Consider the following 117,091-nt stretch of genomic DNA (forward strand, 5'->3'; position numbering starts at 1 on the left):
GCGCTTCAGGAACCGAAGTCAGCCTCTGAGATACATGGCTTACATCGACTGTTTTACTTTATTGTTTGTATGTGGATTTTCTGTGAAATTTCTGCTTTATTTTTGCACCCGACGCCTGAATGATTTCAGTTGTTATTGAGAAACGTAGCCTGATAGTCACTGATCTATAAAATTGAACGGTGCTCCTTTTTTTTTTTTGCGTTTATTCACATTCTGCCGTTTCACTGTAGATATTGTCACTTCACAATTTAAAAATCTGAAGAGTAAGAGTGACTCATATGTGTGAGCAAATGTTAGATATTGTCCTTGTGTGCTGCGATGCTGCTGAATACTAGGAATCTGTGCAACTGGAATATTACTGTTATTAGTAGCGGCCCAAATGTTATTTGCTTGGCTCAGAGAAAAGCTTTTTTTTAAAAGACACGTGTGTTTGAAATGATTAAAATCTAGAATAAAAAAATAATACACACATCTCTGTAACTAGTCAATGATCTTTATGCACGGTGTGAAACGAAATAAAAAAATAATTTATTTGTGTTGCTGCTTTGTAAACGAGCGTGCCCTGTCGTCGCAGTCCGTCTGATGCCTAATTGGGTCAGTGCCAAATGCTGAGTGGGTTTTGTTTGATGTGTAGATGAAATGCTGAGAGTGCAATACCATTTTTGTATTGTTCCCCAGTCTGGGTAGGTTTGATTTGATAGATTAAATAAGTTCTGTCCAGATGTAGACTTGTTAGACCTGTAATTACGCCATCATGTTAGATAGTGGGGTTACTTTTGCAGGTGCCTGGGTCCCACATGGGACTTACATTGCTCAAATTGTTGCTGTTGCCTGTGTGCACATCTGGGCCCCTGGTCAGGTGCTGGGAATAAGGGCACAGCTGCAGGGAACAGGCCTCTGCTCCCCCCTCCTCGCTCCCTCTCCGCCCATGGCATGGTGGGGGGACAGAAGCACACTTCTGACCAGAGGGATGCAGGCGCATTTCCCTCGGGACGGCAGAACTGCATTTATCAGCAGAATGGCAGGCTGGGTTTACTCTCTGTATATCTAAATGCGACAGCGAGGGCTGTTTCACTGAGGAGTGCTTTCGCTGTGTGCAGTTATGTTAGGGGGAGTACAGCTATTGATTTTGTTGATAGATTGAAATGTCATGGCATGTGTGCCAAACCGATTGGCTACTGACTGAGGCTGTTTTGGGGATCATGCCAGCTTAAATTGGTCTAGAGGAGGCCGCACCACGGGAAACACAGGCGAGAGATAATAATTATGACCACGTAGAAATGTGTGTTCATGTGCTTTCTAATCCCGTTTCTCTCTCTGCGTTTGTCTTAATGCTGGATGTTGTGACCCCAAGCAATGTATCTAAAAGATGTGACCCCAAACGGAGTGCACCTGTGCCCCTTAAGTTTACAGAGGCCCCATTAGCAGAGGCTTGGCGTTCAGAGGAGGGCGAGCGCCTTTCTGCGTCCCCCATGAGGTTCTCTGAATAGCAAACTCTTAGACGGTCTCGTTTAACACTTAGCTGGAGTGATTTAAAGCTGATTTTTTTTGGTTCAATAATACTGCCTGCACAACAGACAGCAAAAAGGTGGCAGATGTGTGCGTAATATTCAGCAAAAGGTAGAGGCGCTTTCACATGCTCGGGCTCTACAACAAAGCCGAGGCCGATACTCTGCGCTTTCGGTATTTTGGAGTCACGCTCCGACATCAAAGTGAACCAGCAGACAAGATCAAACCACTTTAGTGTGCAGATAGAGGTCAAAACTCTGACCTCTTTAGAAGTTGTAGCATCACTTAGTGTACATTTTCCCCCCTCGCCGGCTGCTCACTTTCTCAGCTAACTAAATCTAAACTGCAGTTAATATTTCATGAGGAACATACTCAAAAGAGAGAAGAAGAAGAAAAAAAAAAAGACTATTTCTGCTTGATTTTCTGCCTTTTTCCCTTCTTCCGTTTTCCCTCTGCTTTTTCCTGCAGTGTACTTCCTGACTAGAGATTAAATAATTCCATTGGAATCCTCTTAGGATGGGTTCCCAGCACTTGGCAATTAAACAATTACATTTAATCAGCATGGGGCGACGCTTCAAGTCACCCTCATTTCAGACGTTGATTAAAAGCAATTCTGCAGTGGTTATTGCTGTCGACTTTCGAAACTGTGGTTCACTTAGGTTTACTGCATCTGTGGGGTCAGGTTGGATAGCAATATGGCAGGTTCAGTGGTGGTCGAGAGCTGTATCTGCCTCTGGTGTGTAAAACTGTAATGACAGAACTCATGGCAGATCTTATATTGTCCCTTAAGTCAGAGCTAGTTAGATTACTTAGAGACATTTTGACCCTACAGCAAAGAAGACTCAACGAACAATGGAAAGGAGAGGGGCATTAAGTTATGCATGTGGGACTATAGATCCTGTGTGTGTGTGTGTGTGTGAGAGTGTATGCGTGCACACTTTTAGACGTACTTGTCTGTGTCTATACGCAGCTGTTTCTTTGTGCATCTGCATTTAAGTGCATTTGGCTTGAATGAAATGCACCTTGACATGTACAATTTCATCATGCCATGCAATAACATCTCCCTCTGTGATGGCAAACAAGCTGAGAGAGGGCACAGGGGGAGGGGGAGTTTTTTTTTTCTTGTTTTTTTTTTTGTGTGCGCGCATTTGACATTATGCTCGTGTGGAAGAGTGCTACGTGGCATAGCGCTGGAGCTGACTATAGTCTTCCCGGTGCAACACAGATGAGTTGTGATGGATACCCGGCCCCCTCATGTGAAACCCAGGTGCCCCTGTTTCATAAGGCACCCCACCGGCTCTCCAGCCCTCTTAATTAGCGGCTTCCGTCAGCTGGCACCCAGGCCTTCAAGCATCAGTCACTGGCCTCTCCCGCTCGCTCCAGATCTTCAGCGTTGCTAACAGATGACTACATGGGCGTGCTGAATAAGAAGCATCAAGGATTTTGCAAACCTGTACATCATCAGTGAATTTCCTGGTTTCTAGATAAACTACGTGCTTGGAGGGAGGAGGAAAAAATGCCGCTGTACTCAGTGTGTTTCCTGGTTTTATTAAAGATGGGCAACTGCAGAGAACAGGCCGCGAGTTTTTTTTTTTTTTTTTGTCTCAGCTGCAGACTCGCTGTAACAAGACATTGATGATTTTTATATGATGAAGTCAAATATAGATAAAAGGTTTCGCCAGGATGGGAACGTAGCCTTTTTCCTGGTGCAGTATCATAGCAGTGCTGTAACAATAGTCTCTTCTAATGACATTCCCCTAGTAACTTCTTGCCTCTACGAATCTCAGGAGGGAAGAGCTACAAAAAGTGATAATTACATGAAATATACATAGAGAATAAAGGGAGCATGTTTACATAACCAGGCCCATAAATATCTGACTGAGAAGACATTGTTCTCCAACTCCTTTTAAGCTGATCTCCCAGGGATGCCATTTTAATGACATGATGGTTTAAAGAGATGCTGCTCCATCTCGTTCCATATTTAATTAACTTTTGCTTTTCTGACGCAGAGGAAAAAACAGAATAAAGAACGTGTGATAGAGACAAACACACACGATAGCGAGGAGACAATAACAAATAGCTGGGAGAACAGAGAGGGAGGCAGGGGGAACATGAGCGGAGACCTTGTCATGCTTTTGTGAGCTGTTTACAATACAAAAGATGCAAAGGGAGAAGGAGGAGTGGCGGAAGAGCAACACATAGGAGGGCTGACATGGGTGAGAGAGGGTGATAGCGAAGGATGGGAAAGACAGGGAGAGAATAAAAGGGAAGCCCCAAATTTACAAAATAGAAAATAAAAAAAAATAAAAAATTAGGGGGATAAAATTAAGTAAAAAGAAAAGAGGAACAGATACGACTGAGCAGGGAATACTGGAAGAGCGAGGACATTGTTCACTCATGGGGCTCCATTATGGAGGATTTTTTAGTTCATCACCAACGAGCAAGCAGGCAAAGAAAATTAATGTAAAACTGAAAGCGTGAAGCAGTGTGTTTAGCTGATGTTCAAGAAAATAAATAACCATTAGCAAAAATAAAATCAAATACAGACGGCCCCTTTTTTTAAAAAAAAAACAACAATAATTTATAAAAAAATTCCAATTTGGCCTCCTTCTTCACGTGTACTTACGCACACAAAGCAGCGTTTCTGCCATGTGTTCATTAAACAAACACATGATGCAGAGACTTCTGCTCATTTCACACACATTTAACACACTAAATAGTGCAGAAATATGTTGACTTTTTTTTTTACTCACACACATCCGGAGCGCCGGACCGTTTGAAACTCGGTTATGAAAAATCTTTTAACCAATGAATTTGTGTTCCAGCACTTAGATACGAAAGGACTCCAGCCCAGACTTGGTTGTGTCCTCCTCTCTCTCTCTCAGGCAGCGTGTTTTCCATTTTTACTGTCAGCTGTATACAGTGTACGCTGCATTATTGATAGTTTCTTTCCCTTTTCTCTCCTCTTGTTAGACTTCTTCCCTTGTCCTCATCTCATCACACCAACCACATTGGCCACAGAGCCTGGAGAGTTGCGGTGAATTTGACCCCACCTGGTCTATATTTTATTGCTTAGTGTTTAATACATTTTTGAGAATCCTCCCCCATCCCGACTAAAAAAAAAAAAAAAAAAAAAATCTAGTGGCTTGTCTATTTCAGGTGTCTGTCTTGGTGAGGCAGAGGGAGATGACTGGAGGGGGATACTCACCTTCAGTTCTCCCAGTACAGGAGACAGGGGGATCATTAGACGGGGCTACAGAGGAGAAAAAGAGTGCGAATGTGTTTGTTTGTCTCTATATGTATTAGTGTGGTGATAGACTGGAAACCTGTCCACCCTGCTTTTTGCTGGCACAGACTGAAGTCCCCTGTGACCCTGAACACAATAAACAGTTTAGAAAAAGGATGGAGTGATAAAAGATTCATCCTCCTCACACGAATCAACTCTAAAAAATTATTATTTCAAAAATATTCCCGATTCCTAGTTTGGCACCGTGTAGGATAATATCATCAGAATCACTAAACCTGAAGGTGATATTCACACCTTCTGTCTTCTCCATCCATACGTTTGTAACTTTACTCTGAGAACGACTTTTCCCGGCTGCTTCTTGGTTGTTTATTCGTATTACTGTGGATACGTTTTAAAGACAAAGAGACAGGGTGTACACAAAATTACACGGGAAATACCCAAAAGACAATGCCAAAGGCCCTGGTGCTCCATCAAAAGCACCCTGGCAGGGGCTACACACTGACGTCGAGGCGTCCATTTTGCTGACACAGTTCTGAAGTGAAAAGATGGCTCTCTGGATGTGAAGTGCCGGTGTGAGAGATTGGGTTACCTCAGACACTCCCAGTGGATCTCCCGGCCAAATGGAGCTGGATCTCACGCTTGGGCGCACATATTGAATGCCATAAGAGGTCTCTGAGGTCTCCTTCAGTGGAAGGAATGCGCAGCCTAACAATGTGGAGTTTTCACCAAACTAAATTTTGCACCAAAGAAGAGAAATAGCAAGGACACCGGAACACAAGGGACGCGCGCTGAATGCATATTTGTGCAGGTTGTTCGTACGGGATAAAATACCACATTTTGAAGCTTCCTGGAACGACAACGTGCTGCACCAGGTTCAGTAGGATCTCATAATTCTTTAATAAAGTCTTAACACAGGCTGCCACTTTTCCTCCAGAGGGCTATGGGTGTATGGCGGTCAAATAAAAAAAACAAAAAAACAACAGAACGCCGTTTCGCACACACACACACATCCTGGACGAGAACAATGCCATTTCAGCTACTCCCAAACATCTGGTCCGACTGCCCGGTTCCACTAAGGACTGGCCAGGTTCTCGGCAGCATTGAGTGGCACTCGCGTTGAGGTTATGTTTAGTGCGATGACACCGTAGAGGATCAGCCGGGCTAAGTTATCTCTGAACAAGCCATCCATTCTGCTGCTTTCTGATGGAAGAATACTTGGGGGCTGTGTAATTATATTGCTTTAAATGAACCCCAGAGAGCCCCCTGCCAAAGCGCCCACAAAGTCTCACACTTGGGCGAGTGTCAGAAACACAACGCTTGTGTAGGCACTCATGTGTGTAGCTGCGTGTGTGCGCGCGCGTGTGTGTGTGTGTGTATGTGTGTGTGTATGTTTTGCTGCTTAGGCTGGCGTTAAAAGGGAGGCCGCAGTGGTTCTGATACGCCTCACAAGTGAATTTAATTAAATCATAAATATGAGCTGGAGGCCGCCACCCAATTTAATGTAATGGATGATGTGGGCCAGTCCATCTCTGGCAAAGCAAAGTTCTGGACCCATTCAAATGCCCTTGAAGCTTATTAAAAGTGCCTGGCACAGGGAGATGCTAGCAAAGTTGTTTAATGGATGCCCAGCTTGCATTTGGTATGACAGTTAATGCTGGGCTGTACCATCTCTGATTTGGATGAGGGGTTGCGTCTTCATTGTGGAGGTCTGTCACTGCAAGAGGCCCAGTCCATTCTTCATCTGATCCTCATTTCAGTAATGCAATAAAAAAAAAAGCCAGTAGATGACAGACAGCATGCACATTTGATGTTATGCCTGAATAGGAAAATTCAATAAGGACAAGTTTGACAAAGCTGGATTACATCGATGCTTTGGAAAACACCAAATGCGATCATTTATCTGACAAATGACCTTTAATATCTGCATCCAAATGGATCATACATGTTTTTTTTTGCATGTATATGTTTTGGGCATAATAAACCAAAGCAATATTGGTAAGATTATTTATTTGCTCTTGTCATTGTTCTTATTGCACCATTAAGTATTTTCTATATCCAGTATAAAGTGAGATGCTGCATCCGCTGCATATTTCAAACGGAGCATTCTTTTACAGCCTTGTTACTCACAGTAGTTACAGCGCTATGAGCTGCAGCGCTGAGCCTTTTCAAAACAACACTGAAAGCTTCAACAAATGTTATCCCGCTCGCGTGTCACCACTGATGAATTATTTGCTGAGACAGACAGATGTTGTTGCATGGGTTTCGTCCCATTCGGCAAAGGCATAAGAATCTTTTCCTGGGTCCCCCGGAGTGCTGGAGGCTCCCTAAATAGACCTAGCGCAAGGGTGTGCAGAATGGGACCGCACAGGGTGATGGGTAATGGAGTCATTAATAACACAGACCTCCCTTAAGATGCTCAGATGTTCGTTAGCGAGAGCCACGAGGGAGTGAGGAAAAATACGATGCAATTTGATACAATGAAAAAAAAAAAAAAAACGGCGGTGTAAGCTTCTGATGATGATCGTGTTTATGCTGTCATAGGTCTTGTCTGATGGGTTAATTGTGTCTCACGCACACACACGCATACATTAACATAAAGACAAGGCCTCTGGATGGAGGGACAACAAAGCCGCTCCCCTGTACAGCGTTCACACATTAACATAAAGACAAACACCAGCCCTCTAAATGGAAGGACATCGAAGCCATTTCCTCATACAGTTTTTAATATTTCCATCACATGTGCAACACAAAAAACGAGGTCTGCCAAATACAGAACTCCATATTTGTACAATACATTTTAATAACATCGGAGATAACTGTCCTTTTGCTGCAGGAGATGGTGATTTCCTGTAAACTGTGTACGAACAATTCTCAATCAAAATGTCAAAACATTAAATTTTCATACAAAAGTGCATCTCAGGTTCAATGAATGCAAAACATTTACATAACAGAATGGATTAAAGTTTTGTATGACGCCACAGTGGCTTCCAGCTTGAGCAGAGAGAGAGAGAGAGAGCGATGGGACACTGCAAAGAAACGAGAGGAGTACTTGGGCACTCTCCAGGAGAGCCAGGGACGGAGTTTTGTAACTACGGTAGATCCCCGAGATGGACTGACGCAGCGTTCAGTCCTCGCGACCCCAAATTCAAATGCTTTTTTTTTTTTTTTTTAACTCCCCCATTGTGAAAAAATATGTCGAGATAACAAAACATAAAAAAAATATTCCAGTAATCTCCAGGCTTCAACGAGCAGTAAACATTAATAACAGAAATGTACAGGTTGAATCAGTGGGCTGGAGATTTCCCCATGCTCTGAGAGCCACGTGGGAGCTTCACGCCTCTGTTCACGAGCCAACCAGAGGAACTAGCCTTTTCCAAATCTGTGTCACTGCGTTTGCATATATCAGCATCCTGTCCCCTGTCCTGTTTTTTCCCGTTCTCTCCGTGTTGTTTTTTCCATTTTTTCTCCCCCCTTTTCTTTCTTTCTTTCTGTCTTTTTTTTTCACCCCTCGTCTGAACTCCAGCACAGGCAGCGCAGATTAGTCGCACCGCCGTTCACAGCTGGTCCTCTGGCAGCCATATTATGACGGACACACGGACAAAATATCAGCCTATGCTGGTGAATCAAGCTTTTCTACCCCATAATGATTGACCATGTCAGGATACAGAGTGACGTACTGCACAGTAGGAGTGGCGCTGATGAAAAGAGTCCTCCTGACAACACTTGCCAGTTCCTACAGTTTCCTATGCTCTCAGTGGCACCCTGTTTCTCCTTTACAACAACTGGTTGAGTCCCATCTGGTCTGACTGACAATGTAATTGATCTTTTTTTTTTTTCCCCCCCTTTCTCTTTTTTTTGGACAAACATTTTGAACTGTACATTGGCAAATACTGTATAAGATTGCAATATAGCTGTAGTTAAGCAACACATGAAGAAGTCTATGTACAAACAAGTTGGCTTTTTCTTTATTTTTGAAATAATGGTTAGTAAAGAACGGAGAGGTTTCTTTTATGTTCTTTCCCCCTCTTTCTTTTGTTTTCTTTGCTTTGCTTTTCTTTTTTCTTGCTGTGGCATGGTTTCTTGTGGTGTAACTGAATCGAAAGTTCAGTGCAAGACAGTCAGTGGGAAACTGCACTGACGGTAATTGGCGGTCGGACATTATTCTGTGCGTCATGTGATCCTTGTTCTCGGCCACGGCGCTGAGCTTTGCCATGTTAGCTGCTGTGCTGAGTCAACGTGTGGTTCTGCAAGGACACAAAAAAGGGAAGGAAAAAAAAGAGGGGAAACATTATTATTATTATCATCACCAGTTAAAGCGTTAAATTTCTCTCACTTTCAATAAACAGATTTTCGCTCATCTTCCATTTCAACGCCGAAAAAAAGGCTCTCACACCTTTTGCGATGTATTTCAAATGCTATGATTGACAAGCACTGTCTTTTGATTACGTTGACATTTGAACATCGTCACCGTTAGGCTTTCATCATCGATATCCAATTAACTTGCACAGAATTCAAATCGGGGCGTGGATCAATAGCGGTCGGCTTTGGGATTAAACGCAGTTAAGTCCTGGTCTGACACAAAGACACGAGACCACCGACGGATAGCATCCCATTACTCAGAAATCCTGCCTCCCAATCAAAGGCTGTATCCGTGGCAACAAATCCATAACAAAGCACCGACACACCTGATGGAATAGCATCCCCTATATCCTACATGTGTTAAATGTGCTGCAAACGTATAGTGTGTGTGTGTGTGGGGGGGAGGAAGTAGAGAAATACTTCAGGTGCAGGTGAGGCCGCTGATGATTTGATCCTCCACACTTCTGTGAGAGTGTACCGGTGCTCATTTCTCTATGACAGGATAACAAGCTGACGGTATCACTGTGTTGTGCTGTATCTTCCAAATTTATGCAGGCACACACATAGACCGTTGAGAGTGGTTGTAGTGGGGCAGCTGTGCCAGGTTCTTTAAAGGGAGTGTGGACCAGGGGGTGTGTAACTGGTGTCCCTGGTGGGCTGAATCCAGGTCATCTTTTGAAGTGACTGCTAATCCCTTTAATGCAAACTACATGCCCCACTTGCTGCGCTCTGTTTAAAACACGGCCTTGGACTCTCTAAACTGGCATGGACTAGACACACCTGTCACAGAGTCATCAGCGCGCATGCATGCATGCATGCACACGCAGCCCGCCGCGCGCATACGTCCTGTTCTACGGGCGCAAGAATTAAGCAATCAAAGTACGTGAAATTACATTTGTGCTGCTCAACCGGCCTCTGAAATCTAACAGACGATCGACTGCTGCAACCTGAAGCGGGGGAGGTTTACCAAAAGCAGTCACCTTCAGTCCTGTTGGTGCACAATCCCCCCGGGCGGCGCTGGGAGACGACTGCCCGCCCGTCCGCCACCCCTACCCCTCGCGTTCATTCCTTCCCTCTTTACCCTTTCAGCTGCCTCCATATAAAGCATTTAAACACCTCGACAGCTTTCCTTTCAGCTAGGGCGATTACTTCCCGACAGGTGGGGTAATAAGCTGTTTGACGGGGAGCAGGATTGTGACCCCTGTACGGGTTAGCGTGGCTCGCCTGGGCCCTGCTCTCCCTTTTTTAAAGAGGCGGCTCCGGACAGCTCCTCTGCTTCCCTCTCTCCTCTCTTGCTGAAATAAAGCTCCTTTAAGTGAGTCTGGGAGGAGACTCCCCACGGGACGCTCTCTCTCTCCCTCTCTCTCTCCTCACCTCACCTCCTCCCCCCTCTCCCTCCTCACACTCCACCAACCCCCTACCCCCCGGTGAAGACATCCTTGGCGTTGCTGAGGAGGGACAGGAGCACGGCAACCTTATTAATGAATGCGGCCCATTACCCGTCAGCCTGGCTCCTCGGCGACTCCCAGAAGCCCCTGCAGTACGTGACTTCAAATGGCAGGATATTGACACGGGGAGAGCAAAGCGGCTAGAACTGAGTGTGTGTGTGTGTGTGTCCATGGGTGTGTGTGTGTGTGGAAGAGAAAGAAACAGAGAGAAAATTTGTGCTCAACTGAGTGTGCATGCCTTTGTGTGAGTGTGCCAGTTCGTCTAGGTGTGTGTGTGCGTCTGTGGACCCCAAAGGAATGTAGCTCCTTGGATATAATGTAGGGCTCGTAACAGCTATTAGAGGGGAAAATAACCCCTCTGGGGAATGGCTCCCCCCTCTGCATGTCCCAGCTCTGTCTGACACACACTGCATTCTACCTTTTCCTTAAACATGCCAGGAGTTTTCTCACTGAGGGCTTTCTCAAGGACGGTGTTAAACGACTTCAGTGGCTGTGGCAGCCATGCAGACTAAAGGGAAATAGAGGAAAAGAGGGAGCGAGAAAAAAAAAAAAAAAAACCTTAAAAGAAAATGAAACTGATACCTTTATCTCTGTGGATACTGAACTCTGCAGAGTAGCTATAAACTGCTCTGTGTATGAGTACGGAAGGTGGATGGGAGGGAGAGGGGAGAGGGTGGAAATTCACTTTCCAATCTTCATCCTTGTCAAGTTCTTCAAGTGCCTCTGCTCAAGCGTTGGATAAGTAAAACACCCACAAATGTTAAAATTAGATAGAAAACGCACGTCTTTGGCGAGAAAATGACCAAACCGTCCGCTGCCCCTGCAAAGGAGGATGTCACTAATGGTGTCACACTAGAATCGCTGCAATTTAGGATTAGATGCCCTCCATTAAGCCTTTTAGCTCTCATCCTAACTCCTTCCTTCAATGCCATCCTATTCCCACTGAAACTCCGCCATTCCCCTTATCATCCATTTCCTCCCCTTATATCCAACCCTTAATCTCCTCCTCGATCCTTTCAACCACCCGCTGGCCACACAGGCCTGCTGCAGGGCCCAGTTACCAGCAGTGTTCAGGTAAACCATAGCAGTCAATTCTCCACTAAATTAAATTTTGCACTGATCAATATTGTGCACCCGCTTCCCCCCCCCCCTCGCCAAGGCTCGGCTGCACTGGCTAGAAGCGAGCCTCTTCCTCTTCGCTCCTATTCTCTCACCGGCTGTGTGCCACCGTTAAAATCCACCGCTTTCATCTGATTACATCACCCTACTGCAACGCCCTCAGGGGTAGTGGAAGAGGAGGGAGAACACCCGGCAGGGGTCTTGTGTACCCATGCAAACAGGTGCAACATGTCTTAGGAATTTAACGTTGCTGCAGAGAGGGAGAGGGTGAGAGGAGAAAAAAAAAAAGAAGAAGAAGGAAGAAGGGGGGAACGATTGGGGAAGAGCAGAGACCGAGAAAGAGCAAGTTGGCTAGGGAGTTGATTTATTAACTAATCATTCTTTATGTCGTTCCCCATTGCTCTGGTCTCCATCGATAGCACCCGGTCTCCAGTGAGGCAACAGAGGTGCATCTCTTACATCAGCTCTGCAGAGGAAGGCCAGCAGACGAGCAGGCACATTCTCTCTTTCATCTGATCTCGCCGTATTAAAGACAATCTTCAGACTGTCCGACATCACAGAGGCGAGATGTAAAGCCTAATCGCAACGCTAACAATGTTTGATTAGCATAATGTTAATACCTGCTGAGCACATGTTAAGTACATTGTGTCTGCTCTTCTACCTGGTGTTATCCCGCATGTAGCGCTAAAGCCAGTCTTTATCGAGTGGTTAGAGAGCTGAGTGAGCAATAATGACTTTTTAAGCCGCGGCCTTTCCGATGCTTCTCGCACAAATAAAGCGGTTTGTGTAGATCTGATCAGAATCTGTCGCGTTGCGTAGCCTGCAAGTTCTGCAGTGCTGTTTCTTAAAAGTCAACGAACATACTGATAATTATACATCACACATGCTGCATAAAAACATTAGTGCATTAAGCAACACTCAATAAAAGCATGAATGCATTAGTCATTATAAAAACTCAAAATGTAATTGCCCTATAATTATATTCCTTAGCCGCTACTTTCTATAAGTTATGTACTTACGGTGCATTATAACATTTTCTTGACAGTAAAAGTAAAATTAAAATGTTTAACAAAGACAACAGAAAGACAGGAAGAACTTCAGTCAGAACAAAGATTATTATTTAATTTTGCGACTTTACACATCTTCACGTCTTAACGTTATTTTTATATGAGCAAAATGTAAAACAGCATTAATACTATAATATGTGATTATTCTCTGTAAATGCTGTAATTGCAAATGATTTAGTAAGAAGAAAGAAAGTTCTGACAATAAGAAAACTAATGCTAAAACAAAAAAAATTGTATTTTGCATTCGTTAATACCCTTTATTTATGTCGGTTTACAATCTTGTCCAACAGCAAGGCATCAATTAAATATGGTAAATCAAATGTTACTTGCGGTAAAGATTGCTCATTAAAGAAGCCATTTAATTAGAAGATTTCAGCACACCCGTTTAACACCTGCAGCTAAAAGCGTCTTATTTACTTTATCTATGATCAAAAATTGGAAGACTATTCCGAAACTGTAAACATCCCCCCCCCTCCACCTTCAAAACCTCCTGATTAAAAGTCAGCGCCGAGTTTCTCTCTCACCTCGCCGTGCCTGACATACAGTAAGTGTGCAAAGCTACATCTGGAGCGTGGGGAGCGCGCGCAAAACCACTGAGACCTGTGCGTACCCGTAGTCATCGCTCAGGAATTTAATTAAGGCATAAGAGAATGTCACCAAATGATACTAAAACAAAGAACCTGTGATCTTTGTCGAGGCTCCATGCTGGAAGGTGATTTTGAACAATGCAATCACTCGCATATTTAGGCTCATTTATGTTTGCGTAATGACTGAAAGACGAACACGGTGGACTTGGATCCGTAATGACCCCGCCACGTCTCGGGTAATTTTGTGAAAATTCCGCCGCCGCCGCCGCCGCGTGAAGTGTTTTCTTGTTGTTGGAAAACTACTCTGGGGAAAGGCGAGAGCGTTGCATTCTGTCTTGATCTTTAATGGTGTGTTGAACTCGGTCCACTATTGACTCAGTCCTCCCTTTGTGCGTTCCCTACTGCTGACCAGTCCACTGAGGGAGTAATCCTTTCCTGCTTTGACCTCGGGCCAAGCTTACTGCCGGCTAGTTTAGCCAATGAAGAACACAATCAAATAAATAAATAATACGGCAGTTGGCATTCTCCACAGTCATCACTTATCAGGCCGTGGGGAGGGTTGACCCCAAACACTGTTGTGCCACAACCGGCCCGGTCTCCTTGGTAACAGACTGTCTTGTTTGAAGTGAGGTGCCCAGAGTCATGGTCATACAGTAACAGCAGTGGGCGATGGGGTGGAGTCGACAACAGCGACGGATTGTGAATGTCTTCCCGGTGTGTCATTTTGTGTCTGGTCATATTCAACAGTTGTAAGAAAAAAAATATATATATAATAAATCCATAACGTTTGAAGTGCTTTGATTAGATGTCTAACTACCCGAACCAAATACTTCTGAGGTGTAACCGGAGATGACGGACCACCCTTTTTGTGGGCTGGTGCTTTGTAGCTCCAAATGATACTCATTACCCTGTCTAAGTAGACAAGTGAATGGTACTAGAAACACACTATGCAGTGATCCCGCTGTTTGACTGAGGTAGCAAAACAACTGCACAACTGCTGTGTTATTATGGGGCCTCATTAAGTGAGGAGAGAGTGGGAGAAGGGGAGAGGGAGAGAGAAAAAGCAATAGAAAGAGGGCCGGCAAGAGGGAGAAAAAGACAGAATGAGAAAAAAAAAAACACAAGAGAGCGATACAAACTGTATTCTGAGGTGATAGCAACACACAGATGCCTTTCCAGCCAAAATGAAGACTATGACTAAAGAACCCAATTAAGGGCTTTCTTAGGGGAGCCATCTTGGGAGGGGGATGGGTCTTCCTGGGACATGAGCCCTGGGCTACATCCTCTAATTAGACAGAGCGAGGGGGGAGGATCTCTGCCTGTCACTGGGAGGGAGATGGGGTCCATGGGGTTCCACATGTCAGTCCCAGAAACAAAACACAATTACTCTCACATTTAACCACTTCAGTCAGGGACAGACTTTGACTAGGGATACTACAGAGCGCCCCCCTGCCTCTCCAGCGCTGCTAATGTAGATATGCCACTTCACAAATGCGGAGATTTTTTGAGGACTAAATTTTCTCTCTCGCGCGCATTTCCACGCTTCCGTGAGAGCCGATCTCATGTTTTCCCAACCGAAATGGAGGAGCCCATCGGAAAAAAATTCACTTTTAATTGACCAACAATCGGTGCCATTCAGCGTGCTTTTTTTTCCAAATCTGAAGAGTTAAATTACTTTGATATTCTAATGTGTGAGTACGAAATTCGAGAGGGAATAAGCCTTCTAACGCTGTTTGTTTTGGCCTCTGCTGCATTTTTGTTAACATCAACAGCATAATAGACACTTGAAAATCAAATTCACTACAGCGGGCAAATTAAACCTGTGGTGAATTTTCCTGAGAAGCGCTTTAAAATGGCATTTTTATCAAAGTTGCCGAAAAAGTCAACTAAGAAAAGTAAAGGAGACATGTTTGAGGGAGAGATCCGGTGATGGATTCTAGCACAGTACACCAAGCGTCTCCTCTTTGTTTGGATTTAACTTTCCCCAGTGGTGCAACAGAGGAAAAAGAAAAAAAAAGAAGAGCTCAAAGGCTTCTGGGAGTTTTTGTCATGTCTCCCTCCAGACAATGTGTTTGCATGCACATATCAGACCCTGGGAGAGACGAAGACAAAGACAAATACATACAGCACGCACACAGATGTATACACACAAACACACTCGCTCTCACACACACTGAGAAAGAGAAAATCCTCCCAGGATCATTAGGTCTGTCATGCTGTCTAATTCTGATCCACCTACAAAACTAGAACACCACTATTGTGATAAATCACTCGTCATCTAAGGGTGTTTATGTCCCCGTTTACAGTGCGGAGTGTGTGTACAGTGTTGTACATAATTATAAATAAACTTAAATATTAATGATGGCGCCTCACAAGCCGTCGTTATTTTTTTCTTCTTCTTCTTCTAATTCATTGTTCTTTTATTTTGTAGTGCAACTTTTTTGAAATGGTGACAGAATTCTGAGCACCTGGGGTGATGAAGAAGAAAACAAGTTGTCATATGAAAGGAAATATATATATATATACACACAACTTTAAAAAGCGTGAAGAGCTGTCACACTTGGCATATCAAAATATTCAGAGAAAATTTGGTGTCTGAGAGCCACTTAGGGACAAACACATGACGCTTTGCTTTTTGTATGACACATTTGGGACTCGGGGCAGTTAGGGCATTTTCGGGGGCATATTTTAAAATTCATAAAAAAAAAAAATAGAGGAAGGAAAAAAAAAACTTCTGGGGAATTAGGTCTCCGTGCTTCATGCAGAAGATTTCAGGAAGAGGAAGGGGGAGGAAAAAGGCCTTGGATATCATTTTTAAGAGTCATCGTTGACAGAATAAACCTGAGTAATTCCATACATTGGAACGCAAACATTTCCATCCGCCGCTCTCTTCCTCCCGCTCTCTTCAAGTGTCCATCTCTCTTTTATTTTCTGTCCTGGATGGACGTGATGACACACATAGCTGTTTACACTGACCTGGTGACCACGAAGCCTATAAATATGCTTAATTAAAACAGTGGAATTGGTCACAGCTTGGCAATAATGGCTATCACACGGGGAGAGGAGAATCTCATTTGTGTGGGGAAGTAGAACATGATGCAGATGTGCTCTTGTCACTTTCAGCACTCATTAAGGCCAGGGAGCTTTGGATTGTCTTTGAAGGAATCCTTTTAAAAGACACTCCAATTAAGGTACGTGTCCTGCGGGCGTCTGAGGAGAGGGAGAAGTCATACAGTACCCCAGTCCTTCCGCTCCTTCCGTCGATCACGGCGCGACTTAACACATGACTTACAATCTCGTGTCACTTCCAAGGAATGATAATGAAATTGGAGGATGGAGGGAATAAAAGACAACCCGGCTTAAAAGGAACAAGGGAATCTCGCTCAGAAAATGTCATCTTCGCTGTTGTGTAACTTCAATCTCATTGTCTTGTCTTTGGAGAAATTGGGATCATTGGGAGAGAATCCTCTGATTGCAGCCCTCCAGTATACCGCAATGCCGCAGCTGAACTTGTGTGTTTCTTCACAAATGAACTGCACTCAAAGAAATGTCAGATTTAAGCTGTGGCTAATGCTGCGCATCCATCAGTTAATGAATCTGGCTAATTAATCCAGCCTAGCAGCATTGTCATTGGCTCAGTTCCTTCCACAATGTGAAGAGCTACTGTATCTGAAGCTAAGGGAAAAGAAGGAAGTTTATTATCAAGTTTCACATTGCAATGTGGCTTTCACTAGAACCCAGGGACATTTTTTTTCCCCCCCGTCTCATACGGGGACAGCTGCAACTTGAGGACAGTGGATCTTATTTGAGTATATAGAGGAGCTTCTGTCTGCTAGTTGCTCACGGGGTGGGCAGTAGTTGAGGGTCAGAGAGAGTGCTGCAAAGCCAGCCCGCTTGCCCTCCCTATCAGCACCTCATGAAATATCTAGACTTTGCTCCATATTTTAATGGGGTGAGGGAAAGGGATGCGCAGGGTGGAGGCAGTGTGAGGGTGTGTGATGGTGGAGAGGAGTCCTCTGGAGAGTGTGGAGGGGAATGGTGGTCTATGCATCTCACTGCTTATTTTTTTTATTTTTTTGTCTGTGAAAGAAAGCGGAAAGGGAGAAATGGAGGGAAAGAGAAGGAGAGCAAGAGAGATTATTCTCCATTGGAATCTGGATTCTGGGGCACACAGGCCCAGGAGTCAGTCAATCTGGCCGGTCTGAGGGGGGCGGCTGGGCGGGGGGTCCTGGGAGGGCTGATTAGACGGATGCTCTCCCATCATCCATCTCGACAGGCTGGCGAAAATTGGCTAGCCCCTCGCAGGGTAGAGTTCACGGGGGGAAGCGGTGGGGGAGGATGTGGAGTGGTGCACTGGATACCTGTCACAGCCTTTGGTCTGTTTCAGGATCTCAGCAGCAAATTAATAAAATATCTTTCCTGCTTCCCTTTACCTGCCGTGGCAGCTCTCCCTCTCGCCGCTCCTTCTCCCAGCTTGCACTGGCCCTTTGACCCCTCCGACTACTGTGAGAGATGAGGAGCCCAGGCAGTCGACGAGTGGGCCAGAGTGTCAGGGAGAAACAGGGAGAAACTCCAAACTCAACACCTGGCAAAGAGAGAGAGCTCTCGCTGCTGGAAGACAGCTCCACTTCAGACAGACTGACAAACGACTGCCCCGTGTCAGTGAGACATTTTGAAGTGTGATGCATGGGAAATGGCAACCGCAAACAAACAACAACTAAAAACAAGACTCCAACCTGCACTGTTTGTCAGGTTTTTAACTATAGACAGAGAAAAAGAAAAGCAAATCTAACATTAATAAGCTCGGGAGCTGCATGCTAAAATAAAAATGGGCCCGTGAAAAAAAGACCAAACTTAAGAAGGCTTTGAGTTGGCCACAGTATGAAAAAAAAAACCTCTGACGGGGGGGATTTTTCTGTATTAATGCTATAAGAAACAGCACATACACTCGTCTATACATGTGCCACGTATGTGTTGGAGCGAGTGTGAGGATGCGTCTCACATGGGACCGCCTTTGGAGCATGGCACAGGTTGAACATAATGATCGTCTTATCCCCAAAGCTCATTCCTGCTCTCCTTTCATAACCCCCTGTTTCACAACACAGTGCCATAGGTCTTTCATGTTCTGCTCTTGTCTCTTCACACGGAGAGTAAAACAATATAATCATGCATGAAACATCACCTCCGGGAGGGGGAGATCACTTCATTCCAAAAAATGTCAAACACAAAAAAAAAAAAAAAAAAAAGTGAGAAAACATCCCCAGGTTATTTGAGATTGTTTACAGGTACCTGCTACAACCCTTGCTATATAGAGAACACTTGTACCAATGAGAGATGAAAATGTGATAAATAGGAGGTCTTGAAATGAATGAAAGGCCTCCACATTTGCAGTTCGGTAGAGTGCGAGGCTTGTTAAATAACCTTCTCTGCAGTGGAGTTGCATGTTGGTGGATCAGGACTTGTTTTATTCATGTTTGCAGTGCTCAAATGACCAGCAGATAATGATCACATTCACCTTCCTCCTGGCAGACACACGCCTCTGTGTTTACAACCTGAATCTCAATATGAAAATCATTGCCGATCAATGGGCAGCCAAGCCCTGGATACTTCCTCTGGCTACCAGCTAATACATAGGCCCTCTAATCCAAGTTTCAGATAGATGTAAATGGAGGATGTGGTCAGGAGCTATTGGTTTCTCTCAGCACTTTAAGGCGAATTAAGAATAATTTCGGTGATTGGATTGAACGCTGCGGTTGTAGACTACTCATATTTTAATGATTTAGTTTCAGAAGATAATAGAAAAAGATCTGGATATGAGAAGTGTGCCATGTGTACGATAGAGAATCCCCCAAACAAAACAGAGCTGCTTGAAAACACCACCACAGTGAAATAATATAATAAGGTCTGTTTCATTTTTTCAGGTTCTCCAAGGACCGGCGAAAAAGATTGCTAGAAAATGGATTATCTCTCTAACATTGCGAGTTCATAAGTCCAACTACTAACTTTGTTGAAGGGCAGATACGGTCTCCCAGAGGACAAAGCTCATATTTAGCCACGAGGCCTCCTCTGTGATTAGAAGGGGAGATGCAGGCATATTGACTCAACTGTGTTTTTGCCTCTGCACTGTATGTAATTACCTCTTCAAAAACGAACATTCCACTAATCCTCTAATTCCAGATATTTTAGTGCTCTGCTGGTCTAATAAGCAAATCAAATCATATCTGCACATCACAAATGAGTTTTGGAAACGGACTGAAATAATTCCTTCTGAGTCTCTCACCCCAGCCGGGATGGAGGGGATAGCCGGAGCGTAGTGAGCAGTGTTTAGTGTTTGTTAAGCTGTCATGTGTGATTAGCGGTCGCGGTTTTTCTGCTAGTGGCCCTTTGGTTTTCCCCCCGCAGCCCAAGGCTCACCTGTAACTCTGTCTGGAAGAAGAACTTCTGTGGGCACTGCGAGCAGTCGTAGATCTTATCCTCCTGTCCGTGGGCAGAGAAGATGTGCTGCTGGAGCTTGTTGGCCTGGACGAACACTGCTCGCAAACACAGAAGAGACGCAGAGAAGAAATGCATAAGTACAGATTTTAAACGTAATTTTAAAAAAAGTGTCACTGTTTACTTCTTATTGTTGATGGCGCTTAATTAAAGCCGGATGTTGCAGTCTGCAGGGCAACATCATAATTGCATCCGCCTGCATAAAAATTCAACACAGACTATGTCAAATGGCAAGGAGAATGATTTAATTACGAGTAAATGAATGCACCGTCAACGCACAAATAACATTGTTATGGGATATAGATTTGAGAGGACAAAAAAAAAAAAAAAAAACTGGAACAATTTAGTTGGAGTTAACGGTAAAACTGGAGTGGTCATACTCGTGGCACTAGCAAATGCATAATGTTTTGGGAATAATGATGCTCTTTATTTAGCGCTACTGTGGGGACAACAAGCCAGAAAATAAACAACCACAAAAATTGGCATGGCTTCAAGTGCAAAACATGGCCTCCATTAGTCTACATCGCTAATTATATTGACAATATAAATATTCATGGTGTTGCACTACTTATTCATGCAGACTCAGACTACATTCACCATCATATAAACACACAACTCGCTGGCACTTAAAACATATACTATACATTTGTGCTTTAATTAAGCCATAGTCCACGCTGGAAAGCTAAGGGGGTTGCAGTTGTGTACCTCATGAGTGTACATGTGTCTATGTGTTAGTGTGTGTGTGTGTGTGTGTGCCTGTGCATCCTCCAAGGAGCACTTCAAACATGCCGTTTGTTATCCCAGACCCTTGTGCTTTAAGGATGGCTGTCTAATCTCAAAGGTCTGGATGCTCCGGAAAAGTTAGCATGTGGGGGCTTCATTTGAATTTCTTACAGCTCAAAATAACTTCTTCTAATGCATGCACCGAGGGCCACGAGGAGAGGGAGGAAGAAAGCACAGCCACAAAAGGTGAGGTGTCTGCTGGAGACGGCTTCGGGGTCGCCGCAGCCCCCGTGGCGGAGCTCTGCAACTTTAACGTGTCCCAATTTGGGCTCACCTGGGAGAGCGGTTATTAATTATTGAGTTGTGTAGACTTGAGACACATTCGGCTTCACTGAATGTCACACTCCTGACCTGGGAAATAAAAGTTTAGATCCAAAGCAGACACACTGTGGCGATGCTTCCCGACTGCTAATGCCTGGGTGACAGCTGTCTCTGGAACATGGCAGCATGTTAACCAGAAATGAACAAACCTCCTCTAATGAACAAACAACAACTCCATGGTCCATTTCTGAAACTAATGGCCACAGCAATATGAAGACAAACATAACGGCAGATACATGGCCGGCTTTTACAGTTGGTTACAAAACATTTCTGCTCAAGGTTAGGGCCTCGGCTATCATGCATATTTGTGCCTCTGTTATGCTCCAAAAACGATGACAATTTTCTTTGTGGGGAATACGCGCTCGGGAGGAAAAAAAATGTGCTGATAAACAATAGCCTTTTTCTTTAGCTGTGTTTTGTCTGCATATACTGTACAGAAGCAGGTCACAGCAGCTGCAGGAAGCCTTCATTATGTCTTTGGCTAGAGGAGGAAAAAGTCAATACAGCAAAAATAAAAATGGATTTGAGACTTGGGGGGCCTTCAAATACCGCACAATAGGGCCAAACACAGCTGAGATGTCAAGTTAGCTGTTTCTCGCTGTTTACATGCGTTTCTGATCCAGTTCCAGTAAAAGATGCATTTAATCAGCTGTGAATTTATCAGTTTATGGCTTGGCACTCATTTATATACAAGTGGGGAGTACCAGGGGCCTAAAATGCTTTAATGGCGCAGAGTCCAACAAATACTGAACGGGCAAAAGATTTAAAGACATTTAAGAAAAAGGCAATAACTCGTAGGCTAATTTATTATAGGTCAGCTTTGACATCTTTAAAGGCTTCGACTATATTTATGTTTCCTAAAGATGATTGCAGAAATCGCTTAGACATACTGTGGCAAGCATTTAATTAATAGCAGAGTTCAAATTTGAACTCTTTCATTGTCTCCGCCGTTGTTTTTCAAATTAGCATGCGACGTGTAATAAAGCGGATAAGCCGAAACGGCCAATGGAGGGACATTGTGTTGGCATTTGGCAGCATGAGTCACATATAAAATATGCCATTGCATTGCCCATTTAGAGGAAGGAGGAACAGAGGCATGTCTTCCTAGAGGGTTAAAATGAGGACAGAGAAACGAGGAAGAAATAATCCAAAACCACATCCAAACAGGATCAGTGGCTGGCCATTGTGTCTCCCTGCTGAGAATGCGAGAGCGAGAGAGAGAGAGAGAGCGAGCGAGAGAGAATGAGAGAGAACTTTGTGGAGTTTGTTGGCTGTGGAGCCAGAGCAGAGCAGAGCCGAACAGAGCGCTGAGCCGGGTTGGGCGTCAGGGGTGTCAGGGCTGAGGGGGCTGAGGGGCCAAGGTCTCCTCGCTGTGGGGGATATTAAGCCCTCTGATTAGATCTCAGGGGCCGCCCATGGCAGACGTCTCCTTTACTACAGGCCCCAGCTCATCTTTATTTTGGCAGGGTGGTGCTCTCTGCAGGCTGCACTGCACCAATACTAAGCTGTTTGTGCAGGGAGGAAAAATAAGTTTATCCTTTTTTCCCTTTTCTCCTTTTCATTTATTTATTCGTCTAGCCTACATGTGTTCGCTTCTGCTTAATCCAAGAGTTCACAATGCAGAGGCTGATCCAAGCGTCGCGAGGCAGCGCAAACAAAGTCGGCTGCGTGCGTTCATTCGGAGCCATTAGCTGATAGCTGCTAATTTAGAGTTAAAGCTAAGCCCATGTTGCTTTCTGTTTTTTTGTCCTTGCATGTAAAACGTCACAGTTGTGGCATCGCGCACCTGCAGAACGTGTGCAGGCAGCTAAACAAAAAAACTAATTAAACTACTGTAGTTGTCAGACTCGTGTGGATTTGAAAGCAGTGCATCCTGTAGTTTTTCAAGTTTGTACTTCATGCTGTGACATAAGTAAAAGAAAAGTGTATACACACACACACACGGGCACACACACACACACACACATAGGACTTTCATCAGGTACACTTTCTTCTGTTTTGTTTGTCTTAAGCACATATTCCCAATCACAATTTCCAGACCAGCCCTCAGCTCCTAAGGGTGCAGGCAGACACTTCTAGCTGCAGGCTCCCCCACTTCTGAAACCTGTCAAATCTGTCCTGGGAGAGTCAGCCTCTCTCTCATCATCCAGGGGCTTATGGACCTCTCTCCATTTACCCTCCTTCCCCTACACAGTTCTCTTTTCCTCCTCCACTTCCCTCCTTTCATCTCACATACAAACTTGCCAGTTGCAACCTTCTCAGCTTCCTCTAAGTTTTGTCTCCTTTTCTCCTCTATTTTGTCTCTCCTCATCTACCGCCTACAACTTACTTTTCCCCATACTTTCCTCCAGGTCTGTTTTGTGGCGTGGTTTTGTCCTCTCTCGCCGTTCCCTTCGGTGTGGATTGAGGGTAATCAGGTATGTCAAAGAATGACAGCCATTCCTCTGCCTCCCACGGTGTTTTGGGTCACGGGGGGGTGCAGATCAAACTAAAACGTGGGCATCGAGGGGAATGATCTCTCTAACAAAGAGTAACCTTGTTAATCAAGCGAACTCGATAACCCAGCCACTATCACTGCCACCACCTAGTCTGATCAAAGTTCTTCTTTTATGTTCAGACTCATTACATCTATAATAGGGATCCTTTTAATCTGTAAATAAACTTTTTAAAATAGTGCACGCAAGGATTCTGGCTACAACAAAACAACGTATTTAGAACCTCGTAGTGAATTTCGGGAAATAGTTTTGGAAAAAAGTCTGCTTTACGTCCAGTAACGGAAACCTCATTGAGCACATTTACGTAAATACTACCCGTTTACGCTACTTTATACTCCTACGTCATGATATTTTACATACAAAACATATGATTATCTTATAGAATATGAGACTGAACTGACTGAAAAAAGTTCTTCAAATTAGCTCCAGTTTGAAGAAACTACACCATAAAAATGCAACTTGTGCAACAGTCCTGTAATGATGCTGCATAATTAGTAGCTGTATTTGTGTATTTTGTGCTTAAACACATTGTGCTTACAATACTTATGCACTTATGTACTTATATGCAAACGCTCTCTCCGAGGAGTTCTGTTGATATACTACTAATTTGCTTTGGCACTCACATTTTTTTGGGGGGGGGGAAAATAGAAGTTTGCATTCTGGCTCCCGCAAGTGTTTATGTCTCGGCAACACGAGCACTCGGGTTACTGTTAAGGAAATATAGCGGTTTCTGGAAAATGTGAGTAAAAAACTCCCGTATCGTGCTTCGAGACGCTTGTTCGATATTTTACCACGACGAGGAGCAATGTGAGGACTTAAACATTACAATTAAAAGTTACAGAAAAAAGAGGGGAATATTGTGTATATATTGACTGATATGTAAGTCAACATTTCCTCGTTAAGTTATGATTCCTGCTGCTTCAAATTAGCAGGTTATAATAAACATTCGATAGACGACTCGATGTATTTATCTACACATACTAACGTTCCACATCCCTCCTCCACTGCTCTGCACGTGCTTTAATCTAATCTGTCAAATGGAACACGTAATCAAACTTCCACCTGCCCGCACATCCATCTAACAATTTACTGTAAGTCGGGTTTGGGGTGTTAAACAAGTGGCTTTTTCTCTACTTTATGCCAGCCTCAGCTTGAAGAAATATATTCAAGGACAGCTGTCAGCCAATCTCTCAATTGCTCCTTTTTCCTCCAAGTGCTCTGACTTCAGTCTGCCTGTCCCCTGCATCCCCAACAGAGGGAGGCCTTTCAGTTCATCCTATACTCTCCACAGCCTGCCTTCCCCGCTACCATAGGCCTTCGCCCATCTGTCTGTCTGCTCTGCGACCGCTGTCCTGAGGGTGTACTCTGTCTCCCCCTCCTCCCCTCTCCCCTCCCAGCATCCCTCTCTCTCATGCGCCGTGATCGATATGGACGCAGAGGGAGAGGGGGGACCTGTCTGTCAAAGCCGGCGGTGGAAAATGAAGGCTCAGATGAAGGAGGCATGCTCTGTATATTAAATGCCCAGACCCCTGTGAGGGGTGGATGGAGAGAGGGGGGGCGGGGGAGATCGGGTTGGGGTGGGGGGGGAAATATCAATAGGCTTCTCCTAAAAGAGAGATAAGGCCAAAACAGCAACGAGAGAAGTCGGGAGTAGCGGTGGGAGGTGGGAGGGGAGTGGCGCGAATGGAGGAAAATGAATCGGGAGCTTAAAAGTGAGGTGGACGAAGAGGTAAAAGATGTAGGGGGGGAAAAAAATAAAATATGTGAGCTAATGATGTTAATTGAAGTGAAGAAGAAGCAAGTGAGGGGTTTTTTTTTTTGTTCGATTGGGGGGTTTTGCAGGAAGCACAAGAGGGGGAAATGAGCTGAGGACCCAAAAAGTGTAAGGAAGAGTAAAGAGCTGAGAAGGGAGAAAGAGTGAAGAGCTGAAGTTAACGACTTTGCAGATTTCATTATAGAGATAGTTAACCCTGTTGACACTGAAGGAGGGCGCTATCCTCTCAGGAGGAGTCCGGTCCTTCCACCTCCACGCACAGAGACAGATGAGATCATTACAGCTATCAGCACCACTGCCATCCACAATTAGCACATCTCCTTTTCTTTCCCCACTCCTCCCTCCTCCACCCCCCCATCTCCCCTCAGCTCACACCGCCTCCCCCCCACTTGCTCTCTTCCTTTCTCCCCCCCACCTCCCCCACTCTCACCTCGTGACACTTCTTTGGCCTTGATTTGGAGGCAATTTGACTAAATAAAAAGCCACATGCAGCAAACTGCTCTCAGCTTTAGCCGGCCCGCTTGCTCGACCTTTCCCAACTCATTTAGAACCCATTTCGCACTAAAAAAAAAAAAAGATGCGTGGCGCAGCTTTGTTGAAAATGTCTCTGAAAAGTTAACAAGTAACTCCGTGATCTGTTCACACACACACACACACACATGCATGCACAATACACACCTGTAAAGCAGACCGGACACTTGAAGGTTCCACCCATGCCCTCAAAGCTGTGCTCAATCAGGTGGCATTGAAGCTTCGCTGGTGAGTCGAACGACTGACTACAGAGCTTGCATTCATGGTTCAATCCTTCCTCTGTAGAGAAAAAAAAACAACAAAAACAGGCAAATAAAAAACCATAAGAGGGGGAAATAAGCAGAGCATGAATGGCCGAGGAGCCTCAAAGGTCTCGCTCTGCCTTGTTCCCTTTTTTTTTTGTTCCCCTCCCTTTTTTTTTTTTTTTTTTGCATGAAATTTAAATTCAACAGATTTGTGGCAAAGACTCCTGTCTGTAATTTTCATGACTCAGACAGGAAATAATATAACGTGTGATCTGCTCCCATCAGGCATAAATTGGATGACCAGCCGGGGTCCTTGCACTTCGAACAGGGTGAGCGCCATCTTTTTGATTAACTTACATGAAAAATAATTTATTTTTAGTGTCTGCAAATTAAAACAGATTTGATGGAAGTCGAAATGATGGAGGAAAGAGTCATTTGCAGAGTAAATCAAGAAGAGTCAGACAGTGCCATTTCAAACAGTGCAGATGGTGCAGAAGGACAAAAGAAATTACGGAAAAATGGTTTCTCAAATATTACTTTTGTCACCAAACTCCACTCTCGTCACTTCTATGACTGTCAAGGCTGCCAAAAACAACTGTTCCTTTACAACATGCTCACATGCAACAAGACAGATTACTCAGTTTATCTGCTTGGCATTAGAAGTCCCCACACGTCTATCTCAACGTTAGACTACCTTGGCCGCGGCCGCTGATAGCTTGAATAAATGTCATGGCTGTAGACCTGCACAGCACAACAATCTGCTGACTCAGACTTCGAGAGAACTGCCCATCTCCAGCGCGTCAATAAAAGGCCTATACGCTCTGCCACGGGGCCAGACGAGTGCTCTATCAAACTGCTGCCAAGCCTGACATTAGGCCCGTCGAAGCCAGAGGGGTGGGGTGGATACCTCGGGGACCCATCTACGGTTTATCCCCAGGTCTCTACAGCACAGTGCCCACCACATTGGCCCTGGGTACATGTATACACAATCCACCTTAACCAGCTGTGCACAGCTCGAGTGCGGGAGGATCCAAGCGGAGGGTTAATTGTAGGCGCTTGAGGCAAATCTGACAAAACAAGTCAGCTGAAAACCAAGAGCTGGGCAAGAAAATAGTAACCTTGACTTGACAAGGTACTCTCTGATTTGTAATTACTCCCTTTTTCCCCCATTTTTGAGTTACTTTCCACCACTAAAAGTTCATCATATTTTAGTTAAAGTTAAGTTGATTGCTTTGTAGGTCCAGATAGCTTCACAGCTTTGTTTGTTTATCATTAGATTGCTCTCTTTAGAAGTGTCACTAAAAGCTTATTTTACACACCACAACCTGTCTAACAAACTCTAAATACCTCATAACAATTTCTAAATCCTGACTGTGTAAAAAAATACCAGAAAAAAGCTCATATTAATGATTTCAGATGCGTTTTTTTGAGACTAGCAGTTAGAAAATAGTGCAGAATCTATGCCTCTGCACGTATCTATTGATATTGAGTGATAGTGACAACTGCAACCCAGTGACCCCTCGAATTCTCCTAAAAGAAGGGAATGGAAACATCTCCCGCAGTGCCAAAAGAAACAGTGAGAACGTATACACATTGAACTCTTTACCGTAACACATTTCTGCCACTTTTTCTTTTTTTTTTTTTTTTATTCTTAATCTTTTCTCAAAAAAAAAAAAAGACAAACATATGGCACGAAATATCACATAAGACGACGTCTGCAGCATCAAAACAAACCCTAAGCTGAGCATTAGCACTGGCTCACAGACAGCGCTCCTGCACGACTGTCTTGCTAAAGGTAAAAGCCGATCAAAGCGGCTCGTGGTACTTTGAAAGGGGAAAGAGTTGATGTTGTGTTCCGCAATCATGCATTTGACAGATGAGATACTCTAGCCTACATGTGCAACTGAGTGTAGCAGCAGGCATCAGCGAAAGAGGAGAGGGGGGAGGAGGAGGTGGAGGAGGAGGAGGAGGAGGAGGGTGGCACGAGAGCATCCACGCAGCCGTGCAAGAGGATCACTGTCCTCTTTGATCACCGTTCAGTTTGCTTATCTGTGTGAGGGTGTACACTAAGGTCAAGCTCGCTGCAGCATTCACAGATCCGCTCCTCTGCCATATGTGCAGCCCTCGTTTGACCCCTAGTGCACAACGCTGTCCCTTCGGAGACCTGACCTGCTTCATTATGCAGATAACTCTGCACCTGCCTGACTGACCTTGTGTGTGTGTGTGTGCATGTGTGTGTTTATGTCTGTGAGCAGGTGCACGAGGGGGTAAAACGGCAAAGAGATGGGAAATCAGAAAGCTTCAAATTTAAAGACTGGTTTTTGTTCTAAATTTGTCTCGCTGTCAACAAAACCCGACAATGCGAGTCCACGCAGTGTGTCAGACTTGGGCTGCTTGTTTGTAAAATCAAATTCTTTATGTGGTTTGTTGACATTAAGGACAACACTGATTTAGAATATATATAATCCTAGATGACAAGCCTAACGATACAGCTAAAATATAAAGAGACAGACAGAAAAAAGAGACTCGGCAGCAAAAAAAAAAGAGTCTATCACGGAGTAAATTGTGCCGTGTTAGCCCCTATAACGCAGCCTGTTTAGGGCTGGGTTTGTATTCAGCAGTGTAACAGGGGTTGAATCAGGCTGGCAGTCTGTTTCTTAGTGAGAGCCAAGGGAGGAAGTCAGCTTGCTCGCCCCTATAGCTGCCTCATTGGGCTGAGGTCACTTCCTGTTGCTCCCCCAGCCCTTCTCCAGGGCTGCCCAATCAGCGCGGCCCTGCGCGAGCCCCCACCCCTCTCTGTGCACCGAGCAGACTCTGGATATAGTTACAGGGCCACAGGGGACTGTCAGCTCTCTCTCTATCCTCATCTCTCGCTCTCTCCCTCCTCCCACTCTCTGTTTCTGAGTCTCCCGAGTGTTCTCCACTGCCACCACCCTGTCCCTCTGCACTCCTAAGAAAATCCTTTAGATGAGAACTGCTCCTGTGTCTGCTCCCTCTAAGCATCCCTGACACCAGCAAAGTAAGCCCATCTGCATATCCACAGGGCCTCGCGTTCCTGTGGCTCATGGTTTATGTATTTCACAGCTCCTTAAAACACAAACGCCTAATATCTCTCCCATGTGGAGGACAGGAGCGGGAGAGGGAGAGAGGAAAAACTACTCTCAAAAAGAATGGTCTTTATTTCTCCGTGCTGTTTACTTTTTTATCCGGGCTGAAGTTCATGTGCCGTTGAAGGTTGTTTGGGACGCTGGGGCTTGCAGGTCTGGCTTGCATAGTTTAGTGAACTCTTTATGTAACGACGACACAGCTGCAGCATATTGAATTCTGTAAGTTGAAGGCAGAGGTAACGGGATCTGTGAATCTGATGGACGTTTTATTTTTGCTTAGGAGTGTAAATGCGCAGCCGTCAAACTGACAGTGAGTAAAAGACAGAAACTAAAGTAACTAAAGGCAGGCTAACTTTCTGATAATAGTGTGTAATTAAGTATAACGCAGGGCATTGCTTAATTAAAAACTCTCCCTCAGCTTACTCTGTTCCAACACCACCACTCCCCCCCCTCACCGCCACTGCCCCTTACTCTATTTAAACAATTCTGCTGAGGCACCGTTTGAATTGGAGGGGAATTCGGGATCACTTTGAGCATTTGGACAAGAAAAATCACTCCTCTCTGGGGCATAGTGAATGGTTCTCTGAAGCTCCCTCTTAGAGGGACCCATGTTGCTTGTGTCACCAAAGTAGATGATATTAAGGACATCAATCAAGGCACTTCTTTGCTGAAAGTAATGAGTAAACAACTGGGAGAACAAATTGAGAATATTTAGTAGTCAGGAATGGGCTGTTTTGGAGCAGCCGCAGACAGAACGACGATAGTAATCAAAGCTTGTCTACTCACAGTAACAGGTCAATGCAGCGCTCAGGCGCTAAACTGCCAAACCTCGCCATAAAATCAGAAATACCTGCTTGGAACAATCTTGTTTATGAGGAATTTCACCTTTAGCAAGAGTTTGCTCTGTATTCCACCATCTGTCTCATACTATTCTGCCTGATGTTGGAGTTATATGTTAATAAACCAAGAAGATTTGGTTTTCAGCGGACTCACTGCAGTATATACAACCCACTGCGGGATTGTGGATGGTAGCAGAGTAGACAGCTTCAGGCCTGTAAACAGTAGGTGGGTTTACTTCTCTCTTCTCTCCGCGGGAACTATCCATTAACAGATAATGGGGGGAAAATCAGAGTGATTAAGGCCCAGGGAATTATGGGTGAATACAAATTGACTCCACCTCCGTGTGGTGTGCTCTCTTGAGGTAGAAGCACTGCTCATAAGGAACATACTCATTTCAGAAGTACTACAAGGCCCATTAAGGCTTGGAGAAGGCAGTGGATAGGGGAAGGTAGGTGGTAGGTGGGAGCGCAAAGGGATGGACTCCCCCTGGACCAAAGCTGATTGGAGAACCGGTGCCTGGGGGGAACATTACTAATATCTATTTCCTGCCTCCACAGTTTGAGAAGGACAGAGTGAATCAAGTGCAAAATGTTGACAGTGTAAGACTCAATCCCGGCGTGGTGAAAATCCTGCACCCCCCCTCCTCCCTATTTTTTATCAAAAAGCGAAAGTATTATACAAACTGTGACAGAAATATGGCTGAGTGCAAGCTAATAAAATCAAAGATGTTGGCAAACTACCACGGCATGAAAGGAGACGCTTTGCTCCTGCAGGGAAGTGGGCATGTAAAAGACAAGAGGAGAAGTGAAAGATAAGCGAGGCACCAAAGCGCTCGTGTCGGGGTCCCAACTTTGGAGCGTGCCTGACGCTGTTTTCCAGCCTCCAGAGGGACACCGAGGAGGGGGCTGAGGTGAGATTGTTGGCTGTGACATGTCAGTAGTGGCGACGCCCTCGCACAGCAAGAGCAAAGGATTCTGGGGGAACATGATTCCGAGAGAATGTCAGCTCTGATGCATGGCAGCTCGTTGGAGGTGCTAATCAGAGCAGGGCTAGGCTCCTGCTAGGATCAGCCACTCTGCGCCTACATTAACCGCTTCACAGCTCCCCTGGCTACCGGGCCAGAGGTAGAAACACCAAACTGACAGGTTTTTGTGTTGAGATAAACATGCGTAACGCTTGGGTGGATGTTACAAAAGGTTTAGTCGACTAGAACACCTTTTGGATTTCACAAAACATGAGGGGGGGAAAAAAAAAAGCACAAGGACACTTCTCCTTTTTCCATAAACACACCAAGCAGACGTTTCTAGCTGATTTCTTAGCCAAGAGTCACGATGCATGTGTTTAGCAATACTGGGTTTTTTTGCACTATAAAAAAAAACAAGGAATATAAAACTGTAATAAACTAAAACTAGCATTTTTTGTTCATAATATACTGCATTATTATTATTTTTATTATTATTATTAGACCTGAGGCCAGATATGTAAATTCACACAGGATGAGTCCATGTGCCACTTCCTACATGAAGCATGGTGTTTGTGAAGACCCTGCTTCTGTGCATCTTTCTCAATGCATAGCTCACAGCAGAATTACAACAGCATTGTGCAGGCCTTTATGACTCAGCTGTGCTATGGCAACATGGCAAACAGCAACATACCATCACAGAGAACATTAGAAGAACAATCCGTGTCCCTCACATTGCTTTAAGATCTGATTCAGAATGATTTGTACATTTTGTTGTACTTTTATTCAAACAAGTAAATCTGCACAGCGTTGTTTTAATCTTGCAGAGCTACACAGGATGTTTCAAGAGATGTTACAAGACTTGGTGTATTACAGGTTTTGTGCTTAAGTGTCATTTTCAATTTTAACGTATCACCGTGCAACCTGCCAAAGGGAAACTAGCTGGTGGACCGGATGAAGCCGGCGTTTTCAGCAGAATTCAGAGCTCCAGGACCGTTTGAAGAATAGTCTGCCATTTTGTGTTTCCACATCACCTGCTATTCTTGCAGCTAAAACCCACAATGGCTAAAACTCGGTCAAATGAACAGTGCGTAGGTCACAGAGGCAGAGGAGAAGAAGAAAAAAAGAGAAGGGAGAAATCCAACAACAACAAAGGCAAGAGGCGAATACTTGTTAACGAATGATATGTAGGCGCTGCAGCTGCAGGCAGGTACGGAGGTCCATTGGGGACAAACAGTGCAGGCTGCTGAGATGGATTGCATGGAGTGCTGGACCCCCTGCAGCCACACAAACACCATTCTACTCTGAAATGCTCTAATTTACTCTATACATGCCTATTCTAAACTGCTGGGCTTTTTCTTGTTAGAAGGAAATAAAGGTCAAGCGACTATGCCCTGACTTTCCAAGACTCTTGTGTTCAATGAAAGTTGCGGTGCAAAGTGAGAAAAAAAAATTACAAACAAGCAAAGAAACCGTACAATGGGCAAATAACAACTTTTCTGGAAAGCAAAGAGGAGGAGGGGAAAAAAAAAAAGCGAGGTGTGAATATAGACCAGACTCTTTCAGGTCTCAAAAGAGTGAGTGGCCTGAATGTAAAAAGTTAATTACGGGCACATGCCCGGCTTCTTTCGCTAGTCTCACTGTGGCATTGTCAGGCTGAGGTATGTGGCTCGGTGGGGTTTGTGGTACGCACAAAGGAGCAGGGAAGGAGAGCGTTGAGGAGAGGCCCCATGGCTGGGCTCGGGGCATGGAACACTGTACAATTAGCCAGCCCCTGCGTTCTGCCGGCTTATAATTATCAGTGCTTGCCTTAATTGACTCCCTTAGCCTGCTGCAGAGGGACCCCCCCCCCCACACCTCATACCCCTTTCCCCCCTGCTCGATGCAGGCCGCCAAGCGCCACGCCAGGCTCTCCAAAGTCATTTAGAAAAGCGCTCATATTTTCAACACAAAAAAGGGGGAACATTTGGTGAGAGAGAATTCATCATCAGGTGTCTAGAGGTTTTCCTTAATAGAAAAGCTGAGTCCCACTGAGTGCGCTCCGTGTAGCGGCCAGCCACGCATGCTCAGGACCAGCAAGCCGCCATTCGCAGCGGGCCACAAGACATTAACATAATTTTATATAACACAGGCACCCGCACTGGAAATTTAATACATCTCAGCAAATACGAGACAGCCGTTTTGCATAATTTTTTTTTCTCATTCTCCACCTTGCTTTCGCTCTCCCTTCTAGCTCTATCTGTCCTCCTTCCATGTCTCTCTCCTGTCTCATCTCCGTCCTGTCTCCCTCTCTCTCTTGCTGCCACTCTCCTTTGCCCCTACACCTCCCCCCCTCCGCCCCTACACAACCACCCCTCTTTCCTCACCCCATGGTGCTGCTCTCACTAGGAGAGGGGAAGTTCATTACCTCAGCTAAATCAGAATTAGTCCCTTCATTTTGACGGGGCGAACTTCATTAGAAAGGCCCTTCCTTAATCCAGCAGGGAGAACTGATGAATCTACATGGGGGCAGTAATTTGCTTCACACAGCAAATTCAGCCACTTCCTCCACACTGTCTCCCCCTTTCCTTTTCGCCGTCTTTCTGGCTTTATGTACTTATGGTTACATTTTTATTACATCTACAACAACAAAAAAAAAAAAACCTGAGAAAGGAAAACACCTGCATATAATTAACTAATGGCAGCGGAGATGGTGTAAAGAATGAGTTATGCTGTTTGGAATGTCCCGTCTCCCCAACAGACTTCAGGCTCTCTGGAGCAGCCGTAGCTGACTTGGCCGACACTCAAACACAGGCTGAGTGAGCACGGCCCGACAGAAGGCTGGGTCTGCGGGCCTGAGGTAACTATTCAGGCTGATTTTATAATGCCGTGATTATGTTCTGGAGTTTTAGCATACACAAATCTTTCCAGTGCACATGATTACAGCATCAAATGGAAAATCAAGAGACAATAGGATAAATCATTTGGTGTTGTGAAAGCAGGACTCCGGGCATCCTTCTGCTTTTTCTTAAACCTACACAGTTTTGCGAGGATCTCTAAAGAGACAAGAGCTTCGCCAGTTGTCCGGATCCTTGCAATAAACTAGACAGCGAAGAGATGTGAATCAGGACAGACAGCCCCTGACTGCCATACCACAGGGCCTGGTGTCAAACAGATGTGTGGCTTGGCAGCTACGCTCCCCAGAAAACAGAGAGCCCAAGGATTCCAGGGTGGTGTTGAGTTGTGTTGCCCCCCCCCCCCCTCTTTCACCACTCCCTCCCCCCGTCCCCCAACAGTCCCAACTACCCCACACTGTGCCCCTGCAGTCGCCCTCACTCATCACCTCCACACAGGGGTCCCCTGACTGGTAATCTCGTCCCTCGAATGTGAAATCTCCGACAGCGATGCCCCGCGCTTTTTACCCCCCGCCTCCGTGGCTGATGGGTAAATTGGAATGGCGCACCCTGCTGGCGCCGAGAGCTCCGAACACACAGCAGCACACACATGCTGAGGCACCCCCTCGCACGCTCCGTCTAATGTAGTGGACATGCACCCCTTTTTCTCCAAGCTGCAATATCCATGCACAGACACACGTCCAACGCACAGACGTGCACAGTCGCGCGCGCTAACAAAGCTCCAGGTAAACCACACGCAAAGCCTCGTAAACACACACACACACGCACACACACACACACGGATGCAACGCCAGTGTTCCATGCATGATGTGTTCGCCCTCATCTGCATAAAAATTGAATGTATGATAAATAAATACGATACCGGGAACTGAGTCAATATATGTTCAAATTTAAATGTGCATCATCTGAAATGGCCCAGCTTGGGTCCTTTTTACGGAAGCTGCACCTGACTTCTGTTGCCATGGTTTCTATTATGTGTACAATGTAGGACAGAACACACATAACAGATAAACAGTGTAAACCGCAGAGTAAATGTGCACATTGCTCGGCCCCCAGTGTGTATGATAAGCCCTGCCAACTTGGTGTTTTTCAATAAGCATACTGTAAAACATTAATAAACACTAAAAGAGCAGAGGTTATTGTTTTAAATGCGGCCAGACATGAGAGTAGGATTTCCCACGAGGGACGGTTTAGCCGTCCGAGGCTTCCACTCCATCTATCTGTCTGTTTTTCTCCACGGCCGACGTTCTGAAGCATGTGTAAATGGTTTAGTCCACCCTCAAATCGCTGGGACGTCCTCACGTCCTAAATAGTCAATGGGACCTGAAGGGGTTAAAGATCACTGCAGCAGAAGCCACAGAGGCCTTCCTGTCAAAGGCAGTGCTTTCAGGGGGCCAGGGGTGAGGGGAAGCCAGAGGGAGAGAGCCAGAGACATGACATACATTTCATTACACTTAAACCAACTGTGGGTTCAACTCAGAGCCCTGGATTTCCAATGGCGTCTCAAAGGATGGAGTAAGTGGAGGTGTAAGAGAATGGTTTTTACAAAGAACACAATGGGTAGGTGGACAAAGGCAGGCAGCTGGACTAATTGCTTGGGGGCTTGTAGGAATATTTTTCTAAGTACTTCTGTTTAAAGCTCAATTTAGTGGCGTTCGTCACTGTGGCGAACATTGAATGTCTAAAAGCAAATTCCTCTGCAATTACGAAGGATATTTAAGATTTATATTTCACAAACTAAATGTATTTGGGATTCACATTTTAATAACTGAATATGTTTTTTTCATCAGACATTTTTTGACCAGGCTTCCACAGACATTGTCTTCTATAGCAAGGTGGCATCGAAAGCACCACTCCTCCCGTCTCTTCCGTTTTTCACTGCCATCTAACGGGCCCTTTAATTTCTCCCCCGTAAACACAACCTTAGATGGGCCTGAGATGAGAGAGAGAGAGAGAGGGAAAAACAGTACTTATTCCAGACATGCCAAGAGTGGTCTTTTCAGCGAGAGCTCTCCTGGTCTTGTAGAGAGACTACTTGTCCATTAAGACTGTCAGCGGATGCTCTCAGAAATGAGAGGCCATATCCCTGGAGAGGACTGCAGGGAGCATGCTCAGATGGGGCCTGGGGTTAAAGGAGCGCGAGCTGGATGGGTGTAGTGTAATGGCCAATTCAGCACAGGGTTAAGGGAATCTGCCTCGCAGCGTCCCAGCTTTTTCTCTGCGACGTAAAGATGCACTTCTCGTCAACACTGCTGCAATATGGAAAATATAATTTGCAGTCTAACCTACTTTTCTTTACAAAGAAACGTCTATTTAAAATCCCTCTGAGCATTGTTTAAATGGCTATAGAATTACAAAACACTGTTATTATTGCTCGCTTGGGGGGAGCCCCCGCTCATTAAGCTTCTAAGATGTCGTAGGTTTTGATTATTCTATCAGCTTCACTCTCTTATTATAGTGACAAACTCCTGCTATTTTGTTGCCAATCTCCTTCCAGCTGTCATATCTTTTGAAAGATCACAAAACCCTTCAAACACACTTGTGATATGTCTTCAGATTCACCAGACATCACTTGATTCCCCCATTGAATTTGCAGCATTAACTTGAGGAAGAAACGTCTCATATTTCTTAACTGGTTGCTACGTCTGACATCAGAGTGAATGAGATTCTGGCATACTGGTATTGTCCAGGGGAGGGAACCCTCACTCTAACCGTCAGCGCTTCACCAAGTGGGACAGAGATGATTAAAACACACCATGGCTGTGACTGACAGACTCCCCACTGCTTCTAGAAGATGACATGTCTCCAAGTCACACAGTAAAGCAACTCCTCTAATTTTAACTCTGACTATAACACCGACCCCCTCTGTCAAAACCCACAAAAAACAGCCATGCTGAGATTCTTAACCACAATAAAAGTGATAACAACTAAACAGAGAAATAAGTTTAAAAACAACAATAGGGAGGGAGGAGACAAAAGGGCTGAGAAGGCGCCATTTCCCTCCGGTGCACACAAACAGCAGGAACCTGTGAGCTTGTGACAACACCTTCAAACATTTCTGTTACTTTCACAGAAATATCTGATGCTGATGCTCCAACGTGATGCTTCTGCAGCAGTCTCGTCCCAGTAGTGCACATTCGACTTGGCAAGCTCTTGGTTACCAAAAAGAAAAAAAAAAAAAAAAAAAACACTCTCCTAACTGACTGTGTTTGACATTTGTCATGACAGAAATACAGTGAGAGGAGGAAAGGAAAGAGGAGTGAGAGGTGGGAGGGGAAGAGGAAAATGGAGGAGTGGCACAGGGTGATCGATGTGTGAAATTGTATGCGTGAAAAAAATAATTCGGCATTCTCCGGGTTTGTTGCGAACCTCCGTTTTTTTTTTCATGATGAGGAGGACAGAGGGGGGTTTCCTGTTATTGTCACGTTGTGTAGAGAGCTCAGGGTCGCGTACTAAATGATTCACAGAAAACTGAATCTTTTACATTGGCGTCAGCAATTCAGCCCGGCGCCCTTGTGGGGGAATTCTTTTTGTGTGTTTTTATTGAAGTCTGCATTGAGCGCGCCCAAAAGCTCTGACAGGGGGCCCCCGAGGGCGCTTGTCTTCACCTCCAAATCATAAGATGGAGAGACGAAGCTCCCTCTGTGCTCTAAATTATACCCCTCAACACCCCCTCTTGCACACAGACTTGCAACCCTGCCCTCCCCACCCAAAAAATAAAACAGAGGCAGAGAAGAAAAGCCTTCAGTAATACAGTCCCAGTGGAGGGCTCCACGATCGCTCTGCGCTGCTGGAACAGCTGACAGGCTCGATGCGGCGGGTCCATTCCCTGCGGTCTGTCAGAGTTGGTGCTACAGCATGACGGTTAGTACTTCTTCTCTGGGGATGTGCCTCCTTTGCCTGCCCCTACGTGCCCCTCACATGACAGGCCCCTCCACTGACCCATGGAAGCTCCGTGGCTTTGCCCCAATCAGTGCAGCGCGCAGGTAGAACTCTAGGTTACGTGCCCCCTTATGTCTCTTTACCTTTCCCATGCTCCCCGGTGAGTGGGAGACTCATCTGGGTACACTCAGAGGAAGTTGGGGAAGGGGGGGGGACCCCAGCAAGAGGGGCAGAAGGAGGTGTGGGGTGTTACGGGAGAGTTGGTGTAATTTGATCGGCGGGCACAGCTGCATAAACAGGGGGATCGAGGAATTTCTGTCCGCTTGATGGAATTGACTTTGCATGAATGGCCCCTCTTTCCCCCCCAAAATGGGCCATTTTCCACATGTCTCAATGAATATGACAACCTCTCCAGCACTACGAGCATAATACTGCAAGTGCAAAACCAGCTCGGGGTAGCTTGTGTCTTTTCTCGAGCTGTGAAATTCTCCCTCTCTGGCTGCCTTTGCTAAAGACCTCATCCAAGTCCTGCTGCCTGACCTGTCAAAAGCAGCCCCATCCTCTCTAAAACGCCCAAACAAAATAAACCAACAACCGCTGGCAGGGTCAGAGGGCAGCTGCTCTGGGTGCCTGGACTCTGGCGAGCCCTCTGATTGGTGGAAAGGGCAGTGAGTAAAAGGGAATCTTTTCAAAGTGAAATCTCCAGCTGATGGCTTAGAGCTCCACACCCCACAGTTTGTTTCACTTGCTGCTGTCAGGAGTTTTGCCTGAGCCATTTGGAAGGATTAGAAAAAGTGGGGGAAGAAAAAACTCGACTGGGCAGATCGTGTGTACTGTAGGGTCTGAGTGATGGCTCCAGGACCCCTTGGAGAGTGATAAACCTTTGACCTTGACAGCCCCCTGTGGTGACCCCTGACCTCTGGCTTTGTGCCACAGACTCAGTAAGACAGGTGCAGGCAGGAGAGTGACCACACCCCCACTGTCTTGGCCAAAATCTGGCTCATCCGACCTCGAGTATACCTGTCCTGATGGTCTAGACTCTGAAAACTGTGCAACGGAACAGAAACAGCAACTTATATTACGAAGCAATGTTAGAAATGCGCAGGTAGACGCACGCAAAATTTCAGTGAATACTAAACAAATGCTGCAAAATCTACATCATTCAATAGATCATGATTTTTAAAAAAAAAACGGTATTCCAGTGATTAAAGGGAAACTGGAAAGATAAGAGGGGAAACTAGTCAGTTTAAGTTCCATTTTGAATAATTTACGCTATAAAATTAGACATAATATTATGTAAGAAACACAAGTGTAGGTATTACTACGGTGGCGGTGAGCGGTGAGTGGCGGCTCAACACGTCACACAGCTCTCTGCTCCGCAGCGGGCACTAGCTCCAAGGTCGTGCCAGTCCGCGCCAGTCTTTCTGCAGATCCATTTCCTCTCCCTAGGCTCTTCCCTCATGTTGTTGGCCCAGTGATTCAGTGCCTTGCATTAAGAGCAATTCACCTGCCTCCGGCGTCCCAGCGGCACAGGTCCCCTGGGGAAACCAGGTGGAGCATAAAAAAGTTCCACATATGGTAAAGTCAAGCTGCTCGGAGGCTGCCGAGTGTCTGCTGTGGGGATAGAGGCTCCTAAAAGGCCCAGCTGGTACTTGGAAAAGGGCTTCTGCATTACTACACCTCAGTGTCTGTTTGGGCTCCCCTTTGGAAAGTGTTGGCCGGCACACATGACCAGCCATTTTAGATTTCTCCCTCTACCCCGCCTCATCCCTCGCTCCCTCCTGTCTTCCAACTGGTTCTGTATCCAATTGAACATTTGGTCCTCCACTGCTGGTTAATCAAATTCCTCCATCTGGCCCCCCTATCCCTGTGGAACACAAAAGGTGCAGCCTGAGCCCGGGTCCAAGTGCATATTGGGAGGGAGGAGGGGGATGGAGACAGGGACTGCCTACCTAACTTACACAGCCCAGTCAACTAGATCAGGTAGAGAGCACAAGGCCAGGCCTGATCGTTTTGGGCAAACAGGAACAGCTTGGGACTAAATATCAGAGCCCTGCTGTTCATATAGAGCTCAGGGACAGCAGTGGGTTCATATGACAGTAGGAGGGTTTTATGAGCTAATACCTCCACATACACTGTAGAATACAGAATAGAGTGGAGTCTAAGCACTACTGGCTACAACAGAAGGCGAGCACTGCCCTGGCACGCTGATGTTATTCAGTCTCCATGGCAGTAGAGGGCACTGCTCTTGGAAGAAAAAAAAAAAAAAAACCTCTCCAGGAACAAAGAAAAAAGAAAGAAAAGGAGAATAAAGTAATTTATGTTAAAACTGCAACAAATTTGCTTGTTGTCTTCTTACGCTGCTTTCTCGAGTTCAAAGTAGTGGCGTGTCAGTGACTAAGCAGTGCCTAAGCCTTTACTCTGATCAAAAAGAGCTATCTTAAGATATCACACAAAGCCAGCAGTGATCTTTTAATCCCCTGGAGAGACTATGCAGCCTTCACAAAATATCGCCTTAACTACATATTTATTAGAAGAGACCTTTCAAATAGCAGTCCTGCCTCGCAAAGTTAAACAGGTTTCAAAGTGCAGCCACTTTCACAAAACGCTTCCCTCACAACTATGACATATCCAGCTCATCGTGACTGTTCTTTGCTCTGATTCAGCAGGAAGAACCTGAGGCGAGGCGAAGACATAAATCGAGTCACAGCTACAGAAACACATGGCATCTCGAGTGCTAGCTCTACCCTTCCATAATATCTATTGTATGATTTCTATTCATGTCCAACCATCCTTTCCCCTGCCAGGTGGCAAAACATGTGTCAATAATTAAACTGCTTTTACATAACAGGATACAGGAACACAATGCAATTTGCTCCCCATATTTCATTGGGCCTTTATGAAAGCACATGAGAGAGTGTAATTAATCAAACCACTGGAATATGTGAACGGCAATTTCCACTTAATGGCACTTACAGGGATTGGGTCCCTTAAGCACCACGTTCTGTCTACCAAACGAGCGGGCTTCATTTTCATCTTCATAGTTCAGACAATAAAACCTGGTGTGGATGTTAAACAACACCCGTTTGACGTTATGAGAGCTGAAAACAAGATCAGTTCGGGTCCATGTAGCCTGCTCTCGTGCCTTTGGACACACCATGAGTGCGATACGCCTAACTCCAGTTAAGGATGAATTGATACGGCTTCGTCTGCGTGATTGCCGCGCTCGGCTTTCAGAAGTTAATATTCTTTTTAATGATCTTGCTTTGACCTCAAACCTGAGTGTATGTTCTGTATTCACTTAGCCACAGGAGGCTAACCACCTCCCAGCCAGGGACAGGAAGAGGATCATTCGCTGCTTTTAGTGGCTTTCTGTGAGAAGATGGTCCTAGTCTAAATGGCACCCATGTCCCTAAAAGTGTTTCTCTCTCCCCCACCTCTCTTTCTCTCCCTCTGCCTCTCCAAAGACTCCTCTAAGTGCAGCATCTTGTTTCAGTAATTCAGCCAGGGCAGAGACAGTGGAGAGAGGAAAGTAATCGATTTCTCTCTCATTTGGTTCCTCCTAGACTTGCTGTAAGGCCTCTTAGGGGAGTTCTGGACTATTGGACAGGACAATGTTATGGGAAAGAGTGTCATTGCGTTTAAGGTCATCGTTACACCAAGGTTTCATTTTGAGTGTATTTTTATTGGTGTACGGAACAAAGTAGACAAACAAACAACGCTGCCGCCATTTCCAGGACGGCAGACATCAAGATTATGCCCGGCCCTGTTCATACCGGCCATTTGAATGATAGAAATATCATGCACCGCCGCAACATGATCCACTGCGGAGATACACTCAGAAAACTGCCGCTAAGTACGAAGCTTTTAGTCCGGTCCATAGGTAAACCTTGTGTCTATAAAAAGACACCATGGCTAAATAATTTAGAGGAAATGCCTTTACTGTATGATTACTATTTCTGCTTCGTGCTCGTCTTTCCAAAAGAAGAACAAAGAAATGAGACTGCAAATAGTGGATTTCGGGGAGAATAATAGCGAGTATCACTGCAATATCAGACATCCATCATTCTTAAGAAAGTTCTAATATTCTCTCCAATACTAGGGTTCAGCAAATCATGCATCATTATTGGGTTATGACTAAAACATGGCTCCTTATAGAATAACTTGTGAGTAGAATTCATATTTTTTATGTATTTCCCAAAGAAGAAGAAGAAGAAAAAAGGTGAATCTATTTTAGAATAAAGCCATGATGTTAGCCCTTATTAGGAGTATGGGGAACCATGTAGCATCTCCTGAAGCAGGTGTAAGCAGGAAATTATGGCTTGTCCGTCCCCTTAACACGGAGTCATTGGGCAGCGGTGGTGAAAGCCTTCCCTCCGGCCTTTTTGCCTCCCAGTCTGGCCTCATCAACAGGTTTGTGTCTGGTTTAGCCAGTTTGCATCTCTTCTGCATTTTGGGGTCTCTTTTACGGCTTCTAATCATTCAGTCTGTATTTCAACTCCATGCCAGCCTGCTAAATTCTTAATAACAGTCAGGAACTCTCCGGTTGAGCTTCCATTCATTTACATCTGATTGAGCTATTCTTGCACAAAACCAATTAAAAATGCAATATACCTACCTGCAGATCTTGGCATGCATTATTTTCAAAATAGAGACCAATCTCGCGTGTCACTAAGAGTGCAGCAGCTGCAATACAAACAAGACAAATCTATCTATTGTTTATTACCTCCTCAGGCTTTTTACCCAGAGGGCAGAATAAGAGAGGGAGGGGCAGAGGTCAGCGTAATTACCATTCACTCCTTCCTTAGAGTCAGACAGTGCTAAGACATGCATTGGCAAATTCCATGGCAGCATCGTATATCACATTACCATAAAGCCCCAAAGAGCTAACCTTTGTTCAATTCCATTTGATTCTAAGAGAGGAAAACACTGACAGCCTCATCCAGCCTCACTGTTTCCAGAGTTCAGTTGTTTGTCTTTCAGTCTTGTGACTGCTCTTGCTAAAGATGCGCTATTCCAAAAATAAAGCGTCAGGGGACATGGAGGATCACTGAATCATCCTGGGTAGAATATCACATCATCTGGAGAGCTTCAAGGTTCAGTCTCAAACTATGCCGGAGAAAAAAAAAAAAGGCAGTTTGTCTTGAAAATAATACACAATGTTTACCGCTCTAAACACACAGCCTGATTCAATAATTACGTACTTCTGCTGTTGCTCGCATTCTGATTAACAACTGCAGAGATGTATATTTTATTCTGTGACACTTAAGACTACGTCCCCGGCATTAAAGAATTCACCTAGAAGCGCTCTCCATTTTGGCTCCTGTTGACAAACAACAAAGCGCTAGCATTTGCAGCATCAGTACACTCTAATATGCCTGTTGACTGAAAATGCGAACACCAGCGCTGACAGAATGTGAAATACTGTTACTGAGCAGAGGAGGCTTAGTGGCAGCGTCTTCAGTCATGCTTAAAGCCAATGGCTCGAGCTCTTTGTAGCAATCTTTAGGTGGCACGGAAGGACAAATGTTGCCAAGGAAGGATGAAAGAAAGGCAAAGATGAGAAACGAGCAATAAGCCGACGCACAGAGAGAAACACGTAGAAGGAAGACGTTCAGGAAACATAAAGCAAAGAAATGCAAAAAAAAAAAACAGGACTGGGCAGAGAGAGGAAAAAAAGAGGAAAAGCCAAATGTTAGAAAATAAAAGACAGGAAGACAGACAGAAAAGAAAGAAAGAAAGAAAGAAAGAAAGAAAGAAAGAAAGAAAGAAAGAAAGAAAGAAAGAAAGAAAGAAAAAGAGATCTGTGAATTTCCCCTTCCTCCCCTGAGACCTCCCTTGATGCCAAGCATTCATCATCCAGCCTCTAATATCAGTTATTCTGTGGCTCCTCTGCTTACAGCAGAATTAATTTCTGCTTTAATTACTCTCATCGGCGGAATGCTGATGAAGGAGAGGGACGAGGCATTCTGGGACTCGGGCCTCATTCCACTGCTTTAATTTGAATGAATTCCACCCGGAGACGCTGGCAAACAACTGGCAGCCGAGCCCCGGGAGCCACTCTGGGACTGCGCAGAAGAGCTGCAGCCATGGCCCCCACCAACCAAGCTACCTTGTGTGTGCGTGCCTCTGTGTGCGTTTCTGTGCTTGTGTGTGTTATGTGGAGCACGTTGGCTGTGTGCGAGGCTGAGTGCCGGAGTGAAAAAGGTAGGGAGAAGGTAAGTACGAGACGGGGAAAAGAGACACGAGATTGATAGATTAAGTGATGAGTCTCTGTGCGGTGTGTGAGCATGTTTACGGTGTTTGCGTGTGAAGTTGCATGTGCCTCGCATCCACATAAACGCACTCAAGGATGTGGGAAGAGAAAGTCAAACTTGTATAGAAAACAAACAGTAAATGATTTCATACGGAGGGAGACAGTGAGAACGGGTCCGTATGGACGCAAAACATATGAAATATGAACAACACCACTGACTGCAGCCCACTGTGTAACACAAGTGTTAGTTTGAGAGCAAAAATCATTAATACTTAATTTGATTATTCCAGATATGGCACATCACACTCTCCGACAAAGCCCCAGCCCATGTATGGTTCAAGAATTAACAGCACCAGAAAGAACACCAGGAAATAGCTGCATGAATAGGAAAAGGTTGTATGTGTGAGACGAACACATATTTGCATAATGAAAATAACTGCAGAAACAGTATAATATCACAGCAACCCCGGCAGAGGAGCAGAGAGAGGGGCCATAATTGACTTTTCTCCAAGCCAGCTTGGTAGTTACAGAATGTAGCATATTGGATAAGGATTGTGATTGATTATGTTGGTCTGCCATACCGATTCGTTTGATTAAATGTAACCATGGGTTTCTTTTCCAAGCTCTAATGAAGCAGCAATTTGAAACTGGGAGACTAGAGGAAGTTGAGCCAGGCTGCCTTCAGCGCCACACCATCTATCTGTATCTGTATCTGTATCTGTATGGGAGGCTTCAATCCAGGAGTCGCTGTACCTGTGCCGTAACACACACACAAAAAAAAAGCCTCTTATTTGGAAGTCTGCTTTTGTCTTAATTAACACAATTAAAACTAAACAAGTTATTATGGAACCCAAACTTAACGCAAGCCCATTTAGCATTAGCGCTCTGTTGCCGGAATGGCCTAAAATAATAGCAAGATTTAAATCCAATGAATAATTATGTGGCTCGAATCTCTGCAGGGAAAACATACATTTCCCCACACAGCAGAGTAACATAACTATAATTAATATGTATGCTGATATTGTGTAAGAGGAAGATGCTCACAATCACGGTTGAGTTTTTAAAAAATTGCTTCAGTTCATTTGGTAGTACTTTTTTTTTTTTTTTTTCTACCATCATCCCACATACTGCAATTCATCTCCTCCAATTTTATGTTCTGAGTCATCCCCGTGCTAGTTCAGCAGAGGGCAGGGAGGCAGGTAGGTGTGACCTCCACTGACCCTGAAACCTCTGGACAGGTGGGCGGTGGCCTACGTGCACTGTCCGTTTTGGCAGCAGCTCTCTTCCCTCCCCGGCAGGTAGCTCAGGCCATGATGAGCAGCTGGGTCGCAAACACTAAGCACATTAATATCTTCTTAATGATAATAATCATTATGGCATAAGCACCTTCCCCAAAGTGGGAAGGCTCACGGAATGTGCCAGAGTAGCATCGTCGTTAAGGTAAAAAAAAAAAAAAAAGAAAAAAGAAAAAACTGAGATGAAATGACTCTTTTAATGGGCAGCAACTTACAGCCACCAGGATAATGCAGACACTAATGTAATAATGTGATAATGAGATACACCGACGGCATTAGGGAGACCAAAAACTCAATGAAACCGGTGTGAATTAATAAATAAAATTCGTACTTGAAACTAGCTTTGACACAATTACCAATGCAGATATAGCCTATTATACGATACATGCTAATACAGACTTCGCTGCGTTACACATATACTGCACATGTATGTTTTAATTAGCGCAAACACATCTCTGAGATAGATTTCCTCATGCCTCGCAGCTTTTCTGGAGTTAGCGGAGTACTTCACCACCTTGTCTCCCGATGCCTTTGAATCCACAAAGTGCTACTTGCATGCAGCGTTTCCCATATACTCGCCTCATTTAATATAACTGTCAGTATTCACCTATCATAGGTCATTATCTGTCTCCTCCGCGTTCATTATTGAAGCTAATGATCTGTTGTCCTCTCTGCTCCCCATTGAAGGAGGACTACATTAAAAGTCTCTTACTAACTTAATTAGTAATTATAAATGTTAAAAGATTAATCAGAGAGTGAGTGGCTTAAGGTTTACGTCTCTAGGCAGCGCCGGGACAAATGGAGAGACAAAGAGGCCACGTCGCTTCGGCGTTCACACTCCAGCGTCATGCTAGAAATGAAACAAGACGTATGAAAAGAGTGGAAGCGTGACCATTTTACCTACAATGACGCTCACCTTTTTAATTAGCGTGTTTGCATGTGCAAAGACGGTGGAAAAGTATTATTTGAAGAACAAAAATGCCTCTTAAAACAGACAGACCTTGTGTGCTTTAACTCCCTTGAAGCTGCGATTCTTCCGGGTAAATATCGCATGTTGTTTCCATTCCATAATCTACAAGCGCTACAGCAGTGGATATAATGCTGTTACAGGAAGCAGCATTTAATATGGTAACCTATGATGCATGCAGTGCTCACATTATCTCTTTCTAACAAGATGGAAATAGATCCCCTTAATTAAATCCTGGGTGTACACTAATTCCTTACTAAATCTGCACCTCTATGACAATTCCACATCAGCAGCACCGTGCACTCCAGTAAACATATAAGCACTGATATCAACATTAAACCTTAATAACTAATAAAGCTTTCATCCAGGGAGTTCCTGTGTGATTTCCATTAATGTGAGGGGAATCGCCCAGGACCATCTCCCTGTTTTCCGGAGTATGTTGATGCTCCAGCCGGGGGGTCGGTACTTTCGGTGCACAGGAGGAAAACAAGTGGGAACTTTTAGCGGTGCTGAGTTGCCGGTTGGTGGAGATGCAAATTGCATTTCAGCCTGAACTCCGATCACATTTGGGGGGAGAAACTTCTTCACTTTAATCTGACAAGCATTTAAATGTTTCAGTTAAAGGCGACGGACAAGACTCGGTGTGAGCCCAAGAGAGCGCAAGTAACAAGCGTATATTGTAAAGATAAGCAAAGATTTTGCAGTAAGTAATGATCCACTTTTGTAACTCTGCCCTCTCTCTCTCTCTCTCTCCTTTAGAGGAAGGACGGCGGCGCTTTGACTGTTGAACAGGGAGTCCTATCGCACAAGACACACAGAGTGGGGTGATGGTGGGGGGCTGGCCGGTGGCCCGCAGCACCTGAAACCTATTAGAGGGCTTTGGAACATTCCACAGGGTTCTTCCACTTTGGCCAGAGGGCATCGTAAAGGTCCTCACAGAGAGGGCTGATGCGACGCAGACGCAGACAAACAGCCAGCAAGGTGAAACACTAAAACTAGAATCTAATCCGGAAGAGCGTGACATCTGAGAATAACACAAATGGCAGTGTTTTTGTTGCCTAAAGGAAGACAACAAGAGTGCACTGGATCCCAAATTAGCTTCTTTTTTTCCCCCAACACTTACATTCACAAGGAGTTCATAAAGGAGCACTATGATTAAACACATTTACGGTTGGCAAGCGAGGCAAAACTTTTGTCAACTTTTTATCAAATGGTTTGCCATCTGGACTTAAAACAGTAGGGGCCCAATAGTGTGTTGACACTAAAAACAAACATGCATAAACACAGACACAACCTGCTGCCAAATTTCTTGGAGATAGCCTTATTTTCTCTATGTGTGTGTATATATGTGTTTTAGTGGTACCAAGGCCCATCTCTTTGGCTGGATCTGTGTCCATGCCTCAGTGTTATGCTCACTGGGTTTAGCTCTATGGGTGTCTGTGGCCTCTCCTCTGGCCGCCCGTGTCCATTTGCTCTGCGGGTATGGCAGGCCTGAGCTGACAGATGGCCGCCCCTCTCCATTCCGCTCCAGAGTAACACAGTAACTGGTTTTTCCTCCGCCGTTGACCTTGCCACAGCCAGCCAGCAATCCAGGCTGGCACTCGGCCTGTCGAACAGGAGGGTAATGAAGTCCAGCGCTGCTCACATGATTATTAAGGCTTTGACGCTGGGGGGCCTTTCAGAACCCTATTCCCCTCCCCTCTCCTCCCCTGTCTACCATTCACACAGCCAAAGTTTGATGAGGATAGTCATTCGTTACATGGTACTTTGGAAAACCACCATTGTGCTCCATAAAGAGAGCTAAAAACTTTTTTTTTTTTGCGGCACTCTTTTGGAGTCCGTTTGCATTCTAAAACAAACCTCTCTACACCTATGAAGCGTACTTAACAACAGTTGGGAGAACAACACTGAAACTCTTTCCTATTCAGCAGCATATGATAGCTACTGGTGTCGCAGCGTGCATGTCATTCCAGCAACACACCGAGCGAGAGCCACTACACAAAGTTAGATCAGATCTGTCACACTGCTATTGGTGCTGACAACCTCTAAAAGCAACGCGGCTCGGCAGTAGCGCACCACTTCGCCCTGACTGTAAGTCTCCCTTACCGCAGGCATCTCTAGGCATGCTTGGAACCCAGGTCCCATCAGGGCCAGACTAGGATTTGAGAGGTGTAGGTTGCAGCTCTGACCTTTACGAAGGCAGGACTGTCTGTTTGCACTTCTCCCATAAGCCCCCCTCCAGTCAGACTGCTAAGCAACCCCATCAGACCAGGGGTGTGCATGCACCTCCGGCCTTGGTGACATCTCAGAGACCACTGGGAGGTGGGAGTAATGCAGAGGTTAATTCTGATCATCCAGTATTTATGGGCTTCACTTCAGAACAAGGGTTGGCATTAACACTCTAAAGGAGACATCTCTCCTATATATCAATAAAACATAGCAGAAAGACAGTAGGAGCCTACCTTTATTCAGGTTGCCCAACTCCCTAAATAGACTGACATTGGAGGATTCTAAAAGTACACCGGTGAATCTTTCATTATTCAATCTGAAAATGCATAAGTTATTCATAACGCAATTGCCGTATTAAGATTATAATTTATGTTGTATAATGATTAACTCAACAAACGAGCAGCCAATCACTGAGAGGAATTTGCCCCGAGTCGCTATGGTGACATCAACCTACCAATTGCAATGCAGTAAGGGGCAGCAAGTGTTCGCTCAGAGTTTGTACAAACAGGCTGTATGAACTGAGAGCATCAGATATTTTCTCACATGTTGGCCTAGTCTGTGAGGTGTGGGGAAATGTCAGGAAAATCAATAGATAAGGACCACATCAGACTGAGCTTGTCTGGCCTAGCAACAGAGCATCCCCATGGTGATGTCAATTACCTCTGCTTTACAACAAAAACTCCAGGAAGAGCAAAACAGTCTCTGCAATGCTGTAAAACTTTTAATGCAGTCTCCTGGTTACATTGAAGAATTTGTAAGAAAGTTCTTTTTTTTCTTTTCTTTTTTTTTTTTTTGTTTTCCATCCAGACAGGCAAGTAACACAGTGAATGTGAGAATCTTATTGATAGCTCTTTTTTTTGCAGCTCGCTCTGATTTCTATTCTCCTCATGGACCCCACATTAGTCAGGGAAAGGTATAATGTAACGAGCAGTAAGGTGCGCATAATTGCATATTAGCAGCAACACACTTGGCTGCACGGGAGGTGACTATGCTAACGAACAGAGGCGTTATTAATCACCAATTAATAAAAGCAGGCAGATATCACACTCTGTATATAGCACGCATGGTTTCCTTTGTTTCCAGTGGCTGGTCCAAACCTGTTCTCTTATTTATTTCATAAGATTGATCCTGTTCCTGTGCTCTGTTGTTTATTGAGTTCTGACTCAGATCCAGCCCCCCAGGAGTCAAATGAGGAGTGTTTGGTCATGTTTGTTAACAGATTACATGTGTATGTGCTCTATGAATGAGTCCTCGAAACTGAGGGAACACCATCAGACATACCTAATCAAAGGGGATTATAGGGAGAGAAACAAAGAATAAAAAATAGCACATTCTGTTTATGCATCAGGAGGAAAAAAAAGCACTTAATGGAGTAGTAAATGTGCCGCCACCAGGGCAGAGACAGCGATGGAGACCATATAATCAACATACACTTGCCAAGTTGCTCTAGGGGCCCAAGACAAGAGGATATGTGTCAAGGATAATTTGCGGCCCTTAGCAAGAAACAAAACAAGGCTTTCAGCTTCAAATACTGTTACAGTGTGCCTCCTGTCGGTTCCCCCACTAACAGCCAACACAGTATGTTTTGCCAGGTTGGAGCTCAGTTAATATGAAAATGTGAGTGCTAGATACTGAGACAGAGGAAAATGGAGAGATAGTGGTCAGAGAGATGGGGAACGAGAAAGAGAGAACAGAGAGGAGGAGGAGAAACTAGAGGAGAGCTAAAGGCCTCTCACTCGCTCTCCTCTCCAGCTCTGTAACGGCCCACAGTGCCTGCTTCACACAGAGCGGCCAGCTGTACAGCAAATGTGCCTTTCCCTCTCCGCCCCCGAACCTTTCCACCCCTCCAGTGCCCCCCTTTGCCTGGGCCGACCAGGCCACCGGCTCCTCTCTGTGAGAGAAGGCTCCTCCCTGACTTGGCTTCAAGCTCAGTGCTGTCACCAACCCAAAAATCTGTAGAGGTGACCCCAAAAAGACTTTTCTGGGATGTGGTTTGGTTTGTTTGTTTACAATTGTCCTTCTGAGCACTGCCACCTTGGCAGTCGCTGCTTGGAATGGACAGGAGTGAGATGAGAATTAGACTGAAAGCAGATATAACAAAAAAGCAAAAACCCCTTTTCACCTTCAAAACCCTTTAAGACAGAGCCCATGCTTCAAAACATGTCAGGGCTCTGAAAATCCACACAGGGACATTTGAAACAGTGCGATAAATGGGCCAAACGTGCCCCCCATGAGGCTCCAAATGTCATAGTTTACACTGGGGTCAAAGTGAAGCAATGGGGTGGCATGATGGCATGCTGATAAAACCAAACAGGCTTTTGTGTCAGTGAAAGACCTTCAAAGGTCCTCTTAAAAAAAACACAGGCGACTTTGTGGAAGCGCTATAATTTTAAATATTTTTTTCACAGCCGTTACTACGGATCAAAATAGGAAAATGTATTGATTGACAGTCACGTCTTCTAAACCGAAAGAGAAATAGAAAATTAAAGGATTGATAGAGACTGCAACAGCTGAAAGCTGTATAAATCTGTGTGTCTCTGGAGAAAAATCGGACACCCTCAATTCTGTAAGTGTGCCATGCCAAAAAAACTCTAAACTAAAGAGTGGCCAGCTGTCTTCTGGCCTGCTATTAAATTGCTCCTTGGATGGTGGCGATATCATTTTTTTCTCCATAGGAGTATCACACCAGGTCCCCAAACAGAGCGACCAGCTGTACAGCAAATGTGTACTGATCCATCTGGGCCCTAGCAGGCTGCAGCCTCCATCTTAAGACACGTGGGGCCGTTCACAGGCTTGGCTGGGGCTGGTCTGCAACACACCCTCCTGCACCCATGGCCACCTCCTTCCCTTTCATTTACCTCCATTATCATAGTAAATGTGGAGTAGCTGAGCACCAGAGCCCTTTATGTCTGAACCAGGACCGTCATCATCCGAGTGTAATATCCATGCATCAAAATGTGCTGGCAGTCGTACAGAAGAGGCAGCCATGACCACTTCGGCCTGATGGGAGGAGGCGAGGGTGGAGGCTCATTGCACTTGGTTTGGGGGAGACTATTGTATTACAAAGGCAGCTAATATGGACTTGTCTGGGTGAGACAGGCTCGGGTTTTGTTGTTCCATACACTTAGCACTATGGTTATGTCACGGCACATCACTATATATAGAGTTATCAGTGTGAACTGACACCATGGAGCGGGGCATGGATGAAAACAACACCCCTATGAATCCAGCGTCTGCTCCATTACCTACGCTAATAACGCTGACAGCTGAGCGGAGATGACCCCAGCCCCCTGTTTCCCCTCTCCTGTGCAGATGGCCATTAAAAGGAGAAAGTGTCCCTTTTTTCTGTAGAGAAGGTATTTAGAGCTTTTCCAAATGAGTATTTTTTTTTCTGTGTTTTTTGGCCCAAATTGGCTTTGCCCTGATTACAGGCTGGGTTGAATTTGACCATATTCTACATAAAAATGGGGACCGATTCTCCACGAGCCACATAAACCACAAGATCAACTTTTACAACGCGGCGAACACGCGTTTTCCTTTCGTGCCACGTCAGTTAAACACAATTTCTTTACTTTACTTTATTCTGTTCAGTTTCCTTTTTGTTTGACAACTTCACATTACAATGACTTTTGTTTTCTCCATATTTTATAGATCACAAAACAAATGCATCTAACAGAAACCCTTTTGAGAAGTCAGATGAAACCCGTGATCATGTTGAATACAAAGCAACGGCATATCAGAGAAGTAAGACATCAGACAATAACCCAATCACCTATCCTCCTGTTATCTTAAGCTGTCTGAATTCCACTATTATGGGGAAACTGTGTGCTTGTGTGGCTGAAAGACATAAAATAACCAGTAGGGGGGTTTGTTTTCTACCCTCCCAGTGTGCTCCGTGCCTGCCTTTGCGAGAGAAAGGACTAATGCTGGCATGGTACTGTATTAGGCACCCCCAGTAGACTAGTGGGTGAGCAGATCGCAAAGATGAATACAAAATACACACCTACACACTCTCAGCTCGTCTCTCTCTTTTGCAAATACACCGCAGCATCAAAATCACAAATCACATGCCTCTGATTGTTTATGCACAAACAGTGGGTCCCTGATAGAATTGCCCACCGGTCCTGATAGAATTGCCCACCGTGTTTAAATTCACCTGCGCCTAGAAGCGTGTCCCAAACAGAGAGGCGGTTTGGTTCCAGATCAATGAGTCTCTCTCCCACTGAAGACAACAGATAATGCAGTGTAATGAAAGAGCCGCCAAACGAGCTGAATAAATGAATGAATAAAGGAACGTGAGACCGGAATTCAGACGCCTACTTACTGCAGGCAAGAAAACCTGTTTTCCAATTGTCTGTTCTCTATAAATTATTCTGCCTGCATACAAATGACAAACCAAAAGTAAAGACATTTGGAAAATGTGGAGGTTAGTCTTACAGCAGCACTCTTGGTCTAGCAATCTCGTGAAAGGAAATGCAAAAAAATTTAGAGTAATTTTGTCATATACAACGTCATAAAGTCAGATATCCATTTTTTCAGTTGATTTGACGTCATTAAATGCAGAGAGTGTGAAAAAATGTCACCAAATGTTGCATTCAGATCTCAGTCATCTGAACAGAGTACTTATGTGAAAAGGGCACAATAAACAAACAAACAAACAAAAAATATATATATACAGTAGCAATGTGGAGATTTTTTTTTCTTTTCTTTTTTTGAAAACGGTCCGATAATATTGGAATTTTAAACAGTTTGAATAAGATCTGTTTGGCATTTAAATAAATAAATAGTCTGTATGTTTCCACTACTTCAAACTACCTGCATTACAGAGTGGTTTGAAGTGGAGAGATTCTGCTTCACAAGCATGCACACGTACTATATTATACCATTCACATGCATGGAGAAATGAAGCTCACGGGTTTATGAATGCACAACACTGGGGATGCAGTTGATGGTCAAAATAATAAAATAATTCCACCTATTTGGTGATGTGATCCAGACACTTGTGAGCCTGAATGAGACAGGGTCAAATATTTTATTACATATATCACATCAATCCTTAGCATGTGCTTCATCTTTAAAAAAAACTAGGTAAAGTCTGAAATTGATTCAAAATTATCAAGTATTTGTTGTGAAATTGGGTGAATTTTCCTCAATGATTTGTGTACTGTATTGACGACAGTCACACAAAATCATTCCATCTAACATATAAATTGCACACCTAACAGCCACATTAATAAAATGCAATTTTAGAAATACTTTCGGAAATGTGGAGGAACATATTCATATATATATATATATATATACACATACATAACACAAGCACTGTATTTTATGACTTTGTTGCACGAGTGCAACAGAAACCAGAATACATGAAACAGAAAGAGTTATCTCCTACCCAGCATGTGGTTGGCCACATGAACTTGGATGTCCCATTCACTGTAGAACACCATCTGACATTTGATGCACTGGTATGTCTTCTTCTGTAAAGAAGACAGAAGCGATTGTAGTTCAGTTTGAACAAAAGATGATACATCACACCAGAAACTAGTTTTGTTTTACCAACTTGGCACAGTGCTAGGCAATGATTTTTATAAATCACCATTAGTTTATTCACTATTTAAGCCTAATCGATACAAGACTGATTAACAATACCTCTTCAGTTTGAGAGGGACTGGCTCTTGGCATGGGCGACACCTGGGGGGTCTTGAGCTGTCCGCTGTTGCTATCTCCAGCCTGCTCTCGGTGCACTGTCTGGACATGGTTTTGCAACTCAGCCTCAGACTCGAACTTCACATTGCAGCTGGAACATCGTGTCTTGGCTGCGGATGATGAGGATGTGGAAGAAGATGAAGAAGATGATGAGACAGCTTTGCTTTTCCCATCTCCAGGACTGAGACTCTCACCCTGGATCCATGCCGCTGTGGTTGTTGCAGGAGTGGTGGCTCCTCCATGCTGCTGCTGTTGCCTTCCTCCATTCACTGTTGGACTGGAGCTCTTGGAGCCGGCGGCTGTCACGCAGGATGCACACAGTCCATAAGGCAGTCCATTGATGTCCAGCTTCACCAGGTCTTGCTTGGACCGGAAGTCTTTCAGGCAAGAGGCACACTTGAAAAGTTTTTGGGGGTGGTGTTGCTGCTGGTTATGAGTGATGGCATTGCTGCGGACCATGGGTTGGTTGGCGGACAGAGTGCCTGTCTTTTGCATGTGGAAAGTACCATGGATCTTGAGCTCCAATGTGGAGGTGACTGTCTGCATGCACACCACACAGCGGAAACCTGTCAGGGAGTTCCTCAGGTCAGGGTGCATCTGGCAATGCTCCAGGAAGTCCTCCTCACTCTGCAGTGGCATCTTACAAATGCGGCAGCTGCCTGTGTCCAGACTCTTGCTATGGGTGACCTTGTGCTCAGTCAGGGTGAGCAAGGAAGGGAAGCGCTCCCCACAGATGGGACACATGTAGTGTTTGACAGGCCCAAGGTGGGTCTGCATATGTTCCCTCAGCCCAGCCTCAGAGAAGAAGGTACGAGAGCAGACATTGCACTTGTGGTTGCCCTTGATCATTTCAGCTTTCCGTTTCATCATGGCACTCTCACCAGGGCGTATATTGTGATCTCTCAACTGGTGGTTGGTGAGTAGTGACTCCATGGTATAAGACGCCCCACAGATGTCACACCCATACATGGGTTCTGCAGTGTCAACCTCTTCCTCACTTCCATCATGGCTGTTCTGGGATTCCACCACAGATCCCACTGCTGCCCCAGGGCCATGGCTGTTAGTTAAGAGACCTTGTAGCTCAGCGTCTTCTTTCGGCTGGCCATCCCCACCACTCACAGTAGAGCCATTAGCACCACAGTTCTGTGTCTTTCCCTCAAACACACAGTGTTTCTCCCTCAAATGCTTCTCCAGAAGGACAATGGCATGGAAGGCCTTACTGCAGAAGCGACAGTTATATTTCTTGCTGTGGGTAGTGATATGGCACTGCAGCTCCACTTCAGTGCCAAACGACTCCCCACAAAAAATGCAGCGGTGGGCACGGCCCTGGTTCTCCAGGTGACTGTGCTTGACATGCAGCTGTAGGTCAGTCTCATGTCTAAAGTCCCAGTTGCATGAGGTGCAGCGGTACACCTTCTTCTCGTTGCTGTGCTTTACAGCCAGGTGGAGCTGGGTAGATACTTTTGAGTCAAACACCTCCTGGCACAGAGTGCAACGAAAGAACACAAAAGTGTGCATGTCGAGCAGGTGTTTCTGCAGGTCGTCCACTGACGTGAACTGCTTGTCACAGCTCTCACAGATGTAATACGTGGAGGTAATAGTGAAGTGAATTGTCACGTGCTTCAGGAGAGATTCCTGGTTGGGAAACTCTTTGTTGCACTGCGGACAGGTGAGCTGAGGCTGCAGACCGTCCAGATGAGTTTTGAGGTGAGTCTGGAAAAGGTCTAAGCTCGTATACTTGGCTCCACACTGGTTACATATGAACTCACTGGTGGCGCGTGAAGCTGAGCCGCCTTGTTTCAACATGGCAGTTTGTTCCACAGATATCGGTGAGGAGGGGCTGAGAGTGCGCAGCGATTTCTTTCCATTGTTGATGTAGTTTAGGGCCAGTGGAATGTTCTTGTGATTCTCCTTGATGTGTTTGTTGAGCTTCAGAACACTGTTAAATATGGGGGAGTTGGTGCAATACGAACAGGAGTACACCTCCACTATAGGCTCCTTGGGAGTTACGGCCAAGGGGGAGTCGAAGCGCAGGCTGCCCCCGTCACAGTGAGTCTGACGAACGTGCTCCTCCAGGGTGGCCTCTGTCAAGAACCCCATGAAGCACTGGGGGCAGAAGAAGGCATTGCTCTCCTTGGCCACAGGGCTGGGAAAGCCGTGGGAGCAGCGGATGTGTTCCTGGAGGGCGTTTAGGTCGCTCAGCACCTCAGGGCAGAAGTTACACTGAAGAAGGGCATCAGGCAAGCTGGCTAAAAGGGCAGCGTGATCTTCTGCATTGTGGATCTGCTTAAGATGTTCATTCAGATTTAGCAAAGAGGGCAGCACCTCTAAACAAAACTGGCAAGTGTGAGCCTGCTCTGGCTTGTCCAGATGCATGGTTCGTAGGTGAATCTGAAGCACAGCCAAACTCGAGAATACTTGTTTGTTGCAGTAAATGCAACTGTAGGAGACTTTAGGCTGTTTAGAGGAACGTCCTCCCATGTCCGTTGCGTTCTGAGCAGCCCTCTTTCTCCTCCCCCTCGTCTTGGGCACGGGCGGTGCTGTCTCCACCATTGTGGAGCTGTCAACAGAAAGGTTGGAGTCAGGAGTGGTGCTCGAGACAGAAGTGTAGCCCACAGTCAGCAAGGAAGGACTGTTACTATGGTTACTGGATTCGGGGAGCTGGTGGATGTCCATATGAGCATAGAGGTCCTCAACAGACATAAAGTGTTCAGAGCAGATAGCACAGGTGTGGCCCTTCCTGTCTCTGCTGTGGGCCTGGTCAATGTGAGTCAGCAGGGTGCCCTCATCACTGAAGGGCTCGTGGCAGTAGATGCACTGCAGGGTGGCACCCAGGCCTCCATCCTCTGACGGTGAGCACTCTGGGTGGCACTCTGCGATGTGCCTCTGGAGCTCTTCTGGAACATCAAAGCCCTCCTCACAACGGCTGCATTTACGGGTTTCTTTCAGCTTCCATTCATCAGCTCGAGAGAGGCTTGAGCTGCTGCCATCTTTGCCCCTTTCGTGTACTTGCATGTGGCCGTGGAGCGAGCTGGAGGAGAGGAAGCCTCGGCGGCACACAGGGCACTTATGGGGTTTGTTGGAGGCGTGAGTTTTCATGTGGATTTTGAGGTGATCACTGCGGGAGAAGGCAGAGTCACACTCGCCACAGTGGTACTTCTTATCACCAGTGTGTAGCTTCACGTGTCGATCTCGGCTGCGCTTGTGTTTAAACAGGCGGCTGCAAAAGGTACAGCTGAAAGGGAGCTTATCGCCGTGGCTCTGCTCGTGACGCTTGAGGAAGCTTAGGCGACTGAAGGACTTGTCACAGAACTGGCACGGGTACGGCAGGCCAGGACCCCCTTCCTCCTCGCCAAAATCATAGTCCTCGCAGTGTCCTGGAGAAGTCTGATCCTTACTGGAGGGAGATGATGCTGGCCAAGAACACGATGGGTCATCCTCGAGATCAGCACCGTCTAGAAGAGAAGACAGAGAGAGCGAAAAATAGAATAAAGAGGCCAAGTCAGAGGGAGGAAAAAAAAAAGATGGAAAGAGAAGGAAAAAGTGAGTTAGAGAGGTGTTTTTTAAGACTGTATTAGCAACTCATTTGTCTCACTCTTTTGAACAGAAAAGGTGGGCCACCGTGGTGTTATTTGTCATAGTAATTATAAGGTTGTGGTGTATGAATTTAGAGTTCTTTGCAATGTAGACCATTTTTTCTTCAGCAGAAACAATACCTCTCCTTAGGTGTTATCTAAAAAGTTACATTTAAATATGCAATTTAAAGTATAATTAGAGAAGAGAATAAGTGGAAATACTTTTACTACAATTAGCCTTGTATGTGGCCATGTAATGGCTTAGCCCACTGTGACTCAAAACACAATCTCTCTGACATTTAAAGCCAACACAAGACAATGGGTGTACTTTAGGATGTAAGCCCGGCATGAGGTAAATTAGAACATTTCTATTATTCCTGAACAATTACTGGAATATTTTTGAAAAACAAGAGCCCTTGAAATGACCTTAAGACAAGAGAAAAACAGGCGAAAAAAAAGCAGTTTTCAAGAACGAAGGAGAAGATTAAATGTGCAATTTAGACCGCAGCTATGCGTAGCCTTCGGGAAAGCTCGGCTGCAAAACGGATGATTTTCATGAAACATGGGCCCTTCAGAACATCAGTCAATACATATCAGATTATAGAATATGCATTATTACCATATTTGTCTGTGTGATCTGCGCTAAGCTGTGAGGCAACTGATCCTGGATGGATGAATGTGCCATGTGCTGATGCAGGGGCAGGGAGTGGGGGGCAGCTGGGAGGGGACAGGAAAACGGATAAGGAAAGACAACCGAGTGGCTAACTGTCTCACTCAAGGACAAGCAGGTGCAGAGAATGACCAGGGAACACCAGTCAACTGATAATACAGCACCCCCCCTCCATTCTCTTTACAATCACTTTAATGTGGCCCTATTCAAATCGCTTCTTCGCCGACATTCCAATCCACTGGTTCACCGCACGGCGATATGAATGGAAAACACAGAGCACCACTTTCCACAGGTTCAAAAGGTTACAGACCACTTCTTCCCGCTGCCGAATCCTAAGTGCTGTGAACTTCCTTACCTAAATAAAACAACGTAATCCCAGCCCCTTCAGAAAAAAAAAAGAAATGTGTCAAAAGGCCATTACTTGGAATGGGAAAAACAAGAGGAAACTGCAAAGATTTATGAGAGGGACGAAGGAAAAGCACGAGCTCTTTCCAGGATCCAACCTCTGTACTCTCCTTCAGCTGACAAATCTAAGTCTCCCTCTCTCTCTCTCTCTCTCGCTCTCTCCCCCGTTCTGTTGTTTTTGCTGGGAGATCTGCCCTTTGTCAGGATATCATGCCCTCTTTGAGCACTTACCCCCATCAGGGCCTATCTTCAGGAAACAGATGGGGTCGGAGGCCATTCCCTTGCCCCTCCAAACTGCTGAAAGCGGCACATTGAGAGCCCACCTCCACACCGTGGCCCTCCCGGAAACCTCCCACCCCTGGCAAGGCGCCCACTCTGCGCACACATCTCACTCAAGGAACAAACCTTGCCTGATTTACTTGCTTTATCTCTTATACATGTCTCAATGTTTTCTCTCTCTCTCTCTCTCTCTGGTTTGAGGGAGGATGGGTGACTCAGTGCTATGCCCTCCTCCACAGAGGGGGCGGATCTGCCCTATCTCATACTGCCTCTCAGGGTATAGGAGAAGAAGACAGTGCAAGAAGAATGACCCCAGCCAATGCCTTACAGTCAAACATATTGGCTTCGAGACAATAGTATAAAACAAACAAATAAATGGGCCTGTATACAAGGCTAAATGAAATTCTATTGTCTTAAATGAGGATGTCTTTGCCTTGAGATATCACTAAGCTGTCAGGACGACCACATTCCATATTTGTTGCTTGTTTACTTTATGTATATTATTTATTTCATGCCTTGCTCTAATAACACACATACATAAAGTCATATCTGTAGGGGACATGTGGGAATCGCAAGCATTGCTCGAGTTAAATTAGCAGAAGAGGTTGTTTAGATGGGTAAATAGCTATGCAAATTTTAGGCTTGTGAGATATTGCAGAAGTTGCCGTGTAATAATATAAAAGAATAATACTAATGTTGCGGTACAACAACAGGATTTGTTTGCCTTTGAGTTGCACCTATTGTACCACATAGTCAAAAATATGTTGCATGTGCGCTGCAGCCAAAACCCAGAGTTCCTGCCTGTGTAAAATAGTTGCAAAGTCATTTGTCTCACTGTGATTTCTTTCAAAATGCCTCATTAAAAAGAAAAAGAAAGACCTGCTTAATGGCGAGTTGAGACTGTACATTTCAGGCGTAGTATAGTTGTACAGTTATACTTGGTGTCTCTCTCCTCCAACTCCCAACACACACACCGACACACTGACTTTGCAACACACACAAGGCAGCACACACTGCACACTCGCCTCACATTAACAAACATATACGGCTCGTGCACACACGCAGCTTGTACACATTGAATGCACAGATACAAGCGCAATGGCCGAAACAAGTGTGTGAACAACTGTAGATGAAAGAGCAATCTTCCTCGGGAGACCTCAAGAGGAAAGAGAGAGAGAGACTTGTTTTTTTCCTCCTTCACCCAGACAAGAAATGCCCAGGCCTCAGCAGCAGCCTGAGTAAATAAAAGAACGGGCCTTACTTCCCTGTCTCTCGGGCCGGGGGCCTGTGCACGCCAGCACTCTCTGTGCTGCTGCCAAAGGGGATGCTGGGGCCTGAAAAACTACACCCTGCAGCTGAAGGGCTGTCTTTGTTGGTCTGCCAAGGCCTTCCTGAGCATCCTCCAGCCAACAGCCTGTCACGTCCTGGGAGGAAGACCTCCATCTTAAGGCCTGTCCCTCTCTGGGAGTTCTGTCCCTGCCCCCCCCTCCTCCCTCTCTCTTTTTTAAATGTCTCCTATATGGAACAAAACAACCTCATTTGGAGTGCCCCTATAGGGGATGGCATAAAATGTGCCACAGCTATATTTACTGGAAAGATAAAAATTGAACCCTAAGCTACAGCACATGAGAACTTAAAAAAAAATAAATAAAGTGTTGCCTGTCAACTTCATGGACTCGGGATATGTAAGGTTAATAAAAGCACTTGCAGTTCTATACAAATTACATCCCTTTTTCTTGCACTGCAGAACTAACCACTAAAAATTCCCCATTCACACGCAGGTCTCCAGTTTCCTCTAAGTCAGTCTGAGCTACCCTTTGTGCACCACTTCCTCTATGTTCATTTATAGCACCCCTTCGCAGAGTAAATACTCCTGTTCAAATAAGATCCTTAATGCTGGGAACAGGTACGTTTACCATGTCTGTGCACGGCGGCGCAGCTTTCAAAACCCCCGAAAGAACGTTTTCATTTGTGCAATTAATGCATTTGAAAATTAGCATGCAAGTCATTCACTTCCACGGTGACACTGTCTCTCTTTCGACTGTTATCAAATGGTGACAAATATTTTCTCTGTTTTTTTTTTTTTTCTCGGCTAAGTGATACGTGCAATTTAAAAAAGAATTACTGCGAGTGATTTCTTTGCAGACAGATACCACTCTGTCATCGTATGATTTGAGTACAAGATCAGAAAGAAGGCAACCGAAGGAGGGTTTCTGGATTGCCAATACCTCAAATATATTAATGGCCGCTGTGCTCAGCAGTGGTATAATAAATAAAACATTTGTAGAAAGTTATTCATATTCAAGTCCAATAAAGTCCCCTTCCAGTAGAGACTAGACAGCAGAAGCGCACACTAAAAATGTTTGATTAGTAGAACAATTTCTTTGATAATGGAATTATAGAACGTCTTAATGCCCATTGTGTTTCTGTGCCAAAAAGAGGGGGGGGGAAAAAAAAAGCTAAAATTAACTCTCATGTTAAATGTGCTGGCGCTGGATTTTGGATGCTTGATTTAACATTTGGTGGTGTAAATACTTTAAGAGATGTCTAAAACAGAGACGGTCTTTTTCCCAAGATATCATAAAAATCTATACGCACAGTGCTTTGCATAAATATGGTGTTGCTCTCAAACCCAGGAAAAAAAAAAAAAAAATAGCTGTGAAATGTTTTCCTGTGACCATAAATTAACTGAAAATTTTCCTGCAAAAATCAAAAGATGCTAAATATGTTGTGTGAAGTTTCTATTTCGCCTGACCTAGCCTCTTCGGTATTGTGAGGCACTTTGTATTGTATATTTTGAAAAGCACAACAAATCAATAAAGGGAAAAAAAAATAAAGCTCTACTTGCATAACTTACTTGCTTTCTTATTTATTTTTTTTATTTTATTATTTTTTTTAAGCAGAGAATTTGACATTTGTAAGCAGGCTTTTCCCAAAGCTCACTGTTAAACACTGCTTGACACAATGCTTGAATTGTGGTTCTATTGTTTTTTATCTAGTAATACACCCTCCTGAAACCTTGCAGGGACCGTGGTTTGGGAATAACTCACTGCTGGTGCCCGGACCTTCGCGTCTGAGGTGCTGGAAGCTGTTCATGATGGCTTATCACAGCCTGACAGCAACAGAGTACATCTCTTCTATTTAGGAAGCCAAAGTCTTATCCAGGTCCAGGACCTTATCTTATCAGGAAAGTGTTTTTGCTATCACTCATCTGCCACTTCTATAGCAAGCTACACTTTGTTCAAAAGCCATTCTAGTGAAGCAAAGCATGGCCATGCTTTCAGCCGCCAAACCTTATCTTCCTGTGTGTTGTACCAGAGATCTGTACGTAGTGGTTGTCATAAGAGATGTGTTTGTGCGAGTGTATTTGTGGCACATTGGGGATTGGGGATTCATTGAATAAACAAAAAGCTGACAACTTGTCTGATGTAACACCATGACCCCACTTCATATTCAGAGAGGGGATCTTTTTACAGTTACTGGGAAAAGTAGTGAGCCTTTCCCATGAGACAATGCATGTGTCATCTCAACACTTTTCCCGTTCTGATGCCCAAATAGCAGAGTGTGTCTGAACAACACATTATCATGTACGGCCCTGTTTGTGACACAATCACTTAAGATCTAATAGAGGAGGTGGCGAAAGAAATTTTTTTACATTAGCTAAGACTCTGTTCTCCCTGACAGAGGGACCGGGGAGGGGGGCGAGGGAGGGATTTTTTGTTTTTTTTCTGTTGTTTTTTTTTTTTTGGGACTAATTCCAGTCAGATGAACAAATCACTCAGTTGATTCAGGACCGAGCGCTCAGAGGACAGAGCTATTGGAAGAGGCCCAGTGCTGGGCTTTACTCACAGTAGTCCTGCTACATCCCTGTTTTAAGACATCAAATCCAGTCAAAATGAAACACTGATAATTCCCAGTAGCTGTCAACAAAAGTGCCAGGTGGTTAGATGTGGCTTTTTGCACCGTGCAGCTGATTAGCACACAAATAAGCACAAGTAGAAGTAGTGGAAGGAGCTGCTATTTACCATTACATTCCTCAGATATTGTCTATGTGTGTGTGTGGGTGTTGTGCGTACACTCGCTCTGTCTCTCTCTTTCGTTCTCTCTTTTTTTTTTTTTCTTTCTTAGCAAACACAATATGTTTTTACACATCACTGAGAAATGTCAGGTCCCTCTCCCCCCTTGCTACAGATCAATCAAATCCACTATGCTACAGGATGAGAAGGAGGGGTTGTGTGAGACGACTGGAGGATCAGCGAACAAGGATGCTGTCTTTTACTGGACAAGGTAGAAAAACATTAGATGAAATAAGGATTCACTTCCCGCGGTTTCATCAGTGCCGTAGCAGCAAGTTACCCTGGCCTAACATCATGTACATGCGCAACACAACACATATCCACACACACACACACAAGCTTGAAGGAGAATTGTGCACACACACACACACCCCCAAACTGCAGGCAATGGGGATTTTTTCACGCAGGGCCTGACACAAAGAGCTGGAACATCAAGCGCTGTCCTGACTCTGTGGTCTGGGTGTCCATTATTCTGGCCCTCATGGCTCTGTCTCTCAACCATGGGGAAGCGGCAAACTGTCAACTACTTTGTCCACATTACCCACGTCCCCCAGCTCAGACAGGAGCACTTGGTCACTGTCCCAGAAATCACAGTGCCCCAGTGGCATCCCAGGAAAGTTAGACAAATGGAAGGCCAGAGGAAGAAAAGTAGGGCGGCCAGTCATCCTTTACTAGGCTTTTTCTTTCTGTGATGGTGAGACACAAGCGAGAAGTGGAATTTCATTACTTCTCGCAAAGACGCACCCTTGCAACACTGACGCCTTTCCACCACAACCGAAATCAATACCGGCGATGATAATCAATACTAATGTTTCTAATAACGCTTCCTAAAACGAAGGAGGGATATTTGTGCCGCGCGCAGGATCTGAGTCATTGTGTTTCCCGAGAAAATTAGCATCGCGTAACAATCCATAACCGCAGCGTTTGAACTCTAAAAGCATGCCAGGGATGACTAACTGCTGGGTGACACATTTCTCATCCTCCATATCAGCTGTATACTATCAGGTCACGCAGGTCAGCGGCACACTCACACACAGCAGATTAATGGTTACGCAGGAAAGAACGGCATGAATTAAAATATTCACCATTTAATAAACATTTCTAAACACGATCATTTAAATAAAGGTCCATGGCAAAACCATCCACTTAAGGAATTCATAGGTGTATTGCCTCGAATTGTCACAGAAGAGAGTAACAGGCGAAGGGTTAATAAGAAATTAAATTGTCAGGAGTGCTTCACTTTGCTGCTTTTCAAAATTAAGTCTGTTTTTCAAATGAGCGAAGAAGAAAAAAAAAAAAGAAGAAATTAATGAGAGGACAAGAAAGGGGAGGCATTTAATTACACCATTATTCAAAAAAAAGGTGAATTTGGGGTTCATAACAGGTTATTATTCAGAGTACAGTGGGTGGGCTTCCATGGCTAATGTTGCTGTTTTATTGTTACTGTTAATTTTTACTTGATTTGAAGTCTTGGAATTATTAGAAATGAATCGCACGGGATCCAAAAAAATACTTTTCTTTTTCAGCTTTTGAATACGGCGTTTTAAGAATCGTAAATAAATTACCACTAAATGCATAGGTAAGCTCTCGCCACAGCTTTATTAAAAATGTGATTAAGTTAAATCTTCTATGTATCGTTGTTTTTAATTATACATTTAAACAAGCGTGCATTAAAATATCTTTAATTTGCAACGTGATCGGAGCAGCGTTTAGGACGTTTGCGTGCGGGTTTATGGGACAGTGGTGTCATCTCGCCCGCAACCGAGCGGCTGCTGGTGTGGAGAGAGAGGAAGGACAGTTGACCACTTCAGGTGGACTTCAGCGACAAACAGGAAGGAGGCTGTTCCTCGGGTCTTGGCTGGATCTGCAGCCACAGTGAGCCTCCCAGGGGGAGAAAGGAGGATGACAATCTGTCCCCCAGCATGGCCCTTCACCGCCTGCCTCACTGCACTGGCTCTAAGGGAGTGCTGGGCCAGGCGGGACTGGACTGGGCTGGGCTTCAATAAGGCAGGGGTGCCTCTATGAGTGTGTGTGTGTGTGTGTGTGTGTGTGTGTGTGTTTATGTGTGTGTGCTATTCCCTCAACACTGCGGCAGACCAAGCGCAGGACCCAGTGGACAGTCAGCTAGCCAGTCAGCCAGCCAGCCACTGTGAGAGATGCTGCAGTACTGTGCTCTACTCTGCTGCTACTATATTCTCTCACTGCACGAGAGTTTACTTGGATGCTCTTTTGTTTTTTCTCTCCCCTCCCACCCTCCACCCTCCAACTCTTAGTTACTCATAGAAATGTGATTTATGTGATCAGCTTGGAAAAAGAGAAGAAAAAATTGTTGTGCATACAGAAATGTGCTGAGTTACGGTATGGTTGCTTCATTAAAATAGGGTTTGCTCTGCAACTTTCAAGAGACCCTATCCATTACTTAAAACCATACACAGCACTGAGTGAATTTGGAAAAATAGGGTCTAATTTTTTTATTATTATTTCTTTTTTAATCAAACTACCTCAGAGTGACCCATAAAACTTGGGCGAGACTTCAAGTAAGAATTATCTCACTTTTTAAGTGTAACTTCAGACACTTGGATCTACGTTTCAGCACGCTGGGAATATTTTTAAAAAGGGCAGTTAGTTTGCCAAATGCCCATAAAAAGTCTTATATCATCACCTTTTTTTTTTCTTTTCTCCTCGCTGCAAAGGATGAAGGAAACTAGTCTGCATACGGACAAACAACTGAACTGGTGCGTTAGCTTTAGCATTAGCATTTGTCTGAAAACCCCTGACCCTGCCTCTTGACCCATGACCTCTGTTTCCCCTGATTAATACACTGTGGCTTTATTTGATATCTCCTCAATACCAGTCCAGCTTGTCAGTGGTAAAACAACTGGAGACAGCCCAGGAGGGAGAAGAAAACATGCATCGTGGAGAGGAGAGCGGGAGGGGGGGAAAGAAAAACAAGCATCAGCTCAAGCAAGACGATGTATTTTCATGCATCCCTGTCTTAAATGTCAAGATTTCTTAACCCTCAGTGACTGCAGTGCTGACACCTCTCCAAGGTTCAACAGAAACTGCATTCATTAATAATTAGCTTAGCTGTGAGGACAGGGAGCGAGAGCGAGAATGAGAAGAGCGAGCGAGACAGCTAAAATTTAAACTTCTGTCCTTTCCCGAGAGAATCGAATTTCACTACAAGTTTTTTCACTCTTCTTCATTTCTTGTTTTCCTGGTGTGTTGGCCAGAATCCCGCAGGCGGCCCATGAACGAGCAATGCAGACGTCGCATCAGCCTTACTACTCCCTCCCCTCCTTAATCATGGCTCTAATACCCTCCAGATGAATAAACATCTTCATCCCCTCTCCGTTAAAGCCAGAAGGCTCCTTCACTCTCAAATCCAAGAAAGGGGAGAAAGAAAAGAGAGAGAAAGAAGCGGAGAGTCGACGAAGGAGCACAGGAAAAGGCTGACAGATGGAAGGGTGGATCAATGTCGAAATGAACCAACAGCAAAGTAACAAAGCCATGGCAAGATTTTCTGGTTCTTCCCATAATTCGTCTGATCTATTTCCCCCTTGACACAATTATCACAGTCCTTCTAATTATTTTTTCTTCTTAAACAGATTCCGAAATGGCAGACTGTGTTTTTTATGATCCGTGTTTGTAAAGTGCACATTTTGAGAGCTGTTGTGCAACCTTGTCGCCTCAGACTGTGTCCACAGACTGCACAGGAAGGGGGAAGGGGGGGAGGCGGAGGGGGAGGAGGCGAGGAGGAGGCGGGGGGTCTCTGGAGAATGGGCCAGGCCCCAGACCAGCACTTCCCTGGCCCAGTAACCGTGCCAGAATACTCATGACATGTGTGTACAGTATGTGAGCGCAAATGGCAGACAGATTTAAGGGTTTGCTTTGTTTTCCCCGTTCTATTGTTTTCTGCTGGTATCCGGGCGGCTCATCATCATATCTTAATATTAAAAGTGGAGGAAAAAAAAAAAAAAAACAACAAAAAAACCCCCCCCAAAACACACACATGAACGCGAGCAAACAAACGTACCTCGACCGATTTCTTCGCTGCCCTCGCCCTCAACTTCATTTGCAGAACAGGGATCTAATATGAGGCCTGAATACAACCAGACAAATGACTACAGGGCATTTTACTTATTCATCCATCACTTCACATTGATTTATTCCTGTTTATCTATTTATCAGCCCTAAAAAAAAAAAAAAAAAGCCTTTCCCCTGGATTGTTTAGCTAAAAGTTTTCATGCTGACGTACTTAGCGGAAAACTTTCAGGGTCATTGTAGAAAAATCCCTAAAAGAGATTATTGAGGTCCGTCTTACCCTTGAATAGCCTCCTCTCACCCCGACACCTCAACAAATACCTCTCTCCCCATTTACATAGGCCCAGCACTTCTTGGCTTAGTAACCATTTACTTAGTTACACGCCACCACCTGGGAGGCTATTTATGTCTCTCTCAGGAGAGGAACTTGGTATGACTGCCAAACAAAACCCCCATAAAATATCATCCAGACAATACCAGAAAACCCGAGGAAAGATCTCTTTGTGTGACTTTACATTAGGTTTCTGCATTAAAACTAACACTGAGCGAATCAATCAAACGCCAGAGGTGACTCACGTGTTATAATATTTTTTTAAAAGCTAAGTTTTTTTGGTAGACGTTGCGTGTTGCCCCCGTATCTTGCAACACTCTCCTAATAAAGAGTTTTCCTTCGAACGTGCGACAATCTCGAATGTACAGCTTACTGCGATGAACCCATTTCAAGGATCATCATTCAGGAGAGTGAATGTAATAGTCCCCCAATATCAGTTATCAGTGACAGCAACATCCATATCAGCTAATTACTTTTCACGGGGCCGCTGTAGATGAGAGGACATCAGCCGTTATCGCTATATGAAAGGAGAAGACATTACTATTTTACTATTAGTGTGGAAGGGCTGGTGTGACGGTGCTAATATAGAAACGGCATACAGTGATATGGTAATAAAACCTGTGTCACTCATCCACTGGCTTACTTTGCTATTTTAAATATCAAGAGAATATTATCAATAAGGTGACCTTTAATTAAATTTGGCATGCAGATAAGTAGACAAGTCAGGTAGACATCGAGAGGAAGAGATTACCACTGATGACATACGTAAAGCCCTCCCCGGATGTTTATCTTTTTCTTTAACCAGCATCCATCCGGCACGAACAGAAGATGCCAACAGGTCAGAGCAGCGCCCCTTAATTTGTATTTTCTTTAGAATTCTTGGGTTAGTAAGGTGACAGTTGTCTCTGTGAGGGAGGAGTTAGAGTTGGGGAATATAATCCCACGCACTATGCATACAGCAGGGAGAAAATATGTGCACAGAGGTGCTGCATGGCCCCCTGGGTAATTTGTAAAACATGAGCCTTGGCACCTGAGTGCCATGCCGAAGCTTGGGTCAGGTGACTAAGTCACAGGTGCGCCATGGGAGGATCTTTGGTGAGGAGGCGCACCTCCCACCGCCGAGCACGGTGGGCAACAAGAAGCTCTCCAAATGTGGAAGTCTCGAGAAAATTTCCTCGGCTTCTATTTTTAGGAACGTGCCAAAATGTAGTCGAGGTGGTAGCAGGCGAGGCTGTTCTTCATATTTTTTGAGAATTATTTGTTTGGATTATCAGCTTGCGAAAGGTGAAACATCTTTCCTCTAGCGGATGCCGTTGCTCTTTTGCAGCAATAGCTCCCAGAGACGCGCACATTTTGAGAAGAAATACCACTACAAACATATCGCCCATATTATACATGTCTGAACCCACACATGTCGCTTTAATAAGAAGTCTTGATTAGAATTCGGCAGATGTAACATCCCGCATGCACGGTCTCTGCTTTGCTAGGCCTCAGATAACCTTTATCCTATAGGGTTTAATTAATGTCAGCCAGTCTACTCTGCCTTTCAGAAGGAAACGACTTATTCCACTGCCCTCATGAAGCCCAAATCCCTCTGTTTCACTGGTGAGGCCGGCTGCCTTGTTTATCCCAACTACAGGTACTGCTCCCTATTAAGGCCAGCACTTGTTACAGGGAAAAGGTTGAATTATTTACCAACAGTAGAAGGGGAGGAAGACAGAGGGAGCAAGAAACAGGGAGGGAGGCATTTCATACATGGATGAGATTTTTATGTTGTTTTTTGAGGTTATGAACATGGCAAGGTTAATGATCAACACACATCAGATGCAGGCGCTGATTACCAAAGAAAAGGGGGCATCCTGGCATAATGCCGTCAGTAGGAAGCAGCCGTACGGCGAGACGGAGGAGTCGGTGAGCCCCCAAAACACAGCGCGTTAAATCTCTTTGATGAAAAATACCTTTGCTTTAACGGTGGGTGGAGTTTTTTATACATTTGGTCATGTGTAAATAGATGAATGTGTTTTGTTAAATAGATACCAAGGGTGCTTGTGAACACTCTTCACCCAGGGCAAACTGTCTGCATTCTATCTGCATCTCAGCCTCTGTGCACAATACAACAAAACATACAGAAAACAAAAGGGAGCACAGAGGGGGAGAACGAAGAGACAGACCAAACAATAAACTCAACCACAAGAGACAGAGTTTGACTTTGTGTGTGTTTGAGTGTGTGTGTGTGCGCGCGAGTGTGTGTGTGTGTGTGTGTGTGTGTGTGTGTGTGTGTAGTGTGTGTGTGAATCAAAGAGGGAGACAGAAAGCAAGAGGAGGACAAGGGAGATGAAGACAAATGCAGAAAGGGAGAGAGACAGAGGGCGGCAGAGAAAACGAAAGACAGAGGGAGAAATCAAATTTGCAAGAACATAACAAAAAGCTGTATCTCCGACAAAAGAGAACACACAAGGGTATTTGTCTAGCTGTCTGCACCAGCAGGATCCTCTGAAAGTTTATTAAACTAGAACCCTTCAAGAGAAGGCAGAGAGTAGTAAACTATACTACTGGGGAGGAAAAGAGAGAGGGAGAGGGAATGGGAGTGAGCGAGGGGGGGGTTGAAGAAGAAAAAAAGCTAGCTTTTCAGCCTCTGTCTCTCAGAAATTCTTTTATTTCAGCCATGCATTAAGTAACCTCCCCACTGAGTTCTGCTCCCCTTCCTGGTGTGGATAAAGCCGTCCCTCGGGGGAGCCGCTGGTAATTTCCAGCTTCGCCAGAAACTCAGGTATTAGAAAAGACCGCTTGGGGACCTGCCACAATATACCTTCACAATTTCATACGCTCTGAAAAAGAGGGAGCCCCTCCCTCGCAGCCTACCCCCACCCTCCCAGTAAACCCCCTCGAGGGTCCCCAGTTCAAATTTCTGAAGTGCAGACAACGGGTGTATGTGTGGGGGAGGAGAGGGTGGTGGTGGGGGGCCCGTGGGACTGAGCACCAGCAATAGAAAATCCACTGCATAGAGGAGAAAAAAGCATTTCCTCTCTGGTCTGGCAGGAGTGCCTTTTTTCCCCTGGCTCCCACCAGAGGCTTTTTACAAAACATGTGTTGCTGACATGTTGACAGATTGCTCAGTGAAGTGTTAGGCGCATGCACACGGCTGGCCATTTAGGGGGACATGGCTTCCTACCCAACATCCTCTACCTGAGGCACCATGTTTTATACATCATCCCCCAAAGAAAAAAAGGAAACAATAAAAGGTAAGGGAGTTGCTTCCTTTGTGAGGATAGCAGAATATCATAGAGCAGAGAGAGACTGCGTATAATGCTGCCTTAGCTGAACTGCGGTGATGGGGAGGAGCAACGGAAATGAGAATAAGGGAGGGAAATGGTTTCGGGCAGGAAAGACAGAGATAAAGCAGAGAGGTGGGGAAAAAAAAAAAAAGAAGAAGAAGAGCTTGAGGATGGATGCATGGTATGCTTATGTACAGCAGGTGAGCTTGTCAAACCAATAAAAAAACCCACAAGACCTCCTCTTTGTCTTCCTGCACTGAAGCCACCAATCACAGGCAGGAGGATGAAATCTGATCAAAGGCCAGCTTCCAGATCCAACTTCTGCTCCTATCAGGGTATCGACAGCACACGTCTTAATCGCCCTGCGGCTCAAAAAGTGCTGCCGTGGCAACAGGATGGAAATGGGGATCATAATGTATTCATGGTGCTGGCGACCTGGGGGCTGCGGAGCACGCTCTCTGGGGACTGCACTTTACCCAGAGCCAGACGTGTCTGGGCAAAATCACTCCACACAAGACAGCAGCAGAATACTGAGGAGCCATGACAGGATGGAGGGAGGGGAGAAAGAAAGAAAGGGAAGAGAGGGGAGGCAGCGGAGAGCTACGGTTGAAAACGGAAGATGATAGAAAACAAAGATAGAAGGAGAGGGTTGGATGTAAACAATGGACGCCAAATGGTGTCAGATTATTGTGAAGGCAGGAGGAAAGGTTAGTCCATTACTCCGGCACTGAATTGAAACTTCAAAGCACAAAAGACAAAAGATCTGAGGCTCAAGGAGGAAAAAAAACAGGATGTGATTGGTGGGAAGGGGCTTGCTGGGATGAGTGGCTCTACCTTGAGAAGCCTGATGCTGCTTGACCAGGTGGGTGGTTGGCTGAGAAATAAATTGCAGAGGAAATTGGTCCAGATTATCAGGGCCACAAAGAGACATGGCCCTTTGGCCACGGGCGAGGATGGATAAATGGATGGATGAGTAAATGAACAGAGGGATGGAAAAGGGGGGGGGAGATTGATGGCTGAGCAGATGGATGGTTTAGTCGAATTGAGAGTCCAGTTACCCTCCATACGCCGCCCCCCATAACTGACCCTCCCCTGCAAAATAAAAGCCTACATTTGGAGCGACATCTTGCTTCTCTTTCTGTCTGAATGTTCTGCGCTCTCTGATTCTTTCCATCCTAATGATCTCCTCCTCCTCCTCCTCCTCCTCCTCTTCCCTGCATACTCGCATGTATACGTACACAACGACGCTCACAACCCAACACACACACCCGCAAAAACGCTCACATGCGCAAACAAACAAACAAACACAAAGCTATAGCCTGACCTGCTTTTCCTCAACAGGAGGGCAGCTACAACAGGCACCATGCCAGGTAAACATCCTCAAGCCTTGTGCACTCACTGCAGAGGGTAAAGCTCAATGCTGGAAACACACTCTAAAATACAAGGAATAGTCAATTATGTTTAGGACTGGGAAGACATTCTTAGAATATATATTCCTCTTACATGGCCCTCCTGCTGCATTTAGAAAAAGCTGGGGAAAAAAAAAAAAAAAGATATTAAAAAAACACAACTTTTGCTGCATTTTATATCAAGGTTCCTTTTGTAACAGAGAGCCATAACACTTCCCCCTTGAGGTGATGATTCAAATGCATTAAGTCTCCCAAAATGAGAGGATTCACCTGCAGACTGCGGTGTGTCCTTCTGCACTAACTATCCTCCACACGTAGTACACCCTCAGGCATTAAACCTAGGGCCACAGACAACTCCCCTGTCTGTCTTTCCTCCTTCCCTTTAGCTGACAGGTTCTTCGACTGCTAAGCTCCAACACGGACCCGTGTTTGTGATGACTGTGCAGAGCAATCAAGGGAGGGAAAGAAAAGAGAGAAGAGCAAGAGAAGGAATGATGAAGAGGGGTGAGAGGAGGAATACGGGCGGAGAAGAGGTAGAGAGAAACAAGGACATCAACAACGTGTTCTCACAGAGAGATGACCCCTGGCCATCCCGAGGCATCTGGTTTATCTGGCTGTCTGGGTAAGCCACGCACACACCTAATGACTGCAGACTGGTCCGTGTCCCATAGGTTTTTTTATCCCGGATTACGGATGGGGAATGACAATGGGCTGGTAAACTACTGTGCCGCACGTCTAAGAGCTCATATCAGACAAGGAGTTCTCCATGATGAAAAGACCGGGGCGAGTCGAGAACAAGGTTCAAAGTTACTGAAAAGTTCCGGCGTTAGTTTCTGAATTCTGTCCGCGTCGTGATTGATGTGGCCTCTCGAAACACGTTCGCAACACGGAGCAGCTTTAAGACGCCTATATTTTTTTTGTTGCTACTGTATCGCTGATTTGTATGCGTCATAAATAGTATATTACTTCTCCAAACGAAGGTCAACTATACCCACAACTCCGAGCTGCGCATAATGTTGGGGGCCAACATGGAGATGTAGTTTGGACTCTAACCTCCCTTTCCCCCCCCTCATGTTGCATGGCACTGCTCAACAGACCTCAATCTACTTCTGCGGTGGAGATTAGTAATCATCTAGGGTCTTCATATTGATGGCCAGGCTCAGCTTGTTTGCATATTTACTGGCCTCAGAGCCCAGTCGCCTGAGGTGAGAAGCAAATTACATTTCTGCTTACCCCCACGCACACAACTCTCTCACACTCTTTCGATTTCTGCCCCTCGTTTTCTCCTCCGTTTCTTTTTTTTTTTTTCCTTTTTTTTTTTTTCCCCAACCTTGTTTCTCTTAACATGCTGATCAGTCATCTTGCGGTAAGCATCCTTGCCTGCCCTGGTTGCATCTGAATAGCGGTCTCATTTGGCTAACATCATCACAGCGTAATCTTGTTGGAGAGAGCAATCAGTTTACTTTGGAATTAGGTATTCCGTTGGCGGGCCCAGAGAGAAGGAAGGCTCACAGGGTTTAAAGGATGCAGAATACAGTCTTGAGCCTGATTGGGTGATAACAACCCACACAGGCTCCATGTGAGAGTAATGAATGGCCAATGGGAGGCCTGAATAATAATGCAATTGGATTAAAATCCAATCACAAGATGGTTTTGTCTGTTGACTTTGTTTGTGGGGTATGTTCTACAAACCAAGTTCATGATGAGAAAGATGCATCATGCTTTGACTGGGGGCACATAATGTCCTAATATAAAGATTACCACTCTGTTTACTACGGCCCAATCTCTCTTGACTGTCAGTCAGTCTTGCAGGATTTTGTTGATCTGATTTTTTTGCGTACACGCGACGCATATAGAACGAGCCCCACGGCATGATGAAGTGGCGGTAACAGTAGATGTTCTTCGCCGTCTTAAATCAGCGGCTTATTTAGAGAATGGCTGCCACAGGTGGTGAGTTACTATTTAATCAGGGATTTTAATGTCTCGGTCTATCGCGGAGGCATGTACCAAGCTGGCACGCTCTGCAGCCTTTCGTAGAATCCCAGCCACTCGTTGGGAGGCACATCTCTTAGGAGAGGCTCTCTGATCAAATCGATTGACTCCTCCAGTATGATTGATCAGTCAGACAGGTTGGAGGTGGAATGGATTGAATGACCTTTACATTCTCTGAGGTGTCGGGCCCCCTGCCGTCCACTGCTCTTAACAGTAAGAGGACATGTCTGCATTACCTGAGAGCGTGGCTTTGCTGTCAAACCGTTACATTCTGTACTGACACACACTGTTCCCTCTGCCAAAGTGTAGTCCAGCTGGTGGCCTTGGAGACCTTAAACGACACCCATCCTGCACATAAAACTAAATTTATGAACCCACCTTGCAGTCTGAAAATGGCAATTAGCGCTGAGGAACAAATGTGTTACTTCACGTGATATTTGAGAATCCCTGTCCTTGTGGGTGGCTTAACTCCCCATATCCTGGAGTCTAGGAGTGGCCGTTCCACAGAGCCCAATAGCAGCCCCCACCCAAACACTACCCCCTGGCCAACAAAAACAACCCCTGGGAGGGGTAGCGGAGAGGGGGAAATGTTGAGTCGGTGATAGTGTAGCCCCAAAGCTCCTAAACCACAGTGGCTAGCAGGATGCCGTCACAGCTGGCTCTGCTCCTTCCTGTGGGCCCGCTCCACAGAACTCGGCCTGCAGGGAGACATAAACCTGTCGGACTGGTCAGTCTTTCCACCGCCCTCCGGCTCCCTCCTTCCTTTCCTCCCATTACTGGTGAGTTTGGCAAAAGCCATCTAAGGAAAAAGCCCTATGGGGATCAATGTGCAGTACATTTCCATACAGACATAAGCAAAAATCCTGACCTTTTCATTAGGGAGTATTGACGAACACGACTCGAAAGGCTGTGAATGTTCACTTTTAGGTGTGTGTGTGTGTGAATGAGGTACAGGTTGATTGGTGAACTTGTCTTTGTCTCAAACCCATGTTACATCCTTTTGTAGGCTATCATAGAGAAACATGCTACTGAAAGGCTAATACAAATTGTTAATTAAATATGTTTGCTACACTTTTGACACAAGTGAATGCTCGTTTGGCACAAAACACACCAGACACCTGCTACGAACGAAATCAGATCGCTGCAAAAATACCATAGCAACTATAATAAATGCATTTTTAACATTCTATAAATTAAAAATGGAAAGAAATAAACCAAAACCTTGCACACATCATTTAACTATGCAGACTCGGAGGAAAGAGAGAGAAAATAACCTCAACGTTTCACGAAGCATTTGTTTAAAAACTGAGCCCAGAATGTCCATGAAGTTTTTTTTTAAATACATTTTTGCCTTTTCTTTGTGCCTAGTTATGTTTCTCTGTATCTGCTTCATCATTATTCTGGTGAGCAGTCCCACGTTTGAAAGAGAAAAAAGAAAATCATTTGAATTCTGGGGACCCAGAGGAGAGTGAGCAAAACCCAGAGGTAAGATCCAAGCTCGCTCTCCGTGCCCTTCCGTTGGCTGCCTACCTGGTAAACATCTCCACAAGCACCTTGCTTTCAAAACACGTCAACCGGTGCCTATGTACTTTAGACTGGCCGGCCAAGCAGGAATTGAGACTTTATTTGTTTTTTACTTTTTCCTGTCTCTCTTCCGAGCCACCGCACATAACCTGTCTGGCATTAATGATGTTGTTAATAAAATGCGGCTGGTCTGTGGGTGGATTTGCCTGGCAGGCCTGGTGCCTGTCCTTCTCAGAGATAAGCCCACTGCTGGCCTTATCTACCTCCCACAGCCCCACCCAGCAGTGCCGAGCACTGGACACACAACCAGTCAACTCATCACTGGCTAATTACCACCTCTGACTGCCTTACAAAGCAGGCCTGGACTCACATTGCTGCCGCTACTAAGATTGGCTCTCCCCTACCTAGAATGCGTCTCTCTCTCTAGTTCTTTGTCTTTTCCTACCCAACCCCTATCTTAACTTCCCCTTCCTTTGTATGTGCTTGCCTCAATATATTTCACATGTCTCTCCTGGCCAGTTTCGTCCTCTTCTTCTCTATTTTATTTGTCTGTGTTTTTGAAAAATATCCAGTAAGGGCTGAGTTTCGTGGCAGTAATTTCCAGCTGTCGCTCGGAAGGGAATATTGCTCCAGCTTGATTGTGGGTGGTCAGGTAAATCCTCTGTGTACCTTCCACATATGCCTGTGCATCTTGAAAAGGACTAATGCCATTTATGTTACAGTTTCTCAGTAAGGGCTTAAGCCATTTGTGAGGGAGTCAGTTCAATCTCATAGCTTCAGCAGAGCAGCCGAAGTCACTTGTGTTACAGAGTGAGGGAGCGGTTTCTTTTATTCAATTGTTTTCCACTTCCACGAGCGTGTGCCAAGGGGGAGGAAAGCGCCGGCTTAACACGCTCTGCAATTCAACACGGCCAGACGCAGTCCTATTAAGATTTAATGTGCCATTCTTCTGCTTGTGCCGCTGAAAAAGACTTGCAGGCTGAGGAAGAGAGTGAACAAAGAGCAGGCAGAGCCAGGGCCAGGGAGAGATGAAGAGAGTGTAAGAGAAACCGAGACGACCGTTCCATGGGCCGGTCATTGTCATACAACTAAAGTCAGTAGTTTCAAAGGGATGCTACATAGCGGAGGGGGAAACAACAACAATGTCGTTCATATAGTGTTGTCGCTAAGTGCGTGTAGTTCTGGGTGAGTACATGAGATTATCTCTGTTTTGTCCACATGTCATCCCTGCTATTGTGGCTACCTACTTAAGAAAGAGGTCAACTGGATGAAGTCACAGCATGTGTTTAGCCTCTTGGGCGATGAATTATGTGTCGTCTAAAATGCAAAGTGCAAGCACGCAGGTGCTGCGAGGGAGCGCGTGCGCGTGTGCTCGTTAATACGAGTCCGTGTGTGTGTGTGTGTGTGTGTGTTTGCACGCCTAAGCGGATGACTGATTGAACAAGCAAACACGTGAGGGGAAGAGTGTGTTCGACAGAGGGGGATGTGAATATGAGGAGAGCAAAGAGTTGCCGTGCTGGCCATTGTCATTTGTGCCTTAAACACACGAGCATAAAATGCAAGCTCCCCTATTCTTATTTTGATTGTTTTTTCTGCAGAAAATGCAGCGCTCGTCTGACAAAGACCAATAAATACTTTATACAGTGCATAATGTGTGCGGTGTGAAGCACAGGGGAGAGAGAAAGAGGGCGTCCTCACGAGGGCATATGCTTTGAATTCCTAATGACACTCCTGTTAACGTTACCGGCACTGTTGCACAAAGAGGAAACGCACAGGGATGCTGTGCCATGGAGTCAAACATCTACTTTAACAGTACCTTTCTCTCACTTTCTTCCTCCACCTCTCTTTTTCTCCACACCTATTTTTCTGTCTCCCATTGATACTCACACAGAACATGCCCCCCACACAAACGCATACACAGGAAAGACTCAAGCCCAATTGTGAGAGCTCACTCTAGCATGAGGTCTCTTTTCAGTGGCTGCGTTGTGCCAGAAGTAGCTATTCTCCCCTGACCGCCTCTCCTCCTTTCAAAGCCTTGTAATCAGTGTGCTGCTCTTTGTACCAGGATGTCGCAAGACACCCCGGCAAAAACACAGCAGAATTTCTGATGAACGGCAGTGGCTCAGAGTTCGGCTAATCAGGTCTTGCTCATGTCGCTTTCCTCTTATGTGAGCCCTTTTGAAGCAAATAAAGTCTTTGCAGTTTGGCACATTCTTCTTGGCAGCCACAAAGCAGCTGTTGGATCAATACACAAAGTTAGTTGAAAAAAAAAAAAAAAGAAAAAAGAAAGAAAAAAACAGCACAACCAATAGGAGCCCGTTGGAAAGAGTTAGTACAAAACACGGACTGCCAGGAGTCTGTTCATAGTTGAGGGTATTACTGAATGTTTCCATGCCGCTGACCCAAAGACTTGATGTAAATGAATTCAAACGCTTCAAACAAACATATCGCGGTTAGGAATAGAAACGGGAAAACATATATCAGTGGGTTTAACAAAAAAAAAATTTGTCTGGCTCGCCATCGCCAGCACCGGCTTCATATTAGAAATTTGTTTAAACTTTTTCTATCATATTAGCATCCTCTGCATTGTGGGGCGATGTTATTGTTTTTCACTGAGTATTAGTATTTCATTTGTATTTTTCTCATAAATCTGAAATGCATTTTATTGAAGCTGAGTGCATTTTGCAACGTCTACGGGGATGAAGAAAGGGGAAATCTACATAATATAAATCCATATATGGCCCAGTTATCTCTCTCTCTTCCTCTGTTGCACCCTCTCTGATTGATTCCTTTATCTGAGGGAAGCAGAAGACATGCTCTGTTTGCTCGCACAGTGGCCGGCAGGAAAACTGAGAAGGACACTTATTAAAAAGGTCATCTCACAGAGGGTTAAAATAGCAGGGCACAGATCTCTCTGGGGGGAGCAGCCATGCCCCTCCTCTAGTGAAGGACACAAGAAAAGGTGTTGCTCAAGGGAGCTGGACCCGTAATGAAAGAATGGCCACCAGGCTGACAGCCCATGTGTGCACTAGGCTATTCAAATACCTTCAGAGACACGGAATTGAAGAATTGACGGCGAAAGCCTGTGTGAAAATGCAGTCTTTTGAATTAAACTTTGAGCTGGAGGTGTTATTTTTATTTACAGTGTGGGCTAGCTAGTAAACAAGAGCGGAAATGAGATGAGGAGCAAGGTATTTCTTTGGCGAGCGGATCCGAAGGCATGTTTCCTTGCCTACCGTTGCAATCTCGTATCATATGAACATGTCTTGTGCCAACTGAGAACAAAAGTCAAACTGCGGACGCTGTTTTTCGCTTTCTCTGCGAAGGATCGGTAACAATACAAGGGTGTACAGACAATACAAAGAGACAGAGAGATAGTGAGACAAAGCATTTGTGAAGTGTTTTTGGAAAGGCCTATGGAATAGCTATGCCTCCAGCCTCCTGTCTCCTCCCTAGGGCAGCCTAAAGCCCTGTCGGCAGGATGCTGATCCCCACACGGAAACCTGATCCGCAGCCATCCTGGAGCCGGAGGGGGGACGGAGGAGCGCTCTCCCCCCACAGAGCCCCTCCGCTTCTGCCCCAGAGTTAAAGGGGTGCTCTGGGGGAACATTCTTCTAGCCCTGCCCCAGCCAGCCTCCACTCTCAACTCTCCAGAGAAGCATTCTTCCAGCCCTGCCCTAGCCTTCACTGGGATCTCCTGGGGAGCATTCCTGAAGCCCTGCCCCAGCCCAGGACGGGCTCCCTGGGGACGCATTCCTGCAGCACTCTCTCTCTCTCCTTCACTCTCCCCATCTCCCTCTTTTCTCCCTTGCTCCCTTTCTCAGGCTCTCGCCTTCCTCCGCAGTCCAGCATTAGTGCGATCAATAGCACCGATCGCATCGGGGACACGAGGCAATCCATACCCATGCGCTCCCTTAGCGCACTGCAGTGGTCACGGCTTAAGTGCATGGAAAGGTGTTATACCTCTGCCAGACGGGGGGAAGACAATGGCCGCCATTGATCGCAGTGACATGTAACATCTTTCTCGTCCTCTCTGTCCGTCGGGCGTGGTCGACGCGCAGTTCGAATCTGTTTAGACTTTATTTAGCCTGTTTTGTCTCAATGCTCTTGTGAAACTTGTGTTTTACTGTGGAACATCGACGCAAAGTATAATGAGGCCCAGGAAAGAAAAAAGAAAAAAAAAAAAAACACGTGAGGTAATGGGTGTACGCGGGCATGTCTGGTTCTGGTAATACACTGTATATGCTTATGAGCTATTAGCTGGGAGAGAAAGAGTTGAGCTCTGTCGGCAAGCAAATCTCCATATGTGGATTGGTTCCAGTCAAGCTCTGCAATTTGTTTACCAAAAATAAAACATTTGAAATTGTAAAAATGGAGAGTTTAGCAGGTGCTGCTGCTTGATTAGAAAATGGTTCTAATAAAGGATCCATCTGTGAGTAGAGACTTGATGTAAGGCAGATTAATTGGTCATGGATGTCTACATAATGCCACATAGGAAATCTCCTCCCATATTCCAGAGAATACACAAACACGCACGCACACACACATATTCCAAGTACTTAGTATGCCATCTAGAAGTTTCTTTTCTCCCACTGTGTTTGAATACTAATAGAGTGTTTCTGCACAATCACAATACCCTAATGGCAATTAGATTCTTTTGTTTGGTTTCCACAGGGGCTCTTATCCAAACTGTGTTTTTTTTCATCATTGAGCAATTAAGAGTTATTTGTCCGTAAGATTGACATTTATAAAAGACAGGCTTAATTATAGAAAAAAAAAAAAAAATATGGCTGAGTCAGTCATGACCGCTCAGAAATGCTGCAGAACATGAAAGACCTGCCCCCGAATCAAACGCGCAACTTTTTTTTAACGTTACTATTTCCTGAATGTTACACCATAAAGTAGGAACAATTAAAAGAGAATTTTAAATCAAGCAGGTTTAGAACATGTCTTCGTATGTCTTAAATAATGCCCTTTGTGTTTTTATTTTCTGTGTTGCCCAAATAGAACGTCCACAAATCCGTGTTGGCTTGACAGAATTGGGTGTTACATTGAAAAAAAAAAAGAGAGAGACACGAGGTTGTGCACTTAGTTTCCCTCAAACCAATGAATGCTTTTGTTGGATGGCAGCATTGCAAAAGTGAACAGTGCATTGATTTTCACACCTTTAGTCGACCGGGTGTCACTTTTTTTTTTTTAAATTTGAACACACATGAGCACACCCGAAGCACACGTAGGTGCAAACAAGCACATCTGCACATACAAAGGCACTCGTGCAATGAAACGTGCATGCATTTCTGCTCAAACTCACACCGACGGCAGAACGCACGCTGACATGCACACACACATACGATCCACACATAAACAAACACAAGACCCGGTCCTTGAGACTGTCTTACAGTTAATGGAAAATGTTTGTAAAACTCGTGGGAGAGCTAACCTATAATTTGTGGTTTGCTGATTGTGGGTTGCAAAATATGAAATCAAACTGTGCTTGAATGTAAACAGAACAGAGACTAAACTGGCATTCTCTTGAACATCTTTCAGATTTTCTTTGAAATGATAAACAGTAGCTTTTGTACCGCTTCAGACGCAGAATTGCATTACAGTTTAGTTTACGCTCGGCTTCTGCAGATAGGAAGCGACAAGGTCTGTGACTAAACACTGGGAAATGTGTGTCATATGGTGTTTCTCAATACGGGCCCATCAGGACGTGTAAAGGAGGACAGCAAGTCCAGGAGAAGCACATGGAAACCTTCAGTTCACATCATTAGTTCTGTCTGCCACCTTGTCAGGGTATTTATAGTCCTATTCATCCATCAACAGGTCAATGACACAGTCTGCCAATGGCATCCTTCTCTTTCAGTCCCACTAGGTATTACTACTGCAGCTCGCTAGCAGTGGGACCAGCTGAGGGACTTTCCTGGAGCAAGGATCTGCTTCCAGTTGGTGGTCTGGTAACTGTGGGACCTAGTGGCCGCCTGCTATTAACACACACTATTAGTGAAATGTTGGAATTAGTATAGCGCTGTATAAAGTGTGAAGCAGTCAAGGACACAATGCTCATGCTATAAATACACAATAATGTATTTGGATGTGTGGAGGCCTATTTGTGTGTCGCTGCTGCAGATACTGATGTACAGCACATATAACTAAAGCGCTCTGTGTGTGTGCGGCCTGCGTTGTTGGATATCTACCAAGCAAACTGGTAGTCTGGTGTTGTGCTTCCCTTGGTGCAGTGTACTAACACACATAGTGTGGCATATTCTCTGGTGAAAGCATAGAGCGAGAGTGGGAGTGGGAGAAGAGCTGAGTGGCAGAGTGGAGGGGAGGCTCGGTGGGCTGAACGTTGTTTACCTGTCAGCTGGCATTGATTAATCTTGTGTTCGGTGAGATCGCTCAGCGACTCGAACACCTGCCGGCAGCTGTCGCAGCTGTGCAGTGCAGGCTCCTCGTCCTCCTCCTCTCCCTCCTCTCCTTCCTCTGGAGAGAGCAGCCTCTTCCTCAGACGCCCGGTCTCACCATCCTCCGCCGCCCTCTCGAGGGCGCACTCTGGATCTGCCAAGCCACAGGAAATGACAGCACCACATAGTCAGAGGGGTGACCCACACAGTGAGGCACTACAGCTTCCTCTGGGTGACAATAAAATGGATTTCTAGACTCTGGATTTAATAAAAACAATAATAAAAGCTGTAATAAAAATGCAGGTTCAATTTGGGCCTCTGTAACTCAACCACTCATGCCATAACAGAACTGTTGGGCAGGTGAGGGTGAGAGATATACAGGCGGAGGAGAAGGTGGCACAATGCTCACGCACACACAAATCTAAGACACACACACACACACACCTCCTGTTATTAGAAATGGTTTTTACGTTGTGTTTGCCCTGCTTCACCCAAGCAAAACTTCAGTATATGAAACTAGACTGATGGGAATATGTGTAGTTAATAAATCCTGGATTGCAGTTTTGGCTGGACCAAAGAAATATGAAATTCTGCCAGTGAGTGGTGAATTGCATCAGTCAGCATCTATCAGAAGAGACAGACCTCGCCATATTATCCAGCCATCTAGACCAGAACCGTGGATGTATGGAGTGTAGCAGAGTAAGACACACAAAACTGAGATTGGTGTGTGTTAGGATGTCGTCACGACACACTTCCCTAAATTATTCAGCCTTGCTCGCAGGCAGCCGCGGGTCGCACACATCAATATTCTTCAATCCATCTGCAGTTTTGTCTCTTGTTGGCTTTGTGCTGCAGCAGTGCCAGGGGTGGGCGACTGACTACCCTGAACCAGGACGAGGAACCATTTTTCAAATTACCAGTCTGATCTGAAGTTCTTCACGTGATGCTAAAATATGCTGACAGCAAATCAAACCTTGCATTGCTCACTTGCAGCGCGCCGTACACATCTTGGTTCAGAAGCCTAGCAAGGCGAGCGTAGCTTGGAACAGCATCTCATAAATAGGCTGCATGGCCTGCAGCCCTGTTTCTCCCCCGCTGTGGCCATTACCCTTAACAATAAGACTGATTAAAAAGCCATATTCACAATCAAACAATCATGTCACCCTGGTTAGACTTTGAGGGGGAGAAGAGCCTTTACACTTCACTGGCAGCCATTTTAAGCCCCACTGATGCAAGAGTTCCTCAGCCTGTCTGGAAACTCCGGAGGGGAACGTTAGGAGAAAGTCTGTTTTTTTGCCTAGCACACAGTTAGCAGAGCCCGAGGACACGAGTGTGTGGCACCGATGTGTGCAGGTGTGGGTGTACGTATATTGGGTGTATGTACACTTGGGCAGCCATTTTAAGTCCTCCTTCTGTAGGGTGCTCTTAAACTGTGAAATTCCTTGAGGAAAGGCGTTCCAGAACTCATCAAGGCCACCCAGGATTTTTCCTTTCCCCCACTTGCGCCAAGTATTGATGTAACATCACACCCTCCATTGTCCTTCCCTCTTGGCGACTGAGGCTCTCGGAACATGCCCTCTAAAAATATCAGCACTGTGGTCCCCGGTGGGACCATGCAGAACAGAACAGAAGGTGTTTCAAGAAAATGAAAATCCCAACCCAATCCTCACAGATGCAGGCCTTTCTTGCTCTGGGGGAAACACTTCTGACTGAGGCCAAAAGCCACACAATATAGACTTATGATTCATCCACACACACAGACACAGAATTCACAATATGCACTGAAATGTGAACACTTCATGTCTTTTTTTACAGGGTGTCTGTGGAGGAGGTTAAGACTTTGATTTTATGTTTTTTTTTTTTTTCCAAAGGCCTTCATGAATCATTAATTTCTCTAATATTACAGCTTGGTACTGTCAGAGAAAACAACTGATGGCTACATTTAAGCATTTTACGTTTAATGTGAAAAATCAGAAACCTCAGTGCAGCTGCATTTAAGCTATTTTCCACATTAAGTTCTCGTATTATTCTTCAATACAATCTGGTCAGAACCTAAAGAGCTTCGTGCATGTTTGATCCTCACTCCTGTGTTTTCTCTTGTTTTAGGTGACAAGTTTTCAGCTACAAGTTCCAGTGAATCCAGGCCGGGTCAGCGCGCTCGGTCGAGCCGAGTGACCTCCGGTGCACCGCTGTGATGCGCCGCTAGAAGTGTAAACCTTCTACGTTTGGGGAAGGAGTAGCGGTTTGGAAAGTAGGAGTGGGGGGTTTTGACATGGCAAGGTCACGTCCAACCCTGGGATTAAAGAGCCACATCAATACTGAGGTTCCTGTGCCTCTGGGCCTCATACAGTAATCCATCAGATCAGGACATCCTCTTCTACCAGTCTCTACAGGCTGGACAGCAGATCAATACCAGCATGCTTGGAATGGCTGACAATCACATGTGGAATATCGGAGGGAAGATGTGCAACATATTGAGAGTTTTTTTCATCAAGCCTACCGAGCTTCTTAATGTTGATGATCGGCTTGTTGGTGGAGAAGGTTGGGGAGGGAAGAGCGACGCTGCACTGATCCGTGCTCTGATAAGGGCAGCTCAAAGCAACACGATCGTAGCTGGAAGATTATTCATAAGGAGGCGGAATTTTCCATCTTTATTGTAGCAAAAGCACATTAATACCGTGCTAATAAAACACGGGATATCTGAATGGTGATTGACATCTTTAGGGCCGCGCAATATCCGTCCGAGTCCAGATCCATCCATCACGCGCACACTTATGGTCTCTTACGGTGCCTGGTGACATTTATCATGGCACAACTTTCATCTTGTGAGTTGAAGAGTCTCTTGGACCCCCCACCCTTATATTATTGAATATTTCTCCTCTTAAATATTTATAACCTTTTAATTGATATTCTCTTCTCTGCTCCATTAGCCCCACCAGGGACCCGTGGTCCCTAGCAGGGAAGCCTACACTCATCCCCCACTGTCTGGCCCACACACTGAGACAGGTGGAGACACTGACCACAGGGAGAGAGGAAGGGCAACGAACACACAGGAATAATAGAGGGGAGGGGAAATAATAGATAAAGTTAAGAGTGTGGCCGAGCCCGCAACTCGATGTGATTTTAACACAAAGAGTTAACTCTCGAATCCCGCCTTTAACCTCACTGGAGATTTTTCCGTCTAACCTTAAGCTAAAAGAATCAAACGCAGCATTGAGCGCGTTTAATGCGAGAAAAAAAAAGAGAGAGAGAGCGAGAAAAGTTGTTGTGAGTACATTTTTTAAAAGCAACGGATGTCAGTGTTTTTAACCGGAATTCAATTCAACGTTAAAAAAAAAAAAAGTAGGAAATCACTGAGGGCTACGTTCTTACTTGCCTGTAGATACAGTATGTCGAGCTCCATCAGGCTGAACCCTGATGGAGCCGCCTTTTGTGCAATTGAAAGAACTTGGTGTCAAAAACATCATTACCAGCGCACCCATCTCCTCATTTCCCCATCATTTTCCAGAGATCCTGATCTTACGATGCCCCCCTCCTCCTCCTCTCCCCTCCCCTCCACCCCTACAACCACCCACCCCCAAGTTCGAATTAAGAATTTATTTTAACCAGCGAGCAGCTTCTGTCTACACGTGTCGGCAGGCCTGATCAAAGGTGAGCGCGCTCCTTTATCAGAGTGAGGGAGGCTGTCAGAAATAGGAGGACATTAAGATTGAATAACCTTCACACGCTTGCCGGCACCTCATTATTTAAAAATCTAAAACTTTTGCAGAGCACCCACCATATATAGGTCACACTACATTCTAATGCCACATGTGCCTCCAAGTGTATCCTCCTCTGTGTGGATGGGATTTGGGGGCTCTCCACTTAAACCGTCACATCCACTGATCCCCCATCATTAAAGAATGTCATGATCCGACGTCGAGGCTGCGAGCTTGACACTTGCCAGATTGTTAACGATCATCAAGATTTTACATGGGGGGAGTCTGTGTTCATATGGTCGGTGCGTGCAATTCATCTGCTCCGTGTCCTCCGGATTCGTATTAGGGACTAATTGCTGTTTAATAATTTGACGTGTTTGAAATTTGAGAGTAAATTGGCAGAGGTGTTTGTCAAAAAGCCACTGCTCTTATACGGCGCTAAACACCATCACAATCTCAAAGTGGCGCGCTGACAGAAAATCTTTTCGCGCCTTGTTATATATTACAAATAAACATGCGGTAAATTTATGAAAATTTTATGATGCATGCTGAGATGAGGATAAGAGCAGCACGAGGAGAGAGAGAGAGAGAGGGAAAAAAGGTGCCAAACAATTATAGGAGGAGTAAGAACAAACACTGAACACAACACGGAGAGCAGTACATGAAGGAAGCAGCACATGTAATCACAGGTATACAGACGGCATCATCCACCATTAAAATCTCGGCACCGGAAAAAGACAACGAGCGCACAAAAGAAGAATGGAAATCAAAGCGGCTGAATGAGAAACAACATTTGAACATACCAAATGCTCTTTCTCTCCCGCTCGCCCTGTCTTACTCGCTCTCTCGCAGGGAGTGATAATATTGAACGGAGCGCCTTGCTATGCCATTAGTGCAGTAAAACATCAAAGGAAATGAATAATAGAGAATATGATTTTCTGAAGTGGTGGAGTGAAAGAGTCCTTTCCTCTTCCTGCTGTAGTGAGCCCTGCAGTACATTGATCTGTGGACAGCCTCAACCTCCGCCAGAGCCAGAGCCTCAGACGCTGCCGCCGCCGCCGCACCACCACCAGCACCAGCAGCACCACCACCACGCTGCACTGCTCTACGCTACAGCACCTTGCCACCCAGACGCCCCTTCAGATCTCTGTAACTCTTCTATTTGCCTCAGTCCACTCCACTTTGACATAGCTGACACAGACTTCCAAAAAAAACAGCCTCGATCTGACATAGCCGAGAGCAAAAAAAAAAAAAAAAGAGAGAGAGAAAGAGAGAAAAAAGAAAGGGATGTATATATATATATAAAAAAAGAAGAAGAAGAAGAAAAAGCACTGAGCATGTGGTTATAATTACACACAGGCAGCGCAGTGGTAAAGCCAAGCTGCAGATCTTAAGCCTGCTCCAGACTCTCTGGGTAAAAAAGCGCACTGCCTCATTAAATCTCAGATATCACACTGTTCCTGCCCCTCTATACTATGCATAATACTGTCTATCTTTTAGAGGGCCTCTTTTGTTAGCATTTCTCCTTTGCCTCTGCTACATATCAAACATGAATGAGAAACAGGATGCAGGGCCTGCAGAATGCTCGCAGAGTCACAGAAGAGCACGACTGGGGGTCTACTTATGAGGCAGATCTTGACACCACGTCTGATTAAGCCCTTAGCTTGTCAGAAGTCTAATGGCTATTGTGGCCCTGTCCATCAAATTGGCAAATGCATGGAAATCAGGTAAGCTTTTTTTTTTTTTCCACTGCCTTTTCTAATCTCGCGTTATAAGGGCTTGTGGTTTAACCGCAAGGATGAATCGCCGCCGCCGCTGTCATCTTCACCCGAAACACTCGAAAAGGTCGGAGGTGACAAATCGGCGAGGGTGAAACGTGGCAAAAGTTTACCACCACAAACAACTCCTCTCTCTCTCTCTCTTATTGACCGTTCGTCACGCCGCATCCTGAGAGGGGGTTAAAAAATAAATCAGTCAGACGAAGTCAAATGAGGAAAGTGAGAAATTAATTTGTGCGCCCTCCTGATTTCTCCACAGGCAGACATCGATCATGTGGCGGCTGTCTCCCCTCACTCTGGAGATGGAGGTGGTGGAGGGATGGGGAGAGGGGAGATTCGTGTGTCTGAGGGGGTCGTTGTAATCAGGCACACTCATTAGCTCTGCTTTGGCTCTGGATGACAGGAGGTCTCCGAGGCAAGTCTGCCTCTTATGCCCAGTCCCTCATCCCTTGAGCTGGGGTTAGAAGGGCTAAGGAGGCAGTTTTTTTTTCTTTCCTTTTTCCTCTCACAGAACCAACCCACCAATTCTTATCAATACATATTAGAGCAGCAGATGTAAATATTGCTTTTTGGTGGATAAACAAAAACGTTTTAAAAAGTTTGCTGGTCAATCGAGAGGGAAAGACGTGTTGCGCAAAGCGAGATATCTGACCTGCTTCTGTCTAAACACGGCACGGTTTGAGAATCTCAAACGCACCCTTAAATACCTGTAAGATACCGAGGTTTGCAGAGATCAAAAAATACCGTACCAATAAGAAACCAAAGGGATGTTTCGCAGCGGTGCATGCAGCTCCTGTATTTCAGAAAGCCATGGGTAAATGCTGGACTAATGTGGCAGCCTAGGAGTACCCAGGGTCCCCAGCCTGCTGGGCAAAACCATCCATATCGGGTTTAAAATAACCACGCCTGAGACTTAACCTTTACCAGAGACAAATGAAATGAAAATATACAGTGTGGTGCATCAGGAGCAGGCTTCATTCATAGGGGGCTTTCTGCTAGCCTGACCTGAATTACCGCTCTGTTCCTGGAGGGCCACTGTGAATGGCACGCGTGGAGACAGGACACATTCATCTGCGTGGCTCTATTCTACATCATACAGAGGGCTGGGAAACAAAGAGTGGAGGAAAAAAAACACCTCGGCAAGAACACACAAGAACACAAGGACGGCTATAAGCACACCTGAATGCATGCACACAAACAAAAAGGAAAAAGAGTCGCGCCACCACTCCGTCCTTCTCCTCTGAACACCATGCAGTTTACAGTATCAAAACCTCAAAAACAGGAAACGCATACTTTATATCATTCTGGTCCCAACAAAGATTTTACAGACAGACGCACACACACACACATATACAGACACATGATCCACTTTCCAGCCGAAAATGATGAAATATGAAATGGAGCATTACCGCTTGGAATGGCAGTCTGCCCAGGACTGTGCTGGTCCTCTGTCACATTGTCTTCTACTGCCAGAAAGAGAGAGGGGGGAAGAAATGGAGGGAAAGAAACAGTTAACAGTGAAAAAACAAGTTAGACACATTGAGATTTCCTTCTTTTTTATTATTTACTATTGAGATTTTCTATATGGAAACTCCAAGAGATTTCAGCAGCTTTTTCGACAGCTCAACCTGCGGTTTGGGAATCCGCACAAGCCTTTCATATGTATGAGGTTTGGCAACAAGGCAAACAACCACCCACGTAAATAACATATTGGACTGGGTAATGACGTGATGAATTATGAACGTCTCCCATGAAACATCCTCCCAACATCAACAGTGACCAAGTAAAAAACACCTTGATGACTACGTTAGTGAGGAGGTTGTACAGTGCGCTGGTTAGCTAAATTAGACGGCATCAAAAAGGAGATTTGTAGATTCCTGTGTGAATATGGATCTTCTAAAAACCTGACTGTGATCCAAAGTTAAATGCAAAACTTTGAGTCATACATACATATATACATGTGTGTGTACGTATGTATGTATTTTCCCTGAATGTGTCATCAGGCAAAGCAGCTGCAAAGTGCTTTTGCTCTTTAACAGGCTGGGTGACAAAACAGTGACGGCTTGATCGGCACTCAGATCTGCTCATTAGGTGCATGGCAACTAAACCACTTTTGACTTTTTTTTTTTTGACAACAGCACCGGCCTTGAAAGACATGACTTGTGTTTAGTAAAAGGTAGGAACCTTTTACATTGGAGCCTTTTTGGAACTGGTGAGACTTCCTTGTGGCATGTCAAGTACAAGAAATGAAATGGATTTTAACAGCGGGAAGAGAACAAAAGAGTCTCCCACCTGTTCCATGTAAAATGAGGGTCTCACTGAGGACTTCTTACGCCTCTGCGTTCCACCCCTGCAGTTGAAATGCATTCTCCATTATGTCTTTTCTTTCTAGTCTTTCATTTTCCTGGGCAAAGAGGAAGGGGGGAGTCTGACAGGACCTCCCAGTAGGGGAGTGTGGCAGTGACTGCCAAAGCAGAAACTGGCGCACTTTTAAAATCGCACAAAATATCCTGTACTTTGCATAATTAAGGTGGGATCCTATGGTGGCAGAAGCCTTTTCCTCGGGGGAGCACAAGTCAGTGTCAAGCAGGGTGTCAAACCTCGGTGAAAAATGAAGAGGGAAAGTGTCGAGCAGTTTCTTGCGAAGACGGCAAACGACGGAGCGTTTCGCAGCGAGGCCGCGTCCAGCCAAAACTCAGAACTCCTACGAGAAGCTCTGACGCAGAACAAACTTGTAAACATATGCCAATAATAAATTGAGTACATATAAGAACGTCTCTAATCGGAAGCATTTCCCACAGTAACAATTATAACTGATGCAGAGTGAAAATATGCTAAACAAACGGTCATGGGTCTGGCAATTAATTAGCTAAATCAAGTAAAAGTGATGGAACAGACATAGTTGGACACCATGGAGGTATATCCCCCAGAGCCGCCGAACGGGACCGCATCAGCCAACAGAGAAACCTTGTCCTGCTAAAGGAGGCCTTAGTGACTGACGCCCTGAGAGTTTAATGAGTTTCTCTAGCACTGTTGAGCGCCTTGCATCTAGGATCATTTAAATGGGCTAGAGATAGGGGGTCCTAATAAATCCCCCATGGTTCTATCAGAGATTGGTGGTGGGAGCTGGAGTTTTTGTTTTGATTACCGTCCCTGTTGGTGAGATGAGGGAGTTCAGGCAGAAAATTCTATTTTACAATGCCATAAGAACTTAAACATTACAGCAGTTTGAGCAACGATTTGTCACCACTGTGAACTTATTAAAAGTTTTGTCATTTAAAGTAAACAACTTCCATCACAGTGCATGTTCTGTTCTCATTTGCACCTGTCTGCTAGATAATTAATAGCCAGCTAGAAGCAATCATAGAGGGTAAGCTGTCAAGTAAGGGCAAACTCCTATGATGTCTCGCACTGGCTGGACATTTGATCAACAATCGCAACGGAACAAATATAAATAGCCGGGCGGTTTTAATTAATATACTCCAAAGCTCGTGATCACCTCGTAATGACTTCAGCTGAATACAGCTCAGTCAACACCGTTGTAAATGCATCACTGCTATCAGTTAATTAATGTTTGACGAGGTACAGTGTATCACTCAGTCGGTGACAAACTGTAATCATGCTGCTAGGTTTTGTTGATACAATACCAAACACACATGGGACCATTTCAGCACAGCTCCTTTGATTTTTAAAATGCGGAGCAGGAAAAAAAAACATAATCCCACAACAAGTGGCGCAGCATTAAAGGCCACTAATTAACACACTGGCCACACAGAAAAAAACGAACCAAGAGTAACTGTCATTATATTGTGAGTGACAATTCCCAGGATGGGATGTTTACTTTTTATTTATTTTTTAGGAATGAATTCATTTGCTACAGAGCAAAACAAGACGCAAAAACAAAACACGGAGTAAAAAGAAGTTGGAAAAAAAAAAAGCAACAACAACCCCTTAAACTACATTTTTAAAAAAACGAATCCACACATGCACAGACTATGAGACACCACATCTGTACAAGGAATGACTTAATAGACACGAATAAAAAAAAGATGACAAACTCACAGCAGCCTGGACTTTTTTCTAATCCATCAAATCAGTTCCTGCTGTGTAAGGCAGCACAGCGAGGATTGTGTATGTGCGTGCAAACACGTGTGCATAAATACTGTACACGTCTTTTTCTGTGCCTTCATATGAAAGCTGCCGCGCATTTGTGTGTGTGTCTTGCCTCTGTACATGGGTATCTCGCAGCACTTCTCAGACATGAAAAAAAAAAAAAAAGAAGAAGCCCTGAGTGTGTTCCTGGATATGCGTGACTCATCTGCTTGGTTACAGCCAGCTTGGACGATACAGTGCCGAACACAATGGCTGTGTAATCCGCCCTGACTGACCGAGAAGGAGACGCTCGCCACAGGGACTACAACTCAATTTAGCTCGGGTCAAGAGGTCAACCCTCCTCAATTAGGGCTGGGAAGGGAGGGAGGAGGACACACACTGCACATGAATAACTTTCTTAATGAGCATTATTTGAACTGGTGATTGGTGTCATAAATAATTTGCAATAGAGGAGCATGTTAATCATGTTGCATAATATTTGTAATCCTTCATATATCGGCCACGTCGCGTAAGCAAATCATATTCTAAGAAAGACGACAACAAAAAAAAAATAGAGCAATATGAGAATGTCATGAATGAATAATCTCATTATGCAATTATTGCAAATTCAGTCTCCCTCCCCCCCACAAAAAAAAAAAATATGAAAAAACAAATAATAACGCTACTCGTACAGGCGCAGGAGACAGACGCAAAGCAACGTATCGTTTGCAGTGGAAATCAGTCATTGTCTCTGAATCAGAACTCTTTCTCCATGTGGCAGACAATCCATGACAACAAGAGAGACACATGCCATGGAATAAGAAGAGATATCGGCCAGCTCCCGCGACACCCAGTCCAACACACTGAGCCGCATGTCAAGAGCACTGACAGCCGTGCTAATGGGATTTTTCCATGGCTCCATCATAATTTCCTTAATGATAATACTAACCATATTTTTGTGTCACATTAGAAAAGTGTTAATGGGTGTTATGCCACAGATCATTAATTGTGAACAGACTGGAATACTGCAGCTTCCTATAAACTAAGAATGACGCAACTGTTAATAGGCATTTTCACGGGGGATGAAAAAAAAAAAACAATAGAGAGGAATGAGGTACATTTCTGCTTTTAATTGTTAAAATTAAAAAGAGACCGTCACAGCATCTAACACGAAACGTACAGCCTGCGTTTAAAATACGTTTTTGAGTCGTTTTCTGATTAAAATCCTGAAGCTGCCATCACACTTTGACACACAGGCCTGGCACTTAGAAGGGCTGAGAAAGGGGAGTGGTTACGCATCTCAAACGTGGTCGCATTTCTTTTCAAGAAAACGAAAAGCTTCGAATTATGACAACTTTGGATTCAACAAATAGATCAGAGTTTTTTTTTTTCCCTCCTCAAAAGGTCAGATTTCAATAGCAGCTTCATTCACAGCTCCCTGGCATGAGAGGAAATAAAAACTTCAGGTCTAATTTGTTTACGTCTGCAGAGGCGTTATTTTTAATACGGGCTTCACATGTTTCATAAATCAACTTGTTGTCTGAGGCTTATATTTAAAGTGTAAAATAATATTTCCCTTCCTGTACAGCCGAGCAAAAAAAAAAAAAAAATACTCCAGACTTCACTCATGTGGCGACAAATTTCCTCTCCTCCAAAACATGAAATATTTAAGGTGTACATGACACAGTCCTGATTTCATGACAATTGCTATACTTAAAGTAAATGGTGCAGAAAATATATTTATATATGCAAATGACAGACCTGGAAAACTTCCTCCTCAGCCAATAAGCGCATCAGTGCTGAGACCTGAGAGTGTCATTTGTGCTCCAAATGAAAATATCAACTCAGTCTCACATTATTCAGGAAGTACTGTAGGACAGGCAACGTGGCAGTCATCATGCCGGATTTGGAGTGAGATCCTCCTTCCTCGCTGCTCACCACTGACTGAGGCAATGTGCTGACCCAAAGCCTCTGCACATCAAAACAAAATTACAATGTGCCTACAGTTGAGAAATGTAGAAGGCTCAGGATTGAGTAAATGTCAGTGGCTGGGGTGAAGTGTTTGCATATAAGCGAATGATGTATGGTCTCGTCCTGTGCCATTTATTCCCCCAAGCAATAACGTAGCCGGATCTGTCTCTCAGACTTAATTGAAACGGGACTTGTAATGTTGCCCTTTTCCTCGATGGGACCAAAAACATAACCTCTGACTCCCACAAGCAGCCAATACTGAGGAAGTGGGTGTGTGTTGGTGGGGTACACAAGGGAAAAAAGAGTGCCAACTGTCACAGCATTATTTTCTCATCTCCTCTACATGCACTCCACGTCCATACTATCCATACAAGTCCCCCCTCAAACGCTGCACATGATGCCCGCTCTACCTTCCCTCCATGTTCCATCGCCACCTCTGTTTATTCTCCCCTCCGCAGAACAAAGTGTTCTTTCTGAGGAAAAAAATAAAAAAAAAATGGGACCGTCCACATTGACCACTGCCTCAAGTCAGCAGAAGACAACCAATAAAAGTGAAACTCTGGAAAACCTCATTCTCCTCCTCGAAAAAAAGCAAAAACGAAAACGCACGGGCCACGCAGACTCACACGTGTGTGTGCACGCATGCAAGAAGACACACTAATTTAGAGATACCGCTTTTTGAAAAACTGGGGAAAAGTCGACACGTGAAGCGACTGTTCCCATCTCCTGCAAACAATGAGGAAGAACGCAGTGTCAAGGAACTATTTTAAAAAAAAATGACAAGCAAAGTTATTGTGGACATCTGTATAAGTGTATCTCCGTCCCCAAGGAAAGAGATAGACAAAGAACAATAAATAACATCTGCCTGGCCTTCCCTGGGTCTGATCCAAAACAGGGAAATATCTATGACGTATCTGCATTTCTTGCTCCGCTCGAGCAGTCGGAATGAAGACATAAAAGTCACGATGTTTTGTGCACCGCATTTTCCCAATTTAAATTTTTAGTGACAATAACAAAACAAACAATGTCATCACTCTGACTTCATTTGCATGCTGATTTGCTCACTCTGCATCCCTCTCTGTCGCACACATAAGATGTACACAAATCCTAACAGATGTTCTTTTGAATGCACACACACACACACACACTGACACACACACACACACTTGTAGCATGTAGGCATGCTGGCAGGAGACGATTATATATAAGTGATATGTCTTTTGAGAATAGCAAATGTCACACCGACTAACAAAAAAACCTGTCAATGCCAATCTGGTCTGAGAAAATAGGAAATCTATGTATAGAGCTGTTTACTGTGAATAGAGCAGTGCAAGTCTGGAAACAGAATGTGACAATTTTTAAGATGTGCATGCACTCACATTTCCACCCTCTCCTGGGTATTGATTTAAAATGGTGGCTGCATGAATGTACTACCGCAGACCATGTAATCTTCCTTTGAGATGAAGACTTCCGAGAACGAGAGGGGAGAGAGAAAGGGGTCCACAGACCACAAGCTGGGAATGTGAAATTGTGGACAATTATTTGCTGAGCAAAATACAATGCCTGCCAGATGAACTGGAGCTCAACCTCCAAAAACCCAGCAGCTCCCCCACTAAAAGAAGAAGAAGAAAAAAAAAAGTAATGTGTGAATATATCTCTATATGTGAGTGTGTCAGTGTGTGTGTTGCTCTCTTTCTGTCTCTATTTTCTTTCCCTCCCTCCCCCTTTTTCTCACACACATGTGAGGAGAAAGGTGGCTCGAATTACCTGCAATCTTTTCTTTAAAGAGGAAAAGTAGCAACAAAAAAAGAAAAAAAAAGTCACATATGTTGTCTGTTATCTATATACCTGCATGCTGTGGTGGGATTCTTTTTTATTTATTTTCTTTCAGGTGTTTTTAAAGCTCTGAGCTGGTGAATCCAGATGTTGACAACTTTTTCAAAATGAAAATATCCAATTAGTGCTCAACTATACTAATTTCTCCCAACTCATGCATGCATCCAGACGCACCACAGCACCTCCCTGAGCCCCCTCCGCCCCCCACACACACAACCCAACATATAAAATGTTTCCTCCTTAGTTTCTCAGACAGGGGGGGTCACGTGACTCTGCACCCCATTCCATCAGACGGCTTAAGTTCCGACCAGGAGCGTCTTTAACACATCCAGATGTGTTCGCCAGCGTCGCGCTGCACTGTTGCTCTCCGATTTTTCTCCACATCCCCTTTTTGCCTTTTTACACTCCAACTACCAGTCCAGTTACAATCACAGCCGATCAGCTTGTGTGTGTGTTTTGTTTTTTTTATATCCCCCTCTCTCTCTCTCTCTCTCCCTACTCCTTCGGTGCCAAGTACGTATATGCAGTCGATCTCATGCGCAACATTTACAGGAAGAACACTTGGAAAATGCGTAAAAAAGAGAAAAAGAAAAAAATCAAGGGAGACAGTTACATTTCAGGAGCGTTTCACTTCACGCTAATATTGTCATCCTCTTTTTAAAAAAATACCCCAAAAAGAAAAATGTTTTGAGAGCCACCAAACACAGGCTTGTCACTTACCTTTCAGTGATCTTGGTTTAGCTTGCTTGCGGCGCGACATCCTACAGAAAAAACGCTGAAGTTGCTCAGTTTCTGTCTGACAATTTGGTGTAGGACGGGATAGTCTAAAGGTGTAGTCTTTCTAAATTTCACTGACCAAAACCGCGGCTGCCTTTTTACCATTACAGAAAGGTGCAAGTTAGCCCCGGCGGCGCGGTCTCAACACGAGTTTTTGCTGTTATTTTGTGATGAGTAGGTGGATGTTATAAAATCCAATTAGCCCGATCGAGTATATAGGCGACTCTATTTAGTTGAGCTGGGTGTCGGGGAAAAGTGTGAGAATACAGTAATCCCGTCATGCGCGTCCATTCTCCGGGAAAACACACACGCGTGTAGGCATGATGTGTTTCGTTTAGAAATAAAAGCGGAATAATTGCCTTTCGCTTCTCATCTCAAATGCATCCGCGTGAGAAAGACATCAGCAAAACGCCTCCTGTGAGAGTGCAAAAAAAAAAAAAAAAAAAAAAAAAAAAAAAAAAAAAAAAAAAAAAAAAAAGGAGGAAAAATGATAATAACACTTTTCACTTCATATCCACCTAACAGCATCAAAACTATTGCAGACTCTTCCTTTTTCTCACTCCAGTCAGCTAATCATGAATTAGGTTCGGAATCTGATCTAAGTCTACGTCTAAATTGCTCTTAAAAGAGGATGAAGAAGCAGAGAGAAGATGGAAGCTCCCTCCTCATCACAAACCTGCAAGGTCTTGGACTGCGCTGTCGCTCCGGTAGTCCACATAATAATGGAAAATGGAAGCAAGGCCCCCAAAGCCATCAGGATGGCTCCAGAGGGGGCCCCTACCCCGCAGGGACTCGCTCTGTACGTAATCACTGAGGAAATCATTGTCAGCCTGCCTGCACTCACACACAGACAGAGAGGCATGATTAAAATCCTAGGGATCATGGCAAGATGCGGATTGCTGGATCTGCTGGTCCCCGGATCCGGAGTCGAACTCTAAACCCAAAGTCGGCTTGCTCACCCTGGCGTCTCCTCTGCCTCAGCTCGCCGTCGGCCACTCTCCGTCTACGGCAGACGGACTGGTCCCCCTTCTGGTAGAAATGGTTAAGCAGAAAGACATTTTTTCTGTGTGGCACTTGACATATATGACATGTAATGGCACGCGTAAAAATATGGCACAGCGAGTGTACGCGCACATGGATGATTTATTTATTGATTTTTAAATGACATGTATCATAATTAATAACCCCCTCTAACTATTTACATGTTATTTATGACTAAATATGTAATTTTTTTCAAATTAAAAATACAAACAACCCCCTGTTTTTATTATATCAGTCAAGAATGATTCATCTTCTGCAACTTTTTCTTCCTTTGTGCTTTCTTTTCTCGTCCTTTTAGGTGCACTTTCAGTCATAAAACACACACTAAACAGATGAATATTAACCTGTTCCGTGTCTCTTTCTTTCCCCCTCTCCACTCTGGTGCATTGGAATACACCCTCACCTGCACGTGGATGATGTTCAGGCCCCCATGCTACCCCTGCTATGTGAAAATGAGATCCAGAGAGGAGTCCTGCAGTGGGCTTCTCACTCTGCACTCTTCCCCTCCGCAGGCTGGAGGTAGCCTCTGCCAGAGGCCCCCATCTAAAAATCACAGCCATGCAACTGCTTTTTTTTCTTTCTTTCTTTCTTCTCTCTCCCCTCCACCCCACCCCTTCACTTTCACTGCATTTCTATTCTGACTTATTCACAGAGCCGAATGTAAGAAAAAAAAAAAGAGAGGAAACTGAGGTTTTTCTCTGCAGACCTATAGGGAAGGAGAGAAACAGTCGATAGGGCAACTCCCAAATAACGGGCTGGTGTGGAAGGAAGAAAATTAACAACAACCTTTGATAGCCTTTGCTGTGGCCAAATCTAACTTTGTTAAAGAAAATTCACAGTAAAAGTTAACCGTAACTATAAAAGTTAATGATGTGAGTGCGTAATAAGGCTGCTCTTATTCTATAGGGTATCCCCACGTTTCTCTTTGGAGTTCATAATGAGGCCATATTCTGTTACAGACATCTAAGGTAATCACCTAGCGCCCAGTAATGTAAATGTAATAGAAAAAAACTCAGAGCTACAGGAGAGGAGAAGCCGCTTTAGCCGACAGTCATATCATTAACCTCTTATTTTAAAGAGGCCTGCTTTGGTTGCATCTTTTGTCCCTAATCAGTGGCAGATGTGAGACTTAAACACAGTAAATTAGTGCTTGTGACCTACATATGATGTCAAGGCTTCTTTCTTTCTTTCTTGTGTTTGCTCAATTTGTAATTTGCACCTTTCTTTTTTTTTTGTGCACATAATTTCCCCACCCACAAGCTGCCATAAAATGTTTGCAAAAAGATCAATAAAAGCACGTATGACACAGATTGACATGATGCGCTTTGGTAAATTCAAAGCCCTCGCAAACTACAGTAAAGTCGGTAAACACACACATATAAAACATCTATTTGTAGGTGCTTGGAATCTGTCAGGAGGTCTCAGTTGCCTTAAAACTTCAATCTTAACAATGCTCCAAAGTTCCCCCCTCTGTGTCTCGGCGCTCTGTCAGACGGCTCTCCCAAAGTTTTACCACCTTGCCTCCTCCCCTCCTCTCCCCATACCTCTTGAATACTCTCTCAAACACAAACAAACAGTGCTCTTCAGTCCTCCAGGGCTCTTTGCTACTTTCATTAGTGACAAAGCAAGGCTTGACTTGACTCGGAGCTCGCACAGTTAAGTCTCTAAGTTACAGTACACTCTTGCTCAGAAGTTGTTGTTTTTTTTTTTTTTGTTGCTTCAAGTAGAAGAAACCTCATGTGAGGAATGTTGCTCATGATGCTCCAAAAACTGTCTGACACGGCTTCTCCCCCCCTTAGGGATAACCTTATAAATATGGAAAGAAGAATCAAATATACATTTTTGGGAGCAAATAGGCACAATGAAAATCAACACAAATGTTTTTGTTTCAAGTCTCACCTCCGAGGAGGAAGGAAAAGGGAATCAAACAGCGATATATATATATAAAAAAGCGTGACGTGCTCGCCATGAAAACCAAGAAATTTCTATTCAGCGCGAGCCTATACGTTCAGCTGATGCAGGCCCGTCTGGGTGTCTTCATATTCAGTCATTCACAGAAACAGTGCAAAGCAGCTCTCTAATTCTGTTGTCCTCCTTGTGAGGCGCTTTGTGCGGACCGCAAGCCTTTGAAATGCTACCGAACACACAAAGGCACAGTCTGTTTCTCACCTAAGCTTCTTACCACAGTGTTTGTAGTAAAAACTGAGCAGTTATGTGGAGATTTTTTTTTTCTTCTTCTTCTTTTTTTTTCTTTCACCACCCATAGATTTAAGTTAGACATTGAGACGCCACAGCGAGAGCGGTGTGTGTGTGCCGCAGCATCAGAGATTTCACTCTGCCTCTCAGCGGGGTGAAATGTTCCCCAGTGGAATCCGTGGCCCTCGGGTGGTGGGATCCTTCTGCAGTTCCTCCTGACCTGTGGCCTGCTCACCCTCCGTCGGTTTTGGCTCTGACAGCACATTGTCCAAAAAAAAAAAAAAAAGAAAAAGAAAAGAAAAAAAGAGAGAAAAAAAACAAGTAGTAACTGAGAAAGTTTTAATCCCAATGAAGTGTCTCCTGTAGAAATAATAATCACTGAAGGCTATTTAGTAGAATACTCTCACAAATGGTGAAAAATGGCGGCTTAAAAGCACAGTCGGTCAATTACGCTCGTTAGAAGAGGGCAGATACACAGACATGCATGTGCAGCAACCACACACACACACACTCGCGCTCTTGACTTGCCTCATTAAAACCCATCCAGCTACTAGAACTCAGAGATGTGGATGTTTCCCTTGAGGAGAGGGGCACGTTCATTTTGAAAAAGGCAGAAGACTCAACTTTTTTCTTACTTGCTTATAATTACAGAGATTGCTGGAATGCATGACCCTGAGAATAAGGCTGAGTCCTCGGAGAGTCCACCAGAAGCATCACCATCTTCAGTCTTGCTCTCCATTGTGCGTCTCCCTAGTTGGATGCCACCCACACCAGGCATGAGTGAGGTCGAGGCAGTGCCCCCAACACCAGAGGAGCCCTCCCCGGGGATTTTACACTCTGCTCCAACAAGCCAAACTCCTGAGGCTGAGAAAAAAAAAGTCAAGATAGTGAGTGACTGAAAACATTGCCCTCTCGGAGTACTGAGGCACTCTCTCACAGTAAACTGATTAAAAAAAAAGAACAAAAACTACATGGAGAGCTAACAATCACAAGACTTCAGAGTTGGCAAGCGAGGCGTGAGTGCTGCTTTCCAACTTCACTGTTATCCAAATTGTCGAGCAATTAAACACTGGAGCAAAAAAAAGAAAAAGAAATCATCATATGTATGCGGTTCACATAAACATCGTGTCTTTCTCTCCCAAGAAATCATGCATATAATTACAAAAACAGCGTGAAAATCAGATTGTAAAATTCCTAATCTGACAGCCGTGGAAGTGTGCGAGGGATCAATGGCCGCTTTTGCGTGTCAACGGCATCCTTGCAAATTGAAGGATGTCAACAAAATAGAGTAAATGTGGAGTGAGTGGTCGTCATCAACAGTGACCTTCCAGCTGGATATCCACAACTTCCATCTTCCCAAGCCAAGGAGCCCCATGGAGCAAATCCCAAACCAGGTCATTAGCACAGTGGTGTCACCAGACAGCAGATCACGGGCCAGAGAGGGAGCGAGAGGGGGACTCCTGGCACTGCAGCGGCTGCTGTGCGATTTGACATTCAGGGCTGGCTGATCTATGGGGCTGGGGAGACAGTGCCCTTGCTCTGGGTCTTCGTGAGGAGAAGGTCCTGGCAGTTCCCCCTTTACTTACTCCATCATAAAACTGAGGTCACAAGATGTTACACTCACATATATCCCTCACTTGCAGCATCACGACCGGAGCTGGAGGGTGTTATCACGGCCTCAGTGACAATATCATCACCTGTGCCATCGGATCAGGCTCGGAAAAACCGCTTCACGCCGTCAAGCTAGCTGATTGCTAGCGTGATGAAATTCCTGGACAAACTAGAGCCTCTGGATGGCTGCATTGCTGCGCAGTCCAGAGTGTACACTTATGGATTATAGATTTCCTCCCTTGCACCAACTTAAATTTCCTGCTCTGACAGTAACCTCCACAATGATGTGTTATTGGCACAAAGAATACTACTTAACCACAATGGGATGGTTTCATAGTGTGATCAAAAATCATTCTAGGGGTTTTATGTCCTTCTCAAATGGCTTTGACCTCCACAGCCCATCTCCAGCAAATGGTGACCACTATGAACATGCCAAGAAAGAGGATCCCCTGGGGGCATTAGCATGAGCCAAGACGAACATAAAAATCTCCTGGTGAAAGATGGACATTTTCCACTTGGCACCGAACGCACAAGATGAAAGGAAAAGATAGCAAAAACCTTTCGACACTTTTCTTTTTTTTTTTCCAACTGAAATGAGAGTGATTTTTTTTTCTTTCTTGCTCATTATGACACTCTCATTAGGAGATCTTTACTTTAAGATGAGATCAAGCTCACTCACCTCTCCATACAGTACGCCGGTAGTTAACTAAGCTGCAGCGTGTAACTGTGCTACTGAGCCCCTTATCATACTTTTACACAATCAACCCGACACCTCGGAGTGGTACCAGTGTCTGCTTATCAGGTTCAATGGATCTCACACTAAATTTAAGTATTTTGTGAGGCGTATAATGTATTATCAGGAACAAGGTAATAGAAATCTAGCTGCTGCTTCTGCATATGCTGAGCTCTAATATCCCGTTTAATGCAGCTTTTGCAACTCGCAGAACAAATTTAAACAGATCTAAATGCTAATACGTCCATATCAAATAAGCAAATTTCCAACATGTCTGCCATTTCGCACATTTAGTCAACGAGTTGGAGCACGAACGAGAGGTTTTTGACTCTCGTGCAGCCTAATGAGCTGTAGTACAAATTAAGAGCAGCTATCTTCTCATCAGCATGTCCAATTTACTTCAGGATTGTCCCTGGAAAATAGGCAGCTGTGCAGAATGACTGCTGCGTTATAGTTGTGTGAAGGCATGTGGATAAGGAAGGCTCTGAAGGATTAGAAGAACCCTCGCTCCCAGGCCATGCACGCATTATTCATCCCACCTCCTCCTCCTCCTCCTCCTCCTCACCCCTCTCACCTTCACCACTCCCACCCGCCCACCACCTTTCTCGCTCCCCGATGACTCCCCCTGCTTCTCTGACAGTTGCAAGAACCTCTCCCTGGACCATGGTGGCAGGAGTTGGGAGTTAGGACAGAGTTAATTAAAAGGAAAGGTTAACACACACGGGGCTGGCAGAAGGTGCATTCAGGAGGCTCCCTTGGTAGAGCAGCTGCTCGCTGTTTCCTGTTTCCTCCCACAGAGGTCCCAAGGAAAGGGACCGGCAACCAGGGATGGAGGCCAGATGATTGGGGACACCAGGATGAAGGAGTGACTGGGGCATAAAGGATGGAGCTGGTTTGACCCTCGCACTGAAGATCAGCCAGTGGGTGTAGCGAGTGGTTCAGCTCACCTGTCCAGCGCCTCCCTGCCTGGGCCTTGGCTTTGAGCTGATTAGTGTGTCCCAGAGAAGGTCTCACCTCCCTAAACACCGCCCACACACACACACACACACACATACCTTCGTTAGCCGGTGGGATGCATGCCAGGCCCATTTAGAGGACTGTGTCAGGGAGGTAAGGAGAAACAGACAAAAAGGTAAGATGAAGGGAGACAGGAAAAGGTCTTTCAGCGATGAAAAAAAGTCATGGTGGACACCAAAGAATAGGTCAGAGGGTTACCAGGGACCGAACATACAGACGTTGAGTCTCTGAGATTAGCCCATCAACAACCTGCACAGCTGTTGTCGCTGACTGCGCCATGTGTGATGTGCTGTCTGTGGGAGATCATTAAATAATGATAAATTATCACTTCATATTGCTCAAATATGTAGCATTATTTAAAAAAAAAAGAAAAAAAGAACATTCATTTGGGAGAATAGTTGGCCTAGTTTTGCAGAGTTAACAACGAAATAGGTGTTTTGCATCAATAGGGAATAAGTGATAAATGGATCACATTTACTAGCAATATTTTAAAGATTAATTCATTAAATTAAATTAAGAACACTGCATCTGTTTGCTACTCCTGAAACGCTGCAAAACAAAGATTTAACGTCTGGATTTTATTTTCGCTATAAGCACAACAACGGTGAATTTAAAATCTTTCATAAATGACTCCCAGCTTTCGCCGTCTTAGGTCAATACGTTGCGACAATCAAACATAGCACACTGATTGCCACTTAAATTAATTCCAATAAATACTCATGAGCTTTTAAGACAAACAAGAGGGAGTGAAACAGTTTTCCTTCCTTTCCCCCCCAAACAAGCAGAGATAATTAAACATCTATCCTCAGAGAAGAAGTGTTCCCACTGGAAGGTTGTTTGGTTTAAGGATTTGCTCAGTGGTTCGACTCGCCAGGGACTCTCCATTTGAGTCTCAAGGTTTTATATCTCTAACAAGGCTTTAATTGCCAAGGTAACAGACCACCTGATTAAGCCTGACAATAAGTCTGCTTTGTCTGTGGGGTAGGAGCGAGCAGAATAGACTGCAGGGATGAGGAGGAATATTCAAATTGAGCTACGAGAGAGAGAGCGGCGCATTCATGCCTAATAGGGCTGTTTATATGGCCAGCAAGCAGAGAAGCATACTGTATGGTCATGCACCCCGGCAGTGTGAGCTCGCCTCAAAAATTCTATTTACTGCACATCAACTTTAGAAATGCACAGTACTTGCAGGAAAGATCCCAATTCTACCGAGAGTGTGGAGGAGGCGGCACTCAAAGCCTCAGGTCCCATGCCATGTGCCCTCCTTATTGTAACGAGTGCATTTCTCTCCTCAAACTCTGACTGGTGAGTGTGTCAAGGAGGAGGGGTATTCTTCAGAGGAGACGGGGAGCGTCTGGTGGTGAAAAACTCTGTGTTCAAGTCCCATCTCTCCTGTCAGAGGGCTGACACGGGGCATCCAGGGACACGGGGCCTTTGGTGCTCTGAGTCTGGACACTGGCCTAGTTTCGCCCCGCTTACTCCCCTCCACCCGCCCCGCTGCCGCCTACAACATCCCACCTACAAAACACTCCTCAGCCGCTCCATCTCATCTGTTCTTTACTGTCATCCTGCCCTCGATGAACTGCCCTCCTCCAACACCTCCTCTCCATCCCTTCACTTTGCCCTGTCTTGCTCTCTTTTCTTGCTTTTTCTTTGCTTTTTCTTGGCAAATCCTGTTAACACTGGGAAAAATTTCTCTTGTAAATAGACACACAATTAAGGCATTTGCTCGCTATTCGGCAGCAACAGAAAGCTGCACCAAATCTATACTGCATGAGAATTAGTGAAAGTGTGCGATCGCATCAGAAGAGACAAAATAAAGTTCACGCAAAACAGTCACCTCGATTTTGAAAATGTTCCCCCGAAAATTAGTTTAGCTGTTTGTCTGCTAAGTTGCATTTTTACTATAATACTGACTGCATGTATAAAACAGGTCATCATGTTGACTTCTTGTGTACTTTAGTATAAACTACATGCATCTCCAGCTAACAGGTTTCACTTTGCATGTTTGGTTGACAGCAAATCAAAGTCATCATAAAATCAAAACATATAAAGTATTCTGTGTTTCTTGTGGGGTTTTTTCCCAGTAATTAGACCATAAAACACGTTCTTTACGGAGCAGATTCGTCTTCCTTCACACCCCCACAGGTTTAAAGCTCCAAATAAAAGGTAAAGTCAAGAGTTAAACTCCTGCTTTTATAGTTCCTGGATGTGATTTACCCCTAAAAGCAGGTCTTTTAATGTTTCAAATATGTTGTGATGTGATGGCATTAAATGTCAGACACACACAGAGAGAAGCTATTGACTGCTTTGTCAAGTTTTCACACACTCAGGCTTCTTTTTTTTTTCTCTTCAGCCCAGAACATAGGATCCTCTTTCAAAGCTTTGCCTGTTATGAAACTGCTACTGTATACAAATGACTTATCTTATCAAGCCAAAAATAACATTCAAAGCACCTCTGTCATGTGAACATGTTGTACATGTCACTTGGTGGAATTCAGTCTGACATGAAGCTTCAACTCTTGCACTTCACATCAGGTGGCGCGTATGTGGCTATGGAAATGTTCCATGTCAGAATAGCTCTCTCTCTCTCTGTCTCTCTTCCTCTTCCTCTTTCTCTCTCTGGCAGGTGTAAATGGTGCAAGTTTCTGTCTTGTTCAACACCCATGCTATTTTGATGTGTTGGCAATTCCTTTGCCAGACCAATAACTCCCTCACACCAACACTACTCTTTCATGCTGCCTGCTTTATTCTCATTCTTGGGGGAATCCTCCTGAGATACATAGTGCGCCTCTTAATTTCCCCAGGGACGCATGCAGGAAACATACACTAGTGATTTTCCAGGGATGAAACACAGGGAAAACATTAGACATTAGACTGCGATATATCATGACATCTACTGCTGCTGGGTCAGAAAACCAGTTAACTGGGTTCCGCAACTTGTCACGAGTCCACGTTTCCCCGCGTTCCCTCCCCTTTGTTTGTCTCCCCCCGTTTCGGTTTGTTCTTTTTATTTTCCAGGCTGCGGGTGGAATTATTCTGAACAGCGTAGCGTTGAGCAACATGCAACCAGTCAGCGCGGCATAGTAAGGGAAGAATCCCAGGAGGCGGCGTGGCCCGGTGGGTTTGGTTTGTACACCCGTCACACACTTCTGAAGGGGTGACGTGCATCACTGCTCCACTGAGGGAGAGCCTCTGCCATGTTTACTGTCATGTTCCAAGGTATGCTACGTGGCTTCAAACACATCAAACACATCTACAGGAATACTGATATTGGGAATGCCATGGGGAGTCGCGCCAAAGGTACAGACATACTCCTGAAAATACACATGCCCACAACTCCGCCATGAGCGCAGACAAAACACACCAAAACAAATATAGATTTTTATTTTTTATTACTTTAAGTGCTGCTTTTATGTTTTATCAAATTGCCAGTAATTGTAACACGGGGCGACATATTTACAATGAGTCGAGGAGGAGACCCGTGTTTCAGACGGCGTTTCATTCATGCCTCGTACTGTATCTGAATTTGCCAATATGCCGTTTTGTCTGTACAGTTGTTTCCATAGTAACAATGCCAACAGTAACACCTATGTGGTAACAGGAGATGATATAGCCGGTGGATTCTTTGTTCAGCAGAGCTCACTGGAGACAAAACTGATGATTTCGCGCTACAAGTGATCTGAATTTTAACAAGTTCTCAACTTATTACAATCTTGCATCAAACTAATACGTGATATACGATGCGACAGGCGCCAACGCCGCGTCAACACAAACGCCGGTAACCTGTTGTCGCCCCAACTCCGGGCTTTTGGAGCGCGCCATCGCACAGTTGTGCTTGATTTATGAAGAATAGTCGAGACTGATTTGACTAGCAAAGTGCTCCCCTCCCGGCCTGCTGTGTGTAGCGTTGAAGAAGGCTGAGTTGTTTGCTGTGCCTCTAGGCGTGAGGATGAGGGGGAGCAGCCTGGAGTTCCTGCCTGGCTCAGGGGGAGGTTGGACTGGATTAGACGGCTGACAGCTGGGCCACATCTCTGGAGGCGCAGGGCGGAGAGGCCCCCTGTCTGCCTGCCTCTGCACCAAGTGTCAATTTGAGCATGAAGGAAGGATGGAGTGAGCCAAAGAGTAAGTAAGTGAGCAAAGTGGGGCCACTGGTAGTCCTGGGTGGATTGACATCAGCTGTGCATGGGCCGTGCACACCGTTAGGCATCAGGAAACACACTGTTTATTTAGTGGGGTTTGACTTGGGGGCACAAACGTGTGCACACTTGAACGGACACACCGACACAAGACAAAGTACTCTTACGAGGCTGCAGCTCTTGACCTCTCCGGTTTGGCCGGCGATGTTCGTAGTCAGCGCGACATGATATCAGGAAAGCATATTAAACAGGCCTCGCTATCTGACATCAGAACGTAAGCTTTGCTATTAGTTGCATTTCTTTCATAATCAAAGCACAATCTTGTCTTCACAAAATCAAAGCTTTTCAATAATGCAGAAATGGCAGTGAAAGTAGCTCGCCTCAGGTGGTATCCTGTACAATTATGTGCAATCAAGATTACAAACTACTTCAAAATCAAACGCACTCCTATTTTATTCCTATTTCCAGTGACGGGATGTGTAATTAATTCTGACTTCTCTAAGTGGTTGCATTATTTGATAGGCTGACTTTCAACATTTGCTCCAACTTCCAGAGGAGATTCTTGATAGATTATTTGATTGTATCATGCACAACAACTGGCATAATTTACATCAGCAGCACAGTGTTAATATGAAGAATGTTCCAGTGCCTTATGAGAATTTCCTATAATAGGTTTTCTCTAATCCTGGGAGACTGCTTTGTGTATTTCCTGCACTGAGACTTGGCTATCACTGGGACGTGGGATGTGGGCCGGAGTCGACTTTATTAGCTGGTGATGTTCTAATGTGATTTATTTTTATAAATGAGAGTGGGGTGGGAATGCGAGTGGGGGTGGAGGCCAGTATGCAAATGCGGACCCTCATTAAACACCACCACCACCACCACACAACATTATCCGCTGCTCCTCAGATTGTTTGTGTGCATTAACGAGGTGCAACCGACTCTGCCAACTAATGACAATGTAATGATCAGAGCGTTTATGATAAAGTCATCAGAAGGCATGACACTTACACGCTTGATGTATTAGGAGGATGTCTACCACCCAAACACTCAGGTGAAGCCAGAGGTTCCTCCACACGATGCCATCCATTTGAGAAACTCTGAAGTGATTATAAATTTGAATTTATGGCAGTGACCCTGCGTGACAGCAAACAGCTCATCTTCACTTCTCAGCCCTGAAACTTTGAGTTTTAGTGATTATATAAAAGCTCCCATAGAAAAATGATTTACTCTCTTGAAACCCTTTAAAGCTAAAAGATAAAGTGTTGTGTGCTTTAATCTAATTTGGGATGTATTGCAAGGTGTACTGTGTAATCTGTAAATTCACGTTATATTTTTACTGTATTATTTACTGTTTAGAATGATTTATAATTGCACACTACACATATTTATAATTATTTAGCATGTTTTGTGCCACACACACCACCTATGAAGTGTACAGTAATCACACATTTCCGACAAGTATTTTTTTTATGCTGGCATTGCCTCGACTGCTTTGCTTTCTTTCAAGATTTTTGCAGAAATGACCACGCTAGTCTTCACAGCAGTTTTATTTTTGGTCTTTCAAACTTTCTTATGAAGTTGGGATACAGTTCTCTGGGGATTTTCACAAGCCCATTTCTGTGTAAAGATGTTTATCTTTATGGCTTCTGCGAGAATGAGGAGATTAACCCCATAACTAGCAGACATCTTATAGTTGATCTGAGCATCATTAGTCCACATTAATAACCCATGGAAGTGCAAATGGGCTTTTTTTTTTATCATCTTAATTACATGACATCTGAGCTCTCTATCTAAAGATGACTCTCTTTAGAGACGAGACGGGCTCTGTGACTTCGAGGTACTTGTTTTTGTGTGCACATCTGACAAAAAAAAAAATCTTGGTGCTGAAGCACGTGCACGCACGAGCGCGCACACACACACACAGACGCACACACACACACACGAGCTATCTAAACTAAAAAGGATGCCATTGCCCATTAGAGAGATGGATTGACAGGAGTGCAGAATAAATCTTTGTGGCAGTGAGTCAGAAATATAAATAGAGCACCTAAGATAGATTTGTCTCTGGTGTTGATGAAGTTACCTTTGGGGGTAGAGCTCTACCTTTTTAGTAATGAGGACAACCACAAACAGTTTGGTCTCCTAATGAGAAATGATGTTTTCGGAGGTGCCATACAAAAAATGCCATAGAATAACACCTCACTTAAGCGTTTTATTCTGTGATTCTCTACAAAAAAAAATACCAGAGGTGGGATTCACTTGTGAAAGAATCAGCCCCACCTGGTGGCTTTGATGTACACCAGACCCTCCTATGAATGAGGGGAACAAACTGCTGTACATTATCCACAGCACTTCTGTGGCGCCGCAAAATCTCCACCGAGGCTTTATTTTGTTGTCTCGGGTGGTTTGAAATCAGCTGGTGGAAAATATATTTTCCACAGATTAAAATGAGAGATACCTTTAAATTAAAACGTCTTCCCACACACGTTATCTTCTTAAATATCTTCAATAAGATAACCTCTCCATAACCCTCCTTTCTTTAATAACAGCAACAACAACAACAACAGCAGAACCCCACACCATTTACTGCTGAATTATTTTAATTAGATCAATAAATGATGGTAAAATAAGGTAGGCAGGGGAGGGAAGGAATGCTCTATTACCCATTTTATCATCAAAGTGAGTGCAGTGCTAATTATGCTAGTAGCACCCAGTCAGAACCCACAAGAGACTGATAACGGAGCACTGCCCAGGGTTACAGTGATTGCACACGCTAACTCCCTCTTTGCCATCTCATTGGACAGGTTGCTGATATTCATGTAACAATGGGATGCATAATGATTTAGAACAGCACTTAAAAAGGTGTGGTTTGCAGTGGGCTTTTTGTTGTTGCTGTTGTCTTTTTAACCTGAGTTTAAGAGCTGGCATCCCATTGGAGCTCTATTGCTAATCAATGTGAGGCATTATAGGTTGTATAAATCACACTCTGACACCTGCTGTATGGGTCGTTAACAGAGAACTCACCAGGGAGGAATAGACAGAACAAACATGCAGACACACCGAACGGAAAACGTCTGAAGTTCAGGCTCAAGCTACCGGATACCAGAGCGTTATTATGGCGACCAAAGGAGCCGATCAGTCGAAAGATTTGGCACAAATGGGGAGGTCACGCGCTGAACAACTAGAGGTATTTCTCATTTAGTAAAGCAAATATTGGTTTAGCTTTCTTACGAAGATACACTGGCAGTCTCGCTGCTTTCTAATAATGCTATGTAATCTAGGCTCAAATGATTATTTGCAATTTGCAGTTACCAAACAACCACAGACCACCGGAGGTGTTTCTCAAATATTAGGAGGCAAGAAGAGAGAGGTTCCTGTGAAAAATTTTAATTGAGGATGTAGTTATTCTGCCCGAAAAGGCATGCAGGAAAGTGCACACGCAGGCATTTGTAACCTGAGTGTGGTACAGAGGGGGACCATCTGAAGACTCGCAGGCCCTTTGATGTCTTCTGAATACGGGCATAATGCATGTGTAATTAATAAGCCATTTGCATATGATGAACTAGGGCACTTAGTCAATGTTCTCGGGATACAAATACCTGAGGAAAACAATAACAACTGAGAACATTAAAAAAGGGAGTCTTCGCAAAAAAAGACAAATCTATGGCCCGCTTCGGATTAGAAATACATTAGCAGCTAATTATGTCCTAATTGCCAATATTTTAGCAGGTGTTTGTACTTAACCAGTGGTAATGCCCTCCTGGAACAAGCTCATCAGGGTTATTCTCAGGTGAATCTCTGCAGTCCTGTGTGATTAGGATGCGACAAGATGGACTCGCGGTCAAAAACATGGATAATAATGAGGCTGCTGAATAGGACAACAACAACAACAAAAACAGCAGCATCAATATTAGACAACACTTTTTTTTTTTTGGTAATAGCAATAATTTAAATTTTTTAAAAACAGAATCTCAGTAGAGGAAAAAAAAACAGTAATTCAGTGCCATCTTTGACAGTAACCGTGACAATTATAAACTGTTCCTGGTGCTGAGATATTAGTGCAGAGAGCACACAGTTCAAAGAGGAGTATTAATTTTTCGGCCAAATATTTTCAAAGCAATCAAAGACTCTGGGAGGTGGAATTCTCTTACCTAATCAAACAGCAAATGTAACCCAGCGCTTGATTAAATATTGAGCTTAGGAGTTTCAGATATCTTTTTTCATTGGCCTGCTGGCATTTGGCAGCAAGGGAGCATCAAAATCCTATAAGTCCCTGGAGTTGGTCCACTCTGGAAAAGTGCTGAGCCAGCAGATCAAACTGTAGAAATGTCATGGAGCGAAAGGAAATGAACCACAAGCATACATCAAGTCAGAGTCCTCTCCACATGGGACGTTGCGGGCCTTGATGACGTCCAGATGAGCGATATTACAGAAAGTGAGTGGCTCGTGTTAAATCACAGAGTGATGATGTGTTTAGCGGCGCGTGATAAGTTAGCAACAGAAACAGGATTTGTTGGAATCCTCACTGAAGATATATTGATATGTGACAGTTAGAAGTGTAAATAATAATGTTAATAATGGCTGTGTTCCGGGCTGCAAGGTGGCGCAGTTGGTTAGCAGCAAGCAAGAAGGTCGCCGGTTCGTGTCCCGGTGGGGGCACCGGGGTCTTTCTGCGTGGAGTTTGCATGTTCTCCCCGTGCAGCGTGGGTTCTCTCCGGGTTCTCTGGCTTCCTCCCACACAGTCCAAAAACATGTTAAGGTTAATTGGTGATTCTAAATTGTCCATAGGTGTGAATGTGAGTGTGCTTGGTTGTCTGTCTCTAAGTGTAGCCCTGTGATAGACTGGTGACCTGTCCAGGGTGTCTCCTGCCTTCATCCTAAGTCAGCTGGGATAGACTCCAGCCCCCCCGCGACCCTAGTGAGGATTAAGCAGTGTATAGATAATGGATGGATGGATGGCTGTGTTCCATTTAGCTGCTTCAGTTTCAGGCTCCTGGCTTTGTTAACTGTCACACTGTCATGACTTTCTGCATCATCTGAAGACAACAAAACTACTGCAAAACTAGCACAGTGATAATAGATGGTTCAACTGAAACTTAATGGAAAAAAAAACATCCAAAACAACTTCACATTGGTCAGTGATAAGTTTGCATACGAGTTGCATTTAGCAAAAATAAAACGTACCCAAAGGAGGCTGCATCCAGCATAACCTCGACTCCTGAAGTCAAACCCAGTGTTGTAAGAAGCTGTTTGTAGCAGGCATTTTTTCCACAATTGTTCTTCGTGTCTCATTGTTAGTTGCAAAGTGTGCTATTCCTGAGCAGGGTGCAAATGGATTTTTATCTTATTGATATCAGCCTCCCCTCTTCCACAGCCGCACCAAAACAGTTTTAATGGAACCCAACATTTCCTGCTGCTTCTGCTCATTGAACGCAACTGGAAAAATAAGGATTTCATTTTAGTCACAAAAGCCGTTAACGTATTTACCCCTAAGATTAAGACTAAATACAGTCAAACGTCAAAAACACTTACTTCTTTTTCTGCAGGTTTTCGACATCGTATCGGTTTTAAATATTGAAGGCTGTAATTAAATGTGAACTGACAGCTGCAGTGAGCTGCGGTGCCGAGCATCACACCTCCACCTTCTCAGCACTGATGTGTGAAGAACTACCGGTGTTGTAAGAAGCCTAAAATCAGATGACGGAAACATCTTAATTAAAACAACACACAGAATGGATAAACTATTCTGTAGTATTTCTGAAAAAACTAACTGTTCAATTTAAATCTTAAGCTGCACTTGCAGTTACCACCAGCGGCCACAGGTGTCGCCAAATCCACCAGCACTGAAATGTTAAAAACCACAACATTGATGTTATTTGTGAGTGTGACAGGTCAGGATGTGTTGTGTTGATGTGTTTGATGGCACAGATGTTGACATAAGAAATAAAAATGTTGACATAGGTTTTGGACTTCTGATGGTTGTAAATCCACACATCCTTGTGTATCATTGAAATTATTCCAAAGACTCCTAAAAGCCCTTTGCCTCTTAGTTTCACAAATCTGAAAAGCCATTTCGACACTTCCTGATTCAATACCCGGCGTTACCTCAAATATCTGTTAAACTTTTTCCCCTCCATATATATATTTTTTTTGTTCTACTCCCCACACTTACCATTGTATTGTTCGACCTTGAGTGAGATGCTGTCAGGCGCTTTTTAGAACATAAGCGTTGCAGTTTCCCATAATCCACTGGGAGTGTTGAGGTGAGAGCTGTGGCCCAGTAGCACTCTGAGTGGCTGGCAGCGGATCAAAAGCAAACGAGGTTCCTGAGCTCATTCCAATTATAACAGCACACACTATCAACTACAAATACAAACAGCACATAAGTGATAGCGCTGGTGGCCTGGAGGACTGCTGCCAGAGAGCAGGCAGCATGCTAATCAGGATACCTCTTGCCATGGGCTATTTAGGGAATAGCCTCTCATCCCACCAATTCCCCATGCCTTAGCCAGGGAAACGAAAGAGAAGAAGGGGAGTGAATTCCCCGAGTGCACAATCCAAGGACAAAATATTAGAAAATGGATCTTTATCTTTGCTCTTGGCCAATATCCATATTAATTACAAAAAAAAGGGGGGAAAACAATGCATATGTACTGAATAAAATATAAAAGAGATTTGTCAAATACATACAAATTATGACCACCTTCTAATTGCATTTTCTTATGATGTTGACTCCCTCAATAGGCGGGAGTGAAATAAAGCAATTTCCTCACGCTGCATGCAGTTTCCACACAGGCTGACTAAGTTGGTATCACACGCTCCATCCTGCAGTTTAACCTTTACGCAAGCCGACGCGAGATCCTCAGTCATTTGCACATCACTTCGCGCTGTTTATCGCAATTAGCCTGATTATTCATAACAACGTCTTCCCGAGCATCCCATTGTAGTCGGCCAATCCAGGAAAGTGATTTATATCCGGTCGACTGTCATGGGGGAAGGAAGTGAGATGTTTGGAGTTGTTCTGTGGCAACACGCACACGCCCCCACTCACATGGACAACCCCTCAGAGCTTGGCAACTCTCCAGAGCCATGCAGGGGCGGCGGAGTACAGCGGGAGCCTGAGTGAGAAGCACACATTGTGCACTGCGGGACCCCACCAGCCCCGGCCCGAAGGCACAACTCTCAAGGACATGGAGAACTGGGGCAGAGAACTTCCAAGCTTCCCACTGTTAGGGCAGGCTGAGAAAAAAAAAAAAAAAAAAAGGGAAAGTTTCCAAAGTGTCTCCGTCTGTGCGAGCATAGCTGGTGAAATGTGTTGTGAAGTGAGGTACAGCCACTCTCTTGATCTGTAAACACTAATCTTGGGAATGTTTCCGAAATGTAGAACGGTTCTGGGCGGTTTTGTGTTAAACTACATGTGATCTGGAGGTAAAATAAGATTGTAGAATTGACACTTAAATCCAATTATGCGTTTAGAAGCAGGGGTTAGAGCGGGGTCACGAGTCGTACAGGTGGGTCGCAGTCAAGGAAACAGGGTTTGAATGAAACAGTCAGACGGTGATATGATGTGTGTGCACGTAGCTGAACATAACTGTGTTTGTGTATTTATCTCAGTGTATCCACACTCTGATCTCCTAGTCAAATATAATTACTGACTTGTACCACACCCCAGCAAGTGATACATCTGAATCAATGGCTCGTATAGCCTCATGGTGTCCATGGAGGGAATCGTAATGCTCGGTTTTGCAGGCAAATAAGAATGTAATCTAAAAGAAGAAGAAGAAGGGCATTGCAGCTGACTAAATCCAAGACTTGTGGTGCATAATATTTCAAATAAAGTGATAAATCAGTGCATATTTAGTCTTTGCATTGTGCTTTAAGGTGGATCTGTACAATAATTTAAAGTTCTGTAAAACCTGATAGAAAGTGATGTACATTCTATAAAACTGTAGGAAAAAAGGCAACGTCTTAAACACGGCCGGGACAAGCGAGGAGTGGTAGCAGCAGCCCTTTCCTTCATTGTCCTTCCAGTCAGGAGCTCAGGTTTACCGTGGGTCAGCCCTCCCCCCTAAACCCCCCCATTTCTGCATCAGGGGGAAGGAGCCACACTGATCCGAGATTGAGTACCCCCAACCAAACCTTACCACATCGACCCACGCCACCATCCTGGGCCTCTAATGGAAGTCCTGGGCATCCAGACGCCTCCCCCGCTCCGACATGGGCGTCAAGTAGCGCTCTTCTCATCACTGGAAGCAGCAGGCCTCACAGCCCTCCTTTTCTCTCCCTGGGACTGGCTTTTTTGGAACATTGCAGGCAGATGTGTCCAGATGAGCACGTTCTAATTTGTGGGCCCAGGTTAATGCTCTGCCAGAAGCCCCAGAGGATCAATAGCTTTATTTCCCTAAAATGCCGGCGTGGTGAGAACCAGCTCACGGGGTGCTTTTAATACCGCCACAGTTCCAGCGATGACTGGGTTGTATTGATTGTGCCCATGTGGAACTACGTGCGCCTTCTGGGGAAGGATCTATTTGTGTCACCCTGGGCTGGGATGGGGGCTCCACTGGAGGAGTAGAGAGCTCAGCCAATGGAGGATGCCAAAAACATCAAAACAGCCATGTTTACAGATTACCCAAAGGGAAAGCAAATTACAGCAATTATGCAGGCTGTGGGAATACTGATATCAGCATACCTGCTATTTTACCTAGAGACTACTTTTTTGAGGCAAGAACACATACAAAACAGCACACTCAATTTGATTTGATGGCTAAACCCTCAACAAAAGATGGGATTTTAAACAAAGCACTGCACATCAAATGCATGCAAAACAATGTCTTTCTAGGGGATCACCCTGTTTGCGTGTGTCAGGTCCAAAAAATATTTTCAGTTGTTTTGAAACTCGATATAATAGCTTTACCCAAATATCTGTGCAGCAAGTATGTATCTGGCAGACATAGTGATGAACATGTAATTCTGACTGTCGTCGCCGCCATATTTTATTTATTTTTTTCCCAAACAATGGCAATTATTCATTCTTTGTAAACACTGCAAATTGGTTTACAGAAAACTCATTTACCCTTGCAGCATTTATCTCATATATCAGCACGGAGACAACATACAGAGGAGTCTTATCCAAATCACGGGCCTTTGTTTGCAGCTGTCGTGACATATTCATGACTGGGGCCATAATAGTCAGATTCCTGTTATATCCCCCAGGGAGAGCAGAGAGAATGGTGTCACATCCAATTACTGCGGCACACTGTAGAGGTAAATCAAAACTCGTGCCATGAACTCTAGAATCTAAGGTGCACACACACACACACACACACACTGCATGAGCAAAGCCAGACAACACTTATATCAACATTGATAGAATATTGGAAAACACATTCTCCTGGTAACTTGGAGGTCATATATGGATTACACAAGGAAATGGGATTGGCTGGAGGCTGTTGGCTGCCTTCTCCTCCTCAAAACATAAATTGACAGAAGATCCGGGAGTAAGCGAGGCAGACAACGCTTACTCAAGATTTTACAGTTATGGATTTGCTCGCCAGCGTGCAGAAAATTGAAATTGCAGATGAGGACAATGATGTGCCCCCTTATTGGACGAGGAACAATCAGGTCACCGTGTTCACCGACACCTTCTCCAGTAAGATGCGTTTTTTTTTCTTTTTCTGCAGAGTGAAATGGATGCCTTTGTCTTTTTTTTTTTTTTTTTTCCCTCCACAGTAGTCTTTGGGAGGCCTGGTGGTTTGGTGGTTGGAGGGTATCTCAGCAGTGCATAGCCCCGTTTCACCCTGGAGCGGTGCAAAGCTCCTGCCCAATAAAACAGGCTGCATCCCCAGGGCCCCTCCCTCAAGCCTCCAGTCAGCGCTTGTTTTTGCACCATTTATTTAGTGTGACACATCTCCAATTAAACTGTGGAGGCTGCTGCATTCCCCCCATAACTACCTCTTATACCTCCCCATAGACTTTCTGTCACACTGAGAGTGTGGGTATGAGAGAGTGAAAAGGAGAGTTAGTGGGAGAGAGAGAGGTAGAGAGAGAGAGAGAGGGAGAGAGAGAGAGAGAGATCACATCTTGCCTGCCAGCTATGAT

General features: G+C 44.8%; 1 protein-coding gene across 2 annotated transcripts; it reads right to left on the reverse strand.

Annotated features, from left to right (window-relative positions):
- Nucleotides 1–7,459: 7,459 nt before the first annotated feature.
- On the reverse strand, nucleotides 7,460–96,922 carry LOC103364860 (zinc finger protein 521). 2 transcript variants are annotated; one of them, XM_008292136.1, is made up of 8 exons: nucleotides 96,197–96,922; nucleotides 88,987–89,040; nucleotides 82,055–82,255; nucleotides 54,061–57,572; nucleotides 53,804–53,888; nucleotides 25,880–26,011; nucleotides 19,751–19,866; nucleotides 7,460–9,000 (listed from the first exon to the last, which is right to left on the reverse strand). In XM_008292136.1, exons 1-8 carry the CDS (start codon nucleotides 96,234–96,236, stop codon nucleotides 8,971–8,973), a joined length of 4,170 nt encoding a protein of 1,389 aa, XP_008290358.1. In that variant the 5' UTR covers nucleotides 96,237–96,922; the 3' UTR covers nucleotides 7,460–8,970. The 2 variants fall into 2 exon arrangements, with proteins under 2 accessions (XP_008290358.1, XP_008290357.1); XM_008292135.1 differs by having other exon boundaries at nucleotides 88,987–89,043.
- Nucleotides 96,923–117,091: the final 20,169 nt, after the last annotated feature.

Source organism: Stegastes partitus, unplaced genomic scaffold (assembly GCF_000690725.1).
Source record: "Stegastes partitus isolate 25-593 unplaced genomic scaffold, Stegastes_partitus-1.0.2 Scaffold787, whole genome shotgun sequence".
Classification (NCBI taxonomy): domain Eukaryota; kingdom Metazoa; phylum Chordata; class Actinopteri; family Pomacentridae; genus Stegastes; species Stegastes partitus.

What these genes read in the sequence shown, in the direction of transcription:
- LOC103364860 (XM_008292135.1), bottom strand. Translation starts at nt 96,236, where the DNA reads ATGTCGCGCCGCAAGCAAGCTAAACCAAGATCACTGAAAG. An exon ending in TGTGGCCAACCACATGCTGG is followed by an intron (nt 26,012 to 53,803) that starts GTAGGAGATAAC and finishes TTTTCTCTACAG; the next exon opens with AGGAAGGATTGAACCATGAA. An exon ending in TCTTCCAGACAGAGTTACAG is followed by an intron (nt 9,001 to 19,750) that starts GTGAGCCTTGGG and finishes GTGTCCTTGCAG; the next exon opens with AACCACACGTTGACTCAGCA.